General features: G+C 38.6%; 1 protein-coding gene and 1 long non-coding RNA gene across 3 annotated transcripts; both read right to left on the bottom strand.

Annotated features, from left to right (window-relative positions):
* Positions 1–57,734: 57,734 nt before the first annotated feature.
* LOC129043443 (uncharacterized) lies at positions 57,735–143,841 on the bottom strand. Of its 2 annotated transcripts, XR_010123306.1 has the most exons (10): positions 143,660–143,835; positions 140,579–140,709; positions 131,451–131,573; positions 130,341–130,691; positions 119,839–120,106; positions 116,695–116,769; positions 113,480–113,654; positions 61,711–61,873; positions 59,094–59,237; positions 57,735–58,207 (listed from the first exon to the last, which is right to left on the bottom strand). It is a non-coding gene; the product is annotated as an uncharacterized LOC129043443 (long non-coding RNA). The 2 variants fall into 2 exon arrangements; XR_008504467.2 differs by lacking the exons at positions 57,735–58,207; positions 59,094–59,237; positions 61,711–61,873 and adding exons at positions 107,456–108,897; positions 109,340–109,552 and having other exon boundaries at positions 143,660–143,841.
* On the bottom strand, positions 83,316–95,396 carry LOC129043442 (14-3-3 protein zeta/delta-like). The gene has a single exon (XM_063649562.1). The coding sequence runs from the start codon at positions 86,086–86,088 to the stop codon at positions 85,300–85,302; it is 789 nt and encodes a 262-aa protein (XP_063505632.1). The 5' UTR covers positions 86,089–95,396; the 3' UTR covers positions 83,316–85,299.
* Positions 143,842–144,179: the final 338 nt, after the last annotated feature.

Genomic DNA, 144,179 nt, shown 5'->3' with positions numbered 1-144,179 from the left:
TCAGGGTAGGGAAGAACTTAAGACACAGTAAAGCACTAATCATAAAATAAAAGACTGATAAATTTGACTACCTTAAAAACCAAGAACTTTTCTTCATCAAAAGGCAATATAAAAGGAGTGAAAACAAAAGCCATAGAATGAGAGAAGTGATTTGCCTTACACATAACTTACAAAAGGCTAGTATCCAGAATTTATAAAGAACTAGAAATCAATAAGAAAAACATAAATTGTTAGGAAAAAGGGTAAGAACTTCAGATAATAAGAAAATTCAAGTGGGCAATAGGCATATGAAAAAGTCCTCAATCTGTAATTACGAAAACACAAGTTAAACCACAGTGAGATAAGTTTACCTCCAGGCATCCCTAACAAACTGGCAAATAAAACCTCATATATTTGATAGTATCAATGTTGATGAGAATGTGGACCAACAGTTGGAGTATAAGTCTATAAAACCTTCTGGATACAATAGATAGAGTGATGTCAACAAGAAGGTTTACTCAAGATGTTGTTTGTCCCTCTCACAACAAAGCAGCAAGGCAATGAATAAATAGCTAAGCTTTGACTGGAGTGTTGATGGCAGAGTGCTGGAATGCATCAGGTGAGTAGAGACACACCTGTGGTGATCAGAAGTCCAGGACGGCAGTATGGAAGCACCTGAATTGTGTAGCCCCATCTCCCTCACCTAGATCAAATCTGCCTAGAGTTAAGAGGCACTTTCCTTTGGGAGGTGTGGAGGAAGGTAAGAAGAAGATCTCCACCAGCCCACATCACCACCACAAACACCTACGGTCCTTACGACAGGAGAATCCCACAGTCTCCCAGTTTGAAGAGGTGCTGAGGATTCATGCAGCTGCATTACCCTGGATTGGGAGGTCAAGGTTTAACTTCTCTACCCCTCCACCCATTCCCTGTGGGCCATGCTGCTGCAGCATGGTGCTATCTTGAGACCAGAGCCACCTCTGGAGTGTGCCCTGCTCTGGAGACCAGTAGGCACTGTACTTCTCCAGCACTGGAATCCTATCTTCATACTACTGTGCCCATACCAACAGCTGAACACCACAATCCCAGCAGTGTGGAGCCTAGGCCCAGGATTGAATATGAGGCTGGTCCTACACAGCAGAGAAACCAACTCTTGCCACCCTTACTTCCAGTCAGAGGAACAGACTGGCAATCCAGCCCAGAGTAAGCCTGCCTTTGGGCTAGCCTGAGCAAGAGAGACTCTCAAGCCTCCAAGCGGCTGACATGCTCCCAGGCCAGCAGAATGGTAATGCACCTGGGCCCAGAGCCTGAGAAACAGCCCTGAGGTACCCCAAACCCTGCAGACAGGCCTATGACCAGTCCATCAGCCCTGCATCTACAATCAGTCTGAGAAACAGATCTGTGGGCTGCCTCTAACAGAAACTCCCTTAGGCTGGCCAAGGAGCTGTGCACACACACCCTGGGACTGAGAAATAACTCCACAGGCTGCGCCTGGTGGTCAAGGCCTCAGGCCAACCAAGCAGTGATACACCAGCATCCTGGACCCATGAAACAGCTAGGTGGGCCACCACCCACAGACAAACCCCCTAGACCAGCCAAGTAGTCATGCAGCTATGTCCTGGGCTTTAGAAACAGTCTCATAGGTTACCCCCAGCAGACATGACCCCAGGTTAGCTGAGCAGATGTATGCCTGCATACTAGGCCTGAGGAACAGTCCCACAGGCCACTCCTGGTGGGCATTCCCTCAGGATGGCCAAACAACCATGGACCTGTGCTCCCAGTCAGAGTAACATGCCCATGGCCACAACTCCAGTGAGCCAGAGCCCAAATTGGCTGATGCATCATGTGCACACCTGTGCCCCTAACTTGAGAAACAGCCTAGTGAGCCTACCCTTGGAAAAGCCACACCACTTCCATCACAAATGCTCTCAGCCTAGGTCACTGAGAAACTCACAAACATCACTAGCGTGGATTACAACTAAAGACACTACTTGAAGACTACACTGCTGAGTCTACCTAAAACCAAGACCAACACATGCCACCAAACTGACACCCCAAGACCCATTCATCTGAGTAAGTCGTTCCCTATGAAACCTCCTCTGCAAAAATGGAAGAGGTGACTTTTCTCTTAGATGTGTAGAAATCATTGTAGCAATATGTCAACCATGAAGAGGCAAGGAAGCATGTAACCTTCAAAGGAAAACAATAATTCTCCAGTAACAGACCTCAATCATAAGAAAATATATGAAATTCCAGAAAAAGAATTCAAAATAATAATCTTAAGGAAGCTCAGTGAGATACAAAAGAATTCAGAATTCAGATAAACAATTCATTTAAATCAAGAAAATAATTCATGATCTGAATGAGAAATTTAGCAAAGAGATAGATATCATAAAAAAGAACCAAACAAAAATCCTAGAACTGAAGAATTTAGGGAATAAAAATAAAAAAATACAATCAAGCACCTCAACAATAGATTATACCAAGCAGAAGAATTTCTGAACTTGCAGACAGGTTTGAAATAACAGAGAGAAAAATAAGTAAATAAATGAATAAAAAGAATGAAGAAAGCCTATGAGATTTATGCAGCACTATTTAGCAAATAAATATTCATACTATGAGTATTCCAGAAGAAGAAGAGAAGAAATAAAGGTGAGAAAAACATATGTAATGAAATAATAGCAGAAAACTTCCCAAGGTTTGGAGAGAGATGGACATCCAGGTCTAGGGAGCTCAAAAAACCCCAAATAAATTCAACCCAAAGAGGTCATCTCTGGGACACATTATAGTCAAATTATCAAAAGTCAGAAAGAAACAAGGTATTTTGATCCAGTAAGGCCAGATTATTTTTAACAAAAAAAAAAAAGAAGAAACAAAGATTTTTAAGAGCAGAAAGAGAAAAGTTTCAGGTCACAAATAAAAGAATCCTCATTAAACTAACAGAGGACTTCTCAGCAGAAACCTTAAAGGCCAGGAGAAAATAGGATAATATATTCAAAGTACTGAAATAAATAAGCTACCAGGCAAGAATATTATATTTAGCAAAATTATCCTTCAGAAATGAAGAACAAAATCTCTTGCAGACAAGCAAAAACTGAGGGAATTCATCACCACTGAACCAGCCTTATGGAAAATGCTCAAGGTAGTCTTACATCTGGAAGTACAAACACCATCATGAAAACATGTAAAACTGTAAAATTCACTGGCAGAGTTGACACACAAAGGAGAAAGAGAATCTAACCTTATCACTACAGAAAACACCCAATAACAAAAGCAAACAATAAGAGGAAGTAAGGAACAAGCGATTAATAAAATATCCAGAAAATAATCAATAAAATGACAGAAGTAAGTGCTCATCTATCAAAGTTTGAAGGAAAATTTGAAGACATAGATTGGCTGAGTGGATTAAAAAAAGAAGAACCAACTATATGCTGTCTACAAGAACTTATCCCACCTGTAAAGACACATATGCTGCAAATGAAGGAATAGAAAGATATTCCATGCAGATGGACACCAAAAACAAGTAAGAGTAGCTATCCTTATAGCAGATAAAACAGACCTCAAGTTAAAAGCTGGAAAGAGACAAATAAAGACATTATATGATAATACAGTGATAAATTCAACAAAAGAATATTTCAATTATAAATATGTATACAACCAACACTGGATTGCCCAGATATATAAAGCAAATATTATTAGATCTAAAGGGAGAGATAGACCTCAATACAATAATATTTGGGGACTTCAGCACCCCAACAGATCATCTAGACAGAAAATCAACAAGAAACATTGAACTGAAACTGCACCATAGACCAAATCAACCTAACAGACATTTACAGAACATTTCACCCAATAGCTGAAAAATACATATTCTTTTCATCATCACATGAAACATTCTTCAGGATTGACCATATGTTAGGACACAAAACAGGTCTCAAAAAATTTTCAAAATCAAAACCATATGAAGTATCTTATCTGACCACAATGGAATAAAACTAGACATCAGTAACAAGAGAAACATTCAAAACTACACAAATATGTGGACATTAAACAACAAGCTCCTGAGTGATCAATAAGTGGAAAAAGAAATTGAGAATAAAATTTAAAAATTCCTTGAAACAAATGAGAATAGAAACACAACATACCAAAATCTATGGGGGCAAAGCAAAAGCATTATTAACAGGCAAGCTTTCAGCATTTAATGTCTATATTGAAAGCCTAGAAATATTTCAAATAAACAACCTAATGAAGTGCCTTAACTAACTAGAAAAGCAGGAACAAAACAAGCCTAAAGTTAGTAGAAGAAAAGAAATAATGAAGATTAAAGGAGCAGAAATAAAATTGAGAATAAAATTGCAAAAGATCAATAAAACAATAAACTGTTTTTTAAAAAAGATAAAGTCAACAAACCATTAGCTAGACTAAGAAAAATTAAAGAGGCCTAAAAATCAGTAACGAAAAGGAGATGGCATACTGAATGGCAAAATGAATACTACAGAAATACAAAGAATCATTAGAGATTACTATGAATGTACATACCAATAAATTTGAAAATCTACAGAAAATGGATAAATTCCTGGACACATACAACCTATGAAAATTGAACTAAGAAGAAACAGGAAACCTGAACAGACCAATCACAATTAACAACATTGAGTCAGTAATAAAAAGTCTTCCAACAAAGAAACATTCATGAATGGATGGCTTCACCACTGAATTCTGCTGAAACTTTAAAAAAGAATTAATACCAGTTCTCAAACTACTCCAAAAAATTGAAGCAGAGTGATTGTTTTCCAAACTTATTCTATAAGGCCATCCTAACTTTAATATCAAAAGAAGACAATGACACAACAACCAAAGAAAGGTCCAATATCCCTGATAAAATAGATACAAAAATCCTCAACAAAATAATAGCAAACCAAATTCAACAACATATCAGAATGATAATAACCATGATCAAATGGGACTTATCCCAGGAATGCAAGGATAATTCAACATTTGCAAATCAATAAACATCATACATTACACCAATAGAATAAGGGACGAAACCCATAATCATCTCAATAAATACAGAAAAAGCCTTTGATAACATTTAACATCACTTTATGATAAAAACTGATAATAAATTAAATATAGAAGAAAAGTACCTCAATATAATAAAGTTCATATATGATAAATTCACAGCTAACATCATACTAAAAGGAGAAAAATTGAAAGCTTTTCCTCTAAGAACTGGAAAAAGACATATTGCCCACTCTCACCACTCTTGATCAACACAGTGCTGGAAGTCCTAACCAGAGCAATCAGGCAAGAAAAAGAAATGAAAGATATCCAAATTGAAAAGGAAAAAATCGAATTGTACCTGTCCACAAATAACATTGTCTTATATATAGAAAAATGGAAAGATTCTACCAAAAAACTCTTAGAAAAGATAAATGAATTCAGGAAAGTTGCAGGATACAAAACTAGCATACAAAAATCTGTAGCATTTCTATACATGAACCACACAATGGCTGAAAAAGAAATCAAGAAGGCAATTCCATTTACAATAGCTATAGAAACAATAAAATACCTGGGAATAAATTTAACCAGGAAGGTGAAAGACCTCTATAAGAAAAACTACAAAACACTGATGAAAGAAGTTGAAGAGCATATAAAGAAAATACTCATAAACTGAATCCAGCAGCACATCAAAAAGCTAATCCATCATGATCAAGTAGGCTTTATCCCTGGGATGCAAGGTTGGTTCAACAAATGTAAATCAATAAATGTTTTCATCACATAAATAGAACTAAAGACAAAAACCACATGATTATCTCGATGCAAAAAAGACTTTCGATAAAATTCAACATCTCTTCCTGTTAAAAACTCTCAATAAACTAGGTATTGAAGGAGTATACCTCAAAATAGAAGCCATCTATGACAAACCCACAGCCAACATTATGCTTACTGGGCAAAAGCTGGAAGCATTCCCCTTTAAAACTGACATAAGACAAGGATGCCCTCTCTTACCACTCCTATTCAACATAGTATTGGAAGTCCTGGCCAGAGCAATAGGCAGGAGAAAGAAATATAGGGCATCTGAAGAGAAAAAGAGGAAGTCAAACTATCCCTGTTTGCTGATGACAGGATCCTATATCTAGAAAACCTCATAGTCTCAGCTCAAATGATCCTTCAGCTGATAAACAACTTTAGGAAAGTCTCAGGATACAAAATCAATACACAAAAATCACTAGCATTTCTATACACCAACAGCAGCCAAGCCGAGAGCCAAATCAGGAATACAATCCCACTCACAACTGCCACAAAAAGAATAAAATACCTAGGAATACAGCTAGCCAGGGAAGTAAAAGATGTCTACAATGAAAATTACAAAACATTGTTCAAAGAAATCAGCGATGACACAAACAAACAGAAAAACATTCCATGCTCATGGATAGGAAGAATCAGTATCATTAAAATGGTTATACTGCCTAAAGCAATTTACAGATTTAATGCTGTTCCTATCAAACTATCAATGACATTCTTCACAGAACTAGAAAAAACTATTTTAAAATTCATACAGAACTGAAAAAGAGCCTGAATAGTCAAGGCAATCCTAAACAAAAGAAGAAAGCTGGAGGCGTCACGTTACCTGACTTCAAACTATTAATATACCGCAGGGCTACGGTAACCAAAACACCATGGTACTGGTACAAAAACAAATGCCTAGACCAATGGAACCGAATGGGGAGCCCAGAAACAAGTTCAATATCACCAATTTTTAGAGAAATGCAAATGAAAACCAAAATGAGATACTATTTCACATCAGTCAGAATGGCTGTCATTAAAAAGTCAAGAAATAACAGATGCTGACAAGTTTGCAGAGAAAAGGGAATGTGCATACACTGTTGGTGGGAGTCTAAATTAGTTCAACCATAATGAAAGGTAGTGTGGTGATACTTCAAAGAGCTAAAAACAGAACTACCATTCTACCCAACAATCTCACTCCTGGGTATATAAACAATGGAATATACATTATTGTACCATAAAGACACATGAACACATGTGTTCATTGCAGCACTACTCAAAATAGCAAAGACATGGAATCAACCTAAATGTCCATCAACAGCAGATTGGATAAAGAGAATATGGTACATATACGCCATGGAATACTATGCAGCCATAAAAAAGAATGAGATCATGTCCTTTGTAGGAACGTGGATAGAGCTAGAGACTATTTCCTTAGCAAACTAATTCAGGAACAAAAAATCAAATACATGTGTTTTCATTTAAAGTGGGATCTGAATGATGAGAACACATGGACATAAAGAGGGGAACAACAGACATTGGGGCCTACTTGAAGGTAGAGGGTGGGAAGAGGAAGGGGATCAGAAAAAATAACTATCCAGTACTAGGCTTAGTACTTGGGTGATGAAATAATCTTTATAACAAACCCCTGTGATATAAATTTACCTGTACAACAAACCTGCACTTGTACTCCTGAACCAAAAATAAAAGCTTAAAAATATAAAATAAATAAATAAATAATATAAAAGAAATTGAAGAGGACAAAAGCAAGTAGAAGGACATCTCTTGCTCATGAATCAGAAGAATTAATGTTAAAATGACCATACTACTCAAAGCAATCTACAGATTCAATGCAATCCCTATCCAAATACCAATGACATCTTTCACAGCAATAGAAAAATATAATTCTAAAATTTGTGTGGAACCACAACACCTTGAATAGCCAAAGCAATCCTGAGCAAAAAGAACAAAGCTGGAGGTATCACACTTCCATACCTCAAAATATATGATAAAGCTGTGGTAATCAAAACAGCATAGTACTAGACTAAAAACAGACACATAGAATAATAGAATAGAACAGAGAGCCCAGAGATAAATTTATGCACCTCCAGCCAACTGATTTTTGATAAGAGCACCAAGAACACACATTGTAGAAAGGACAGTCTCTTCAATAAAAGGTGCTGGGAAAACTGGATGTCTATATGCAGAATAATAAAACTAGAACCCCAGCTCTCACCCTATTCAAAAATCAACTTAAGATGTATCAGAGACCTGAAATAATAAAACTACTAGAAGAAAACATAGGGAAAACACTTTAGGACACTAGTCTGGGGAAATATTTTATGAATAATGCCTCAAAAACACAGGCAACAAAGGCAAAATAAACCAATGGGATTATATCAAACCAAAACCTCTGCACAGCAAAGAAAACAATCAACAATCAACAATCAACAAAGACAACCTACAGAATGGGAGAAAATATTTGCAGACTATTCATTTGACAGGGTATTGATATCCAGAATATACAAGGAACTCAAACAGAACTCAACAGAAAAAAAAATCCCAAACAATACAATTAAAAAATGGGCAAATGATCTGAATAAACATTTCTCAAAAGACATACAAATGGCCAACAAGTATATTAAAAGTGCTCAACATCACTAATCATCAGGAAAGTGCAATCAAAACTACTAGGAAAGAACATCTCACCCCAGTGATGTTTAGTATCAAAAAGACAAAAAATAACAAATGCTGCCCAGGGTGCGGAGAAATGCAAATGCTTATACGCTGTTGATGGAAATGCTAACTAATACAATTACTGTGGAGAATATGGAGAACAGTATGGGAGTGTCTCGAAAAACTACAAATAATTCTACCATATAATCTAGTAATCTCACCACTTAGAATTTATCCAAAGGAAAGAAAATCATAACATTGAAGAGATATCTGCACTCCCATGTTTATTGAAGCAGCAGCACTACTCACAATAGCCAAGTTATGGAATCACCCTAGATGTCTAACAAGAGAAAAATGGATAAAGAAAATGTGGTATATATACGCAATAAAATACTATTCAGTCATAAAAAATGAGTGAAATCCTGCCATTTGCATCAACATGGATGGAGCTAGAGGACATCATATTAAGTGGAATAAGTCAGGAACAGAAAGATAAACACTGAATATTCTCACTCCTATGTGGAAGCCAAAATAAGTTGATCCCAGAAGTAAAAAGTAAAGAAGAGGATACTAGAGGCTGGAAAGGGTAAGGAGAAGGGAGGGATAGAGAGAGATCTGTTAAAGCAGGGCTTCCCAACCTTTTTGGCACCAGGTACTGGTTTTGGGGAAAACAGTTTTCCACAGATGGTGGGTGGGGGATGGTTTCAGGATGAAAATGTTCCACCTCAGATCATCAGGCATTAGATTCTCATAAGGCACACACAACCAAGATCCCTTGCATGCGCAGTTCAAAATAGGGTTTGTGCTTCTATGGGAATCTAACACCGCCACTGATCTGACAGGGTGGAGGTCAGTTGGTAATGCTTGCTCACACACTGCTCACCTCCTGTGTGAAGCCCAGTTCCTAACAGGCCACAGATTGGTACCAGTCAGTGGCCCAGGGGGTGGGGACCCCTATTTAAGGACAGAAAATGACAACTAGATAGAAAGAAGTGTTCTATGCCACTGTAGGATGACTATAGTCAACATAATATATGTTTTCAAACAGCTAGGAGGATAGGAGGATATTGCATATTTCCAGCAGAAATAAATGATAAATGTTTGAGATGATGGATATGCTAATTGTCCTGATCTGATTACCATACATTATATGTATCAAAATGTCATTACGTACCCCATGAATATGTATGACTACTGTTAATTAAAACAAACAAACAAACAAACAAAAAGCAAACGAACAAAAACCCTTTGGAAATGAACCTGGAATGATCTATTAAAGTTGAAGATAACACACACTCTATGACCCAGCAAGTCTATTCTTACATATATACCCAACAGAAACCCATGTAAATGTGCAACAGGACACTTGGACAAGTAATCTATTATAATTCTTTCTTATACAGTAAAAAAAAAAAAAAGGCAAATCTAAACTATACTGTTTAACAACATGTAGGAGAAAAAGAAAATAAGGACCACAAAAGGCAGGATAGTGGTTACTGATGGAGAAGAGAAATGAGGTTATCAGCAGGGAAGGCATATGGGAGACTTCCCGGATGCTGCCAATGTTCCTTTTTCTCATCTAGGTTGGGGTCAGCATATCAGTCAGGGTTCCCCAGATAAATGGAAATAATAGAATTATCTATCTATCTATCTATCTATCTATCTATCTATCTATCTATCTATCATCTATCTAACTATCTAGATATGGAGAGAGATTTATTATAAGGGAATGGCTCACACATTTATGGAGCCTGAGAAGTTCCACAATATGCTGTCTGCAAGCTGGAAACCTAGGAAAGCCAGTGATGCAATTCCAGTTTTAATCAGAAGGCCTAAGAAGCAAAGAAACTAATGATGTAAGCATTAGTTCAAGGATAAGTGAAGATGGATGTCCCATCTCAAGCAGGCAGGCAGGAAGAAAGAGGAACAAATTCCTCCTTCCTCTGCCTTTTCTGTTCTATTCAGGCTCTCAGGATATTGGATGATGGCCACTGCCATTGGAGAGACCATCTACTCCTCTGAGTCCACCGATTCAAATGCCAATCTCATCTGGAAGCTCCCTCACAGATACACCCAGAAACAATGTTTAATCTGGACACCCTGTGGCACACTGAAGTTGACACACAAAATTAACCATCACAGTCAGCAAATTTCTTCTGAAAAGGGTGAGGCGGTGGTTATTTTAGGCTTTAAAGGCCATATGGTTTCTGTCACAACTACTCAACTCTGCCATAATAGCCTGAAAGTAGACATAGACATTATGCAAAAGTATTGGCACTGGTGTATTCCAATAAAATTCACTCACAAAAAATGGCGGTGGGGTGCATTCAGCCCATGGGCCATATTTGTCAACCCCTGTTAAAGGTAATGTGGGTGTGCTGTATGCAATTTGTATATGTCATATGTCACAAAAAGAAATGAAGGACTCAGACCTAAGAAAGAAATTTAGCCCAAGTGCTACGTTTGAGGGTTGTAGAGTCAGAAAGCCAGGGTGTGACTTGTGCCTTACCTACTTACAAGGTACTAGGCCTTGGGCATAATGTACACCTGTGAACTAGAGTCATGGTAGCACTGATCTGTTTTGAGGATTAACTGATGGATAAGGTTAGGTGTTTAGTAAAACTCCTAGCACATATTAGCTCAAGATTTTTTTTTCCCTCTCAGATAAGAGGGTCATTAAAGTATGTTCAACCATACTTACCAAGACTTTAAGGACGTACTAGTTTCTTGCTGTAGGCAAAAATTAGCTCTTACAGAAGAAATTTATGGAAGAATAGAAAATATACATAATCCCTTCTATACATAATGTGGAAAAATCACAAGTAAACATAGTATGCTGCCTACTATTTCTTGGAAAGCATTTTTTCCTTAGCATACTTTGGGTGCTAAGCAGAGGACTTGTAAAAAAATACTAAAATGTATTCCATATGTAAATTATAAGAGGAGAAAATAGTGTGAAGGGAAAAGTTCACTCCTGATTCTCAAACCAGAATGACTATGCTTTATTTCTCAGGGAAGTCTTATTGAAGGGGTAAAACCTGACCATTTACAAAAGGGTAGGCTTTCATAGTAGGCAGAATAATGGTCCCTGGGGTTTCCACATCCTAATTCCCTGAAGCTGTGAATATGTTATCTTACATGGCAAAAGCTGTAATTAAGCTAAGGATCTTGAAATGGGGAGAATAGTCTGGATTACCCAGGTGTTTTCAGTGTAATCATAAGGCTCTTTATAGGTGAAAGAGTGACGCAGAATGGTTGGAGCCAGAGAGAAATCTGAAGATGCAATGCTGCTGGCTTTAAAGATGGAGAAAGGGGCTCCAAGCCAAGGAACATAAGGTCTTTAGAAGCTGGAAAAGGCAAGAAATGGATCCTCTCCTACAGCCTGCATAAGAAACACAGTCCTGCAGTCATCTTAACATTAGCCCAGTAAAAATCATTTCAGACTTCTGACCTTCAGAGCTCTACCATAAACATGTGTTGTTTTAAGCCATTAAGTTTATGATAATTTCTTACGGCAGCAATGAGAAACTAATAGAACTATATAATGGATAGAGTGTTCAGTTGGGCTAAACATAGCTCCTTAAACTGCCCTCCCATTTTATTGTGCATTTTTATAATTTATTCAAAAAGTGCTTATTAATGACCTCCTGAGTAACAGGCACTGGAGTTATAAAGATGAATAAACTTAGCCCCAGTCCCAAGAGCCTACAGTATAGCAGAATTGGAAAACTGTCTAGAGTTTCTGCACATCTTGTGAGCAGAGGTACTGGTTGCCTTTGTTCAAGACTATCATTTCAAGGATGTCTGTCTGTCTGTATAATGAACAACTTTGAATTGTAAAGATAGTATCTCCCTCCAGAGCAAAGGGCAGACATGCTTACAGTTCAATGGGAAAGCTTCAGGATCCCTAAGCTCAAGGTTCCTCTCTTGACAGGCAACCTTGACAAAAGTTGTGTGAATGTATCATCTTGTCCTCTTTGTGTCACCCTGTGGAAACTGGGATTGGAAAATCATCTCAAGAGATTGCTGACACTCTGGCTGCTGCTATTGCTGAGTAACGAAGTTCCTATTTTTCTCTAATCCAGCTATTTCGTGTCTTCTTTTAGCATCCATAAGCTGTAGTAGGTTAACTTGTTAGTTTGCAAATGGAAAAATCTCACATCCTTCACAGTTCTTAACAAATAGTAAACAAAACAATGCACACATCTTTATGAACATCATGGGTCAGGGTCTCCTAAAAAATGTTTATAATAGAAATGGAAAAGAAAGAGCTACTATGTGTATTAGGTACTTTATACATATTCTTATTAAGTTTTCATACTACTCTGTAAGATTTAACAGCCATCTAGATATCCTGTTTACTTACGATTCAGATAAGTATGGCCCACCACACTCCAATTATCTTCCCCATTACATGTCCTTAAGAAAATCCAGGGCACCCAGAAGATTCCAGAGCAGTGGTTTTTCAAGGGAAGTAATTTACCCCCGATATGGTTTGGATATTTGTCCCCTCCAAATCTTATGTAATGCAATCCCCCGTGTTGGAGGAGGGGCTTGGCAGGAGGTGTTTGGATCATGGCAGCTGATCCCTCACGAATGGCTTAGCCATCCCCTTGGTGATGAGTGAATTCCTGCTTTAGTAGTTCATATGAGATCTGGTTGTCTAAAAGAGTGTGGCATCTCCTCCCTCCCTCTCTTGCTTCTGCTCTAGCCATGTGATATGCTGACTCCCCCTTTGCCTTCCACCATGATTGTAAGCTACCTGAGGCCCTCACCAGGAACAAATGCTGGTGCCATGCTTCCTGTACAGCCTGCAGAACCATAAGCCAATTAAACCTCTTTTCTTTATAAATTACCCCATCTCAGGTATTCCTTTATAGTGACACAAAAAAGACAACTACACTCTCCATTTGGCAATGACTGAAGATGTTTTTGATAGTCACAACTTAAGGTAGGGGTATTAGTGGTATCCAGGGTGTCAGGAATACTGCTAAACATCCTACAATAACTATTACAGCCCCCATAAATACTCATCTAGTCTGAAATGCCAGTAATACTGAGGTTGAGAAACTCTGCCCTGGAGTAATATCATCTCTGACTCTCATTTCTGCCTCCATTGATATCTTTTGCCCTGTTTTTTATCCACTAATGTATTTATCTCATCTTGGCATGTATCCAAATTTCCATCTCTCCCTCCCTAAAATAAGGTCACTACCAATGTAAGCCTATTGCATGGAGGAGAAATTTTACTAAAGATTTATAGGTATGAGGTAAGAGGTTACAAAATTATATCAAAAGAAAATAAATTGAAGAGCATATTAGACAGCCCTGCTGCTAATGTCCTATTAGTCCCTGCACCTCTGGACTCGGGCTTTCTCACTGCCCATAATGGTTGCCCATGTTAACTCACGCAATGCCTTAGGCTTTCACCATCTTACTGGTTCCAGTCTTCATATATCCCCTTCCTAGATTGTACCTAGGAACTCCACGTTCCTCTCACTCTGTTATGTAGCAACTATTCAATTCTCTCAATTCTCTGCATCTAAACTCAGCTTGAAGCCTTTCTTTAGGTTGTCCAGTGGTTTTCAAATTTGAGCTTGCATCAGTCATACACAGCTTGTGGGCAGGGGCAGATTTGATTCTGTAGGTGTGGTTGAGAATTTGCATATCTTAAAAATTTCCAGGTAGTGTTAATTCCTCTGGTCTGGGACAACACTTTTAGAATCACCATGAAAAAAACAAACAAACAAACAAAAAACAAACAACAACTAAACAAAATACACAAACCCATCCAAACAATAGAGCCACTGTTTCTGTAGCAGGATAAAAAAAACCTGCAGAAAACTTGACATGAATGCCTTTCTCTTACCTTGATCCATGCACTTCAGAAGACAGTAGTAATTCTGTATAGCATTTGCCACCCTTCTCAGTTATACACAGAAGAGGAACTGGGGGTTCAGGGAGGTTAAGTAACTAGGAAACTATGTCCCAGAGCCCAGGTCCGTTGGATTCCGAAACTCCTGCCTTTTGTAAATGAAGATTAAGTGTTTGCAAGTGGTTAAATGGGATGTGAGAAACATTCCCCACTTAGGATCACGCACAATTTGTTCGATGGTATGAAGCAGCTTTTGTGGTAGAATTCACAAATATATCTCAGGAGTTTATTTAAAAATAGTTCATATACAGTAATAGGAGTATGAACCTTCACTGCAATGTTTTATTATAACTAATTTCTCAGGAAAATTATGATAACAATGCCATCAAATGAATGGCACTTGACAAGAAGCTATGAAGTTATCCTCAATGACAACTAGTAAATCTATATATGCTATAGCATATAGAATATCTATAACTAGTAGATCTATAGATGTTAGTGTGTGGGAGAAACCCGGCACTACATTGATTGATGCTCCTACAAAACCTTTGGGAAATGAGGCATAATTGCCCTCACAATGAAGACTGAAGGAGTTGCAAGATGTCGAGACTTCAGGCGCATTTTTCAGAGAAAAGAGCCTAACTGATGCTCCTTCTTCTTGTTCCCCAAAGAAACAAGGTGAAGTTTGTGTTTACTACTGGAGCTTTAAGTTTACTACTTGGCTAGTGCGGTCTAATCCTGGCTGGGAATGCTGCTGGTGAGATCTCATCTTCACAAATCAGAACACGGTACTTCTTGGAAAGTACTGGTTTCAGAACTGCCTGGGATGTTGCTTGGGGGTTGTTTTATCTTTATTCCTGACAGATTTCTATAACAAATCAAGCTTATACACAATGTTGACTACTAAGATAAAAAGCAATTCTTGTGATCATAAAAAAGTCTGTCTGCTGGGCAGAAAGTAAAACAAACAGCACCGAGGTGCTTGACAATCACAGACGATGGCTAATAAGTGATCATTTGTATGAAGTACAGAATGCAGTGTTATTTGATGAACATGATGTTCTGCATGCATCCGGCCATAATTTAGGAGGTATTTGCTCAGGTATGACTTCGGATGTGCACTATATGCTACATAGAGTCAAACACACTGGCTTTGGTAAGGCCTGAAATATAAATTAAACAAAAACACAATGACTAATAACAGTGATGCTCCAAACAGGCTTTCTTCTTCTTTGGAAATTTCTTAGGGTTTGGCTTATTTCACTGAACACACTGACCACATTTTCAACTAACCAACAAAACCCAGAGCAGAAGGGAGGATTATACATGAGTTTCCATGGACAAGAAAAGTCACAGAGGAAGTAGGGAAAAAAAAGGCATGGAAAGATAAAAATTGAGAAAAATTCAGGGTAGAGGTGGGGGCATATTATTTTCCTGTGCTTGCCATAACACAGTACCACAAACTGGGTGGCTTAAGCAACAGAAACTGTCTCACAGTTCCGGCAGCTAGAAGTCTGAAATCTAGGTGTCAGCAGGGGAGGTTCTATCTGAGGGCTGTGAAGGAGAATCAGTTCCATGTCTCTCCTCTAACTTTTTGTGGACCTGGCCATCTGTTGCCCCTTACATGGTGCTTTTCCTGTGTCTTCACATTGTATTCCCTCTGTGTGTATCTCTGTGTCCAGATTTTCCCTTTTAATAAGGATGCCAGTCACATTGGATTAGAGCCTATGCTAAAGACTTTATTTAAACTTGATTAACTCTGTAATGACCCTATCTCCATATAAGGTAACATTCTGAGATACTTGGGTTTAGGACTCCAGCATATCTTTTTTTTTTTTTTTCTGGAAATTGGTAGAGAATAGAATTCAACCTATCACAGGAAGAAAGAAAGAACTGTGGGTAGGCAAAACACTGAAGTCACGTTGCACCTTTGTGCAGTGCCCAGTCTGCACAACTGAACACTACAGCCCTATCAAAATGGTTCTTTGAACTCCATGTCCCCGGTTTCTTATAAGACAGAATTCTCCTTTTTAAAAGCTGGTAAAATAAATGGAAGTGCCATGAAGAATTTGCTAGGTTTTGGGTTACTAAAATTATTGACCTCTGCAGATTTTTATTTTGCTTTGTATGCAGCCATAGGGGACACCATTAAATGAGATGAACAGTACTATTTACCCATCAGTCTCATTTCCAAAAGTAAAAAAAATAAGCCAAATTGACAGATTTTTAACATTCATAGGTCCTATCATCTCCTATATGGTAGACATGTGTATTAGGTCTTTCTTACATTGTTATAAAACCTAAGACTGGGTAATTTATTTTTTACAAAAGAGGTTTAATTAGCTCACAGTTCTGCAGGCTGTAAAGGAAGCATAGTGGCATTTGCTTCTGGGGATGCCTCAGGAAGCTTCCAGTCATGGTGGAAGGCAAGGGAGAGCAGGCACATCACACAGTGAAAGCAGGAGCAAGAAAATGAGGGAGGAGGAGCTACACACTTTTGAATGACCAGGTCTCATGAGAACTCATTCACTACCATGAAGACAGTACCAAGCAGGATGGTGCTAAACCATTCATGAGAAATCCACCCGCATGATCCAATCACCTCCCACCAGGCCCAGCATTGGGAATTATATTTCAATATGAGATTTGGGCAGGGACACAGATCCAAACTACATTAACATGTAAAATGAAAAGAAGTCTGGGATTCCAAATTAGCTCTTCTTGGCTCCCTGCTTTTCAACTACACCACAAAAATGGGGAGAATTTTATGGAAAAATAAATATTTGTTTTTAAAATGTATTTGAAATAATTAAAAGAACCCATAACCTGAATGAGAGCCCAGACTGAAATGGTAGAGCTACACAACAGAAAATAATCTTCCTCTCTAGGTTCCAAAGGAAACATATGTGAAAGAGTGCAAAGGAAACACCTGAGACTAACCTAGGTTTGTCAAGCTTTTCTTGTGTTTGTTTTCTTTTTCAATTTCTTTGTTTGTAAAAATTACTAAAGTCATAGATATTTGTTGCAAAACATCAAACAGAACACTTGTGTCTATGAAAAAAAGCAATTTTTCTTCCTCTCTCATTTTTAATCCATCTTCCCAGGAAAAGATCACTTTCCCAGGTTAGTCTGAATACTTCTAAACATTTCCCTACAAAATCTATATGTTATATAGGTATGCAATTTTGTGTTTTAAAAGCGAGATCATGATATATGTATCATTTTCTCATGCCCATTTTAGAAAGTATGGCTAACACCCTAAGAAGAAAGTAAGAGTAGAAACCTATCCATCCCCTACACTATGTCCCAGAGAAAACCCAGTAATGGTGGGTATATTTTCTCATTGTCTATTCTCTGTTCACACACATTTGTTTTGTTTTACTTATTCTTGATCCTCTCAAGTGCTATCCTTTTTTTTTTCTTGTTGTACAAGTAATATATGATCATAGGAAAAATAAAATTTTGAACATGAGCAAAAGAAGAAAATAAAAATCATCTCAAAATCTACCTTTCCTAAACTTTAGTCATTGTTTACATTTTTGTGTATACCACAAAGACATTTTTCAAGTACTTCAATTTAAACAGAAAATGATAAATACCACCAACAAATCTCAATAGATCTGTTAAAAGCTCAATCCAGTTTGGGTTATGTATACAAGACATCTACACGTGGCTTTATTTTTGTCTTGACTCAAGAGGGGAGAAAGGTTAGAGGAGTTTTCACAGCTTAATATTATCACAGAATCAGCATTTAGGGAAATTTGTCATTTTCTTCCCATTTCTTCACTTCCAGCTCCATCATCCCCTTCCACCCTCCAAGAGCTTTTCAGAGAATGTGACATTTGCTGCCTTTTCATCCCTCAGAGTTGTTGTTTAGATTTTTTTTTTTTAATCAGATTAAAGCAAAATGTACTTAATAGCACTTCCAGGTCAGAAGTGCAATTTCTTGCTTGAGAGCAGGGTGTTTGTCCTCACTGGCATTTAAGAGGCAGATCTCTGTTGGGCCTCTCTTAACACCCAGAATTATAGTCTTGAATTTTCCACACACATCTTGTCAGGAAAATGTTTCAGTGGCATTAAATAATTACTACTGCTTTACACCAACATTTTTCTGGCTATAAATATTTGTTACTTAAACATTTTCGGAAAATAAAGAAAATATAGGAATGAAAATCAAAGTCATCCATAATTCCACTTCCTTGTGATAATCATTGTTACTTAACATTTTAGTGTGTTTTCTGTCAAACTTGTTTTTATGTGTATATATACAAACACACACACACACATTTTAATCACAATCTGTACATGATTTCAATGGCTATATGGACTTTTATGTTATAGCAACTACTATTGTGAATGCTATTGTTTAAATAAAAATTTTAAAACTCAGCCACATTAAAAAAATCTCTCACCAAGTATTAACACGTCTTTCATCAGTTTATTCCTATCCTGATTACCTTGCTTCAATTATTCTTATGCTCCTCATTTTGGCTTGTAGCCAAAACCCTAGAGCCCCCAGGTAGGGTTTCAAAGACCTCAATAGACTCTCCTTTCTATCTTTCAGATACAGACTTTGATTTTTTGTTTTTTGTTTTACTCACAGTTTTGGGAGGTTCCTTTTGCTTTTCTTCTGCTTTTTAGCAACATCAGCCAATCAAAGGTGTGTTTGCCTTTGCAGGGGTCCCATTAAACTTCTAGTTCCAAAATGGACTGCCTCCCTGCCATGACCTGCAAGGTGGCAGAAAATATGGAAAGCTTAACTTATCTCTGGTCTCTTTATCTCTCAATTACCTATTTAATCCCAACAAATTTTATTGCGCTTCTATGAACCACAGGCTTTCTGCAGGCACTGGGCTACAGCAGTAAATAAGGTCCCTACTAGCCTGGTGCCTCCTGTCCAAAAGGCTGTGCTGCTTATTCCACTGTAAGCTGCTTAAAAGCAAGATCTATGTCTGTCCCATCTGGGCATCCATCAGCTCCTGGCAAAGTTCCTCTGTCACGGTAGTAATTTAATTCAACAGCAATTGGCCAAATTAGGGAGCGAAAAGCATATTGCTTAAGAAAATAAATCAGTTGGGCTGGTCACAGTGGCTCACGCCTGTAATCCCTGCACTTTGGGAGGCCGAGGCAGGTGGATCACGAGGTCAAGAGTTCGAGACCAGCCTGGCCAACATAGTGAAACCTCGTTTCTACTAAGAATACAAAAATTATCCAGGTATCGTGGCATGTGCCTGTAATCCCAGCTACTCAGGAGGCTAAGGCAGGAGAATCGCTTGAACCTGGGAGGCAGAGGTTGCAGTGAGCCGAGATTGCACCACTGCAGTCCAGCCTGGGCGATGGAGCAAGACTCCGTCTCAAAAGAAATCAGTTTTGCCACAATCTTCATAGATTTATTTCTTTGAATGAGGGCAAATCAGTGCTGGTAAAAATACAAAACTCTCTAGCAGGAGTAACATATGAAAAATGTCTTAGCCATTAATAGGTTAGTGAGAATACATTTTCCGGCCAACTGACTTCCAAATTTGAAATGGGAGAGAAAAAGGAGAGAACACCTGCTTTGGATCATGAAGGGGTGTTTGGGACAAATATGGGAGTAATTTGGGAAACCCAGGGATCAAAAGGTGGTGCCTATGAGGGTCAAAGTGAGGGACAAGAGAACTTAGAGAATCGACTTTATAAATTTCACAATTCTATTCTATTCAAAATTCTTACAAAAAGACAGAAACCAGAAAATGTGAGTTATGTTTTCAAAGAGCTTCCAGTGGTAACTAAGGAAGTGACAAATCACATGCCTGGATCCATTTGGGCGCTGGGAGACAAAGACAAAGTGAATGAAGTTTCTTCCCCTCCAATCCCACTGCAAAGATCCTGCCCTACAAACACATATCCTCACATTGTAATATATTTTCAGATTTACAGAAAGTAACCTAGTGGGAAATTATCTTTTAAGCCATATTTAGTGGCTTGAAGTCTTGGTTTTATGAAAGCCAGAATGTTGGCAAACTGAGAAATATGATCAATGGGGTAGAAGCCACAGCTTGGAGGTAAGCTGAAATGTGATGGCCTTTTAAATAGTCCCTGTAATTTCTCCTTAATTGAGATCCTATTAATTAATCATTCATGTAAACGTTAATGGAAAACATGCAGAATCAATCTGAAAGTACTGGCATTCATTTAAAAATCTATAAAGGTAATTTTACTATAGTGACAAAAACACACAATTCACAATTACAGACCCTAAATATATATAGTTTTTAAATTTGGAACTGAATTGACGTGAGAGCTAAGAGTATTTAAAAAACTAGGTAGAACAAATTTCAGGCAGTATCTGGTAAATTTCCAGAGGATTTATTGACTTGCCAACTTAAAACTGGAGTTTCTTAGATTTTACATTGCTTTTGGAAGTTTTTGACCGTCTTTGGCTGGTTTGTAGCCTTTCGTTTCAAGTGGCCTTATCTCAGTGTCCAAAGCAAGAAAACAGATAATGAAAGAAAAGCAACATCTAGAATTTTCTAGAAGACATATATGCATGTACATTCATTCACATAGGTATGATAGACAAGCAACACAAATAGTTTTATATTGCATTTATTAAAATAACTTAGTATAGTTTAAGTAGGGTATCTATTTAGAGCATCAGACTAACTTTCTAAAATTCAAATTTAATTACTTTGCTTCCCTACTTTAAAAATATTATAGGGATCCCCATTGAATTTGGATTAAAGTTTAAATAAATGGCATACTATATCCATCATAATCTATTATTTAACCTTATCTCCTAGGCAACCACCATCCTCACCATGAGCCCTAGATGCCCTTCTTTTCCTGGCACAAAGGGCACTTCCTTCAGAAAGTCTACCCTGAATTTCCATATTGGGCCTAGGGCCTCTTCTCTCTATTCCCCCATTACCCTCTGTATAGCTGTCTTATTTATTAATGTTACTAATTATACTATAATAATAGTAATTAATATTATTCAATAGTAATCTGGTTCCATGTCAGTCTTTTTCTCCAAACTGTATGTTCTCCAAGTATGTGGACACAGTGGCTCTACCCCACACAGTGTAAGTTCAAAATAATTACTTGTTAAACTGAATAGAACTACATTTATTAAAACACTTATTGTATGTAAGTGGATAAACAATACCCAAGTGGAGTGGACACTAAGACGATTTTCCCGACACTGGGCAAATTCTCATTTGGATAGGCCACCTGTCAACATGTACACCTGAGCTAGAATAAAGAAGGACTGGGGATAGGGCAGAACTGGAACTGACAGGTGCCATGTTATTCTGTTTCTTCTCTTGTGTCTTGCCCTTTTATCTCTCCTTCTGCTCCCTGTACCATTTTTCACCTCAACATACATGCACTCTCAGGTACCCACCACAGTAAAATGGTCAACTGCTCATTAGACCAACTCTTGTCTTGAAAGTGGGAAGGATTTAAAGGCTGACTGGCTTGTATGCAGAGCTGGCTTAGATTAGCGGACACATTTAAATACCTTCAAGAGCTAAGAAGGAGAGGTAACTATGTGAAGAGTATTTGTATTAGTCCATTTTCATGCCACTGATAAAGACATACCCGAGACTGGGCACTTTACAATAGAAAGAGGTTTAATTGAGCTTACAGTTCCACATGGCCACAGAGGCTTCACAATCATGGCAGAATGCAAGGAGGAGCAAGTCACATCTTACATGGATGGTGGCAGGCAAAGAGAGAGCTTGTGCATGGGCACTCTTATTTTTAAACCCATCATATCTTGTGAGACTTATTCACTATCATGAGAACAGCGCAGGAAAAACCCGTCCCCATAATTCAATCATCTCCCACTGGGTTCCTTCCATGACATGTGAGAATTGTGGGAGTTACAATTCAAGATGAGATTTGGGTGGGGACACAGCCTAACCATATCAGCATTGAACTCAGATTAAAAAAACAAAAATGTTTGCAAACCAAGCCAAATAGGACTGACTGTATTTCACTGGCTGGCTGCTAATTTGGGACCTCTGGCTTTAACTATTAGTGAAGCTCCAACAGTGGACTCAGGAGCCAACGGCTGGGAATTCACATCACAAATGTAAAGAATTTTAAGGCAGAATGCATTGAAAGAAAGAAAAATGAGGCCCTGGCATAAATATGGTTGAAAAGATATGCCTCCTACACATCAAATAACCTTCAATTGAAGGAGGTGGTGAAGCACACACATAAATACATACCATCTCAAAGACTAAGGCTTCTGGGCCCACATGCTTGTAGATCCAATCATGCTGGTTCTCTATTTTGTTAATTCTTGATTGTCTATGTTTTTTTATAGGGCATCATATGTAAGCTGAATGGGCTAGATATTGGGATGGAGAAATGAATAGAAATGATTACTGTCCTCAATGACTTAATGGAATTGTAAAGGAAGACAGACATTTATATTTTAAAATGTACTAAAATGTTAGCGGGAATAGTAAGGTCTACAGAAGAGTGTCATTTCCACCTTAAGAAGCCTCTCTGAGGGGATAAGCCTTCTGCTGAATTTTTACAGATGAATGAAGTTTACTAAGGAGATGGGGGGGAGGGCACACAGAGACAGAAGTTTGAACACAGTTACTTAAGCATGAAAATGCCTTAGAAGAATGTGGGGGAACTATGAGTAGTTCTGCAGAGCATTAGAAATAGAGAGAATGATAAAAACTAGAAAAGCAAACAGAAAACAGATAATGCAGGCCTTAGAGGTCAGCCTACGGATTTTGAACTCTGTTCTATTTTTTTAAAATGAGACTATTTGAAAGTGTGGCAGTATAATTTTATGATTATTAATTTGCATTTTCCATTTATACCTACCCAATCCACTGCAGTCTGCTTTCAAGAAGACAGCCTGAGCTTTTCTCTTCCCTTGCCCTGGAGCTTTGGCAGGGCCAAAGGAGAAGTTGTTGGAAGAACAGCGTTCTTTGTACATGTGTTCAAAGACTCTGTCTTTGGGGGAGATTGTGCTCAGTATCCTGGCTGGGGAGAAGAGAGAGAAGAATGCCTGGGAGCAAGACAAAGACCCTGTCTTTGGGGGAGATTGTGCTCAGTATCCTGGCTGGGGAGAGGAGAGAGAAGAATGCCTGGGAGCAAGAGACAGGAGAGAGAGACATTTCTTCAGGTAGAGAAGGGACTAAGGTTGGCAGTTCACCAAAGAGTCAGGGAAGCAAACCTAGTGACCTAGACAGTGAGAACTCAGAGAGGTGATTCAGAGAAGCCTGCCCCAGGCACTACTGCTTCTTGCTAGGCAAATGCCTCAGTTGGCACAGTAGCTATAGAGATGTCAACACGTCAGATGCCATGTAGGTTTGGAAAGTGAGGCTATCAGTGGCATCTATGACAGCACATTAGAAGCTACGTTCATTTTTTATGGGCATCATGTAAGGTTTCTGGACTACTCCAGGCAGAGGGAAGAACTCCCATTAAGTACTGTGATGGAATTTTCTGCCAGCTATAAAAATTGGGTCTTAGAGTTAGATTTAATTTGATTTTTAAAAATGTGATATCTTTAAAATCTGTAGGATAAAATGTATGTATTCACCACAAAGTCTTTTATAAAGGAAAATAACATGAATGGGCTTGATTTGTGACAGGATAATATTTGAGAAAATTTACCTGGCATCCATGAACTTTATTGCAATTTGGGAATCAGATTTTTCCAGAAACTGAAAAAGGTGGATGAGGGACCAAAGATAAAATCCACAAAAGAAACAGAACGTCAGTCTTTAAGAAAGGTCAGCCCCTCCCAGATGGAAGAAGTATATTCTAAAGTCTGTGCTTAAGGAACGAGAGCTCAGAAATGGAGACCAGCATTGGTCCCACTCTCAACAGCTAAGGAAATGATGACACTAGTGCAGCCTTCTCCACATCAGTTCAATCTTACAGATATCTGTGTCCACTAAAATACATTTTAAAAGTCTTACATGTGATAATGGATCTAAAAAAAGCACCACAGTGTCCTAATCTATTTTCTGTTGCTGTCACAGAATATCATAGACTGGGTAATTTATAAGAAAAAAAGTTTACTTAACTCACATCTAAAGACTAGGAAGTTTAAGACCATGGTGCCTGCATCTGATAAGGGCCTTCCTGCTGCATCATAAGATGGCAGAGAGCACAAGCAAGACAGCCAGTGAGAGCTCACCTTTATAACAAAGTCACTCCTGTGATAACAAAGCCATTCCTGTGATAGTGACATTTATCCACTTGTGCGGGCAGAGCCCTCACTGATCCACTAATCCATTCATGAGGGCAAAGAGATTAAGATTCCAATACATGAACTTTTAGGGGACACATTTAAACAATAACACTTAGTATTATTGGATCCAATCCATGCTTTCAGGGATAAAGTACTGTTATTCCTATTTTAGAGCTAAAAATATGAAATCCCAAAGAGATTACAATTTTTTAATTAAATTATTTTTTCAATAAATATGGACTGAACTCCACCATATTCCAGACACTCTGATAAGAAGAGTTTGGAGAATTCTAATGATGGGAAACAAATATATAAGTAAGTATTTATTACATATATTGGTAAGTGGTATAGCATGTTTTGTACTTTTCCTTTGAAGTGTCTCTTCCCCACATAACCTCGTATCTCTGAGAACTTTTCACTCTCTGCTCAGTACTGACCTCTGGCAGACATATTTTTGTGATTTAATGCAACATTCTTCTTTTAATTGATTGTGTCTGGCATCATCACTAAACTGAAGAGTGGCCAGCTAAATTCTCTCTTCAGGGAATTTAGAATTGGGCTTGAGAAATAGTCAGTCTGAGCTGGTCTCTCAAGTCAAAGACAATTCTAGTTAATGATTTATTTCTATGAATTTCATCAAAACTTTTAAATTAATCACATAAAGTTGTTCAGAATAACTTATCTTTTTAATATCTGTAGCATCTATGGTGGTGACCTCTCTCATTCCTAATATTGGTTATTTGTGCCTTATCTCTTTTTTTTCCAGATTGCCCTTGCCAGAGATTTGTTAATTATATTAGTTTTAAAATAAAACATTTGGTTTTTTCATCTTCTTTATTTGTTTTTGTTTCTATTTAATTAAATTCTGTTCTTATCTTTATGATTTCATTTCTTCTATTTCTTTGGGTTTATTTTACTGTTTTTCTTTCTGAAGTTTTGAGATGGATACTTTGCTCATTAATTTTTAACCTATCTTCTTCTCTAATACAAGCATACAAGGCTATAAATTTCTAGGTACTGTTAAAATTGCCTCCTGTATGGTTTGAAACTGTTTTGTTAGAATTAAGTTGAAAACGTTTCTAATTTCCCTTGCAGTTCTGCTTTGAACTTTGGGCTATTGAGAAGAATATTTCCTAATTTACAAATATATAGAAAAATTTCCAGATATCTTTTTGTTACTGACTTCTGGCTTTATTTCACTCTGGTCAGAGAACATAGTTTTAAACGCTCAGAAATTTGTGAAGACATGCCCAGACTATGGTCAATTTTTGTGAATGTTACATGGTTGTTTATAAAAAACAAAGGTACTCTTCAATTCTTGAGTACTATATTCTATAAATATGCATTAAGTCAAATTTCTTAACCATGTTGATCTTCTATGTAGTTAGAGCTTTGCTTTTTGCTTTTTATTTTGGTCCTTTTTGTTTTGCGAATTCCCAAATGAGGTGTAATGTTAAAAACCTCCCAATATGATGATAGATTTGCTTATTTCTCTTTAGATTTTGATTTTTTTCTGTTGGGAACAGGCCCCCCAAAATCTGGCCATAAGCTGGCCCCAAAACTGGCCATAAAAAAATCTCTGCAGCACTGTGACATGTTCATGATGGCCATGATGCCCACACTGGAAGGTTGTGGGTTTACTGGAATGAGGGCAAGGAACACCTGGCCCACCCAGGGCGGAAAACCACTTAAAGGTGTTCTTAAACCACAAACAATAGCATGAGTGATCTGTGCCTTAAGGACATGCTCCTGCTGCAGATAACTAGTCAAACCCATCCCTTTATTTTGGCCCATCCCTTTATTTCCCATAAGGAATACTTTTAGTTAATCTATAATCTATAGAAACAATGCTTATCACTGGCTTGCTGTCAATAAATACGTGGGTAAATCTCTGTTCCAGGCTCTCAGCTCTGAAGGCTGTGAGACCCCTGATTTCCCACTCCACACCTCTATATTTCTGTGAGTGTGTCTTTAATTCCTCTAGTGCTGCTGGGTTAGGGTCTCCCCGACTGAGCTGGTCTTGGCATTTTTCCTTTATTTATTTTGAGATTATATTCTTACATGTACGCAAATTTTAAAATGTTATATCTTTCTGGTAAATTGAGCCTTTATTTTTATAAAGTGATTTTAAATTAACATAATGCTTTTGATTTAAAGATAATTTTGTCTAATATGAATATACTTACACACTTTTTTCTGATTGTCGTTTATATGATACATATTTTCTATTATTTAACTTTTTAACCTTTCTATATCCTTTTATTTTGGGTGCATCTCATAAATAATACATACTTGGATTTTATTTTTTTGTAAACCAGTATGACAATCTTTCTCTTTTAACTAGAGTAATTTGTTCATTTACAATTAATATAATTAGTCACATACTCAGATTTATGTACCATCTTACTGTGTGTTATTTATCTTCATCTGTTTTGTTTCTTTTTGTCTTCATTTCTGCCTTCTTTTGTATTAACTAAGCATTTTTTTCTTATTTCCTTTTGTTCCTGAACTTTCTTCAAGGTTATATACTCTACTCATTTAATATGTAGGCTACAATGTACAATATACGTATCTATTTACCTTATCAAAATTAAATTTAATCAATACCTTTACCATTTCCCTTACAATATCTTGGAACTTATTAATTCAAGTAAGTACTACCATCTCCCAACTAAAATGTTATTTTATATAGTCAATTTTTTTGAATATTTTACATACTACTACTTTCTTTTCTATTCTTTCCTTCTTGCATATAATACTTTCCATTTTAGATGACTCTTTTCAGACTAATGAGCATCCTTTAAAATGTCCTTTAGTGAATATCTATTAGTGACAAACTTTCAAATTTTTGTTAGAATCAAGTTTAAAAGGTTTGTAAACCTTTTGTTAGAATTAAGTTGAAAAGGTTTAAAACCTTTTCAGGAGGTGAATTAGAAACCTTTTCAACTTAATTCTAACAAAACAGTTTCAAACCATACAGGAGGCAATTTTAACAGTACCTAGAAATTTATAGCCTTTTATGCTTGTATTAGAGAAGAAGATAGGTTAAAAATTAATGAGCAAAGCATCCATTTCAAAACTTCAAAAAGAAAAACTGTAAAATAAACCCAAAGAAATAGAAGAAATGAAATCATAGAGATAAGAACAGAATTTAATTAAATAGAAACAAAAACAAATAAAGAAGATGAAAAAACCAAATGTTGTTTTATTTTAAAGCTAATATAATTAACAAATCTCTGGCAAGGGCAATCTTGAAAACAAGAGATAATGCACAAATAACCAATATTAGGAACGAGAGAGGTCACCACCATAGATGCTACAGATATTACAAAGATAAGTTATTCTGAACAACTTTATGTGATTAATTTAAAAGTTTTGATGAAATTCATAGAAATAAATCATTAACTAGAACTGTCTTTGACTTGAGAGACCAGCTCAGACTGACTATTTCTCAAGCCCAATTCTAAATTCCCTGAAGAGAGAATTTAGCTGGCCACTCTTCAGTTTAGTGATGATGCCAGATACAATCAATTAAAAGAAGAATGTTGCACTAAATCACAAAAATACGTCTGCCAGGGGTCAGTACTGAACAGAGAGTGAAAAATTTTGTTTCCCTTACTATTGAAAGACATTGTAGATTGGTAAAGAATTCTAAGATTGGACATTATTATTTTTCTGCACCTTAAGGACCTTACTCCACTGTATTCTAGCTTTGATTTTTATTGTTCCGAGTCAGCTGTCAGTCTGTTACTCCTAGAAAGTAATATATAATTTTTCTCTGGATGTTTTCAGATCTTATCTTTGTCTTTAGTATCTTACAGTATTTCTATGCTTAGCCTTAGTGTAGGTTTATTTTTATGCATTCTGTTTGGAACTCACTGGGTTTCTCAAAAACAAAAACAAACTATAGATTAGGCATTCCATCGATTGTGGAAAGTATCCCATCATTATACTTTCAAATATTGTCACTATCAGATTCTCTTTCCTTTCTTCCATGAAATAGAATTAAAAATGTTTTTTATGTATCTTAAGCTTTCTTAAGTTTTTCTTCAAGTCTTTTAATCTCACCTTCCATTTCCTATTTTATATTCTGTCTATGCTTCATTGTGGATTTTTATTTTCACATTTATCTTCCAGTTAATTAACTCTTCAGCTATAACTAATTTACTGTTTAACCTGATGACTATGTTTTAAAATTTCAAGTATTATATTTTTCACTTCTAGAATTCAGTTTGGTTCTTTTGAATATCTTCTTGGTTATTCTTTATAGTTTTTTTGTTCCCTATAGGTAGTTTAAATTTTATATCTCATAATTTAATCAGAGTAGGCCTATTTATTTACATTGTGTCTGTTAATGCCAACATCTGAAATATTTAAACATCTTTTGCTGTTATTGCTATTCTTCTTTTTCATGAAGCATTATTTGCTTATGTGCTTAAATTTTTGTGTTTGTTGCATACTTCCCTTGGAAAACTCATTTCCAGGAATTCTTTTAAGATTGTGATAAAGGCACATTTTTCTCAGAGAATTTGCTTTTCTTTTGCTATGAATCCGTAATTTTCATTCAAAGCCCTTTTGCTATGAATCTGTAATGTCTATGTACTTTTCTTTTGCTATGAGATCCGTAAGATCTCAAAAAAGTCCAATTTGAGATCCTTTTTTTTTTTTTTTAAGAGGAAGATAATGGTTGTGATTTCTTTGGACAACCTGGGTGATTTTAATTTGGGCTTCAAATCTGCATAAAGTAGTTTACTTCTTACCTGTTCTTATTTGAAAGTATAGTCATTGGGGGTGTTCTGGCATTATAGGAGATTACACATTAGACTCCCTAACTTGAGAAGGTCTGGCCATCATCTTCTATCCCTATTGTATGTGATCTCAAAATACTTAGACTCAAGTTTATCATATGTGGAAAGTGACATCAGCAAAATGGCAGAATATTTTCTCTGGCTCCAGTCTAGAGAAATTGAACTAGCAACTAATCACAGACAAGAGTACCTGCATGAATATCCCTGAATGTGAGAGAGAGGCTGAGACACCCACTTGGACCACAGAACTGAGAAAGGTACATTCAAAAAGTAAGAGTTTTCACTTTGACCACATCATCTTTCCCTCAAGCCAGCACAGCATCACCCAGCACATCACTCCTGGGCCCATGGTTTCTACAGTGGGAAAAGAGAGTGGGAAGTAGAAATTCAGTTTCCTCACCATTCCCCCCATGAGAAACATTGAAAATTTTGTTGGGGCTAGACCAGGTGGGCTCAGTTAAAAAACAAAGAATAGGGGTAAGGCTCACAGCAACCAATGTGCAAATCTTGGCAGTGGCTCTGCATTATGGCAAAAGAAGGCATTCCACTAGAAAAACTAGCCAATAGCAGCACTCTATAAGAAGCACAGCTGACAAGTCTGCCAGACTCCAGTCCCTTCTTAGCTTCTCCACCCAACCCTGGTGCTCTGCATAAACCTTCTCTAGATTGGGGGCAAGTGCACATTCATGAATATCTGTAGAAGGGAACATCTGGCCATGCCAAACTCCAGTGGCTGAGCAGCAATCCTACATACCTCTGGTGCTGTTCTTAAGCCTTCCTCAGGCAAGGAGGCAAGTGCAGGTCCTGGAATATCTGTGGAGGGGTGCATCTGGCCCTGAACAACCCCAGTAGCTGAGTAGCAACCTCACTCAGCCCCCAGTGCTCCCATTAAGTCATCCCTAGGCCAGGAGGCAATGGCAGATTGCAGGTTAGTGACTATCTGTGGAGGCAAGCATCTTGCTTCACCCAACCTCTGGCCCAGCACATCCCAAGTGGCCAAGGGACAACACCATCAAGCTTCAGTGCTCTCTTTAAGCCTTCCCCAGACAGGGAGTCATGTACAGGACCTGGAATATCTGCAGAGGAAATCATCTGACCCAACATAGTTTCAGCAGCTATGTAGTGCCCCACCAAGTATCGGCACTCTGCTTTATTTAGACTTTCCCGGGCCAGAAGGCAAGTGCAGGTCAGCAATTACCTGCAAAGAAAAGTATCTGATCTTGCCCAACTCCAGCTGCAAGCAGTGACCACACAAAGCCTCAGTGTTCTGCTTAAAGCTTCTCCAGGCCAGGAGACAAGTATGCATATATGCACATCTGCGGAGCAAAGCCTCTGGCCCAGTACATCCCAAGTGGCTGAGCAGTAAACTTTTTTTTTTTTTTTTTTTTTTTTGCTTAGTTGTCTATGTACTCATCATTAATCTCTACTCTTAACCAGTTGTCTAAATCTACTCTTGATACGTTCAGACATGTAAGATACTAATTTCATCTTCTTGAGTAAACATTCCCTAGAGACTTCCAACTTCTTTCAATCTGGACAGATTGTCCTTACTGCTCAATTGTCCTTTCAAGAGCTCTCTTTACCATTACCCAGTGGATTCTATTTTCCCTCAATCCTGTATGAATCTTCTGTTTCCTAATCTTGTTTTCCTCGTTTTGGTGGAGTACATCTTTGATTAATTTCCTGAGAAAAAGGGCAGGAAGGTACGTATTTTGAGACCTTGTATGTCTAAAAATATTTTTAACCTAACCTCATATTTGATTCATAGTTAGAGAGGGCAAATAATTTACAGGTTATTTAAATTTTTTTTCAAATATTTGTGGCATTTTTCCTTTGTGTTCAATTCCTATAAATTCTCTTATATTTTTGTCTCATTCTTACTCCTAAGGAGTAACACTTTGGGTTCCAACAGAAAATCTGGAGTGATTACTGCAATCTCTCATCTTTGGTGAACTATAACTTTTGTCTCTTGTGGCCACATGAAACTGCTAAAAACTCTGCACAGCTTCTCAGACTCTCAGCTACTTATCTGTACTTACGTTTTCAACCTTTTAGCGACCATTTTCTTTTTTTTTTTTTTAATTACGTTTTAAGTTCTGGGATACATGTACAGAATGTGCAGGTTTGTTACATAGGTATACATGTGCCATGGTGGTTTGCTGCACCCATAAACCCGTCATCTACATTAGGTATTTATCCTAATGTTATCCCTCCCTTAGCCCCTCACCCTCCAACAGACCCCAGTGTGTGATTTTCCTCTCCCTATGTACATGTGTTCTCATTGTTCAACTCCCACTTATGAGTGAGAACAGGTAGTGTTTGGTTTTCTGTTCTCGTGTTAGTTTGCTGAGAATGATGGTTTCCAGCTTCATCCATGTCCCTGCAAAGGACATGAACTCATCCTTTTTTATGGTTGCATAGTATTCCATGGCATATGTGTGCCACATTTTCTTTATCCATCTAACATTGATGGGCATTTGGGTTGGTTCCAAGTCTTTGATATTGTGAATAGTACTGCAATAAACGTGTGTGCTTCTGTCTTTATAGTAGAATGATTTATAATCCTTTGGGTATATACCCAGTAATGGGATGCTGGGTCAAATGGTATTTCTGGTTCTAGATCTTTGAGGAATCGCCACACTGTCTTCCACAATGATTGAACTAATTTACACTCCTATCAACAGTGTAAAAGTGTTCCTATTTCTCCACATCCTCTCCAGCATCTGTTGTTTCCTGACTTTTTAATTATCGCCATTCTAACTGGCATGAGATGGTATCTCATTGTGGTTTTCATTTGCATTTCTCTAATGACCAGTGATGATGAGCTTTTTTTCATATGTTTGTTGGCTGCATAAATGTCTTCTTTTGAAAAGTGTCTGTTGAAATCCTTCACCCACCCTGTGATGGGGTAGTTTGTTTTTTTCTTGTAAATTCGTTTAAGTTCTTTGTAGATTCTGGATATTAGCCCTTTGTCAGAAGGATAGATTGCAAAAATTTTCTCCCATTCTATAGGTTGCCCGTTGACTTGGATGATAGTCTCTTTTGCTGTGCAGAAGTTCTTTAGTTTAATTAGATCCCATTTGTCAACTTTGGCTTTTGTTGCCATTGCTTTTGGTGTTTTAGATATGAAGTCTTTGCCCATGCCTATGTCCTGAAAGGTATTGCCTAGGTTTTCTTCTAGGGTTTATGGTTTTATGTATTATGTTTAAATATGTAATCCATTTTGAGTTAATATTTGTATAAAGTGTAAGGAAGCAGTCTAGTTTCAGTTTTCTGCATATGGGTAGCCAGTTTTCCCAACACCATTTATTAAATAGGGAAACCTTTCCCCATTGCTTGCTTTTGTCAGGTTTGTCAAAGATCAAATGGTTATATATGTGTGGTGTTATTTCTGAGGCCTCTTTTCTGTTCCATTGGTCTATATATCTGTTTTAGTACCAGTACCATGCTGTTTTGGTTACTATAGCCTTGTAGTATAGTTTCAAGTCAGGTAGCGTGATGCCTCCAGCTTTGTTCTTTTGGCTTAGGATTGCCTTGGCTATACGGGCTCTTTTTTGGTTCCATATGAAATTTAAAGTAGATTTTTCTAATTCTGTGAAGAAAGTCAGTGGTAGCTTGATAGGAATAGCATTCAATCTCTAAATTACTTTGGTCAGGACGTACATTTTCACAGTATTGATTCTGCCTATCCATCAGCATGGAATGTTTTTCCATTTGTTTTTGTCCTCTCTTAATTCCTTGAGCAGTGGTTTGTAGTTCTCCTTCACATCCCTTGTAAGTTGTATTCCTAAGTATTTTATTCTCTTTGTAGCAATTGTGAATGAGAGTTTGCTCATGATTTGGCTCTCTGTTTGTCTATTATTGGTGTGTAGGAATGCTTGTGATTTTTGATTTTTGCACATTGATTTTGTATCCTGAGACTTTGCCGAAGTTGCTTATCAGCTTAAGGAGATTTTGGGGTGAAACGATGGGGTTTTCTAAATATACAATCATGTCATCTGCAAACAGAGACAATTTGGCTTCCTCTCTTCCTATTTGAATACCCTTTATTTCTTTCTCTTGCCTGATTGCCCTGGCCAGAACTTCCAATACTATGTTGAGTAGGAGTGGTGAGAGAGGGCATCCTTGCCTTATGCTGGTTTTCAAAGGGAATGCTTCCAGCTTTTGCCCATTCAGTATGATATTGGCTGTGGGTTTGTCATAAATAGCTCTTATTATTTTGAGATATATTCCATCAATACCTAGTTTATTGAGTGTTTATAGCATGAAAGAGTGTTAAATTTTATCAAAAACCTTTTCTGCATCTACTGAGATAATCATGGTTTTTGTCACTGGTTCTGTTTATGCAATGGATTACATTTATTGATTTGCATATGTTGAACCAGCCTTGTATCCCACAGATGAAGCAGACTTGATCGTGGTGGATAAGCTTTTTAATGTGCTACTGGATTCTGTTTGTTAGTATTTTACTGAGGATTTTCGCATCAGTGTTCATCAGGGATATTGGCCTGAAATTTTGTTGTTGTTGTTGTGTCTCTGCCAGGTTTTGGTATCAGGATGATGCTGGCCTCATAAAATGAATTAGAGAGGATTCTCTCTTTTTCTATTGTTTGGAATAGTTTCAGAAGAAATGGTACCAGCTCCTCTTTGTACCCCTGGTAAAATTCGGCTGTGAATCCATCTGGTCCTGGGCTTTTTTTTTGTTTTTTGGTTGGTAGGCTACTAACTACTGCCTCAATTTCAGAACTTGTTATTGGTCTATTCAGGGATTCAACTTCTTCCTGGTTTAGTCTTGGGAGGGTGTATGTGTCCAGGAATTTACCCATTTCTTCTAGATTTTCTAGTTTATTTGCATAGAGGTGTTTATAGTATTCTCTGATAGTAGTTTGTATTTCTGTGGGATCAGTGGTGATATCCCCTATATCATTTTTTATTGTGTCTATTTGATTCTTCTCTCTTTTCTTCTTTATTATTCTGGCTATCGGTCTATACACTTTGTTAATGTTTTCAAAAAACTAGCTGCTGGATTCATTGATTTTTTTAAAGGGATTTCCGTGTCTCTATCTCCTTCAGTTCTGCTCTGATCTTAGTTATTTCTTGTCTTCTGCTAGCTTTTGAATTGTTTGCTCTTGCTTCTCCAGTTCTTTTAATTGTGATGTTAGGGTGTCGATTTTAGATCTTTTCTGCTTTCTCTTGTGGGCATTTAGTGCTATAAATTTCCCTCTAAACACTGCTTATCTGTGTTCCAGACATGCTGGCACATTGCGTCTTTGTTCTCATTGATTTCAAAAAACTTATTTATTTCTGCCTTAAATATGTTATTTACCCAGTAGTCATTCAGGGGCAGGTTGTTCAGTTTCTATGTAGTTGTGCGGTTTTGAGTGAGTTTCTTAATCCTGAGTTCTAATTTGATTGCACTGTGGTGTGAGAGACTGTTTGTTATGATTTTCATTCTTTTGCATTTGCTGAGGAGTGTTTTATTTCCAATTACGTGGTCAATTTTAGAATAAGTGTGATGTGGTGCTGAGAAGAATGTATATTCTGTTGATTTGGGGTGGAGAGTTCTATAGATGTCTATTAGGTCTGCTTGGTCCAGAGCTGAGTTCAAGTCCTGAATATCCTTGTTAATTTTCTCTCTCATTGATCTGCCTAATATTGACAGTGAGGTGTTAAATTTTCCCACTATGATTGTGTGGGAGTCTAAGTCTCTTTGCAGGTCTCTAAGAACTTGCTTTACGAATCTGGGTGCTCCTGTATTGGGTGCATATATATTTAGGATAGTTACCTCCTCTTGTTACATTGACCCCTTTACCATTATATAATGCACTTCTTTGTCTTTTTTGATCTTTCTTGATTTAAAGTCTGTTTATCAGAGACTAGGATTGCAACCCCTGCTTTTTTTTCTTTCCATTTGCTTGGTAAATCTTCCTCCATCCCTTTGTTTTGAGCCTATGTGTGTCTTTGCACATGAGATGGTTCTCCTGAATACAGCAAACCGATGGGTCTTGACTCTATCCAATTTGCCAGTCTGTGCCTTTTAATGGGGACATTTAGCCCATTTACATTTAACATTAATATTGTTATACATTAATTTGATCCTGTCATTATGATGCTAGCTGGTTATTTTGCCCATTAGTTGATACAATTTCTTCATAGTGTCGACGGTCTTTACATTTTGGTTTGTTTTTGCAGTGGCTGGTACTGGTTGTTCCTTTCTATATTTAGTACTTACTTTAAAAGCTCTTGTAAGGCAGGCCTGGTGGTGACAACATCTTTCAGCATTTGCTTGTCTATAAAGAATTTTATTTCCCATCACTTATGAAGCTTAGTTTGGCTGGATATGAAATTCTGGGTTGAACATTCTTTTCTTTAAGAATGTTGAATATTGGCCCCCACTCTCTTCTGGCTTGAGGGTTTCTGCAGAGAGATCCACTGTTAGTCTGATGGGCTTCCTTTTGTGGGTAACCCAACCTTTCCCTCTGGCTGCCCTTAACATTTTCTCCTTTATTTCAACCTTTGTGAATCTGATAATTATGTCTTGGGGTTGCTTTTCCTGAATTTGAATGTTGGCCTGTCTTGCTAGGTTTGGGAAGTTCTCCTGCATAAAATCCTGAAGTGTGTTTTCCAACTTGTTTCTATTCTCTTTGTCACTTTCAGGTACACCAATCAATTGCAGGTTTGGTCTTTTCACATAGTCCTATATTTCTTGGAGGCTTTGTTCATTTCTTTTCATTCTTTTTTCTCTAATCTTGTCTTCATACTTTAAGTTGATCTTCAGTCTCTGGTATCTCCAATCGATCTTCTGTTTGATCGATTAGGCTATTGATACTTGTGTATGCTTCATGAAGTTTTCGTGCTGTGTTTTTCAGCTCCATCAGGTCACTTATGTCCTTTTCTAAACTGGTTATTCTAGTTAGCAATTCCTTTAACCTTTTATCAGGATTGTTAGCTTACTTGCATTGGGTTACAACATGCTCCTTTAGCTTGGAGGAGTTTGTTATTACCCACCTTCTGGAGCCTATTTCTGTCAATTCATCAAACTCATTCTCCATCTAGTTTTGTTCCCTTGCTGCCAAGGAGTTGTGATTCTTTGGAGAAGAAGAGGCATTCTGGTTTTTGGCATTTTCAGGCTTTTTGCACTGTTTTTTCCTCATCTTTGTGGATTTATCTACCTTTGGTCTTTGCTCTTGGTGACCTTTGGATGGAGTTTTTGCATGGTCATCCTTGTTGTTGATGTTGATGCTATTGCTTTCTATTGTTAGTTTTTCTCCTAGCAGTCAGGCCCCTCTTTTGCAGGTCTGCTGGAGTTTTCTGGGGGTCCACTCCAGAACCTGTTTGCCTGGGTATCACCAGAAGAGGCTGCAGAATAGCAAAGATTGCTGCCTATTCCTTCCTCTGGAAGCTTCATCCCAGAGGTCACCTGCCAGATGCCAGCTGGAGCTCTCCTGTATGAGGTGTCTGTTGACCTCTGCTGGGAGGTGTCTCCCCATCAGGAGGCATGGGGGTCAGGGACCCACTTGAGGAGGCAGTCTGTCCCTTAGCAGAGTTCGAGCACTGTGCTGGGAGATCCGCTGCTGTCTTCAGAGCCAGCAGGCAGGAATGTTTAAGTCTGCTGAAGCTCTACCCACAGCTGTCCCTTCCTCCAGGTGCTCTGTCCCAGGGAGATGGGAGTTTTATCTATAAGCCCCTGACTGGGGCTGCTGCCTTTCTTTCAGAGATGCCCTGCCCAGAGAGGAGGAATCTGGAGAGCATTTTTTTTTTTTTTTTTTTAATGGAGTCTCACTCTGTCACCCACACTGGAGGTGCAGTGGCACAATCTCAGCTCACTGCAACCTCCACCTCCCGGGTCCAAGCAATTCTCCCACCTCAGCCTCCCAAGTAGCTGGGATTATAGGCACCTGCCATCATGCCTGGTTAATTTTTATATTTTCATAGAAATGGAATTTCACCATGTTGGCCAGGCTGGTCTTAAACCCCTGACCTCAGGTGATCTGCCTCCCTCAGCCTCCCAAACTGCTGGGATTATAGGCGTGAACCACTGTCCCCAGCTGAGAAGTGATCTTGAGATCTTGCCTAGTCTCAGAGCTTAGCACATGGCTTTGCCCATCTATAGATTCCAAACAGCAGTATTACCTAGTGAGAGAAGACAATCTGTAACTCTGCTCAGAGGCAATCACAAAACTTAGCTAATAGCTCTGCCTAACTACAGAGTCCAGCCAGTGATCTCATCAAACTCTAGAGCACAGCCAGCATTTCCATTTGACCTCAAAGCAGTCAGCAGTCCAGGCCAGCTACAGAATCTGACAGCAAGGCCTGCCTGCCAGGACTTGCCACCAGCTGGGCCATCCAGAATCCCAGGCTAGACTAAACAGTGAAGGTTTATTGCTACCGAAGAAAATTAGCAAAGGCTGGAAGAGGTAGCCATTTCTTCAAATGTGTAGACACTAGTGTAAGGTTTACAAAGATCCAGAGAGCTATGACACCAAAAAAAGCAACTAATAAATCCCTAATAATGGACCCTGAATAAATGGAGATCCATGAAATGACTGACAAGGAATTTAGAATGATTATCTTAAAGAAGTTTTGTGAACTAAAAGAAAATATCGATAGAAAATTAAATAGAATTTGAAAAACAATTTATGAAGAAAAGTGAAAAGTTTGAAAAAGAAACAGAATCATTTTTTAAAATCAAATAGAATCCTAGAGATAAAAAATACAACAATTGAACTAAAAAAAATTAATAGAAGCTTCAACAGCAGACTTGATTCAGCAGAAGACATTATTGTGAGCTTGAAGGCAGGACATTTGAAATTATAGAATCAGAAGAGCAGAAAGAATGAAAAAAAAAAAGCCTATGTGAATTATGGGTCACTATCAAAAGAATGAACATTTGCTTAAGATTTTCAGAAGGAGAAAAGAGAAAACAGGGCCTAGAAAGCATATTTAAGTAAACAGTGGCTGAAATTTTCCCAAATCTGGGGAAAGATGACAACATCCAGGTAAAGTAAGCTCAGAGGTCTCTAATTAAATTCAACCCAAAGGGGAGTTCACCAAGACACATCATAATTAAATTATCAAAAATCAAAGACAAAAATTCTGAAAGCAATAAGAGATAAGAAAAATATCAGATTCAAGGGAGTCTCAATACATCTATCAGCAGATTTCTCAGCAGAAATCTTGCAAGCCAGGAGAGAGTGGGATGACATATACAAAGTGCAGAAGGAAAAAAAACTACCAACTAAGATTACTTTGCCTGGAAAATCTGTCCTTCAGAAATGAGGAAGAAATAAAAACTTTCCCAGATAAACAGAAACGATGTCAGTTCATCACCATTAGACCTGTCTTACAGGAATAGTTAAAGGGATTCCTTTAGCCTGAAACAAAAGTCCAAAGTGATATTCAGAACACTAATACTGTAAGGGTGATATATAAAGCAATTTTATCTCTATTACTAGGGTTGTAAAACAAAATTATCAAAAACAACAGTAGCTACAATAAATGGTTAAAAGATACAAATTACAAAAGTATATACATATTGACACTTAAATCATAAAAGTGGAGGAGGCAGTAAAAGTGTAGCATTTTTGTATGATTAAAGTTAAGTTGTTATCAGTCTTAAATAGCCTGTTGTAAGTATAATATATTTTCTGGAAGCCTCATTGTAAACACAAAGCAGAAACCTAGTAGTTGCACTAAATATAAAAGGAAAGTGTTCAAAGCATAGCACCACAGGAAATAATCAAATGACAAGGGAAGACAGCAAGAGAGGAAAAGAGAAACAAAAGATCTACCAAACAACCAGAAAACAAATTACAAAATGGCAGTAGCAAGGTCTTACCTATCAATAACTACCTTGAATGTAAATAGATTAAATTTTCCAATACATTAAAATTTCCAAATTTTCCACAGAGTGGCTGAATAAAAGGAAAGAACCAACTACATATATATTGCATACAAGAGACTCATTTTACTAGCAAGAACACACATAATCTGGAAGTGAAGGCACAAAAAAAGATATTCCAATACAAATGGAAACCAAAACAGGGCAAGGGTAGCTATACTTATATAAGACTGATACTTATATCAGACCACATAGATTTTAAGTAAAAAACAGTAAAAAGGGACAAAGAATGCCATTATGTAATGGTAAAGGGAAAAATTCATCAAGAAGACATAAAAACTGTAAATATATACGTACCCAACATTGGAATACCTAAATATATAAAGAAATTATTAAATTATCTGAAGGTAGAGAAAGGCCACAATGCAATAATAGTAGGGTATCTCAGTACCCCACTTTCAACAATTGATGGATTATCTAGACAGAAAATCAATAAGGAAACATTAGATTTGAAGTTCATCAGATTTGATAAATGCCCTCAAGGCAGAAGCAACTTCCTCCTTTTCTCTTGAATCTCTCTGAGTTCTGGGCTCCCAGCTTCCCTTAGATTTGGTCCTGATAATTATTTTTCCTTTCCTCTTACCTCTTAAATATTTTCAAAAGATGTTTTCTATATTTGATCATTCATTTTTAGTTCTCAGCATTAGAAAAGTTAGTACAGATACTAGAAAAAGTCAAATGTATTACCAGAAAAAGAAGTTTCACTTTAACTCTTGAATGGTAATGGTGGCACTGGCGGACCATCTGCAGCAGCTGCTGCCATCACGCCTGCAGCAGCAGGGAGGCATGGCCAGCGCTGCACACTCCGTGGAGCTGGTAGGAGCTAGGCACAAGTGGGAGCCCCGCCCATTCCAAGTTGGGGTGGGATGTCCCCTGGGACCGCTGCAGCCACCCAAACCATGGCTGTAGAGCCGGACCTCCCACTCCAGGGAGCAGGCAGGAGCCCTGCCCTCTGAGCGGGGCTGCAGTTGCCCAAGTCATGGATGCAGATCCAAGTCTCGCTGTGCAACTGGGGGGCCAGGAGCAGGAAGGAGCCCTGCCTTCCCAGGTACAGACGCAGCTGCCTAAACTATGGCTGCAGACCTGGGCCTCCCTGCACTTTTTGGGGCCCAGAAGGTCCCCATGCCCTTGCAGGTTCAGAGGTGCCAGCTCCCACTGCCTGGCTTCTCCCTGCTGTCAGTACCTGCTCCATCAGAGCAAAGTCTGGCTCAGCCCAGGTGCCATGAACAGCAGCGAGAGGCAGACAGATTCCTGGGTGGAAGGGGGCAGGTCCCCATGAGGCCCCATCTTCAGGCCGGGGAAGGCCTGAAGGCTGGGGGCTGGGCTGCCAGTCCCACGAATGGAGTGGGAGCTTGTGGTGCCTTTTCTGGGCACCAGTGGCTGCCCATGGACCAATCAGTGCACACTTCCTCCCCTCTGAGGCCATATGAACCCTGGGTTCAGCCAGAGCTGAGCAGATGTCAAGATGACCAACAGCAGAGAGGAGCTACCCACTCTAAGCCCTTCTCTCTGCTAAGAGCTTCCGAAACTTGCAGAGACGTCGGTACTACCAGCTGCAGAAAGGCATAACCCACTCCAGGGCCTCCTCTCTGCTAAGAGCTAAACATTCATCAGGACACCCTGGCCGTGGAAAGGAGCTACTCGTTGCGGTCTCCTCTGAATTATTCTATCACTCAATAAAGCTCCTCTTCATCTTGCTCACCCTCCACTTGTCTGAGTGCCTCATTCTTCCTGATCACAGTACAAGAACTTGGGACCCGTTAAATAGCAGGACTAAAAAAGTATTAATACAAACAGGGCTGAAACATACCCCTTCCTCACCATGCTGGGGGCAAAGAGAAGGAGAGAAGAGCTGCAGCCCTTTGGGAAGCCCAGACCTGGGAGCTCCCTGAGCCAGGGATGTGACTCTCTCTTTGTAGCCCTGCAGTTCCCAGCATCTCCAAGCTTCCAAGCACCACTGCATTCCCCAGTGCCAACTGGCAAAAATGCTTGCAATGCACCTGGTTCTGCTGCAACCTCACAGAGAGCTGGTGCCTGTGCCGGCACCTGGAACTGCCCACACATGGCAGCAGCCAGTGTGTCTGACCATGCGCAGTGGCTGGACCTCATGCTTGCTCACACACCCCTTGCCACTCTGCCACCTGGTTCACCCTTGGTAGGCATGGGATCCAGGCCAGTAGCGTAAGCGGAGTGCAGCCTGTTAAGCTGAGTGGGCAGAATGAGCCCAGCAGGCCCAAGCAAAGGTCGGGCAAAGGCATCGCTGGCCACAGAGGTTTCCGGCCAGAAAAGTAACACCCAAAGATCCTGTAACAGTAATTTAGCTGTTATTCCTTGAAGGTAATTTTTTGTTGTCTTTGAAATCATGGGATAACCATTATTTCCTTAAAAAATTTCAGCTATTACTTTAATATTTGTTTAGTATTTATTTATTGAATTCTATTGTTGCTATGTCTAGTATATTGAAGTTTTAAGGTTCATTACTGCATTCTGTGCTTAGTTGTCCTTAAGAGTGTTTATCTTTAAAATTATATTAAAACACAGCTTTAGCTATATCTCCTTAGGTTTTTTTTTATTATTATTTTTTTTTGAGATGGAGTCTTGCTCTGTTGCCCAGGCTGGAGTGCAATGGCGAGGTCTCCACTCACTGCAAGCTCACCTCCCAGGTTCATGCCATTCTCCTGCTTCAGCCTCCCGAGTAGCTGGGACTACAAGTGCCCGCCACCACGCCCAGGTAATTTTTTGTATTTTTAGTAGAGACGGGGTTTCACCATGTTAGCCAGGATGGTCTCGATCTCCTGACCTCATGATCCCCCTGCCTCGGCCTCCCAAAGTGCCTTAGTTTTGATATGTCCACTTTTCATTATTATCCAGTTAAAACATTTTCTAAAATTCACTGTTTTTTTTTTATCCTGTGTGATATTTAGAAGCATATAGCTTAATACCAAAAGATTTAGGGAAAATAAAGTTATCTTTCATGATTGATTTCTAGCCTAGTTTCACTGTGATAAGAAAACATTATTTAAATTGTTAAAATGTGTTCAGGCTCACTTCATGGAGAAGCATAAAGTTAAATTTGGTAAACAGTTCATACCTGTTTGAAAATAATATATTCTATGGTTGTTGGATACAGTATTTTATACATGCTCAAGTTTGTTAGACTTGTTGTTCATATGTTCACTAATCTAAACTAATTTATCTCTGTTTGTTCTATCAGCTATTGAGAAATGTCATGGACAGTTTCTATTCATGCCTGTAACAATCCTCATCTCTTGGTACTCATGTCGTTCTGTGATCATCTCCCCCTAACTGTGGATTCGACCAGTGACTTTCTTCTAAGGAATAGAATATGGTAAGTGATAGGATGTTACTTCCAAGATTAGGCTGCTAAAAGACTCATGCCTCTTGTTGGGCTTTTGCTTGCTCCTTTTGATGGATGTTGGCTGCCATATGGTGGGCTTCTTTTTGTGGGGCTTCTTATGGCAAAGAACTGAAAAAGGCTTTTGGTCAACAACCAGGGAAAAAATAGGATCCTAAGTCCAGCATTATTCAAGGAGGTGAATACTGCAATAACCACACTGGAAGCAGATATTTCCCAAGCCGAGCCTTGAGATAAGATCGCCCTTTGAGAGACCTTAAGTCAGAGGATCCAACTAAGCTACTACAAGATTCATGATCTATTGAAACTGAATAATCAGTATTTATTGTTTTAAGCAGCTAAGTCTTGGGACAATTTGTTCTGCAGCAATAGATAATTAATACCAAAGAGATTCAATTATAGAGTTTTCTGTTTCTTCTTTTATTTCTTTTTTTATAAATAACTTAATTGTGGTAAATATTCATAGGAGAAATTTCCCATCTTAACCATTTTTAGTGTATGGTTCGGTGGTGTTAAGTACGTTCACATTGTTGTATAACCAATCTCAAGAACTCTTGTTATCTTGCAAAACTGAACTCTATACCCATTAAACAATAATTGTCTAGTTGCATTCCCCCCAGCCCCTGGTAACTTTCATCATAGAGATACAAAGAGATGTATTCACAGATACACGAAGTAGCAATTCTACTTTGTATCTCTAAGAATTTGATTACACTAGGTACCTCTTACAAGTTGAACCATACAATATTTGTCTTTTTGTGACTGGCTTACTTTACTTAGCATAATGTCCTCAGGGTTCATCCATGCTGTAACATGTATCAGAGTTCTTTTCCTTTTTAAGACTGAATAATATGCCACTGTATATAAATACCACATTTTTATGGATATATACTTGTATACACCACATTCATCTGTTGATAGACTCTTCGGGTTTTTTTCCACATTCTCATTTTTGTGAATAATGCTGAGATGAACATGGATGTAGAAATATCTTTTCAAGATCCTGCTTTCAATTCTTTTGGGTATATACTCAGAAGTATATTTAATTCTTGAGGAACCACTATACTGATTTCCACAGTAGCTGCACCATTTTACTTTTTTACCAACAGTATACAAGCGGTCCAATTTCCCCACATCCTCACCAATGCTTGTTATTTTGTGGGGTTTTGTTTTATAGTAACAATACTAATGAGTGTGAGCTAAATTCTGTTACTTTTTTTGCTTTATATATTTTGAAAAAAAAATTTTGAGACTGACTTTCGCTCTTATTGCCCAGGCTGGAGTGCAATGGCATGATCTCGGCTCACTGCATCCCCTGCCTCCTGGGTTCAAGTGATTCTCCTGCCTCAGCCTCCCGAGTAGCTGGGATTACAGGTGTGCGCCAGCACACCCAGCTAATTTTTGTGTTTTTAGTAGAGACAGGGTTTCTCCATGTTGGTCAGGCTGGTCTCGAACTCCTGACCTCAGGTGATCCACCCATGTCGGCCTCCCAAAGTGCTGGGATTACAGGAGTGAGCCACCGTGCCTGGCCTTGAAATTCTTAATAAGAGCATACACATTTAAATTTTCATGAATGATTGTTTCTTTCATAAATATAAAATATCCCTCTCTTTTTAATAATATTTCTTGCTTTAGAGTACACTTTGATAGCTGTCTGATAGTAATAATGCTATACTAGACTGCTTTTCATTGATATTTGCATGTATATATTTTTGTATTCTTTTACTTTCAAATTCCCTTTCCTTGTTTAATGTACAGCAGATAATTAGGTTGAAATTAAAAAAAAATACAATCTGATAATCTTAAACTTTTATAGTTGAATTTATTTTTATTTTTATTGGTATAGATGGGGTTTTGCTATGTTGCCCAGGCTAGTCTTGAACTCCTGGCCTCAAGTGATCCTTCCATCTCAGCCTCCCAAAGTGCTGGCATTACAGGTCTTAGCATACCCAGCCTCTGTTAATATTTAATGCAATTATTGATATATTTTTATTTTAATCCGCCATCTTCTCTTTGTTTCTATCTGTCCATTTTATTTTAAATTTTGGTTTGTTTAATTTTATTATTTTCACAATTTCTACTTGATTCTTTTCCAAATCTGCTTTGTCTTTTTTTTTTTTTTTTTTAAATAGCATCCTCTTCTTTCACTATGGGCTTTTTGCTTTAATTTTGTTATCATTTGAAACATATTTATAATTTCTTGAAGCTTGCTATCTCAGTTTGGGGAAGTGGTTACTAATTCCCCATCACTCTGTCAATTCTTTTTTATGATAGATGAAGTTTTTCATTATATTATTGACTTTAATGCATTTACATTCATTTCAAATTCTTGTAGTCCTTAGCTGCTATTATTTTAATACTAGAAAAATTTATTATAAAAATTTCCTGAGAGCATTGTATTTTATGATTGCATATTCATAAAGTGCTCAGCTCGAGCAGAGTTCTATACAAGCTTCTCTGTTAAGGTATGAGAGTGTGACCAGGCTCTTTGTCTATCTTCCTTTCCAAAATATAATCTCATATTGATTATCACAGTCATTAAGTTTGTGCAGAATTATTTCATCTTCCTCTTCTGTGAAGCATATGGTAGGACTGTCATTCTCCTTTTTAAATTTAGGTGTGGCCATGTGGCTTGCTTTGGCCAATAAAATGTGAGTAGATGATATGCCTTTGCGGTGGCAGCTTTAAGAGCTAATGTGTGCTTCATCACATTCTTTCCATTCTCCCACAGAGACTGACAGCATTCCTGGTGGTGGTGCTTTTTTAAGCTTAGATCCCAGAAAGAGATTATGCAGAGTAGAGTTTCTAGTTGATTTATGGTTGAAAGGGAGTCTGAGAAACAAATTTTTGTCATTTAAGATTGTTTTTTGGGGCTGCTTGTTACTGTAACATAATGTAGCCTTTTTTGATTGATACAAGGATCAGAGGCACAGCTTATTTCTTACTGTATTCCCACATCTTAGCACAAGGCCTGGTACAGAAAGTATTTGTGATTTGTTGAATCAAATTTTAGAATCAGAGTTCTTCAACGCCTGTGGTGACAATGCAAAGATGGGGGCTGATTTTCTGTGCCATTTGGTCTTGAGTTCTCAATACATTCCATTCATTTTTCCAGCTGGAGGGACGAAGAATGACATTTGACTTAGTCACAAATGGAAATCATTTTGTTTGGTACAAAGCCCATTGGAAAAAGGAAGACAAAGGGCATTTCTTTCAGTGGTAACCTGCTACTGCATTTCCTGTAAACACTAAATATTCTCCTCTGTTAGCCTATGAGAAATGGTGCTAGGTGGGAGAAGAGGCAAGGGTTTTCTTGTTTGTTTGTCTCTTAGCTCAAAAGAATGAGGGGAGAAATCTCTTCTAATTACAGAGTTGTGTGCTGTGGAAAGACTTTTTTATTCATTAAGTCTACCCACTGCCTACAAGTAATCTATCTTGGAAAAGATGTTTTATTCTTAGAAGTATGAAACCATTTTTGGTCTCTGAAGCAAGATGATTGGATCTACCAATAGAAAGTCATATTCTCTTGGTCAGATAAATATTTTATGCATTTTATTTTTCAAATAAGTAGAGCAGTCATATTATTTACTATCTAAGCATAGAGATATTTGACCATGAAAGAGGGCACTGTTACCATTTATACTAGGACAACTAGCATAAAATGGTATTTTCCTGGGCAAACTATATGAACACCTTACAAATAAGGCCACTTATGAATGTAACTTTCATAACATGTAATCAAGTCATTAAGTCCCTTATTCTGAGAAGAGCCAGCTGACCAGGAGACCAAAAGGCCAAGAGAAGGAATGTCATCCTCAATTAAGCATTTCAGTGAGTAAATCATGAGTACATTAGCTGATTGTTACTAAACTTTCCTAAGATATGCCCTTAGTGAAACCTTTTACACCAGCGTACAAACGCATGGACTATTTGCCTGAACTAGAAGGTCCTTTCCCCTCAGCAACCCCTGACTATAAGACCCAGACTAAATGTTATTTCCTCTGAAATGGCTTCTTCACCATTCCTGGATGTGGCTAGTCTGTGATAACTGGGTTTCCCCAGCACAGTGTAAACACTTCTACAGTAGTACTTTTCACATTTTATTATAATTCTTCATTTATGTCTGTCTTCCCTCATGGACTGTTCAAGGGTAAAAACTGTGTCTTATTTATTTTTGTGTCTTTCTAAGAAAAGCTTTTTTTACTCAGTGTAATTGTTCAATAAATTATTGAAAGAATGAATGCAGAGAACTACTTATTTAGAAAAAGAAGTTTATGCTAACAAGGCCTTCCCAGCTTGAGCTTGAGATAAAAAGAATAAAAAGAATGAACTGATTTACCAGCTGTTTCCTGATTCATAAGGAAAGAAATATGGAGTAATTCTGAGGTGGGAGGCAGGGGAGAAACAAAGCATAGGTCCTTCATTTTAATTACATTTGGCTGTGGTACCGTTTCAGGATAGAAATCACAAAGCTGTAACTGCTAGGAGCTGTGTATGTATTGCTTAAGGGAAAACAAGATGATGTACTAATCTTTAAGATATTTTAAAAAGACACTTTTGTGATACATTGTCTAGAAGTGAATGTAGGTTATATCCCCCCCAGTGGTGACTACAGAAATTAGAGATGCTGAGAAATCATGTGGTCAACCCTCCCAGCATAGTATGCACAACGTCACCTGAGCCATGTTTATGTAGCTCCTGTGACTTCCCAGGAGTGTGCAGAGCTCCCAGCAGAGCAGAGAAGGCTGCTTTGGAAATCTAAAGCAGACACTTGGCTCCTACTGCCAGATGGCCTTGGTGAGGCATTGGGAATTGACAGATGTTAAATTGGCAGCAGAATTCTCCAAGCTGGGAGTTAAGGCTAAAGCCTGAAGTATTGAGAAGCCATATATATTTATGTAGAGAGGAAGGACCTCTCTTGAGCCAAAAGGAAGTGGGTGGGTAGGGGTTCTGTTTACTTTATGAAGCTGTTTTGCAGGATTTGGGGAACCAATTTCATTGAAGCATGTGTCAGGACAGGGCAGTCATTCTCAGAGTCAAGTAGTACTGTCAATAAATAATCGCATGGGGCCAGAGACTGGTGGGATTACTTTAGGTTCTAATTCTGGACTGACACATGAATAGTTAGAAGCATGAAATATCCATATTTCTCCCCAGGACTAGAGTTTTCATAGCTCTGGGATATAGGGATGAGTCCTGGTGACTACAGGAGGCGGTGACAGAAAGAGATACATAGAAACAGCAACACACATTTCTCCCTACACTGAGTCTGTTTCAGCCTCTACCATTCTTTCACTCTATTCCTTCAAAAGTATGTTCTAAGCCCATAGTACCGTGCTAAGCAGTGCAACATTAATGGTAAAGAAAGCACTGGCTCTTAAGATCTCCTGGCCTAGTGGGGAAGGCAGCCACATAAACAGATCACCATCATTTACCATGATATGTAGGCTATTGGAAACGCATATAGGAGGTTATGAAAATATAATGGAAGGAGTTGCTGATTCTGTGTGGTTATAATTAGGAAGAACTAGAGTTTAGGGAAGACATCACATATGGCTCCCCATTATAGAACCCAACCCTCTTGGCGTGGTGTTCTGGCCCTCCAATGTGTGTCCCTGCCAGTTGAAATCTCACCACCCACCATGCCTGACACCAACTCTGCTCCATCCAGAGTCTGCCTGAGTCTCAGCTTTGTCCTCTTTGTTCCCTGGCTGTAATGTTGCATTTTTCTCTGCTGACCTAATCTTATCTTTTAAAAGTCAGCTCAAGTCCTACCTCCTCCATAAGTCCTCTTCTGAGTATTCTAGCCCTTAGTGAATTGCCCATTCTTGACTCATTGTTTGGAATTCTACCTTGACACTAGATTTTATCTTGCATTGTGACATCTCTTATATTGCTGTATAGTGCTTCTAGTATTGATTGAATATACATATGTTTCTCTTCTCCCAAACTAAAATTAAAGACATTCAATGGCAAAATGCATTATCTAATATTCCGTATATACCAGTGATCCCCAGCCTTTTTGGCATCAGAGACTGGTTTCATGGAAGACAATTTTTCCATGGACCAGGGAGGTGGGATGGGATAGCTTCAGGATGAAACTGTTCCACCTCAGATCATCAGGTATTAGATTCTCATAAGAAGCACGCAGCCTGGATTCCCTGCCTGGGCAGTTTACAATAGGGTTCCCACTCCTATGAGAATCTAATGCAGTGGCTGATCTTACAGGAGGCAGAGCTCAGGTGGTAATGCTTGCTGGCTCCCTGCTCACCTCCTGATCTGTGGCATGGCTCCTAACAGGCCACCAACAGGTACCCGTCTGTGGCCCAGGGGTTGGGGACTCCTGATACAGGCCTTAGTAGATTGTAGGACACAGTACTCAGTAGATACCTGTTGAGTAAATGAACATAAGCATTTTGTTACTTGGGAGAGATTCAGGATAAAATTGTCTCTCTCTTTTTTTTTTTTTTTTTGCACCCAGATTCAATACAGAGTGTGAAGCCTCTTCCTGTGGCTACGAATTTGGGTAACATTAATTTTTCTTTAAGACTATCCATGCATTCCTCCATCTACCAAATATTTACCTAAGAGTTTACTATTAACCACTACTTGGTGCTGAGAAACAGGTGAATTTGCCAAGAGATGGAGTTCTCAGCTGGAAGTAATTTTTCCCCAAACTTCTTTTTTTTTGTTTTGTTTTGAGGCAGAGTCTCACCCTTTTGCCCAGGCTAGAATGCAGTGGCGTGATGGGAATGCAACCTCTGCCTCCTGGGTTCAAGCGATTCTCTTGCCTCAGCCTCCCGCATAGCTGGGGATTACAGGCATGCACCACTGTGCCCTGTTAATTTTTGTATTTTTAGTAGAGATGGGGTTTCACCATGTTGGCTAGGCTGGTCTTGAACTCTCAGCCTCAAGTAGTCTGCCTGCCTTGGCCTCCCAAAGTGCTGGAATTACAGACGTGAGCCACTGAGCCTGGCCTTCCCTCAAAATTCTGAAGGCATTGCCCAATTATTTCTATAAGTTTGGTGCAAAAGTCACTGTGGTTTTTACCACTAAAAGTAATGGTAAAAGCCACAGTGACTTTTGTACCAACCTAATAACTTTCACTGTGACCGAAGTCAAATGCTATTTCTGATTCTTGATATTTTATATGAGTCCTCTTTTCTTCCTAATTGATCCTCAAACTTTTGGGGATCCTCTATGTGTCCCTGGTATCAATGACTATCTGCCTTGGTGTTTTTGTTGTTGTTGTTTTCATTACAGTAAAATACAGATGAAATAATTTACCATCTTAACCAGTTTTAAGTGTACAGTTCAGTGGCATTAAGTGCATTCACATAGGTATGCTGTTAATTTTAAATTCACAGTTTTAATCACTTAGTGGGACCTTTCAAATTGGAGATGTATACTCTTATTTTATTTAATAATTTCATCCTCTATTTTCTCTCTTTTCTCTTTCTGGAATTCCTATTAAACAGACGTTTGATCTTCTGCACTACACATCTAATTTTATGTCCTTCCTGCTATTATCTCTTTAATCATTTGTTCTACTTTCTGAGGTTTCTTTAACGTTTTCTTTCAATTATTTGCTGAGTGTTTTATTTCTATATTTTACTTCTCTATTTGTTTTTCTTGCTTTGAATGTATTTTAAAAATAGCTTCCCATTATTGTTTCATTGATGTAAAATGTTATATTATTCTCCAAGAATAGTAATCATATTTTTTGAAATTTTCTTATAGACCCTTTCTTTCTTCCAAGTACCTTTTGCCTTTTTCTGTTTAGTTTGGGGTCTCTCATCTTAGAAAAGCTTTCCTTAAATATTAGCCATCCCTGGCTATCTCTTCTTGGCTAAGAATCTGTCACTAGGAAGCTGAATGGATGATCTATGTACATTGGACAGGGATGGTTTGATTCGTTAGAAACCCAATAATTTTCCTGGTGAATTGCTTGCAAATATCCATGGGTTTTCTGTTAAGTCAGGATGTCAGCAATCTGAAAACCCAGCAGGATAGGAACAGAAGTGGAGATCTCACCATTTACAAGGTAGGCTTTTATTTAATTACTGTGTTTTTAAGCACAGCATTCCATTATCTCCTTTGCCTCATGTGCTTAACTCTGGGAGCTCTCAGGTTCACATTCCCAGTAAACCTCTCACCTCCTCTAAGCATGATGTAGGGAAGGCATCAGGCACCATCATCTTCTTATGTAGATTTTCGACTAATCACTCCCCACCTCGATGTCTTCTAAGGACCCCAGTGCCCCTCATTTCTGAGACTTCCCATATTTTTGCAGCTTAATCAGCTTCTCTCCTCTTCAATCTTTCTCCCCTGTGCTAAGTAGGTTGCCATGTATGTATTACTTTGTATCTCCAAATTTTTTTGGAATCTATCATCTACTGTCATGTTCTATTCCCATTTCCTTCATAATTTATGCTTTTTATAATCTATTATTTTGGAGATTTTCTGGATGGAGTTGACATTCACCTGTGTCTTTATCTGCTGTATTTAACTGGCAGTCCTTTTCCTTATATTGGACTTTAGCTTTCCCCTACAGACTCTCCTGAAAGTTCCCCTCACCCTTGTCTTCCACCCTACAGCCAATGCTATGGTATAAGGTTACCATATTTAGCAAATAAAAAAACAGTTATTTCAAACTTGAGATAAACCAAGATTACATGCAACATACTTAATCTACAAAAAGCATTATTCATTGGTTTTCTGAAATTCAAGTTTAACTGGTCATCCTATATCTTATTTCAACTTGTCTTTGTTCAAGCTGTTTTAACACCGTATAGACTGGGTGGCTTATAAACAATAAAATTAAGTTCTCCCAGTTCTTAAGGCTGCAAGTCCAGGATCAGGGTGCCAGCATAGTCAAGTTCAGGGGAGGTCCCTCTTGTGGGTTGCAAATAGCTTCTCATTGTAACTTCATGTGGTAGAAAGACAGTGAGAAAGCTAAGATCCCTTCTATAAAGGCACTGATCCCATTCATGAGAACCACACCCTCATGACGTAATTACTTCCCAAAGATCTCACATCCTAATGTCATCACCTTGGGCATAAAGATTTCAATATATAAATTTTGGGGGAACACAAACACTCAATTTATAATACAACTCTTCTTGGAGAGTAACTTCTCACCCGAGCTTTGGCTTCATAGTACCATAATTCATATGTCTATCACACATAATTCTTATGTCTAACCACATAGCCAGCACCTGAGTAGCCCTTCTCTGTTCTCTTACCACCACAAGAAAATAGTACTAGACATTACCTGTGGTTCAAGAGCGTCTACCCTCTACCAAAATAAGATGGGTAAAATGTCTGCTCTTCACATTTTGCTTATGCTAAGCTAAAGGCTGTGAACTGCGTCATTAAGGCTTTGGAGAATTCTCAAATATTTTCAACAGTAAACTGACCGTTTACTGATCAGATTTGGATTTTTAAAAAATCATGCTGTGGCATAAAGGGTGACAAGCCTAGGAGCTGAGAGACCTTTGGATGACTATTCTAGAGAGTAATTCAAGCAAGAAAAGATAGCATGCTAAACCAGGGAAGAACAAGTGAGAAGGGAGAAGACAAAATGCAAGGAATATTAAAGAGGTATAAACCACCAGATTCAGAAATTGAATTACTGTGGTGAAGGGAAAGGAGGTATTGAGTGAGTGCTGAGTTTCTGGCTTAGGCAAATGATGGTAAGTAGAGCCTTTCACAAAAAAAAAAAAAGAAAAAAAAAAAGAAATTCAGGACGAGAACAGATTTAGGGGAGGAGATTACCATTGTTTCTCTCCTAAATGGTTCTCATTTACACAGCAGGAGGGGGATGTTCTTCCAGGAATTATAAATGTCTTTGGCCTTGTTCCAAACTCCCAGCAAGAAGAAACCACAAAGATACATCCAGCTTACTGAAGTCTTTTTCAAATGGTTGCTCCTATTCTGACCCTGAGCTCAGCTGCTGGAGAAAGACCTTGCATTTCCCACATGCAAGCAAGGGAGGGGCCTTCTCACATGATGGTCCTGTCTTTTCAACCAGGGGGTGACAGCTATTGGCAACTGTCAGCTCAGCAACACTGGAAATAGGCTGTCCTCATTTTGCTGTGGTGCATGGTGACCAACAGGAATGGCAGGGGCTGTTTTGTGCTCAACCTGAGTTGAAGTAACCCATCTAGACTGAGATCTGATAGCACCAAATGGGACTGACTTTCTGGAGGGACCATTTTCTTACCAATTCAGGAGTTTGCCCCTTTGCTTTCTCTCTTAACTTTCAGATGACATCATTTGCAACAACTTCTCTTACTGCACTATCATCCACTTAGAATAATTGTCAGGAATAGTTCATCAGCTGTAAGCAGCACATTGCACGTCCTGGGGAGCTAGAAATAATGTAAACTCCTCTGTTGTTAAATTTTTTTGACCACGCCAAATCTCATTATTGAATCAATTGAGTTGGTTGAGAGTTTAACATTAACTTTAATGCTAATTCTTTGCCCTGTTAATAGTCAAGTCAATACAGGCACCTGCTGTCTCTGTTAAGCTAATGAGGCAGGAAAAAGGATGGGAAAGATGGCAGGTGAGGTCAGTTCTTCATCCCCTGAGTCTCTGTGTTGTCCAGGCAACTTTCCTGCAACCGTAAATGGCAGTGTTTTGCTTTCCAGTGTTTCTTTCCTTTGTACTGTGTTAGCAGACTGCCATTCCTTTGGGAATGGCCCCTCTACTTTGTCTTTCAAAGAGTGTGCAGGATGAACTTGAGCAAACAGTCTTATGGCAATTCCAGACATAGCTACTCCATCAATTTCTATTGTTGATTCAAGCTGTTTTTGAAAAAGTGTGGAGTTGGAAACACAACTCTGCGTGTTGCACAAAGCAACAGTTTTAGTGCCTGGGAAAAGGGAAGGCACAGGTTTCAAGACACATTTAAAGAATTTGGGGGGCGGCGGAAGGAGTAGGCTGTTCTGAAACTCATACCTCTAGCTGAAAAATTCTAATGAGTCCATAAAGAAGTAAAAAAAGTTTGTAAAAATTGTAGCACTATGAATTCAAACAAACATTATTATGCCTAAGTTTGCCTTATCAGGGGAATTGTTAAACTCAAGTCAAAGGACAGGGAAATAATATATAATCAACCAAATAGATTTTTTAAAGTGGATAGCTTAGAATACAGGATATCAGTGGAAGCAGACATTGCACCTTACTTATAGGAATACAGGAGAAAAGTAACATTCATGCGCCAATGTGGGCTTGTTGCTAGTATGTTTTTTAAACAGCCCAACTTTCATGAAGTATTTAGGGAACATAATGAATTAAGTTTAGTAGTCAAATTCTTTCTCTCCTAGTGTGTGTGTGTGTGTGTGTGTGTGTGTGTGTGTGTGGCGGGGGGGGGGGAGAGGAATTAGTCATTCTCTGAGCCTCAGTGTACTCCTCTGAAAAGTGGGTGTGATTCAAAAAGAAAAAGCCGTAAAGTACTGAGCACAGTGCCTGGCACTTCCTAGCCACTGCATTAGTATTATTTTGGGAAACTTGCCTACAAAGACCATGTCCTTTCTACTTCTTCAGTTCACCAGCTGAAGCACATCACACACCATTCCTGCTTGCTTTGTTTCCTTCTGGGTGGTGCTTCCTAGATCTTTGCCTCCCTTGTTTTTTGTTGTGGGCCAGGCACAAAGCCTCCTGGCTCTGGATGGTGGAGACTTGGTTATTTTCCAGGCTGCTTTGAGGATTCCCCAGGAGGACTATGTCAGAGGTGCTAATGAGTCTCTGTTTAACCATGACTGTGCACTCCCCTGGCAATTGGGACAGAGAGAAACACCTTGCACAACAATTAGCTTTTCACAGCCATTAGCAATTTGCAGTCATTAGCACCATAGAAACACTGCAAATAACACCCAGGAAGCAAATACCACTGTAAGGTGCCACCAGGCTCCTAAGCTGCATCAGCCCTCAGCAAGGCAGGAGTCTGAGAGCCCTAAGGTCCCCTGTGCCCACTTACTCCAGCAAATGGGTTTTGTGATTCAAAGTGCCTCTGTTCCTTCCCGTCATATCTTTGAAAATGGCTCTATCAAGCCCATTATTTGTTTCAGTGGGACATAAATCTTTCAGAAGAAAAGTCCAGAAGGTGTAGTGCATAATAAAGCGATTGTGAATTCCCTCAAGACCAAGAAGCCTAAAGGAGTCTGGAAGGAGTGGTGTGAATAATTGAAATTTGAGCAGAGTGAAACTCCAATGCAATGCAATGATTTAGCTCCAAAGCTGTTCATGGCAGCATTGCTAAATACCAGAACCATCTATATCTCTAGTGGTAGCGATTGGTTAAATAATTGTGCTATACCCATTGAACTGAACATAATGCAGCCTTTAAAAATAATATTCTGGAATTTACAGGCAGATTATATCAAAAGGTTATAAAACCTTATTAACATTATTTCTTTTTTATTGTAAAATATGATATGCACCTTCTAAAATATTAGTGATGATTGTCTCTGTGTGCTGGGAATGGAAATGGATGATTTTTAATTTTTAAATTTTGCTGTTCTATGTTATTCTTCTAAAACAAGTACAGATGTATGTGTAATCCTTTTAATTAGAGAGAGGGATAAAGACAGCAGAGTGAGAAGGTAAGCCCTGTCTGGTGTAGTGATTTTAACATACCTAAAACAATTTTAAGTAAATATTTTATTGAAGCATAACATACATACAGAAAAAAGACACCAATAATAAGGACAGTTTGATGATTTTTCATAAAGTGCATAAATCCAGATACAGAATGAATCTTAAATACCATGATGGTTATGCTTGTGGCTCCACAAACAAATGTCTGCATGGTGAACAATTACAGTAGGAAGTCAGCTGCGTGTTGAGGAGTCAGTGATGCAAGTTCATCAATTGAAAGCTCATTATGGTAATTGCATTAGTCTGTTTTCACACTGCTACAAAGAAATACCCAAGACTGGGTAATTTATAAAAGAAAGAGGTTTAATTGACTCACAGTTCTTCATGGCTGAGGAGGCCTCAGGAGACTTACAATCATGAGAGGAGGAGAAGCAGGCACGTCTTACATGGTGGCAGGAGACAGAAGAGAGAGCATGTGAAGGAGAAACTGTCAAACACTTATAAAACTGTCAGCTCTCGTGAGAACTTACTCACTATCACGAGAACAGCATGGGAAAAGCCACCCCCAGGATCCAATCACCTCCCACTAGGACCCTCAACATGTGCGGACTATAGGGATTAATTTTCGAGATGGGATTTGGATAGGGACACAGAGCCAAACAATATCAGTAATGGTGGAAGGAAAGGTGGTAAATCTCCATTTTACAGGTGCAGAAACTGAGCCCCTGGGAGTAAGAGTAACTTGAATCCCATAACTGCTAAATGGAGGAGCTGAGATTTATTCCCAGTCAGGCTCTGGAATCAATGCATTCCCAAGAAGAAAAAATACAGCTGGGGCAACTAGCAGAAGGCCAGGGCATCTCTAAAAGCTTGATGACCAGAGAGTAGGAGACAGGGAAGAGCTGTGTCAGGGAGGGCAGGAAGGCTTGTCTGTTAGGAAGGAAGGGCAGAAAATCAGTTCCCGGCAAGTTCTACAAAAATCAGACCAGTGGGGGCAACTAATAATGCTAAGTCTGGTGCCTTTGTGCACTTATATTTCATGTGGACCTGAAAGGTGGCCTTGAGGCTGATGGACCAGAGATGCAGAGCACAAGAGCTCTGACCTCCTTCAGAAGTCATGGTTAACTAAGAAGAATGCGGTCTAAATTATTTTTTATTTTATTTTATTTTTTTGAGACAGAGTCTTGCTCTGTCACCCAGGCTGGAGTGCAATGGCACAATCTCAGCTCACTGCAACACTTGCCTCCCAGGCTCAAGCAATTCTTGTGCCTCAGCCTCCTGAGTAACTGGGACTAGAGATGTGTGCAACCACATCTGGCTAATTTTTATATTTTAGTAGAGATGGGGTTTTGCCATGTTGGCCAGGCTGGTCTCAAACTGCTGACCTCAAGTGATCCACCCACCTCGGATTCCCAAAGTGCTGGGATTACAGGCGTGAGCCACCGTGCCCAGCCAGAAAGGGGGTTAATTTATGTTTTATTTATATTTACTAATACATAGGGGAGCAAGGCACTACTCATAATCCTCCCACATAGAAAAGTGGCCCCCAAATCTTCACTGAATGATCAAACTTCTTTTCCTTTGAAATAGGTGTTCTGGGGGAACCATGCAGAGGGCACACTCTGGGCAAGGGGTGCCTCCGGAGAACACAGGATACATATTAAGGACCTTAGGTGATGAGAGCAGAAAGTCACCTTCCAAAATGAACTCAGCTGGGGAGGGACCAAGCTTGGAAAGTTTTTATGGAAACCATTTCATCAAAGATATATATCTAGGAATTTTGTTATTTTAATTAACTCAGTGGTAGCACCATACTATGCTAAGAGGACTGGGTGTAAGACTTGTAATGACCTCTCTTTAGGCCGTTAACCCTATTTGGTTACTGTAAGCTTTTCAAGGATTGAGGCCATGTGGTTCGTCATCTCTATATGCCCAGTGCATACTAATGTGCCTGGTAGATAAGAGACATTAAACAAATGCTTACTGAATGCATAAAACATGTGTCCTAGATATTCTAGGCTAATACCACTTTAAATAGGCCACTGATTATGTACACTGGTTTGAGTTCAGAAACATTGATCATCAGAGAGTTAGGTCTGAATGTGGCTGATGGAATTTCTGGGAATTTCCAAGAGATACTGCTCAGCAGTAGCCACTATACCAGCCATTTTTCATATTCCTCAATCATTCATTCATTTTAGTAAAGGTAGAATCAGACAGAAATGAAGAATACTCCAGAAGTGAAGGAAGCAAGAAATTTATAGAACCTGAAATTGGTTCCTGGTCTTCATATTTCAGCAACTTCAGAATTTTTTTTAAATCATCTAAGACCTTTTTAAACAGTCATTTATTGAAGTCTTACTAAGTAGCAGGCTTATACTCAGTGCTAAGAATACAAAAATCAGTAAGACAGAACACACAGATCTGAAAATAGATAAATTACAACCCAAGTTGGATAGTGTTTGTATTATGTAGGATGTCTTCAGTTGCAAGTAACAGAAAAGAAATAATGGCTAAAAAAATGAAATTTTTAATCATCTCACAAATCATGAAAGACTAAAAGTAGATGGTTCCACATTGGTCCAGCAGTTCAATGATATCATTAAAAAAATCCAATACTCTGTCTTTTCACTATTCTATCCTTTGTCCTCGGCTTATTGCCTCATGGTCACAGAATCGTTGCTGTAGCTCCAAGTAACATGTTTGCACACAATTGCATTTAAGTCAGGCAGGGAGGAACTTACTGTTTCTCTTTATAGCAGGAAACAAAAATCTTCTGAGATAAGCTGACCAATAGACTTTTTCTTTGGTCTCATTGGTTAGGACTGGGTCACTTGCCCATTCCCAAATCAATCATGAGAAAAGGGGAATGGGATTGCCATGGTTGGCATAAGCCAATGATGCTTTATTCTCTCAGGCTGGAGGAAGGGGTTGCATCTTCCTTGAGCATGTTGCTACCACCTAAAAAACTGGATCCTATAACCTAAAGAAGGTGAAAAGAAGAGCAGAGGAGAAGTTAACCAACGTGTTTGCCACAGGGTTAAGCACAGAGTTGAGTGAATCAGTGTACCTTATTTTTTCTAATTTGATGCCAGATCTTCAGCTCCACCTCCCTTCTCTAGCATAAGGCCAACAGCCCAAGGCTACAAGAAAACCTGGCCTTTCCCTGACACTGCCTTGGCCTTGATTGCCTCAGTGCAGAGAGTAAAACAAGCTGTCAGACTCAGCTCCTGCCCTATCCTTGAGCTCTAATAACCTCAAGCTTTTACAATTCCAACCAAGTTTAAAATTCTAGCTTGTTGATGTGAGTGGGAGTTTGGAATGCTGGAGGGGAAGGGTGAAAGTCAGGTCAACAAATGAGATTTGAAGTGGTTTTCCTTCCTCAAACGCAAGCCTCACATCAGGACTCTGAACTCAAATGGCCTCTCCTGAATGAGAGGGAGGGGGACACATGTAGGGAAGGCCAGGAGAGCCCAGCCATGGGTGTAGCTGAATGTTGTTTCAGAGAAAAAACAAGATTTCTCTCCCTGAAGACCACTGGGTACTACTTTCAGAATTTACATAAGAGAGAAATAAGGTGTGGTCTCAATCTGGGGAAGAAAGTTAAGGAGGTGATTGGAGTAGGACTCTATGGAGGATGTGGCTTTGTTCAACACATCCGTAGACACTGGTTTTACAAGGCCACAATCGATATGCTACTGATATATAATAGATGATATGATTGATATGATACAATATGATTTAATGTAATACAGTAGTATAGCAATACAATATAATGATACCAGTAACTAAAATTCACTGATCATTCACCGTGTGACTAACACAATGCAATGTATTATCCTTACAGGACTACTCATAATCATACTTACAGGCAAGTTTCATTATAATCCACAGGCTAAGCAAAGTCACTCTGTTAAATGGTGGACTCAGGACTCAGGACTGCAGGGCTGTCTGCCTCTAGAACCCTCCTCTTCACCATTTTGCTATTTTGTTTCCATTTGTCTCTTTCCTACCTGGGTGTTAATGCATATAGTAGTGAAAAGGCCAAGTGGTGACTACAGACAAAGACACTAAGCAAGGTTAAGTGAAAAACAGCTCATTGGAATAAATATTTCACTAGCTAGAAAAAATGAAAGAAATAACACCAAAAAGTTATTTTAAATGTTCAGAGAACAAAATAGTTAAAAGTTTCTTGTTTTAAAGAGTTCAAGAAAGTAAAAAACATAAGAGGAAATACAGTATTAATAGGAATTATATAAACAGATGAACTTCTTTCTCCATCATAGAATGCATGAACATTTATGTGTGTATTATCGAGATTTTGCAATTCCCTTGTGGTTTTTTTGGCAGTCATTCTCTAGCCTATATAGTTCACTCTTTTTCTAACTAACTCAAACACTCACTTTATTCTTTCATTCATTCATTTACCTAGTCATCTGTCAGATGTTTATTTAGTCTGTTCCACGCACTGGGTACCAAGGAGGATAATGGAAGCTTAAGAATAAAGAAACACTGTCTCCTGCCTTAAATGGGATGGAATTTAGTATGCTCAAAAGGCAATTTTCCCCTTCAGATCCCCCTCAGACTCACTCCATTGCCTGTGAATGGTCCTGTGCAATAGAGAGACCTCCTTTAGCCCTCTGGCATGTGGCATTACCACACTGCAGGGAGTTGCCTATCTCTGATTTAGGACTGGAAGTGGAGGTTCAGAAGATGAGAAACTCTGGAGAACAGAGGACACTAGATATGTTTCCTGTCTGTCTGATTGAAGCAAATTCCGGTTCAGGAACCCCCTGGGAGGTTCTACGACTTCAATATCCTATGGGATTTTGAAAACATCAAAGCTTCCTGGCATTGATCAACCCATCTTGGTCCCTCAAGATTTCCCTTCCACCTACTGGGAGGCACTAAACTAAGGGTAGGGTAGGTACATGGGGCAATATTTATTTCCAACCCCACTCTAGAGCTAACCTCTGCTACTGGATGCCTGAAACCACATGCCTGATAGTAGCCTTTGGCTTGACTCAAGAATCCTAATGAACTTCTCCAGCACATTTCTCTGTGTACTGGAGAACCAGTGATGAACACTATTCTTGAAACATATCTAGAATTGTCCATACTTCTTTTCTATATGACACCTCTTTTCATTTGGTTGTTTTCTTTTAAATTTTATTTTGCTAAAATTGATAGTGAGGTAGGTTTACATTCTCACAAAATATAATACAGGCAATCAAGAGATAGCCTAGGAGCCTCTCTTAAGGCTCCTATTACACACAGCCCCCAAGTACTGGGACCCCTTCAGACCATCTCATTTTTAGGAGGTGTTCCCAATCACTAACAATGGCCTGTGTCAAAATGGCTCCCCATAGTGATAGCCAACGTCCTGAGCAGGTGTCTATGTCTCAGGCAGCTGGTCTCTGTAAGGGGTATCCAATTATGATGAGGGTCCAGGAAGACGTATATGGATGTGATGAGAAGGATGATGGAATGGGACCCAGGAGACACCCCACAACCACTATCACCAAAGCCTGGACATTTGTTCCTTCCCATTTCTATGCCCATATTTCCTCCTTTGCAAAATAAATAGTTCAGACTAGAAGAGGCCTCAGGTCCTATTGAGCTTGGACAATTTATGACCTTCTGAGTACTGTAAGTGTTATCTGCTTTGGCAGTTTGCACTAAGAATCGGACTTTAGAGATTTGGCACACTCTGATGTTTGTTCAGTTGGTAAGCGTGCTCAGTTTTTGTGGCATGTGTCTACAAAGCACAAAAGCCTTGGTTTCTCTGGACTTCTGAAGTGGAAGAGATTGATAGCAATCCCAGCCCAGTCCCAGGGAGAGACGCAGAAGCAACTCTGAAAGGTTACTTTGGTCTCTATGGGAACCACTCTGTGCCCGTGACAGAGAAGACAGCTTGGGGAAGGGAGGCACATCCGAGAGCTCTGAAGCCTGGGCAGAATGCCCCATGGGCCCACAATGCCACATACCTGTGAATGGAGAGAAGGGAACAGGCAGTCCCAGTGTGTATATTTGGAATCCAAAGTCCTTTTTGACCTTAGATATTTGGAAGTAGGTGGGACCTGGAAATGCTAACACCCAGAGGCCGTGCAGTGTAGTGGAAAGAGAACTGGCTTTGGAATCAGAGGTTCTGGTTTGACTCTCAGCTCTGCCCTTACTAGCTACGTGACTTGGAGCAGGTCTCCTAACCCTGCTGAGTGTGGGTTTTCTTGTCTGTCCAGTGAGAAGCATTAGGTCTTTCCTGATGATCTCATAGGACTGATCTTTCTGGTTACTTTTCCTGCACACAGTGTACAACCCCCACCCCCCGTGATGCGTCAGTCACAGTCTAACAACAATATTAAGGAAGGATAATGATAAAGTTAATTTTTGTGGAGAATATAACATTGATGATATTGCTACCCATTGTTGCATTCTTAATATGTACTAGGCACTCTGATAAGGACTTCAGAAACATTAATTCATCACCTGAGATCACATGGCTGGTAAATCACATGGCAGGACTAAACTCAGACAGCTCTGACTCCAGAGCCAAGGTCTTAACCCAGTGTGTGGTTCATCCCTCCTGAGCCAACAACCAGATTTCTTCCAGTCCTGGCTTGTAGAGAGTGAGAAAGATGTACTGGCTTGTCTACTCACATATTAACAAACAAACAAACAAACAAATAATTAAGCAAATCAGTCAAATCCTTTAAAAGAGTCAAACACAGCAACTTTGGAAAATCATATGTTAAAAGATATTTATGGATCAGATTAAATAAATAAATAAATGTATGAAAAAAATGTGATTCTATTTTCACTAATGGTTAACCAACATTACTTATTGCCTATGTACGACCTTTTCTTTGGTTTGTATCAAACAGGTATTTGTTCCACCCATCACCCAGCTAAAAAACAAGGAAAAAAAAGTACTGATCATCTTCTCTGTACCAAATATCCATGAAGTGCTCAGATTTAATGGTGATTGAGGTGTTTCTGCCCTCAAGCATCAGTCTAACCGAAGATACTGACAGAAAATTCAGTAGAGTATGAAAGTGCTTTGATAGGGGAATGAAGAGGATACTAAGGACAGACAGAAAATAAGAAGTTAATTCAGTCTGAATATGTCAGAGAAACCTTCCCAGAAAAGGTGACAGCTAGGTTGAGTGGGAGTCAAACTGTTAGTAGGAAGGGACATGGAGAGGAGAGAAGGGGAAGGACATTTGGGAAGTGGGAGTGTCTTATGTGATGGATAAGAGGCAAGAGAAGTGTGACCCACTCAGAGAGTCAAAAGAAGTTCACAGTGAATGAAACATAGAGTCTAAGGACTGGAGAGGTGACAGCTAAAACACAGGCCATATCATGCAGGGCCACATAGGGTTTTGAACTTTATTGTAATCACACTGAGAATTAATTGAAGAATTCGAGCCAGGGCCTAAGGAGTGGGTCATAATCCCATTTGTGTGTTATGAAGATGATTCCGGCCACAGCATGGAGAATGGATCTGTGAGGGGAAAAAGGGGTGGCTAACAGAACCTAGGACTAGTTACAGAGTATTGAAATAATCCAGCCAACAGATGAAGATGACCACCCAGGTACTGCCAGTGAGAATGGAGAGAAGTAGATACTACCTGAACACTTAGCAGAATGAGGCAGGTTTAGCAATTGAATGAAGGTAGGGTGAAGGAGGGCATGGTGTGAAGGATGCTGTGTCTGCTGGTCCTCTCAGTCCCCAAGCAAAAGGACTGACTTTTTTTGTTCCAGGTTCTTTTCTGGTTCAGATGACATGGCTCTGTGTCCCCTAATTTTTGACCCATCAATCCGTACTTTTTGACATCTCTCATCTCTTCTTTTGCCCCATATTTCCTTCCACCTCCCAGTACATTAACTAGGGCAATGTGAACTGCTGTATCAAAGGCAAAACTCAGTGGTTGACACAATAGAAGCATATTTCTTGCTCATGTAAGAGTCTTCTCTGGTCAATCAGAGGCTTTCTTCCATATGTGGGTTTAGATAGGAGGCTTCCTTCTGTTGCATGGTTTGCCAATCCCTAGGGCCTGAGTTCTCAGCATTTAGATGGTAGAGGGGCAAGAAGGTGGAGAAAGTATCTTTATTACTTAAAACCCCACCTACACCTCCATTAATAAGAACTTACCACATGAGGGAGAGAACAGGAAGTTTTGCTTAACAGCAAGCCACCTCTGTCGCACCTGGCCTGCCTAGGTTTTAACTCCTTTTTTTTTCTCTTGTTTTTATTTATCTCCTTCTCCTACTATCTGACAATTGATCACTGGAATGGTTGTAAACATCTTCATTCATCTGGTTTTGATATAGAAGGAGGATGACACTTCTCAAATGCATCAACAACGGAGAAAGAATAATTCACAAACTACTTATCACAAGGTAAACCCATGACCATTTTTCTTCTACTGAGCAAAGAACACCTAAGAGACAGGAGACCTGGCTTCAAATTCTGGCTCCATCAATAACTTACAGCATGACTTAAGCAAGACACTTCACTTCTATGGACCCCAATTTTTCCATCAGTAAAATGGATGGAGTGTGCTACACCGATATTTCTCCAAGTGTGTTCCATAGAACATTAGGTTCATGAGGTGCTCTTTGAAAAACTCTTCTATGGTCAAATAGATTTGGGAAATACTGTGAACTTTAACCACTGCTTTGAGGACAGCTGAGGCTCATAACAATAAGAGAGGCTCTGAGAACTCCTATGCTAAGGAAATCTGCTAGACTTTAACCTGACATTTCCTAATCTTGAGAGGTGAAATTTATATATTCAAGTATTAATCTATGTTATTAAACTGTTTTACCACTCACGAATTGGTCAATGGTACAGAGAAGCTCAGATTCCAGTGAGAAAAATGAGTTATCTCAGTAACTAAGACTCAGAGCAAGGGAAAAAGAGGGAGAGCTGAGGACTGACATGGGGAAAAAGAAATCTTTTATGCATTGAGAAGCTGCAGGAAATCTTTCATGCATTGAGAAGCTATGAGAAAGCTCTGCACCAAGCCAATGTGTCCCTCTTCTATGTGGGTGACCTGCAAACTGCCAGCGACTAACCCATGGAACTTTGAGAGTCTGGATGGAAGTGATGTTTATCATTGCCCATGAGATTCTGCCTAAACCTCTCACCTATTCCAGATGGACCATCTCTTGTAGACAAGCTGCTGATGTAAAGGTCCTAGACACTCATAAGTCACTCAGAACAAAAAGGGATTTGGCCACCTTTTGAGGGGAGGATGATAATGAGAGGAAACGCCTTCAGATCAAGGTGGGGCAGGTACTGCCAGTTGGAAATTCCTTTCTGAGCCAGGAAAATGGTGGTGATTTCGTTTCTATTTATGTTGTTTAACCATGAGACATTGTAGTAGATAATGCTTCCTCATACCATATTCTCGTACTCACCTAGATCATTTGCAGCTATGGTGTCAGTACCAGAAGCTGGCAGCTTCTCTCTCAACCATCTCTCTTTTTCTAAGCCTGGGGATTTTTTTCAGCAGAAGCATGTTCTACAGCAAGCAGATACAGCTCAGAAGTGTAGGAGAATTAATACCTCCAAAGGTAGTCTCCAGCCAGTGGGAGATGCAAACTGGTGGATACAAGCCTGAGTCTCCCTGTACTCGTGTAGGGTAATTTTGAAGTATACTCTACTTTTTTCAGAGCATCTTCAGCAGAGCTGAGCTCCAATAGCCTATATTAGTAGTTCAATTTTTATTGCACCATTTATTGGCTTTTCTCCTTTCTGCATCTTAATTTCTCCATTTCTCCACTTGTGTTTCCTGAGATAAACACCCAAGTAAACTACCTGAAGCCAAAACTGTGTATCAAGGTCTGCTTTGGGGGAAACCCTCACAAAAATAAAAACTTTTTCATGTGGCACTCTTTAGGTAATCATAAAGTTTCTTCTTGCCCTAAACTTCAATGCTCATTCATTTGGTCACTCTCAGTGGCCAAATCTGAGCCAGTCCCCATTTCACCAGGAGTGAGAGAATGAAGACAAGTTTGACCACATTTTGATTTTTTTTTTAAATTATACTTTAAGTTCTGGGATACATGAGCAGAACGTGCAGGTTTGTTACATAGGTATACACATGCCATGGTGGTTTGCTACACCCATCAACCCGTCATCTGAGTTATTTCTCCTAATGCTATCCCTCCTTTAGCCCCCCACCCCCTGACAGACCCTGGTGTGTGATGTTCCCCTCCCTGTGTCCATGTGTTCTTATTGTTCAACTCCCACTTATGAGTGAGAACATGCAGTGTTTGGTTTCCTGTTCCTGTGTTAGTTTGCTGAGAATGATGGTTTCCAGCTTCATCCATGTCCCTGCAAAGAACATGAACTCATCCTTTTTTTTTTGCTGCATAGTATTCCATGGTGTATATGTGCCACATTTTCTTTATCTAGTCTATCATTGATGGGCATTTGGGTTGGTTTCAAGTCTTTGCTATTGTGAACAGTGCTGCAATAAACATGTGTGTGTATGTGTCTTTATAGTAGAATGATTTATAATCCTTTGGGTATATACCCAGCAATGGGATTGCTGGGTCAATGGTATTTCTGGTTCTAGATCCTTGAGGAATCGCCACACTGTCTTCCACAATGGTTGAACTAATTTACAATCCCACCAACAGTGTAAAAACATTCCTATTTCTCCATATCCTCTTCAGCATCTATTGTTTCCTGACTTTTTAATGATTGCCATTCTAAATGGCATGAGATGGTATCTCACTGGGCCACATTCTGATTTTAGCTCTCCTTCTAATTACTTAAGGTTAAAAATAGTCTTTACTGCAGTGAACCATTTTTCCAGAGAAGCCCAGAGCTTGTGAGAAGCCCAGGGAGTTGTGAGCTGGTTTCTGGGACATTTTAATAACTTAAAACAGAAGTGCACATATTTTATTAAACATCTTCCAATTATCTTTAATTTTTATATATAACAGCTTTGCTGAGCTTTAACAGCTTTATATAATTCATATACAGAACAGTTCACCTATTTAAAGTATAGAAGTCAAATATTTTTAACATACAGAATAATGTACAACCATCATCATAATAAATTTTAGATCATTTTCATTACCTCCAGAAACCAATTAGCCAGCCAAACAAAAAACCCATACAATTCACAGTCTCTCTCCATTTTTCTGCAAGTCTCCTAGCCATAGGCAACCATCAAATGACTTTTCGTCTCTACAGATTTACCTAATTTGGACATTTTATATAAATAAAATCATACAACGTGTGGTCTTTTGTGATTGGCTTGTTTTTCTTAGCATAATGTTTTCAAGGTTCATTCATGTTGTAGCACGTATAGTACTTTATTTTTCCTTATGGCCAAATACTATTCCATTGTACAGATATACCACATTTTATTCATTCCTTCATCAGTTTATGGACACTTCGGTTGTTTGTACTTTTTGGCTATTATCAATAATGCCGCTATGAACATTCATGTACAAGTGACTGAGTGAACATATGTTTTTATTTTTCTTGGACATATACCTAGATGTCCAATTGCTAGGTACCATGGTAACTCTATTTTTTGACCTTTTTAGAAGCTGCCAGACTGTTTTCCAAAACGGATGTAACATGTTCTATCCCCATTAGCAGTGTATTAGGGTTTTAATTTCACCCACACTGTTTAAAAATGCCTTTTTAAGGCTGGGCGCAGTGGCTCATGCCTGTAATCTCAGCACTTTAGGAGGCTGAGGTGGGCGGATCATTTGAGCTCAGGAGTTCGAGATCAGCCTGGCAAACATGGCAAAACCCTGTTTCTACTAAAAATACAAAAAATTAGTCAGGTGTGGTGGTGAGTGCCTGTAATCCCTGCTATTCTGTAAGCTGAGGCAGGAGAAACGCTTGAACCTGGGAGGCAGAGGTTGCAGTGAGCTGAGATTGCACCACTGCACTCCAGCTTGGGTGACAGAGCAAGACTCTGTCTCAAAAAAAAAGGTTTTTAATTATAGCCATCCTAGTGGGTATGAAGTGGTACCTCATTGTAGCTTTGATTTGCAATACCCTGATAACTAATAATGTCAAGTACCCTTTAATGTACTTACAGGCCATTTGTATATCTTAGGAAAAATGTCTATTTCTATTTAATTTTTAAAAATTTTATTTATTTATTCTATTTCAATACCTTTTGGGAAACAGGTGGTTTTTGGTTACATGGATAAGTTCTTTAGTGGTAATTTCTGAGATTTTGGTGCACCCATCACCTGAGTGGTGTACACTGTACTCAATGGGTAGTCTTTTATCTCTCACCCATTCCTACCCTTCTCCGTGAGTCCCCAAAGTCCATTATATCATTCTTATGCCTTTGTGTCCTCATAATTCAGCTCCCACTTATAAGTGAGAACATACAATATTTGGTTTTCCATTCCTGAATTATTTCACTTAGAATAATGGTCTCCAACTCCATACAGGTTGCTGCAAATGGCATTATTTCATTCCTTTTCAAGTCTGAATAGTATTCCATGATACATATTTATCACATTTTCTTTATCCACTTGTTGACTGATGGGCATTTGGGCTGGTTTCAAATTTTTGCAATTGTGAATTGCGCTGCTATAAAGATGTATGTGCAGGTATCTTTTTCGTATAATGACTTCTTTTCCTCTGAGTAAATACCCAGTAGTGGGACTGCTGGATCAAATGGTAGTTCTACTTTTAGTTCTTTAAGGAATCTCCATACTGTTTTCCATAGTCGTTGTACCAGTTTACATTCCCACCAACAATGTAAACGTGTTCTCTTTTCACCACATCCCTGCCAACATCTATTGTTTTTTGATATTTTGATTATGGCCATTCTTGCAGGAGTAAGATGGTGTCACATTGTGGTTTTGATTTGCATTTCCCTGATCATTAGTGATGTTGAGCATTTTTTCATATGTTTATTGGCCATTTGCATATCTTTTTTTGAGAATTGTCTATTCATGTCCTTAGCCCACTTTCTGATGGGATTGTTTGTTTTTTTCTTGCTAATTTGTTTGAGTTCCCTGTAGATTCTGGATTTTAATCCTTTGTTGGGTGCATAATTTGTGAATAATTTCTCCTACTCTATGGGTTGTCTGTTTACTCTGCTGATTTCTTTCGCTGTGCAGAAGCTTTTTAGTTTATTTAAGTCCCATCTATTTTCTTTGGTTTTGTGGCATTTGCTCTTAGGTTCTTGATTATGAAGCCTTTGCCTAAGCAAATGTCTAGAAGGAATTTTTTGATGTTATATTCTAGAATTTTTATGGTTTCAGGTCTTATATTTAAATATTTGACCTATCTAAGTTGATTTTTGTGTAAGGTGAGAGATGAGTATCCAGTTTCAGTCTTCTACTTGTGGCTTGCCAGTTATCCCAGCAGCATTTGTTGAATAGGGTGTCCTTTCTCCACTTTATGTTTTTGTTTGCTTTGTCAAAGATCAGATGGCTTTAAGTATTTGGCTTTACGTATTATTTCTGGGTTCTCTATTCTGTTTCATTGGCCTAGGTGCCTATTTTTATACCAGTACCATGCTATTTTGGTAACTGTGGCCTTATAGTATAGTTTGGAGTTGTGTAATGTGATGCTTCCAGATTTGTTCTTTTTGCTTAGTCTTTCTTTAGCTATGCAGGCTCTTTGTTTCATATGAATTTTGAGATTGTTTTTTCTAGTTCTGTGATGAGATGGTGGTATTTTTATGGGAAATGCATCAGAACTCTAGATTGCTTTTGGCAGTATGATTATTTTCACAATATTGATTCTACCTGTCCATGAACATGGGATGTGTTTCCATTTGTTTGTTTCATCTATGATTTCTTTCAGCAGTGTTTTGTGGTTTTCCTTGTAGAGATTTTTCACATCCTTAGTTAGGTATATTCCTTGGTTAGGTATATTTGCAGCTATTGTAAAAGGGATTGAATTCTTGATTTGATTCTCAGCTTGGTCGCTGCTGTTGTATACACAGCAAAGCTACTGATTTGATTACATTAATTTTGTATCCTGAAACTTTGCTGATCCATTTATCAGTTCTAGGAGCTTTTTGGAGGAGTCTTTAGGGTTTTCTAGGTACATAATCATATCATCAGCAAACAGCGACAATTTGACTTCCTCTTTACTGATTTGGATGTCCTTTATTTCTTTATCTTGTCCGATTGCTCTGGCTGTGATTTCCAGTACTATGTTGAATAGAAGTGGTGAGAGTGGGCATCCTTGTCTCGTTCCAGTTCTCAGGGGTAATGCTTTCAACTTTTCCCGCATTCAGTATTATGTCAGCTGTGTGTTTGTCATAGATGGCTTTTATTGCATTAAGGTATGTTCCTTCTATGCTGATTTTGCTGAGGACTTTAATTATAAAGTGATGCTGGATTTTGTCAAATGCTTTTTCTGCATCTATTGACATGATCATATAATTTTTGTTTTTAATGGTATTTTTGTGATGTATCACATTTATTGACTTGCACATGTTAAAGCATCCCTGGTATGAAACCCACTTGATCATGGTAGATTTTTTTTTGATAAGCTGTTGGATTTGGTTAGCTAGTATTTTGTTAAGGATTTTTGCATCATATTTGTCAGGGGTATTGGTCTGTAGTTTTCTTTTTTTGCTATGTCCTTTCTTGGTTTTTGTATTAGGGTGATACTGGCTTCATCGAATGATTTAGGGAGGATTGTCTTTTCTTCTATCTTGTGGAATAGCATCAGTAGAATTGGTATCAATTTTTCTTTGAATGTCTGATAGAATTCAGCTGTGAAATCATCTGGTCCTGGACTTTTTTGTTATTGGCAATTGTCTTATTATCATTTCAATCTCTCTGCTTGTTATTGGTCTGTTCAGCAGTTCTATTTTTTCCTGGTTTAATCTAGGAGGTTTGTATATTTCCAAGAATTTATCCATCTTCTCTAGGTTTTCTAGTTTATGGGTATAAAGATGTTCATAGTAGCCTTGAATTTTTTTTGTAATTCTGTGGTATCAGTTGTAATATCTCCCATTTCATTTATAATTGAGTTTACTAATGTCTTCTCTCTTCTTTTCTTGGTTAATCTCACTAATGGTCTATTAATTTTATTTATCTTTTCAAATAATCAGCTTTTTTGTTCCATTTATCTTTTGTTTTCTTTTTTGTTTCAATTTCATTTAGTTCTGCTCTTACCTTTGTTATTTCTTTTCTTCTGCTGGGTTTGGGTTTGGTTTGTTCTTGTTTCTCTAGTTCCATGAGGTGTGACCTTAGATTGTCTATATGTGCTCTTTCAGACTTTTTGATGATCATTAAGGAATAGGTTATTTAATTTCCATGTATTTGTGTAGTTTTGAGAGTTCCTTTAGAAATCAATTTATAGTTTTATTCCACTGTGGTCTGAGAGAGTACTTGATGTAATTCCAGTTTTTAAAAATGTATTGAAACTTGTTTTGTGGTCTATCATATGGTCTATCTTAGAGAATATTCCCTGTGCTGATAAAAAGAATGTATATTCTGCATTTGTTGGGTAGAATGTTCTGTAAATATCCACTAAGTTCATTTGTTCTAAGGTATAGTTTAAATCCACTGTTTCTTCGTTGACTTTTTCTCTTGATGACCTGTCTAGTGCTGTCAGTGGAGTACTGAAGTCCCCCACTATTCTTGTGTTGCTGTCTATCTCATTTTTTAGGTCTAGTAGTAATTGTTTTATAAATTTGGGAGCTGCATATATTTAGGATTGTGACATTTTCCTGTTGGACATTATATAATGTCCCTCTTCATCTTTTTCAACTGCTGTCACTTTAAAGTGTTTTTTGTCTGATATAAGAATAACTCTTCCTGCTCCCTTTTGGTGTCCATTTGCATGGAATATCTTTTTCCACCCCTTTACTTTAAGTTTATGTGAGTCCTTATGTGTTAGGTGAATCTCTTGAAGAAAGCAGATACTTGGTTGGTGAATTCTTATCCATTCTGCCGTTCTGTATCCTGTAAGTGGAGCATTTAGGCCATTTACATTCATCATTAGTATTGAGATGTGAAGTACTATTCTATTAATCATGCTATTTGTTGCCTGAATGCTTTGGGTTTTTAAAAATTTATTGTGTTTTTGTTTTACAGATCCTGTAAGATTTATGCTTTAAGGAGGTTCTATTTTGATGTGTTTCAAGGATTTGTTTCATGATTTAGAGCTCCTTTTAGCAGTTCTTGTAGTGCTGGCTTGGTAGTGGCAAATTCTCTCAGCATTTGTTTGTCTGAAAAAGACTGTATCTTTCCTTCACTTATGAAGCTTAGTTTCACTGGATACAAAATTCTTGGCTGATAATTGTTTTGTTTAAGGAGGCTGAATATAGGGCCCCTATCCCTTCTATCTTGTAGGATTTCTGCTGAGAAGTCTGTTATTAATATAATAGGTTTTCCTTTATAGATTACCTAGTGCTTTTGCCTCACAACTCTTAAGATTCTTTCCTCATTATGACTTTAGGTTACCTGATGACTATGTGTCTAGGTGATGATCTTTTTGTGATAAATTTCTCGGGTGTCGTTTGAGCTTCTTGCATTTGGCTGTCTAGATTTTTAGCAATGCTGTGGACGTTTTCTTCGATTATTCCCTTAAATATGTTTTCCAAACTTTTAGATTTCTCTTGTTCCTCAGGAATACCAATTATTCTTAGGTTTGGTCATTTAACATAATCCTAAACTTCTTGGAGGCTTTGTTCATTTTTTTTTCTTTTTTCTTTGTCTTTGTTGGATTGGGTTAATTCAAAAACCTTGTCATTAAGCTCTGAAGTTCTTTCTTCTGCTTGCTCGATTCAATTGCTGAGATTTTTCTGTGCTTTTTGCATTTCTATAAGCATGTCCTTTATTTCCAGAAACTGCTATTGTTTTTTATTTATGCTATCTATTTCGCTGAAGATTTTTTCCTTTGTATCTAGTATCATTTTTTAAAATTTCATTAAATTGGACTTCACCTTTCTCTGGTACCTTCTTGATTAGCTTAATAATTGACCTTCTGAATTCTCTTTTTGGCAACTCAGAGATTTCATCTTGGCTTGGATCCATTGCTGGTGAGCAAGGGTGATCTTTTAGGTGTGTTAAAGAACCTTGTTTTGTCATATTACCAGAATTGTTTTTCTGGTTCCTTCTCATTAAGGTAGACTATGTCAAAGGGAAGACCTGGGGCTCAAGGGCCACTGTTCAGGTTCTTTTGTCCCATTGGGTACTCCCTTGATGTAGTGCTCCCCAATTTCCCCAGGGATGGGGTTTTCTGAGAGCCAAACTGTAGTGATTGTTATTTCTCTTCTGGATCTAGCCATCCAGCAGAGCTACCTGGCTCCAGGCTGGTACTGGGGGGTGTCTATACAGAGTCCTGTGATGTGGACCATCTTCAGGTCTCTTAGCCGTGGATAGCAGCACTTGCTCTGGTGGAGGTAGGTGGCAGGGGAGTGAAATGAACTCTGTGAGGGTCCTTAGTTGTAGTTTTGTTTATTGCACTAGTTTTGTGCTGTTTGGCCTCCTGCCAGGAAGTGGAGGATCAAGACAGCATCAGCTGTGGTAGTATAGGGATGATCAGGCAGTGGGCAGTGCCCTAGAGTTCCCAAGGGAGCTCTTTGTTTTTGGCTACCAGGGCAGGTAGAGAAAGACCATCAGGTGGGGGCAGGGTTAGGTGTGTCTGAGCTCGGACTCTCCTTGGGTGGGGCTTGCTGTGGCTGCTGTGGGGGATTGGGGAGTGGGGGTGTGGTTCTCAGGCCAATGAAGTTATATTCTCAGGGGGATTATGGCTGCTCTGCTGTGTCATGCATGTCACCAGTAAGGAAAGCCGACAGTTATAGGCCTCATCCAGCTGCTATGCAGCCCAAAGTGCCAGTCTCACTCCCACCATACCCCCTCCCCAACATCACTGGGTTGTTTCCAGGCAGCAGGTGAGCAGGGCTGAGAACTTGCCCCAGGCTGCCAACTTTCTGGCTATGAAAGTGAGCAGGGCTTTCAGGTTTCACACTTCCTGCCTGCCATGGCTTCTGTGCTGTGTCTGCACTCCAGATTCATCCCCTCTCCCAAGTTATGTCCAGGAAACTTTGCATTCAGTTGAAATTGTTACAAAGTTCAGCTGGAAGCTTCCCTCTCTCTGTGGTCTTTTTCTAGTTCCTCCAGCAGCCCTCCCCAAGGACCTCTGTGAGACAAAGTCAGAAATGGCTTCCCTGGGAACTGTGAGAGCCCACGGGGCTCTTCCTGCTGCTTCTTCTATCCCTGTATTTTGCTTGGCTCTCTAAAATTGTCTCAGCTCCAGGTAAGGTCAAATCCTTCTCCCCTGATCTGGACCTTCAGGTTCCCCACTGAGGGTGTATGTTTGGGAGCAGATGATCCTCCTTTCACACTTTGGGCACTCACAGTTTTTGGGCTGTCTCCTAGGACTGCAGGAGCAACCTGCTCCCTTCAAAGGGTCCGTGGATTTTCTCAGCTTTCCTGGTACGTTCCTGCAGTAGTTCTTGGAGCAAAAGTTCATGATGTGATTCTCCACATAGTGCTCTGTCTCTCCAAGTGGGAGCTGAAATTTGGTCCTGCCTCCTATTCACCATTATCCTAACTTCTCTGATATCAAGCTTATTTTTGCTGGATACAGAATTCTTAGCTGACAGTTATTTTGTTTCAGGAGGCTAAAGATGGAATCCCAATCCCTTCTGGCTTGCAGGGTTTCTGCTGAGAAATCTGCTGTTAATCTTACAGGTTTTCCTTTGTAGGTAATCTGATGCTTTTGTTTCACAGCTCTTAAGATTCTTTCCCTTGTCTTGACTTTAAATAACCTGATGACTATGTGCCTAGGTGATGATCTTTTTGTGATGGATTTCCCAGGTGTTCTTGTGTGTGGATGTCTAGATCTCTAATAAGGTCATGGAAATTTTCCTCAATTATTCCTTCAAATAAGTTTTCCAAACATTTAGATTTCTCTTCTTCCTCAGAAACAACAATTATTCTTAGGTTTGGCCACTTAACATAATCCCATTTTTTTGGAGGCTTTGCTAATTTTTATAAAAATTCCTATTTCTTTGTCTGTGTCTGATTGGGTTAATGTGAAAGCCTTGTTTTTGAGCTGTGAAGTTCTTTCTTCTACTTGGTCTAGTCTTTGTTGAAAGCTTTGAGTGCATTTTGTATTTCTCTAAGTGTGATTTTTATTTCCAGAAGTTGTGATTGTATTTTCTTTATGATATCTATTTCTCTGGAGAATTCTCCATCCATATCCTGTATTTTTTAAAAGTTTCTTTACATTGTTTTTCACCTTTCTCTGGTGCCTCCTTGAGTAGCTTAATAATCAACCTTCTGCATTCTTTATCTGGCAATTCAGAGATTTCTTCTTGGTTTGGATCCATGGCTGGGGAGGTAGTGTGATCTTTTGTGGGTGTTATAGACCCCTGTTTTGTCATATTACCAGAATTACTTTTCTGTTTCCTTCTCATTTGGGTAGACTATTTCAGTGGAAAGGTCTGCAACTAAAAGCCTGCTGCTCAGATTCTTTTGTTTCACAGGGTGATCCCTTGATATGGTGCTCTCCTTCTCCTAGGGATGGGGCTTTCTGAGAACAGGACTGCAGTAATTGTTATTGCTCTTCAGGGTCTAGCTACCCCACAGGGCTATCAGGCTACTGGCTGGTACTAGGGAATGTCTACAAAGAGTCCTGTGATTGACTCGTCTTCAGGTCTCCTAGCCATGGATACCCGAACCTGCTCTGGCAGAGGTAGCAGGGGAGTGAAGTAGACTCTGTGAGAGTCCTTGGTTGTATATATTCTTAGTGTGCTGGCTTTCTCAAATGCTGGCTATGTTAGCAGTGAAGTTGTCATGTGGACACACTCAGGACCTCTGGTTAGCCAAGATGTTTCAGACAGTGAAATTAGCTATTCTTTTCTCCTTCCTGGGATCAGGGTTATTCTGCCATGAGGTGCTGTAATAGCCTGAGTTGGTTGGCCTCTAGCCAGGAGGTGGCACTTTCAAGAGAGCACCAACTAAGATAGTAGGGAGATCTAAGCTTGCCCTAAGTTGGCCAGGGTAAGTCTTTTGGTTTCTGAGGCAATGGGCTGGGCAATAAGGCTCCCAAGAGTTTCTATCTTTTGTGTTCAGCTACTTGGTCTAGTAGCAGACCAAGAGAGTTCTCTGGGTCAGAGCAGGTAGAGAATTACCATAAGGTGGGGACAAGGCTAGGCAGTTCTGCACTCAGACTCTCCTTGGGCAGGGTTTGCCATGGCCACTGTTGGAGATGGGGGGTGGTTCTCAAACCAATGGGGTTATATTCCAGAGAGGATTTTGGCTGCCTCTGCTGTGTCATATAGTTTGCCAGGGAAGTAGAGGATAGCCAGTAGTGAGAGGCCTCACCCCGCTCCCATGCAGTTGGTGAGGCCTGTCTCACTCCTGCAGTGCCCTACTCAGGACTTGCTCCAGGCTGTCAGCTTCCCCATTGAGAGAGCAAGTACAGCTTTTGGACCTCCTCACTCCCCATCTGCCCACTCTGTTGGCAGCAGCTCCTACACCCATATCTACAGAAGTTCCTGTTTGTCCCCTGGATTCTGCTCAAGAAAATGTGTGCCCAGTCAAGAGTATTACTAATTTCAGTTGGAAGCTTCTTTTTCCTTGTGAGCCCTCCCTAATTCCACTGGCTGCCTTCCTTGTGGGTCCCTGTGAGATAGTCAGGAATGGCTTTCCTGAACTCCAACTAGAGACTGGAAGTGCCTTCTAGGCACTGCTTCTACTTATTTTTATTTTATTTTATTATTATTATTATTATTTTTGAGACAGAGTCTCATTCTGTCACCCTGGCTGGAGTGCAGTGGCGCAATCTTGGCTCACTGCAACCTCCGCCTCCCGGGTTCAAGTGATTCCCTTGCCTCAGCCTCCTGAGTAGCTGGGAAGCTGGGATTACAGGCATCCACTACCACACCCAGCTAATTTTTATATTTTTAGTAGAGACAGGGTTTCACCATGTTGGCCAGGCTGGTCTTGAACTCCTGACCTCAGGTATCCACCTGCCTTAACGTCTACTTTTAAATTTCATGAGGTTCCCTAAATCTGTGTCAGCTCTAGATAAGGTTAAATTCTTCTCCTCTGATCTAGATTTTCAGATTCCCCAGTGGGGATATATGCTCTGAGGAAGGTTTTCCACCTGTCACACTTTGGGAACTCACAGTTTTTTGCCTGTCTTGTGGAATTTGCAGTGGCCTGCTACTTCTTTCAACTGATCTGTGAATTCTTTCAGTTTTCCTGGTACATTCCTGCTGTCATTCTTGGAGCAAAAGTAAGTTCATGATGTGAGTCTCCACACGCTGTTCTGTCCATCCAAGTGGGAGCTGAACATTAGCTCTGTCTCCTATCTGCCATCTTGTCTCCTCACCCTTTGTCAATTTTTAATTTTTTTATTATTTAGTTAAGAGCTCTTTATCCCTTATCAGATATATGATTTGTGAATATGTTCTGCTATTTAGAGGATTATTTTTTAACTTTATAATATGGTTTGGCTTTGTCCTCACCCCAATCTCATCTTGAATTACAGCTCTCACAATTTCCCTGTGTTGTGGGAGGGACCCAGTGGGAGATAATTGAATCATGGGAGCAGTTTCCCCCATATTGTTCTTGTGGTAGTGAATAAGTCGTACGAGAGATGATGGTTTTATTAGAAAAAACTCCTTTCACTTGGCTGTGACTCTTCTCTTGTCTGTTGCCATGTAAGATGTGCCTTTCACCTTCCATCATGATTGTGAGGCCTCCCCAGCCATGTAGAACTGTAAGTCCATTAAACCTCTTTCTTTTGTAAATTGCCCAGTCTCAGGTATGTCTATCAATCAACAACATAAAAATGGACGAATACACTTTCTTAATGGTGTCCCTAGTGGCTCAAAAACGTTTCTTTTTTAACTTTTAAGTTCTGGGGTACATGTGCAGGATGTGCAGGCTCATCACAAAGGTAAATGTGTGCCACCGTGGTTTGCTGCCCATCATCTAAGTATTAACCCATCACCTAAGTATTAAGGCCAGCATGCATTAGCTATTTTTCCTGATGCTCTCCCTTCCCCTGCCACCTCCTCCAACAGGCCCCAGTGTGTGTTGTTACTCTCCCTGTGTCCATGTGTTCTCATTGTTCAGCTTCCACTTATGAGTGAGAACATGTGGTGTTTGGTTTTCTGTTCCTGTGTTAGTTTGCTTAAGATAATGGCTTCCAGCTCTATTCATGTCCCTAGAAAGGACATGATCTTTTTCCTTTTTATGGCTGCATGGTATTCCATGGTGTATATGTACCACATTTTCTTTATCCAGTCTATTACTGATGGGCATTTAGGTTGATTCCATGTCTTTGTTATTGTGAATAGTGCAATGAATATACATGTGCATATATTTTCATAACAGAATAATTTATATTTCTTTGGGTATATACCCAGTAATGGGATTGCTAGGTCAAATGATATTTCTGGTTCTAGGTCTTTGAGGAATTGCCACACTGTCTTCCACAATGATTGAACTAATTTACATTTCCACCAACAGTGTAAAAGCATTCCTATCCCTTCACAGCCTGGTGAACTTTTGTTGCTTCTTGATTTTTCAATAATTGCCATTCTGACTGACATGAGATGGTATCTCACTGTGGTTTTGATTTGCATTTCTCTAACAATCAGTGACATTGAGCTTTTTTCATATGTTTTTTGGTCGCATAAATGTCTTCTTTTGAGAAGTGTCTGTTCATGTCCTTTGCCCACTTTTTAATGGGGTTGTTAATTATTACTTAATATATAATTTTATGTCTTTTAAAGGAGCTGAGAGAGGAAAAGAAAGCAAGCATATCAACAGAATATACATTCTTCTTAGCACCACACCGCACCTATTCCAAAATTGACCACATAATTGGAAGTAAAGCACTCCTCAGCAAATGTAAAAGAATAGAAATTATAACAAACTGTCTCTCAGACCACAGTGCAATCAAACTAGAACTCAGGATTAAGAAACTCACTCCAAACTGCTCAACTACATGGAAACTGAACAACCTGCTCCTGAATGACTACTGGGTACATAACGAAATGAAGGCAGAAATAAAGATGTTCTTTGAAACCAATGAGAACAAAGACACAACATACCAGAATCTCTGGGACACGTTCAAAGCAGTGTGTAGAGGGAAATTTATAGCACTTAATGCCAACAAGAGAAAGCAGGAAAGATCTAAAATCGACACCCTAACATCACAATTAAAAGAACTAGAGAAGCAAGAGCAAACACATTCAAAAACTAGCAGAAGGCAAGAAATAACTAAGATCAGAGCAGAACTGAAGGAAATAGAGACAAAAAAACCTTCAAAAAATCAATGAATCTAGGAGCTGGTTTTTTGAAAAGATCAACAAAACTGATAGACCGCTAGCAAGACTAATAAAGAAGAAAACAGAAGAGTCAAATAGATGCAATAAAAATTGATAAAGGGGATATCACCACCGATCCCACAGAAATACAAACTACCACCAGAGAATACTATAAACACCTCTATGCAAATAAACTAGAAAATCTAGAAGAAATGGATAAATTCCTCGACACATACACCCTCCCAAGACTAAACCAGGAAGAAGTTGAATCTCTGAATAGACGAATAACAGGCTCTGAAATTGAGGCAATAATTAGTAGCTTACCAACCGAAAAAAGTCCAGGATCAGATGGATCCACAGCCGAATTCCACCAGAGGTACAAGGAGGAGCTGGTACCATTCCTTCTGAAACTATGCCAATCAATAGAAAAAGAGGGAATCCTCCCTAACTCATTTTATGAGGCCAGCATCATCCTGATACCAAAGCCTGGCAGAGACACAACAAAAAAAGAGAATTTTAGACCAATATCCCTGATGAATATCGATGCAAAAATCCTCAATAAAATACTGGCAAACCGAATCCAGCAGCACATCAAAAAGCTTATCCACCATGATCAAGTGGGCTTCATCCCTGGGATGCAAGGCTGGTTCAACATATGCAAATCAATAAACATAATCCAGCATATAAACAGAACCAGTGACAAAAACCATATGATTATCTCATCAGATGCAGAAAAGGCCTTTGACAAAATTCAACAACCATTCATGCTAAAAACTCTCAATAAGTTAGGTATTGATGGGACGTATCTCAAAATAATAAGAGCTATCTATGACAAACCCACAGCCAATATCATACTGAATGGGCAAAAACTGGAAGCATTCCCTTTGAAAATGGGCACAAGACAGAGATGCCCTCTCTCACCACTCCTATTCAACGTAGTGTTGGAAGTTCTGGCCAGGGCAATCAGGCAGGAGAAGGAAATAAAGGGCATTCAATTAGGAAAAGAGGAAGTCAAATTGTCCCTGTTTGCAGATGACATGATTGTATATCTAGAAAACCCCATTGTCTCAGCCCAAAATCTCCTTAAGCTGAGAGGCAACTTCAGCAAAGTCTCAGGATACAAAATCAATGTGCAAAAATCACAAGCATTCTTATACACTAATAACAGACAAACAGAGAGCCAAATCATGAGTGAACTCCCATTCACAATTGCTTCAAAGAGAATAAAATACCCAGGAATCCAACTTATAAGGGACGTGAAGGACCTCTTCAAGGAGAACTACAAACCACTGCTCAATGAAATAAAAGAGGATACAAACAAATGGAAGAACATTCCACGCTCATGGGTAGGAAGAATCAATATCGTGAAAATGGCCATACTGCCCAAGGTAATTTACAGATTCAATGCCATCCCCATCAAGCTACCAATGACTTTCTTCACAGAATTGGAAAAAACTACTTTCAAGTTCATATGGAACTGAAAAAGAGCCCGCATTGCCAAGTCAATCCTAAGCCAAAAGAATAAAGCTGGAGGCATCATGCTACCTGACTTCAAACTATACTGCAAGGCTACAGTAACCAAAACAGCATGGTACTGGTACCAAAACAGAGATATAGACCAATGGAACAGAACAGAGCCCTCAGAAATAATGCTGCTTATCTACAACCATCTGATCTTTGACAAACCTGACAAAAACAAGAAATGGGGATACAATTCCCTATTTAATAAATGGTGCTGGGAAAACTGGCTAGCCATATGGAGAAAGCTGAAACTGGATCCCTTCCTTATACAAAAATTAATTCAAGATGGATTAAATACTTAAATGTTAGACCTGAAACCATAAAAACCCTAGAAGAAAATCTAGGCAATACCATTCAGGACATAGGCATGGGCAAGGACTTCATGTCTAAAACACGAAAAGCAATGGCAACAAAAGCCAAAATTGACAAATGGGATCTAATTAAACTAAACAGCTTCTACACAGCAAAAGAAACTACCATCAGAGTGAACAGGCAACCTACAGAATGGGAGAAAATTTTTGCAATCTACTCATCTGACAAAGGGCTAATATCCAGAATCTACAATGAACTCAAATAAATTTACAAGAAAAAAACAAACAACCGCATCAAAAAGTAGGCAATGGATATGAACAGACACTTCTCAAAAGAAGACATTTATGCAGCCAAAAAACACATGAAAAAATGCTCATCATCACTGGCTGTCAGAGAAATGCAAATCAAAACCACAATGAGATAACATCTCACACCAGTTAGAATGGCGATCATTAAAAAGTCAGGAAACAACAGGTGCTGGAGAGGATGTGGAACGCTTTTACACTGTTGGTGGGACTGTAAACTAGTTCAACCATTGTGGAAGTCAGTGTGGTGATTCCTCAGGGATCTAGAACTAGAAATACCATTTGACCCAGCCATCCCATTACTGGGTATGTACCCAAAGGACTATAAATCATGCTGCTATAAAGACACATGCACACATACGTTTATTGCGGCACTATTCACAATAGCAAAGACTTGGAACCAAGCCAAATGTCCAACAATGATAGACTGGATTAAGAAAATGTGGCACATATACACCATGGAATACTATGCAGCCATAAAAAATGATGAGTTCATGTCCTTTGTAGGGACATGGATGAAGCTGGAAACCATCATTCTCAGCAAACTGTCGCAAGGACAAAAAACCAAACACCACATGTTCTGACTCATAGGTGGGAATTGAACAATGAGAACACATGGACACAGGAAGGGGAACATCACACAACAGGGCCTGTTGTGGGGTGGGGGGCGGGGGGAAGGATAGCATTAGGAGATATACCTAATGTTAAATGACGAGTTAATGGGTGCAGCACACCAACATGGCACATGTATACATATGTAACTAACCTGCACGTTGTGCACATGTACCCTAGAACTTAAAGTATAATAAAAAAAAAAAAGAAAGCAAGCATATATTTTGGGTGGATTGTTATATTAACCAGCTAATTTGCTATTTCTTGTTTTTTCATCTTTTCCTATAGTTTTCAGTGAGCATATGGTGTCCTTTCCTTGCTACAATACAGCTTTGTTATGATCAAGTATATCATATTTCTACATGTTATAGGTCTGCAATATAATTGCACACATATTGCTTTATATCACATTTTTTAAAGTAAGTTAAGAGAAAGGAGAAGAAATATGCATTTATGCTATCTTTTATAATTACATAATCACCTCTCTTAGTGCTTGGTTTCTTTATGTAGATTTAAATTACTGTGGTCACTTGCTTTCAGCCTGAAGAACTTAATTCCTTTGCTATTTCTTGTAAGGCCATTTCTGTGTTGTAGCAACTTTAGATAGTGATTTTTCTCCTTTTCCTGTGCTTGTTCATGTTACTTGCTTATTTGTTTAGTAACTTGGGTAGAGTATTTTATTAAGTCCATTTCTCATGCAGTGTGAAGCCTCTGATGTCATTCTTATGAGGGTTCAGTCTTGGGCATGGGCGTAGTCATCCTGGGATGACTGGTTTTGGCAGGCTCTCTTTGTCTCTATTTCTTATCTGTCTCCTAAACTGTATGTTTCTGTAGCATCACACCCAGCTGTTAAGCTTCATTAATTGCTGGCTGATGACTCCATTTTTTAAAAATAATGTGCTGGTGCATAAATTGCTTCACACTCTGATCCAATTAAATTTGGGTGTCTTGGCAGGGCCAGGCTTTGAGGGTTTCTCTGACCACAGGAGGACTCATCTTACAGTTATCTCTTCACCTGGTTCTGTCTGGTAATACAGCTGGCTTATAGTTTTGCTTGTTGCTCTCATGGAGCTACCAGCCTCTCCTTAATTGCTTATTTCCAAAATCTCCATGGTCCTTGAGAGTTCCTTTAGGATTGAACTTACCCGCACTTTGTTCCAAATAAATTCAATTTCTTTGGGGGAAGCTTCTGCATCTTACATTATTTTGACTTGCCTCTTCATCTGGCAAAATCTCTGAACCACTGCTCTGGAGATGACAGCAGGCAAAATCATCCACTTCTCTTGGAATACCATGTTTCATGAGCTGAGCACTGAGCAGGGGCAGTAGCCTCTGGTCTTCTCAGCTTGCCTCTTCCAGTATGGAATATTCTCCTTATAAAAAGATTGGGGTTAAGATAATTTGGCCCCAGTTTTATTACCCTTCTGCACCTGGAGTAGAACCAGTGAAATTATAAGTGGAGTTGGGTAGGGGAATGAAGTCACTGATGTCTTGGCCACACCTGCCTGGAAACTAGCCTTTGTAACATGCAGCTAGGAGAGAATAAAAAATGTTGGCAATCTCTTTATCCCAGGAGAATACCTTACCACTCGACTGGTAGCTTAGAGGAAAGGGAGCCCCTTTGGAGTGGGGCATCTATCATGCTGAGCTTTAGGGTTAAGGGTAAAGGAGGGAGTGGATAGTGGCATAACTGACAAAGGATCTCACTGTTATTACCAAGATTTAGTAGATTTTATTATTTTCTTCTTTTTTTAATTTCAAAGTACTTAATTGAGAACTAAAGATTATAGGTATTCAAGGTGTGCAATGTGATTATTTGATATACATGTACACTGTGTAATAATTGTCACAATGAAATTAATCAACACATCCATCACCACTTAGGCTGTACACTAGATCCCCAGACCTCATTCATCTTTTTTTTTTTTTTTCTCCATTGCACTTTTATTTGAATGTAATATTTGGGACAATTATTCAAAAGGGCCAATATTTCCCAATTTAATCTGAGGTCATAATAAAACAAGCAACAAAACAGTGTTTGGGATTTCAGTTTCTCACCCTTATCATCAAGACTCACTGCCTCCCATCATCAATATTTATTGAGCATTTACAGTGTACTAGGCACAATAGAACATACAGAAAACGTTGTCCCTGCTCTTGAGGAGCTTACATTCTAAAAGAAAAAATACACCTCTTTTAAAATGGCATTTTTGTTTGGTGTTTTCTGCAAAGTACTGAGGAAATGTTTTGTAAAGTGAGCTTTGGGTATAACTTAGCCCCATCACTATTTAGAGAATAGAGGAGGAAGAAAGAGGAAGGATTTTAAAGGCAGACAATGACAGACCAATCAGGATAGGTAGGGTTTTAAAGGGAGATAAGCACAATCTCATCAACTAAGGAGAGATTTGCTGCAGTAAATAGGATGAGGGAAATAGTCTGTGGGGATGCAAGCAAAGGAAGCAGGGTGCCTTAGACACTGAGTGGAGCCAGAAAGATCATGCGGCCTTTTTCCAAGTACATGGCCACCAAGTAAGAATGGTTGGTGACAAGACAGAAGGCTAAAACAGGAAGGTAATCTTATGCACCTGATGAATAGAAAGAATAAAGGATCAAAATTGAAGGCAGGCTATAAGAGTATCAAGAAATTCTTAAAAACCAAAAAGTGATTTGGAAGCACAAAACTTATAGTTAATGCTACCCAATGTCATGATGGGCCAAGAACATTGTGGCTTCCTAAGTTAGAAAATGCCATATGCCAAAATTTTAAATGGAACATACTACATTTTTTTCTAATCAATCTCCCCCTCTCCCAGAAAAAATAGGAACTCATTTTTTTCAGGGTGGGGAGGAAGAGAGGGGATCATGGGACATGGAAACAATAATTATATTAGTAGTATTTTTTTTGTTATGATAAATTTTGTGTTTAAACTTGGTAAGAGCCCATTAGCTGCCAAGAGAGAATAAAGAATAAATTTCAAAAAATGTAATTTCCTTTAGAGAAGTTTCAGAACCAAGACTAATTTACATGAAAAGCTGTAGAGAAAGTAGTTGAAAAGTCCATTCATAAAACTTTTATTCCACTTACATAAATTTAATACACATGTTCTTAACAATTATGCTTGGATTGTTCATGAAAATTTCATAAGACATTAAACAAAGCTAGCCATCATCTCAAGTTATTTCCCTGTTAACTATTTTTACAGCACATGCATGTTAGGCAAGTATCAAAAAAAAAAAAAAAATCACAAAAGCAAAAATCCTAAAAAAAAAAGTTAAATACATGGGTTTTTGTTTTACTGCTGTGCTTGATATACATGAAGTAATGAATACCAAGCAATTCATTTTTTCCTGCATCTTTACTTTTACATTTGTTCTTAGGTTGCCTAAAACATTTAAATACAAATAAAATGAGTGTAGCAAAAATAATGAAAGCTAACAGCAGGTAACTTTACAAATAATGGAATGTGAACCGTTTCTGCCCTTATCCAGAGTAAAATGGGTCACAACTTTGTCTAAAGGAACACTTCTGCAGCTGTAGTCAAAGGTGTGCACATTGAGATTGAGTATTCCACAGATATACATGGTTTAATATGTGGTATCCATGGGGTACGATTCTACCACAGCCTTGTAAGTGCTCCAAACCTTAAAGTACCCACAATTACTACATCTGTGACTGGAACCAATGATCCCTTTTATTCCCCACCAGGACAAACCAATATGTAGGCAGTTTTCTTTGCTTAGACATGGAAGCAGTTTTACACTGGCTCTTGTGAAGCCACAATGTACCAAAAGTACTATGCCAAACATTTATAACTTGTATAAAAATTCCACATCCCCATATTGGCCACCTCAAGATGAAAACAGATAACTCCCTAAATGTTAACTGGCTCTACTCCCCTAATATTAAACATAAAAACCACATGGGAAATATAGAAATTCAAATAGAAGTAACATAAACCTGTCATAAATCGTAAACAAAAAACTATTTGTGGGACAGCATGGATGACAAATGGTCTACTGTGTAAATTTTAGAATGAGGCACACAAAAGTTGGAAGGCCGGTTAATTTTCCCCTCCTTCTCCTGCTTTAGCTTTGTCTCCTTGGGTATCCAATGTCCACAATGTCAAGTTGTCTCTCAGTAATTGCATTATTAGCGTGCTGTCTTTGTATGACTCTTCACTTAATGTATCAAGTTCAGCAATGGCTTCATCAGAAGCTGTCTTTGCAAGAGAGCAGGCTTTCTCTGGGGAGTTCAGAATCTCATAATAGAACACAGAGAAGTTAAGGGCCAGACCCAGTCTGATAGGATGTGTTGGTTGCATTTCCTTTTTGCTGATTTCAAAAGCTTCTTGGTATGCTTGTTGTGACTGATCCACAATCCCTTTCTTGTCATCACCAGCGGCAACCTCAGGAAAGTAACGGTAGTAATCTCCTTTCATTTTCAAATAGAAGACTTTGCTCTCTGCTTGTGAAGCATTGGGGATCAAGAACTTTTCCAAAAGAGACAGTACATCATTGCAGATATCTCTTAGCTCCATCTCAATTTTCTCTCTGTATTCTCGAGCCATCTGCTGTTTTTTCTCAGCACCTTCCGTCTTTTGTTCAATACTTGAGACGACCCTCCAAGATGACCTATGGGCTCCTACAACATTTTTATAAGCAACTGAGAGAAGATTCCTCTCCTCATTGGATAATTCAGCTCCTTGCTCAGTTACAGACTTCATGCAGGCTGCCATGTCTTCATATCGCTCAGCCTGCTCGGCCAGTTTGGCCTTCTGAACCAGCTCATTTTTATCCATGACTGGATGTTCTGTGTCCGGAGTGGGTGGTGGTGGCGGATGGTCATTCATCTTTTAACTAAGAGTTTGTACCCTTTCATCAAATATCTCCATTTCCTCACCCCCAGCCTCTGGCAACACTATTCTACTCTCTGTTTCTCTGAGTTTAATTTTTTAGATTTCACATATAAGTGAGATTATACAGTACTTGTATTTCTGTGTTTAGCTTATTTTACTTAGCATAGTATCCTCCAGGTTCATCCATGTTGTCTCACAGATGGCAGGACTTCCTTATTTTCTATGGTTGCCTAATGTTTCATTGTACGTATACATACACATACACACACCACGTTTTTAAAAATTAATTTATCTGTCAATCGACAATTGGCTTATTAGGCCAAGGGGATATGCAGAAAACAGAACCCCCTCATGTGTTACCTTCTGCAAGCCTAAATTTTTGTGGCTCTGGGATGGACAAGAACCCCATTGTGATGGTTAATACTGAGTGTCAACTTGATTGGATTAAATGATGCAAAGTATTCATCCTGGGTGTGTCTGTGAGGGTGTTGCCAAAGGAGATTAACATTTGAGTCAGTGGGCTGGGAAAGGCAGACCCACCCTTACTCCGGGTGGGCACCGTCTAATCAGCTGCCAGCACAGCTAGAATATAAAGCAGGCGGAAAAATGTGAAAAGACTAGACTGGCCTAGTTTCCCAGCCTACATCTTTTTCCCATGCCGGATGCTTCCTGCCCTGGAACATCAAACTCTAAGTCCTTCAGTTTTGGGACTCAGACTGGCTCTTCTTGCTCCTCAGCTTACAGATGGCCTATTGTGGGACGTGATCATGTGAGTTAATACTTATTAAACTCCCCTTTATATATATATATATATACACACACACATATACATACATGTATCTATCTATCTATCTCCTATTAGTTCTGTCCCTCTACAAAAGCCTGACTAATACACCTGTCTTTAGCTGAACTAAGGAAAAGTCCTGCAACAATATGTTTTGCAAATATTTTCTCCCATTTTGGAGACTGTCTTGTCATTTTGTTGGTTGTTTCCTTTGCTGTGCAGAACTTTTTAGTTTGATGTAGTCCCACTTGTTTATTTTTGCTTTGTTGTGTGCTTTTGGTGTGGTAGCCAAAAAACTATTGCCACGGTAATGTCAAGGTGCTTCTCCCTGTTTGTTTGGTTTTTTTAAGGAGTTTTATGGCTTAATATATTACATTTAAGTCTTTGATCTATTTAAATTTATATATATAGTGTAAGATAAGGGTTTGATTTTTTTTTCCTTTTTGCATCTGGATATCCAGTCTACCCAACACCATTTATTGAAGAAACTTTCCTTACATTGTGTGTTTTTGGCACACTAGAGAAATATTAGTTGACCATATAGATTTTCTTGAATAAATATGTCTTCATTTCATGTATGCCCTTAGGAAATTTACAGAGACTTTAAATAGGTGCTAGTCTTTAAAAATAATTTTCACCAGTTAAAGCTGTTTTGTATGGGAGCAGCTTTGAGCTCCTCACACTGTCATTCCAGAAGTCGTATCTCCCCAATTATCTTTAGAAGAAACTCAACTGATTAGGGTAAAATAAACAAATTAATGTAAATGCAGAGAACAAACCTGAAGTCTAACTAATTTGGTCATTAGTAGTAATTATTATTTACAGATAGATTTATTTGTAGTTCATTAACTGCAAACTTGCTTCATTTGTGTGCTGTAACTCATTAATCAGAAAGCTACATTAAGTGATGGGACTCTAATGTAGTTTGACTTTTTAAATAAATTTCAAGATTTGAATATCAAATTTCAGTGGAGCACTAAATAAGCACTTTAGGGGATTGAAGAATTGGTGATTATATAAAGCAAATACTTCAGTATCTTAAGTGTCAGTGTGCTTATAAACCCAGGTTTTAGTATGTCTGCACTGTACCATATCTTATGTTTGCAGGATTAGCATAGTAAGAAATTATGTTATTTTATAGAACACACAGCCTCTGGTTTAATTAACTAAGAAATATTTATAGAGTGCCCTCTGTCTAGAAATTCAACGAATGTAGTACAAGATACCTATCTCCAAGAAGCTAATTATTGAACTGTTAATATATTCTCTAAACACATCAAAAATAATTTCTAAGATACAATAGTTTAAAAACAGATGAGTGGTGCAGATGGATTAAGATGAAAGTGAGGCCCTTAAAAGTTGAAGTATTTTCTGTTAAATCATTGGCTTAAGATTATAGCAATCTTTTTTTCCCCTTTTTCTTGGAAGTCTTCAGTTTTGATGGGGTACAGTGGGGAAGGTTTGTTTCTGCTCCATGCAGTGTTATCGGGGGTGTGGTAGGTAGTGGATAATGATTCACTGATGACTGGAGAATTTGCTTCCAATACAGCTCCCTCATGCAACTATTCAGAATTATTAAGGAATTTCTTGGATTCTATGTGAATTTTGATTTGTTTAGATGCTCCTGTGCCCCACGAAGGGAGAGTCTGAGAGTTTGCGTCATCTTATCTTTATATAATCTGAATCCAAATACTTCCAGAAGAGAGAAAGTAGTTTTATTTTTCTGTCTCCTTGGGAATAATCCACCTTGGAGATTAAGAGAAGGTTGAGTAGTTCCTGGCTTCAAGCAATTAAAACAAGGCTGAGGGGGCAGCCAAAATTATGGCACTGAGTGGAAATTTTCATATGAATTACAGTAATTTCCTCCAAAGAACTATGTGGCTTTATTAATAGTCACCTATTGGGTAGCCAAAGCTACTTGAGACTGTAGTCCATAATGGACTATGCTGATGATTTGCCTCAGGAAAACTGTTTGCTGCCAAGGGGTTGCATTGATAGGAGAGAAGGCAACGGGTGTCAGGAAGGTAATTTAGATGAAAGCCACCACTTCTGAGAGCAACGACTACTAAGGAGAGTTCTTCCTATAGAAAGCTCCAGGGTATAGCCTCCAGTGGGAACCAACTTTAGCTCCTGACCATCAGTAGTAATGGAAGAAGTCCCAGCAGGGCTAAAGTATCTTGGCTGGAAATGTCAGCAGGCACTGCTGTGAACCCCTGAAGGGAAACTATCAAAGAAGCTAAATTTGGATTCAAAAATAGGGAGCATTCTTTGGAGGTCAATGGCCCAACCTTCCCTCCTAGTGAGCATTGACCTTAACATTTATTGGAAGAGTAGATTGACATTTAATAGACTTCAATCAAAAAGCATATAGCATAGCTGAAAGAGCATGAGCCTTGGAGGCTGTTTGACATGGGTTTTCATCCATGCTCTGCCACTTACTAGTTTATGCCCATTGGTGATTTGTCTCAGTTCTTGTCATCCACTAAAAAAAAAAAAAATAGGTGCTATAGAGAGGGCTGAATGAGATAATACATGCAATAGAAACTAGCACATTGCAGGTACTCAAAATATAATAGCCAATATTGTTCTTTCCTGTGTGAATTAGAAGCTGATGAAACTCCAAGGCCTCTAACCAATTATTGAGCCCTTGAATTATGTCCTGCCTCTTGTATTCTTCTAGAAATCATCTAGGGGAATGTAGTATGGGAAAATTATTAAATAAGTACTAGAGGCAGGCCCTGTGCCTGTGAAAGCCAGCACACTGTTACATAGAGAAGGAGTTGGAATCAGTCCTAGCAATTTCATGAGCTCTAGAGACCAGCATTCCCATTCTATGTATTTCCAGTGATAACTGCAGGACACATCATTAATACACTGGTGAAAGAATTGTAGTCACAAAAGATTTGGTTTCTGGAAAAGATTTTCAACATAAGTTTCCTTCACCTCATGTATAAAAGATGTAAGCCAAATTTCTCTTGTAAAAATCCTCTGCTTGGTTTATTTCCCCTTGCCTAGCTCTATGTGTAATAGCTAATGTTTTGGGGATCACTTTGCAATTCAAAATCTGAGCCTTTCAAAGATGCTTCTTGATTTGATGTTCCAGGTGGCTGAAGAGGAAATGGACTTCAAGTGATTGTTCGTGGCTTTGAAAGGTCATGATCTACTTCCTGCAGTAGGTTTAATGTGCATCTGAACTTTAGCCCTCACATTTTTCTGATTATGGAACAAAATCATATGACAGTGGCAAGTAGCTCATTCTCACGCGTATCCAATGTTCAATCAAGGCAGGGTTCAAAGCTGATGGGCACTTCTGTGATTGGCATTTCAGAAGTGCATTTAATTCAGTCCTACACTGCATTTCTTACTTAACTCCAGCGTCAAAGGAATTTGAACAATTTGGCTGGTGGGCACAAGGGAAGGTTATGCTTCACTGTATGTATAATCATTTACACACTTGGTGCTCTCAAAAATGTGTCATTCTTTCACAACTCAAATTTTGCATGATTTATTTATAAAAGATAAAAAAATTGACATATTTCAAGAAAATATTGCAAGAATTATGGATGTGAGCATTTGAAGCATCATTATACATTAAAAATCCATAAAGTTTTCAGAGATACTGCTATTTTGGTATAGCATCAAATCACTGTTCTAATAAGGAACACTTTTAAACATTATGAAATATTATTGGTATCTAGAGTTTGGTGCAGATAATACAATTAAAATGTTTTTATATTATCATTTATACACTCAATCTCAATGACGTAAGTTCTTTTTATTATATATCCTGTTTGTTTGTTTTTTTAATTTCAATAGGTTTTTGGGGAATAGGTGGTGTTTGGTTCCTTAAGTAAGTTCTTTAATGGTGATTTCTGAAATTTTGGTGCACCCATCACCCAAGCAGTGTACACTGCACCCAATGTGTGGTCTTTTATCCCTTACCTCCCTCCCACCCTTCACCCCAAGTCCCCAAAGTCCATTGTATCATTCTTACGCCTTTGAGTCCTCATAGCTTAGCTCCCACTTATGACTAGGAACACATGATGTTTGGTTTTCTAGTCCTGAGTTTCTTCACTTAGAATAATGGTCTGCAATTCCATAATGAAGTAAATTTATACACACAGATGCAATAATTAAAGATTGTTATACATGTTATAAGGGAAAGAGTGTGCAGGGATGACGAAGTTTATGAGGTGATCTACTTTAGATAGAACAGTGAAGGAAGAACTCTCTAGGACTTAAGTGAAGTCACATATAAGGTGAGATCTGAAGAATGAGAAACCAGCCAATTTTTTCACTTTGTTTTGTTGGGTTTTAATTTTTGTAGGTATATAGTAGGTGTATATATTTGTGGGGTACATGAGATATTTTGATAGAGGCAATGCAATACATAATAATCACATCAGGGTAAATAAGGTGTCCATCACCTCAACCATTTATCCTTTGTGCTGCAAACAATATAATTATACCCTTTCAGTTATTTTAAAATGTACAATTAAATTATTATTGACTATAGTCATCTTGTTGTGCTTTAAAATACTAGTTCTTATTCATTCTAATTTTTGTACCCATTAACCATCTCCACTTCTGCTAACCCCTTCACCCCCACTACCTTTCCCATGGTTCTATGTTTTCTCACATATTATATAGGGGCAATCATAAAATACACTTAGCATCATTCTGACACTTCTCCTTGCTCATGCTTCTCTAGTTACATTATGTAGTTCCTCAGCATGACAAACTCTTCCCTTGCCACGATTCTATGTTGTTTTTCTTCTGCCTGAAACACTTTTCCTGCTACTCTTCAAATGGCTGGCTTCTCCAAAATATCAATGAAATAAAAACTTCATTTTTTGAAAAGATAAGCAAAATTGACAAACATTAGCTAGACTAAGAAAAAAAGAGAGAGGATCCAAATATGTAAAATCAGAGATGAAAAAGAAGGCTTTACAACCAATACCACAGAAATTCAAAGAATCATTAGTGGCTTCTACAAGGAACTGTAAGTCAATAAATTTGAAAATCTAGAAGAAATGGATAAATTCCTAGACACATACAACCAAGATTGAACCATGAAGAAATCCAAAACCTGAACAGACCAATAACACATAATGAGTTCAAAGCCATAATAAAAAGTCTCCCAGTAAAAATAGGCCAGGACCCGATGGCTTCACTGCTGAATTCTGCTGAACATTTAAAGAAGAACTAATGCCAATCCTCTTTAAACTATTCCAAAAAATAGAGGAGGAAGGAATAATTTCAAAGTTATTCTACGAGGCCAGTATGACCAGGATACCAAAACCAGACAAAGACACATCAAAAAAAGAAAACTACAAGCCAATATCCCTGATGAATATTGATGGAAAAATCTTCAACACAATACTAGAAAACTGAATTCAACAACACATTGAAAAGATCATTCATCATGACGAAGCATGATTTATCCCAGGTATCCAAGGATGGTTAAACCTACATAAATCAATCAATGTAATATATTTTATATCAACAGAATGGAGAACACAAACCATAGGATAATTTCAACTGATGCTGAAAAGGTACTTGATAAAATTCAACATCCCTCATGATAAAAAAAAACATAAAAACTGGGTATAGAAGGAACATACTTCAACATAATAAAAGCCATATATGATATACCCACAGCTAGTGTCATACTGAATGGGGAAAAACAGAAAGCCTTTCTTCTAAAATCTGAAACATGGCAAGAATGCCCACTGTTACCACTGTTATTCAACATAGTACTGGAAGACCTAGCTAGAGCAAACAGACAAGAGAAAGAAAGAAAGGGCATGTAAATTAGAAAGGAAGAAGTCAAATTATCTTTGTTTGTAGATAATACGATCTAATATCTGGAAAAACCTAAAGACTACACAATTTGAGATTTAGTAGAACTTCAAATTGAGCCTTCTCTATAATTTGACTCTCTCTCAGTTAGGTCCTGGGACTAATTTTTAAGCCAATAGGCCTTCTGCCTATAGTAATAAAGGGTCTCTTTAAGTGCTGTCAGAGAGGTCTTTTGGTTTTGGGTACATTATGTCCTGAATTAGTTCATTATTCTTTGCCTAAAAATATTACAGAGGTATCTCTTGAGGCAGATACTTTGCAAGATGATAATATTTCTTCCTCAAGATTTGTCCCCCTCCCATCATGGCATTACCTTGTTGGACTGGTTAATATTAACCACAGGCAAACTGATGTAAAGTAACTTTTCAAATACTGTTTCCAATTTCTATATCTGAAATGCTTCCATTGCTCAACACATTTTTGAAATTCCATTTATGAAAATATCTCATATTTGTGCAGTGCTTATGTGGCTCTGAATGTCTATAATATTACCTTTTGTGATAGATGGATGATTAAAAGATTTTTGAAGTCCAGAAATAAGATTAGATTTGCACAATACTTACTGTGACCTTTACCCAAATAGGTCCTTTCAATGACAGTAAAATTTGGTAATTTAGTTCTTAAATGTCCTATTCATGTCAAGCCATTAAGAAGTCATTTTTTTTTTCTTTCTGACCCACCTCCTAGCTCTGCTGTAATACTGTCAAGGTCTCCTGGGATAGTTGCTCTGTTTTACTTGTAAGGGCTGTACATTTTCTTGGTGGATGAAGTGATTCATGCACATGCCAAATACAAGCAAAGTTCTTTGGCATGACAGATGTTACACAAAAAGAGAAAACACTTGGAATAAATGGCAACATACAGGTGCAGCTTCCTTTGGAGCTTTTCAAATCTGGAAAATACTGAGTTAGGGAAAAAAGAGTTTAGTGAACTCAGTTTGTAGTTCAACCCATTTACTAGATTAGCCTTTTCTATACCAAATAATATTGAATAATCAATCTGCATAGCACCAAATGGCTTCAGAGAATAATGGAAATATATGTGGGTCACCTGTGGAGTAACACGTTTTTTTATGTAGCATCTTAGAATGAGAATTGTCCCAACTTGCTTTGTGAGACCAGGAAGCACTCAATAAATACTTGCTGAAATGAATTCAGGTCGGACTATGTCCCCATTGCTGGGATACAAAGGTAAATAAGACACATTCTACCCTGGAGGAGCTCAGAGTTTGGCAGAAAAATCAGAGATGCTAACAAAGGAGGATAATAAGATATGATATAAGCAAGGTGCTATAGGAATGTAGTAAAGGGGAAGATTGTTAGATGGAATCAGGGTTTGCAGGAAAGGTGATGCCCTTCAAGATCCACTAGGTAGAGAAACAAGGGGAGAAAGGAAAGAGAAGAGGGATTTCTAGGAAGTGACTATGAGGCTTCAATGAGTAAAAGCACTGAGTATTTTCTTGAGATTCTGTATAGTTTGGTTTGAAGGAAGCATGAAGGTGCTAAAAGGAGGACAATAAATTTGGTCTAGAAAGCAGGTTGAGGTCAGGTTGTGAAAAGCACCATATATGGTTTATGGTGCTTTTGTGACCATACCCAAAGGAGTTTGGATTTCATTTTCCCCATGGAAAAGTCAGTTTTTAAAGTTCCATATTGCCTACAGGACTAGGTTTTCCAAAGACTATTCCTCGCATGCTAGTTCTATAGGATGTTAGTAAGAGTTATACCAAAACACCTATGCAGGTTTTAGTTGAAAGGGGAAGGATAATTGTCTGGCACGGATAGTATGATACAGTGGTTATGAGAAATAACATTTATAGAGAATTTTTTCTGAAACATGTACAGTCCATCCAGCTCTTAGATAGCATAAGTTAAGCCAAACTCAACTGCATACTTAAACCCAATAGTCTGCCTCCTCCTAGAATGGATTTTACCATTTTGCTCTTCCACAAGATGAGAATGGCCTATGTTGAGAATTGTAAGAAGAAATGGTTTGATTCAACATTTGTGAGTGCTACCTTCAAATAGCTGGTTTGTCTTTATCTTAGTGTGTAGGTGTTATAGTTGATTGTGTATCTGTTTTTGCCATAAACACTAGGAAGCTTAGAGCCAAATTTGTGTCTCACTACCAACAGAGGATCCTTAGAACATTCATTTTGGGTAATAACTAAACCCAGGATTTTTCTGACTTAAACCAGATATATTCCCTTTGCTACAATGCCTTCATCTATTTATTTGATCCTATTGCAAGCATTTTGCAACTTCTCTCTGATCCTTTTGTGGGGGAAAAGCTGAGATTAAGAAATGTAATGAACATATATCACTTACCACAGCATCTGGCATACAGTGCATACTAACTAAGGATTTGTTTTTAATATGATGATTTTTTATCAACCCCACCCATTTCATTTCACAGTCCTCCCCTATTGACAGAAGATGAAAAGAAGCATATCTGACTATCAGAAATGTTTTTCAAATTCTACTTTCATGGTCTCAAGTTCCATTAAGCACATTAATAAATAGACAGATATTAGCCAAGCAATTACTGATTGCAAGGCCCTGAGCTTTGTGCCATGAAGGAGACAAATCAATAAGTCAAAGAAGTAAGTGGAGCTTCTGATCTGATTAGGGAGGTATGATATTACTATGTGTCTCAGGATCCTCATCTGTAAAATGGGAATTATAATATAACCTACCCCATGGAGTCACTGTAAGAATTCTGACTTCATACATGTAAAGTGCAAAGATAGTGCCTGGCACATAAGTACTCAGTTAATGTCATTTATCTCATTAGTTTTTATTACTGTAAATTATCTTTGTGTGCAGGCAACACCAGAATATGCAATCATTAGGGGCTCTGTGTTCAGACATAGGGGAAATTACTTCCAGCTCAAGCCATTCAGGAAGGCTTCCCAGAAGTCATAGGATTTGAGTTAGTCTTGAAGGATGGCGAAAATTCAACTAGGCAGAGAGAAACGTGGACATCGATCCTTGTGGGAGCTCAGTTTAAAAAGGTGGAGGAGGGGGGATATCCCCTTGTAAGAGACCTCACAAAGGCAGGTGATTCATGAAGGGGGCTAGTAGGTGGCAAGCCAGGCAAAGGCTCCTGCCTCCTCTTTCCTAAAGGCTCACACCATCAGCAATGACGTCCTGCCTCTTCATGGGCCCTCCCCAACCATCCCCAGAAAGAAAATTGGGTGCTGTTTTCTGAAAAACCTCTGAGCATCCTTCTGCATCCTTTAAGTACCTTATAGTCATTAGGAAAATTACTTCATGGTGTGGTAATTATAGGGAGCTAGAGACACCCTGTCCATTCTCCCACTAAATTCCTACACGCAGACTGAAAAAAACTATGATTCTATTTCAGGCAGGCGAGTGCTTTGGAAAGAAAGTGCAGGAAATGTGAAATGAGAAGGTGGCAGCAGAATTCCCATCTGTGCAGACATTGAAAGTCCTTTATTACAGAATGTGAGAGAGAAATCCGGCGAGTTGTGGCAGTGAAGGCTGGACTGGCTCCAATGTGCAGGCTGCAGAAGGCAGCTGCCAAGATGGCTGAAGCTATCTCAGAGACAAGGGTTCCAGGCTCCTTACCCACATTTATCTGTTTGTTTAAAGAGAGAAAATGTATATTTTTTAAATATCCCATAGTCTGATATTTATAGACCTCTTAAAATTTGGAGGAGAAAAACTCCACCAGCTCAAAGACGTTAATTTGGATAATTTAGCACAATTCTTGTAGCAAGAAGAGGAAAACCAATTTTAAACTGCAACGGTGAAATGTGAATCAATAAGGACTGTGACAGATTTGATTGATGTGTGCAAGCCAATAAGTTTATACTCATTGAAGACAGAAGCCTTAAGAGCTGACGGATGGAGATAACAAGAAAAGAGGAAAATTCCAATTCTAATTTGATTATTTATACCCTGACTTATTCCAAATTATTTGCACTTTCTGAAATTCAAGTTGAGAAATCAAACTATCCAAAGAACACCTGCTGACACAATTGAGCATCACATTTCTTAAAGCAAATGCTAAACTCTGTCTAGGGAGATGTCTTTTACTTTTCTTTTCTACCATCCAGCACTGTTCTGAGTGGGGAAAAGAGCATCAATCAAGCTGGTGATGGACTTGAGTCAAACTTACACTCTCCATTTCCATCACTATCCTAAATGCCATAGAGAAATATGTTTCACAAAGGGAACTTTCCTCAATTAAAATTTTACGGAAGTATAAAATACAGACATATGCATAAATCATAAACATACAACTTGATGAATTTTTACAGTGTAATGATGTCCATGTATCCAGCACCCAAATCAAGAAATAGAACACTACTGGGGTCCCAGTTGCCCTCTATCAGTTACTTTATACCTTCAAGGTAACTACTCTCATGATTTCTAATGCCATGGATGCGACTTTTGCCTGCTTTTGAGCTTACGTGAATGGAATTATACATCATTGACTCTTTTACGTCTGGCTTCTTTCACTCAACATTATGTTTGTGAGATTCATTCATGTTGTTGCATGTAGTTGTAATTCATTCAATCTCATTGTTGTATAGGATTTATTTAAAGTGACATGATTTACTATCCATTCTACAGGTAGTAGACATTTAGATTATATTCTGTTTGGAATTAATTCAAGTAATGCTTGTGTAAACATTCTTGAACATATCTTGCAAATATTAGGATTATACCCATGAGCAGAATTGCTGCATAGAGTTTTGAGTGCTTGCTATTCACCGAGCTAGGCTAGGTGCTGGAATAAAACCACAAAAAGACCCAGTCTCTGCTTGCAAGGACCTTGGGATCCAGGGAAGGACAGAGATGACTGACAAATACTATTCCATGTTCATAGGAGCTACGCACAAGAGTATCTTGGGCTGGATGGGAGTACAGTGGAAGGTGGTGGAGTCAGGAGAGGCTTTCCAGTGGAAATGACACTCAAATGGACTTTTGAAAGATAAGGAGGCACTGGCCAGGAGACAAAGTGCAAGGGCAGAAGGAACAGCATGTGGAAAAGCAGAGATGGGTGAGAAAGCAGGTCAAGTCCAGAAACCTCCTGTTATGCCATAGAAAAAGGTGGGAAATGTGTGGTAAAGATGAGGGCTGAGTAGATAAGTTGGGGTCCTATCATGAAGAACCTTGTTCACCGTCTAGGAAATACATACATAATCCTGAATGTGATGGGAGCTACAGAAGATTCAAGAGACATGGAGTGACCAGATCCACTCTTTCTGGTGGTTATATGGAGTCTGGACTGGAGAAGGAGAGCCTACAAGCTAGAAAGTGACGAGAATGCATGCTTTGTCTGGAAACGGGAATGAAGTATGGTATCTTAGCAAATAGAAACTAGGTAATTCTTTGAGGAAAGTCTTGCTTTGGCCCAATATCCAAGCCAAGAATCTGGATGGCTTCTAATGGAATACAGAGTGTTGCAGGGAGAGGGGAAAGGAGCAAGGGAGGTGTGTGTATGTGTGGGTGCCAAGTTTCAATGTGCAGAAACCACACACAGTAATTCATGCAGAAAGCTTTTGGGGCCAGCAGGCCACCTGCTGACATCCAGACTGGTGCAGGCAAGGAGCCCTCTGCTTGAAAGCGGAAAGGGAAAGCATATGCGCGGGGAGTTCAAGCCAAAAAGCAAATTCACTACAACATAAGTCTGCAAAATGGTGCCAAGATCTCATAGCAGCTTTCCGTCCCCTCTGGAGACCGAGATGGAATGCTGAGTGGAGATGAGCAAGGTCTAATCCTGCCCAGCTCCCTGCTGGAGTCACAAGAGGATTCTAGAAAGTCTCGTTGTCACTGATTGAAATAATAAATTCAGTAGGAATATTTTATGTAAATTTTCCTAAAGTGGTGGCTTGGTTGGAGCCCAGAAAGTTGATGTTAGGACTAAGAATGGAAATTTGATACAGCAGAGAAGTGGGTAAAATAAAATATGACAGAAATATGCTAGTTTATTATGTTCAATTTTATATTTAAAAAATAAAATTATTTCTAGTTTTTATAAGTATAAAATTGGTAATATATTAGAAAGTATAAAAGTTCATGAGAGTTGAAAACATTTGCCTCAAATTCTACTGGCCAAAGAAAACAAGTTGGAAGAGATGTCTTCTTGCCTGCCTGCCTTTCATCCTTTATTCCTTTTTTCTTTCTTTACTTATTTTGATGTATACATTCTTACATAGTTGTAATTGTAAAGCAACCTTTATCTTTTGCCATAATTGGCATAATCTCATCTTATTAAAAAATTTTTATGACCTAAGTTTATATTTTATTTTTATTAAAATATTACAATTTCATTGCAAAATGTAAAAGAAAATGCTATGCAAAAAGCAAAGAAAATAAAAACCACCATTGTCTCTACCACCCAGAGATAATCATTATCAATTCTTACTACATTTCTTTCTTGACATTTTATGTGTTCTTGTCAACAATTTAACAAAATTATTGTTTTTTATATTTAATTTTGTAATTTTTATTATTGCCTATGTGTTATGGACATCTTTTCTAACTGTATCCCATTGTATAGCATCACATTTTATTTAAATAATTCCTATTTTTGGACACTTAAGATATCCCAATTTTTCATAATATAAGAAATGCTATTCTTGTCCTAATTTAAAAATATATAAATATAAATACACACACATACTTACACACACACACAGACTTCCCACGGAATTGCTCAGCAAAAAAAACTTACTTGCATTTTTAGGGCTTTGGCTACATACTATCAAGTTTTTATCTGGAAAGTACATACCAACTTATACTACCAGCAGCAAAGTAATACCCATTTCTCTACAACTTCACCAACACTGCCTATTATTAATCATTAAAGAAAAACTATGTGGTATTCTGGTGACAATGAAATTATGCCCCTTATTACTAATGAGGTTAGATATTTCTTTATGTGTATATGGCACATTTTTATTTCTTCTTTTTTTGAATTGTCTGTTCAAAGCATAATTTTTATGCTGGCATAGTTCTGTCATGTGGATATACCATTGTTTACCTAAGCATTCTCTATTAAAAGGGGAAAAGCAAAGTATATGTTCAAGGAGTTCAAGCCAAGAAACAAATACATTACTATATGTGTCTGGAACAATATAACAAGATCTTACTGCCTTCCAACCCTTCCAGAGACTTTCAGAGTTTTGCTCATCGTATATAATGCTGGAATGAACATCTTTTAATACAAAGGGTTTTTGTATGTGTATGTTTGGGGTATTTAAGATAGATTCCTGGAAATATTGCTACTAGTTCAAAAAGTATGGCTATTATGAATATTCTAATTGTACCCAGTATTACTTTAATGTAGAATTATCCTTTATTATAGCAATTATATAAACAACCATTAGTCTGAGAACAGATGTCTATAAAGGCAAAGTAGACTAAATTCTGGTACTGGCAGGTCAAGGTGTTCTTTTGTATTTGATATGAAATATTAAGTAAGATAGGAAGCATATCTTGCCAAAGGTTCCACAAGCATGGGGTCATTCATTCATCTCATCATACAAACACAAAGGATTCTGGAGTTATTAGCCAGAACACGTCCTTCAATCCTAATCATGCATATGTTAGTGAAGACGGAAGCAGAAATGGAACTGTGAGGTCAAAGATGTTTGTACTAACTCCTTTTCCTTGTTCTTTTGGGATCAACTTCTGGCATTATGTAGCATGGTTACTCTAGAAATTATTGGGAAAACAATGCTTTAGAAATTATCCTTGTTTAGGATTTCAATCCCTTCATTTTTTTAATGGGGGAGGCTGGCAAGCAAATTCAATTAAAGCCTTGAGATCAGTGTGTGAGTATACGTACATATATGTGTGCTTATGTATATGGTGGTAAGGAATAAAAGAGTTTTTACATTGTATTTTAATGTGCTTTTCAGGTGTTTCTGATGTTTGGTCAGACTTGTCTTCTGGTCGCTATTGGGCTGATGTCCCCTGTTATTCTAATAATTATCTCTTCATATATGTCTGTCTTTTCTCTCCACTTGCTCTTCAACTAGAATTCCCTTGTCTTCACTGTTTTGCTCTTCATATGATGCACCTAGCTGTAGATTTATATATTATGCACAGGACTCAGTGTGCTTCTTCAATCTGAGAATCTGCTTCTGCTTTTTATAATTTCTGGAAAATTCAATCTGCTTCTGCCTTTTATAAGTTCTGGAAAATTCACAGCCATTTTCACTTAAAATATTGCCCCTTCTCCATTTTCTGCTTTTGAAATTTCCATTAGACCTAAGTTGTAACTTTTAATTTAATCTTCCATATCTCTTGATTTCTCTTTTGGATTGTAGCCCTCTTTATCTTTCTCTGCAGCAGTTTGGGTAATTTCCTCAGATACAACTTTCATATCACTAATTCTCTCTTCAACCATGCCTGATCTGCTTTTAAAGTTGGCCACTATGTTTAACTTTATTCATGATTTTTCATTTTGAATTGTTCTATTTGGTTGTTTTTCAGATGTTCCTTTCTTTTTTAGTGTCCTATTTTTTTCATGAGAGTTTTTATTCCTCTCTTTATCTCTTTAATGAGTATAAATATATTTAATTTCTAGACAGTTTTAGATTGTTGTATTATCTCAGGTTCTTGGGGGTGCTATTTCTCTCACATGTGTCTGCTGACTCTCCCTTATTTGGACCTTTTTTTTTTTTGGTTTGTTCTTTTTCATTGTGAACATATTTTCAGCTAGAATATTTTTTCCCTGTGGCATCCCTGTGTACTTTAAGATGTGGTAGTAACATTTTAGACAAGTTTTACATTTGATTCTTCTGGAAACTCCAGTAGTTTTACTAGCTTGAAGTAATTATGACATCTACATTAATATATTCATTTGAGATTCCTGTACTACACAAATAGTGTAAAAGTTGGATTCTATACCTATGCACAGCACAGATTTGTTTTCAGAGATAGAGTCTCGCTCTATCACCAGGCTGGAGTGCAGTGGCTCAGTCATAGAAGACTACAGCCTTGAACTCCTGGGCTCAAGTGATCCTCCTGCCTCAGCCTCCCAAGTAGCTGAGACTATAGGTGCACCACCAAAACCAGTTAATTTTTTTATTTTTATATTTTGTAAGGATGGGGTCTTGTTGTGTTGCCCAGGCTGGTCTCGAATTCCTTGCCTCAAGCTATCCTCCCACTTTGGCATCTCAGAGCTGTGAGATTTGGTAAAGATTGGGTCTTGCTATACTGCCCAGGCTGGTCTCGAATTCCTGGCCTCAAGTGATTCCCCCATCCTGGCCTCTCAAAGCTCTGGGATTACAGGCATGAACCACCATGCCCAGCCAGCACAGGTTTTTAAATTTCCATTTATTGTGGGGGACTTTTTCTCATCCAGATATTTAATCAGTGAGAATTTTACCAGTTGCTTTCTAGTACACGAACAATGTGTTTTGTAGTCCCCTTGTATGAGGGAAGCAGATCTTCAGTTCTAAGTCCTCACCTTTCACAGGCCCAAGGTTAAGTCCTTTATCGTGTATGTGTGTTAAAGCCTAACCCATAGCTGTTAGATCCTATAGCCATGTCTAATATCTGCTGTACTGTTCTGGTATCAGCTCATGCACTTACCACATTGACTATAAGATTATTCCTTATCTGTGGCACATGGACATTTCCTCTTTTTTTTTTTTTTCTTTCTGTTTACCTGTCTGTCTCTGTTTCAGCTATGTATGCAAAATAGTTTTGTTTTATCCAGCAGTTCTGTGTGCCTCAGCACATAGAAGAATTTCAGTATGCTAAGTAGGTGGAGCTAGAAAGCTATGTCGGTCAGGTTTGTAGACTACTGACTGGTGCAATAGAAATACATGACCTTTGGAACTGAAACCTGAGACTGAGCTGTGACTTCACCACTTACCATCTGAGTAAGCTGTGCCTAGTCATTTAACTTCTCTAAGCTATATTTTGCTCATCAATAAAATATAGATAATGTTAGTACTGATCTTCATTACATGGTTTTCCTTATTGCTCTAAATTCACTTTTATTTAAATTCAAACCATTTTCTCCATCCCAATTCCTAGAAAAGCCAGAGAAGATTGCAATTTTCATATATATCTTATTCAATATTTTCCCTTATTAAACAAATATGTTATGAAGGAATAACGCAGTTATTGATTGAATGATCTTATTACCTTTCCTCAATGTACTTTTCACATACCAATGGACTGAGAAAAACTCTGATAGAAAAAAGACCTAAAATAGGAAAGAAATGATAAATTCCATTTCTTGGTAAATATGCAAGGATGGGGTTGGGGTGGAGTTACATCTCTGTGGAGTTTCACCCCTCACAGTTTTCATCTCTCTTTCTCTCCCTGCAGAGTACAAATGAGTGAAACCTTATATTGGTTCAGACGTTCTGCTTGGATACATGTTTAAGAGCCAATAAATCTGTCAGAGTAGATTTCAGGCTGAGACAAGGTGAATGGCCTCACAGTAATTCTGCCAGTGCCTCAGGGTACCAGGCAACATAAGCAGAGAGGTCACCAAATGCCTGCTCACCCCATGCCCAGGCACAGAGATATTCCACATAGGAATATGAGGACCTTTCCCAAAACGTTGTGTTTGGCATGTGGTAAAATTTTTTGTCAAACAGCAGAGCAGCCCGATAAGGAAACAACAACAACAACAACAACAAAAAGCAGAGCAAAAAATGAAGGCACACAGAAATAACAGGTCCTCTTAGTGATTCTGGTGGTTTGTAAACTCCACGTGAAAGTTATTATTCATCATGGAAGGCAATGTGGAGGTGTACACACCCAAAAGCTATCCACTTTTACCCCATAGACAGACTTACACAAAAACACTAGGTTGTCCATGGCAGTTTAATTTTTTTTTGTTTTTACTTTCTATAGCTTGTTTCTAGTAATGAAGACCTATAGGTACTGATCTATAGGGATCGCAAAATTAAAAAGCCAATTCGATCAATTATTCCACAGTGTGCCTTATAGGCAACAAGCCAAGTCCTAGTGCATAGAATTTCCTATTGGCATTTTTTTAATATCCAACTTTTAAAATATGAACAGATAGCCAAGAATTATCTGACATTTCAAGAAAGCCTCCAGCATAAAAGATAGAGATATCAAATCAGAAGAAAGGAAGAAAGGAAATTCAAAAGAAACAGAGACAATATACTGAAGAAGAAAACTTTAATCAAACTATGTTTAATGATCTCAGAGGCATAAGATAAGCAATTTATCCTTAAAGTTAGGATGCTAGTAAGAAAAAAGAGAAATAAATGAAGGTTATTGTTTAAAAAAGAAAATGTTCTTAGAAATTTAAATATGATAACTAAAATTATGTGTGCATGTGTGTGTAAGATTTGGAAAATAAAGGTAAGGAAATATCTCAAAATATTAAGAAAAAGTAGAAGACAAATCAGAAGAAACTAAAAGTCCAGGGCAGCAGGCCCAACATCCTACCAATAGGATCTAGAAAAAAATATGTCAAGAGAAAGATTATGGGAAAATTTTTTGGACCTGAAGAACATGAGTCCCCAGATTGAAAAGTCCTATTCAGCAACTAGCACAATAAATGCAACAAGACCCAGCTCTGTCATAAAACTTCAGTACAGCAGGAAGACAGCAAAACTTTCGAGAAAGGAAATAATAGGTCACATACACATGATCAAGAATAAAATGGCAGTCAATACTCAGTACTAACAAGGAAAAATACAAATGTTTTCTGACATTTAAGATTTAAGAAATCTTGACCCATGCACATTTTCTCAAGAAGCCTTCTAAAAGATGAGCTTCACCTAAAGCAAGAAAGATAAAATGATATCCAGAAAATAAGGAATCAACACAGGAGGAAGATGAAAGAAATTCCCTGGACAATAACGAAAATAAGTCTTAATATGATAACCACACATAGGTTTAGAAAACAAGCAATACAGATACAACAAGAGTCCAGAGACATATGGAGGAAGAGCTCCATTAAAAAAAATTCAACTAATTGGATTAGGTGGTACAGCTGCTAATACAGGTAGTTATACATTGAGATACTGTATGTCTTGTGCTTGGGAACATGAGTACAGGAGTCAGACTGCCTGGGTTCGAGTCCTGGCTCTGCCACTCACCATCTTATGTAAGCCAATTAATTTCTCTGTGCTTCATGCTTCCCATCTGTAAAATACAGATTATAGTTACCTACCTTATAGAGTTATTATAAAAAAATTAAATGCGGCACTGATACTGTGATGAAAACAGTGTCTTGAATATTGCTGGATGTTAGGGGAAGCAAAGACAGTAACATGTACGGAGAAAACTAAGTCATTTTTTTAAATGAGTAAACTATCAGCTCTAGAAAAAAGGATAATTGAACAAGAAAGGAGTTGTAATGATAGTATGCTCCTTGGCTCAGCAGAAAATATTTCCATTGTCGGAATAATGCAAATCCTGAAAATTGTGATGTAATAAACTGGAAGGATAAAGGAAGGAAAAAGGGACTTAAGGGAGAAATCGTTATCTACCATAATAGAAGTGCGTAGAGGTAGTATTCTATTTAGAATATGCAATTAGATATTAAAATAAATGGCTGAACACATCTGAATTAATCCTCAAGGAACAGGACTTGGTTAACTGTGGCATTTGGTTAGCATAAATAAATAAAGAAGGAGGCAAGGAAGGAAGGAGTACAGAAGAACTGGCACTGCTGCAGTGATTCTGGAGCACCAAGTTCTAAGAGAAGCCTCAAGATTGTAGGTCATGGAAGTGCCCACCATGGAGTCTGCACTGCTAGGAAACATTCCCAGGAAGGGAAGAACCTTATATTCCATGAACCCATAACATGGATCTCCATTACCCTGAAAGGGTTTTTCCTGTCAGGAAAAGGAACCTGCAGAGATAACCTAACTATGAAGGAGGGAAAACTTTTTGTTTCTACCTCTTCTACCTAGAACATGAGTTAAGTTTGGCTTGACACTACGATCACCCTTAAAAAAAAAAAAAAAAAAAAAAAAGAGTACATTTTGGTTTGAAATAGTATTTCCTAAAACAGCAAGTCACGGTACTAAAAATTGACATTTAAATGCAGGTAACTGACATATAAACAAAGGGATAAATATCCCTGTTGTGCTCTGAAATTAAATGAATAAAAAAGGATTCTGCCAAATAATCATTAAAAAGATGAAAGAGAAGGCATTCAGGTTGCCTGCATAAGGATTACACTCAAGTGAGGCCTGAATTTGTCTGAGCTGCACATGATGTTTCAAAGCCATGGCAAGCTGTGAACCGCCTGAGGGTTGTGAACATCCAGGTGTCATGACACTTTTCTACATTAGTGACCCATCACCGGGTGGCGCCTCCATCCTTGGGCAGGACCTGTTGAGGTCCTCAGCACTCACACTGTCTTTAAGGGCTGCACAAAAACCACAAGACAAGCCAGCATGGAGGAAAACAACTTATTAGGCATTTTCCTGTCTGGGGTACAGATGTGTTTGGATTTCAATCAAGGAGCTGAAACTTCAACAGCTGAGCTAGAGAAAGCTGTTCCAGAAACCCAGAGGGAGACCTAAAGGTCTTGTTTTGTGTTGTATCTTGGCAACACTCCTTGCTATTGCTGACCTGTAGCAAAGGGTCAGTCCTTTGTGATAGGCCTTGAGGCGATCATATTTCCAGCTGTGTCAAGAAGAAACAGTGTGACACAGTCACAGGAACTCCTTGCTTGGGTCACAGAAACACCAAGACACCACCTAAGCATGAAATCTCACACAAAATATAAGCAAGCAGATATTTTATGACAGCTATGGGAAGTGACGATTTTGTAAGAAGCAAAATAAATGCAGATGAATTTTTTTTTAACATGTAAAATTCGGAGCCAAATGGCTTTGGATTTATAATTCCCAGGGATTTTGGTGCTTTCAGTAATGAGCAGGAGCATGGAGTTTGGAGGGGTTTAAATCCTTTAAGTATTTCTCTATAAAACCAATTCATGGTAGCTTTTCTGTCCTAAAAAAGTATTTCAGTTTACTTTCTCACTTTTTCCCCTAGGTTAGAGCAATGTTTTTGTTTTGTTTTGTTTTGTTTTTTTGTTTTTTTAAAAGCAGGGGCAGGGGAAGGGGAGAGATTGAGGAAGGGAACAAATATTTATGAAGTTCCCATCCTGTGTGGGCATCGTGGGAGAAACTTTGTCCACATAATCATAAAAATTATCAAAATTCTAAGTCGGGAATTATTATTATGATACCCATTTTAAACATAAAAGAAACTGAAACTCACTGTAAAACATGTTTAAAATCACAAGGCTAATGTGCAGCAGAGCTGAGATTAAAATGAGGTCTGTTTGAATATTAAATCTATACCTTTTCTCCATATCTGCATCCCAGTGTTCATTGCAGCTTTTTTCACAGTAGCCAAGAGATGGAACCAACCTAAGTGTCCATCAGTGGATGAATCGATAAAGAAAACATGTTCTATTTACACAACATAATACTACTCAGCCGTAAGATAAAAGGAAATTTTGTCATTTGTAACAACATGCACAAAATTCGAAGACATCATATTAAGTGAAATAAACCAGGCACAGAAAGACAAGGCACCATCTCACCTACGTGTGGAATCTAAAAAATTGAAACCCCTAAAAGCAAAGAGTAGAATGGTGGGCACTGGGGGCTGAGGGAAGGGTGAGTGGGGAGATATTGATCAAACGTTATAAAATTTTAGTTAGACAGGAGGAATATGTTCAAGAAATCTATTGAATAACATGGTGACTATTGTTAATAACAATTTATTGTATACTTGAAAATGGCTGAGAGTAGATGCTAAATGTTATCACCACATACAAAAAAGTATGTGAGACAATGCATATGTTAATTAGCTTAATTTACCCATTCCGCAATTTACACATATTTCAAAACATCATGTTATACATCATGAATGTGTATGATTTTAGCATACATATACATACATACTAAAAATTAATCATTATTACTAAAACAGGTATAAATAAGTGAAGAAAGAAAGAAAAAGAACTATGCTCTTTCCTTTTGGCCATGTTTCTTCTCATAAACGTCAAACACAGACCTTTGCTTTCTCTTATGCAGTAAGGCAGTGCTGTCACTAACAGGTAATACATTCCTTTTATTCATGTAAGCCATATAGGATAGTCCATAAAATAAAGCTGTGAGAATAAATGTCCTTATCTCTAGCTTATCAATTAAGATTCCTGCTGTGACACATTTCTCTCTTTTGCCAAGTATTCTAAAATCTTCCTTATTCATTGCTTCTCATCTCGCCCAAGTAAAATTGGCAAGCACTGTTATCCTCACTTAATAACACAAGTTACCCAGGGAATAGCCTGGATTAGAAGCTATGATGCCCAGAGCTTATGGATAAGTACTCCGAGTCTTCTATCTGGACTCAGTGAAGAATTCAGAGGTCTATTTGGTAGAAATTCAGTTAAGAGTCTGGCAGATTTGATTATTTCAGAGCCGTGATTTCCAGGACACACTACCTTTGCCTATTTTCTTCCTCTGATTGCTTCTTTTTAGATGGAATTTTCTTATTCCCCTAACCTTTTAGAATTGATACAACATACAGTTCTGGTCCCAGACTTCTCCCTGATTATTCTCTTTATTCATTTAGCCAAAAAGTATTTGAGCTTCTATTACATGTACATGTCAACTGCCTTTTGACTTACAGGCCTATTTCACCTCCTACTGTGGTTCTACCTCCTGTTAAACAACAAGCTCTTTCTTCAGTGTCCCTCAACCCTAAGGGTGATAGCAGCTTCTAGCTGGTACTAATCACTAGGCTACTCCCTACTCCTTGTAGGGCTTTCCAGCTTCTCCACCACCCTTTTAACCAAGTATCTGTATTAAATCTAAGCTGTTTGAAAGACCTAGGAGGCTATTTTCCTGGCTGGATCCTGATGGGCACAAACAGATAGTGTTCTTAGTTATAAGCTATAGAAACAAACTTTGGCATTTTGGCAGGAAAGAAATATAAAGATATTGGAGAGCTCAAAGAATCTCTAAGAGGATCAAAGAACCAGGCTGGGAGACCACAAGGGAAGGAGCAGTGCTCAAAAATCTCAAAGTAGAACTGTTCCAGCAAAGCCACCATTACTGCCATGCTCCATGTCTTCGGTTGCACCACATGTCACCAACACTGGATTCTGGAAGCTACCATTCAGATTGTTGTATCTTCCACCATCTGTCAACAGAATCAATTCTGAGCTTTCCTACCTCTTCATGACATTAGCTTCCAGTTTAGAGACTGGGGTGGGTATGCCTAATTGGCAAAGTATGGGTCATGTGCCTAACCCTGGCTGCAAGGACAGCTGGAGATGCAAGGGTATCTGACATTTTCAGTTCCTATCATGGGAGATGGGCTCTTCATAGGCAGTGACATTCCCTAAAAATAGTACAGGGATTTAGATGCTTAGGGGACATTTTATTTTGAACAGACCCTGAGACAAGGATTGAAGTATAAGTGGGGGAGGGGGGATCCCAGGAATCACTGGTAAGGAAGCGGGGGAAGTAAGACAAAAGAGAAAACAGTCAATGGACAGTAAATTATTGATCAGGTTTCCACTATGGGTGCCTAGAATTAAATACTACTGGGGAGATTCTGGGAGTCAGTGTAGAACACACACCTTGGAGCGGTCCCATCCAAGGGCCAGGGAGTTGGTGTACTTATCCACCACCTGTTATCTGACACTGTTGAAAGCATCTGGGAGGCAGGCTTCATTCCCCCACATTCCCAGCCTCTCTTCCTCTTGCATGAGCTGAATGGGCCTCAACATTCCGAGGAAACTTTCAGATAAATAAATGTAGGCACCGGCAGTTGAAAGTTGGGCAGGTGTGATCTGGAAAAGAAAATGGAGGTGGCAGGACACCCGCCACATCTGCTGCAGGAGATAAGATCCACAGGGACCTGGAACCTGGGAGCATCAAGGGTACATCAGTGAGCAAGAGAGCAGCATTCCTGGCCTCACTAAGCTGGTGGCCTCCTGGTTCAGACATGTGAAAAGGAAGTCCAAACAGTGGGCAAGAGCAACAGAACCAATACAGGGAGCTAGAGCTACACTTCTGGCCTCCAAGACCCAGGAGCATGGGGTCAGCATCCTAGTCATTTTTCAACCCCATTGCCCATAGTAGTATATATTCAATACATGTTTTCTGGCCCTACACTGAATTGTCAGGCACATTCCTGATGCATTATATTTATTGTCTCTGTTTCTTACTATTACCCAATAAGGAAGGTGTGCCCCTATTTTACAGTGGAGGAAGTTAAGGCACTCCTAATTCCTCCTAACTGCCTTACTACTAACATCCTTCATATCTCAGCTTTGATGTAATCTCCAGAAGGCCTGCCTGCACCATGTGCCCCCATCTCCAAGATGAGGTTATCTTTATCACAGAACTTATCCTCTGTTTTGTAATTGGCAACTCATTCTCATGAATTTTCATGAGCAGAGCTCTTTAAGAGTAGGAACTGTGTCTGTGTTGTTTAGCAATGTATACTCAGCATCTAGACTTATGCTGGCACATTTCATTTGCACCAATCATTTTTTTGAATGACTTGAATAAGTGACTAAGGCTCAGAGACATTAAGTAACGTGACCAGTCACAAAGCTAAGAGGTGACACAACTGAGGTTTGAACTATAGTCTGTCTGACCCCTAAATCTCTCCTACATTTTGCTGAGGGGTAAGCAACTTAATCCATTTACAATAACCAGAAAATTTAAGTTGGATTAAATGCTTGTATTTTAAGCTCAAAAGTAATGGGTAGGGAGTCTAAGAACTTCTCATAATCATCAGGTTGAGGAATTACCAAACAGAACTCTGGACCCAAAGCTAGAAGAAGGTTCCTAGAGGACAAGACTCCTTATCCAAACTTTGCCTGGGCTGGACAACATTTAAAACTCTCCCTTAATTTAACATTTTAAGATTCTAAGGTTTTTAACCTAATCTCTCAGTAAAAGGAAATTTTTTCCCTCTAGCACCAATAACTAATCGATCTCATCAACTTACTAAAATAACTTTAAAATATTAGAGATAATTTTAAGGCACCTGATATGGTTTTTTATGCTCCTTTAGACATTGCAGAAAATTCTTCTCAAACTCACACTTGTCAGACATACACAGAGCCACATTCAAAATAAAGAGGATGGGGGAGATACTGGTTTGGAAATCAAAGGAATTCTTTTTCTGCCTTATTTATCTAGACAATATTCTCACTCCCTCATTTTTGCCAAGTCAATGAGAGCTATCCATCCTCTAAGCATGCACTTTCCACAGACCCTCAATTCTAAAATGGCCAAGAAGCAACATCGATTCAATAACAGCCTTTTGGTACTGGGGGTGGGGATGGGAGGTGGAGGTAGGGAAATGAGAGATGAAACAGACAGGAAACACTCAATGAAATGTTCACTGAAATTACAATGCACACATCCTGATTTTGGAATGCTAACATGTAGCACTAAGAGAGCCTTAGAATTGAAAAAACATGCTAATTAAACAGAAAATTGTCAAATGATATTTATAAAGTGCCTACATATTTTGTCCAGATGATATTTCTAGACATAACTAAAAAATAGTGGGAACAACAAAAGGAAGTTTCACTTACACCTTATACAAAAATCAATTCAAGATGGATTAAAGACTTACATGTTAGACCTAAAACCATAAAAACCCTAGAAGAAAACCTAGGCAAAACCATTCAGGACACAGGCATGGGCAAGGACTTCATGTCTAAAACACCAAAAGCAATGGCAACAAAAGCCAAAATTGACAAATGGGATCTAATTAAACTAAAGAGCTTCTGCACAGCAAAGGAAACTACCATCAGAGTGAACAGGCAACCTACAAAATGGGAGAAAATTTTCGCAACCTACTCATCTGACAAAGGGCTAATATCCAGAATCTACAATGAACTCCAACAAATTTACAAGAAAAAAACAAACAACCCCATCAAAAAGTGGGCGAAGGACACGAACAGACACTTCTCAAAAGAAGACATTTATGCAGCCAAAAAACACATGAAAAAATGCTCACCATCACTGGCCATCAGAGAAATGCAAATCAAAACCACAATGAGATACCATCTCACACCAGTTAGAATGGCAATCATTAAAAAGTCAGGAAACAACAGGTGCTGGAGAGGATGTGGAGAAATAGGAACACTTTTACACTGTTGGTGGGACTGTAAACTAGTTCAACCCTTGTGGAAGTCAGTGTGGCGATTCCTCAGGGATCTAGAACTAGAAATTCCATTTGACCCAGCCATCCCATTACTGGGTATATACCCAAAGGACTATAAATCATGCTGCTATAAAGACACATGCACACGTATGTTTATTGCGGCATTATTCACAATAGCAAAGACTTGGAACCAACCCAAATGTCCAACAATGATAGACTGGATTAAGAAAATGTGGCACATATACACCATGGAATACTATGCAGCCATAAAAAATGATGAGTTCACGTCCTTTGTAGGGACATGGATGAAACTGGAAATCATCATTCTCAGTAAACTATCGCAAGAACAAAAAACCAAACACCGCATATTCTCACTCATAGGTGGGAATTGAACAATGAGAACACATGGACACAGGAAGGGGAACATCACACTTCGGGGACTGTTGTGGGGTGGGGGGAAGGGGGAGGGATAGCATTGGGAGATATACCTAATGCTAGATGACGAGTTGGTGGGTGCAGCGCACCAGCATGGCACATGTATACATATGTAACTTACCTGCACGTTGCGCACATGTACCATAGAGCCTAAAGTATAATAATAATAATAATAATAATAAAAAGAAAAAAAATAAAAAAAAATAACAAAAGGAAGTTTCACATAAATTACATGTTTTGAGGAGGTAAAATGCATTTTTAAAGTTCCTTGAAGAGTTTAAGGTATTCAGATTTGTTTCTGAAACTAGCAAATTGAAAAATTACCAAACCAATCAATACATATATACATATATAATAATGTGGGTGCTTGGATAATCAGTGTGAGCTTTCTTGGTAAAAGTTGAAGTAGGGTTTAATTTCTACTTTAGCTCTTTTTCTTCTGGAGAAAAAATATGTCTGTGCCCCATCAGCTTTCAAATGAAAATCCATACATGCAGCAAATCAAATTAACAGTTAATCAGTCATCGCTTTGACCTGATCACTGATTCAGAAACTCAGAAGTGAACACTGCGTTGTATTTCATCTGTTTTTTGCCACTTCACTAGTTTCTAGCCGAGTCCTGCCACAGCACTCACCAACAAGACTGAAATAACAGCCAATAGCAAAACACCCTTGTGAAAGGATCAGCATTTCATGAATCCCTCAAGGATCTCAATATACAATCCAAGATATCACAATGAGAATCAAGAGCAGGAGAAAAACATTTTGATTACCAAGTTAAAAGAACGTGTGAAAGAAAACACTAAGATCAAGAATACATATATGAAACTTACACGGTGTAGCAGAGGGATACAAAATGTATGGCACTGATACTCTGGTGCCCACTCTTATGCCCACAGCTAAACCTCAATCAACCCCAGAGCCAGATGCAGCCTCAGAATCTATCTTAACACATTTCTTCAAAAAGCCACTCCAGATAATTGGCCCTAGAATCAAGATAGAATTCTTTGCTCCTGCAACTGAAAACTGAATTATTTCAAACCGTGATGGCTCTCATATATATATTGGAGCCTGGCTACACTGAGCTACTTAGTCATCTTTGAATGTACTGTGAAACTTCAAGCCCTGTGCCTTTGTTTTTTCCGTGTCCTACCTGGAAATATCTTTTCTCTACTCCTCTACTGGTGGAAATCTTATTTATTTTTTGTAGCTCCATGCAACAATTTCCTCTTCTGTCAAGTGTGCCTCATTCATTGCCTCTAACCATAATGAATTGTTTGTAGTTGTTTATTTATTCCACGAGTTTCAGTGAGAGGTACTTGGGCAATCTAAAAGAAATATTATGACCAAATAATAATAATAATAATCACTATTATTATTATATATAACATATTTATATAAAAAATTCATTTCGGTCAAAACACAAAACTAAAGAGGAAAATGATAAAATTTACGAACTGGAATTCCTTTCCTTATTTTTAAAATAAAGCTGTGCTTCTACTATAAAGTGAGTCAATATATAAAAGCTTAGTGCTATCCTGCATCCCTATTGTAAAATGTAACAAGCAGACAAATTCAAACATAATATCACTTTGTACTGGGGTATAAAAATTTCTATCAATGCAGAATATCTTACACCACAAAAATTATGTCAACAGTTAGCAAATATGTCTAGTTCAGCTGTTCCCACACTGGACTGATAACTCAGAAGCGTTAAGATTCTATATTTGAAGAATATAGATTTCCTAAGTCTCATACTTAGCATATGAACAAGATCTTTAGGGTGTGGGGCTCAAGAATCCATACTTTTTTTTTTTTTTAATTTTTATTTTTTATTTTTTGAGACGGAGGCTTGCTCGTTGCCCAGGCTGGAGTTGCCCAGTGGCGCAATCTCGGCTCACTGCAAGCTCCGCGTCCCAGGTTCACGCCATTCTCCTGCCTCAGCCTCCCCAGTAGCTGGGACTACAGGCGCCCGCCACCACGCCCGACTAATTTTTTTTTTTGTATTTTTAGTAGAGACGGGGTTTCACCATGTTAGCCAGGATAGTCTGGATCTCCTGACCTCGTGATCCGCCCACCTCGGCCTCCCAAAATGCTGGGATTACAGGCCTGAGCCACCGCCCCCGGCAAGAATCCATACTTTATAAAAGCTCTCTTAGGTGAACTGGCGAACTGCTAGGTTGGCTATCTTAACTGATGATTTTTATAATAAATGTCTGAGCTGGGGACATTAGTAAACATTCCTTACAAGTATAACATAAATGAATATACACATTCAGGCACACAATATTTGGATTCCATTTATGTTGTTAATTTCAGGGAAGACATAGACTGTCAGTTCATTCATTTTGCTATTTTGGCATTGTAATTATGGGAGAAGGGCTGCTAAAGGTTTCCAGTCTGACAAATTTCTGAAGAATCAAAAACTGACTTATCTTAAGATAAATGTTTCATGTTTGTCTTCAATCTAAACAAGAAAACATTTGGGGGCAAAACTTTGTTAAAATTCAATTTAACTGATTTATCTAACCATGTATAAAAGCTGTTTTTCACATGTTAAGAGACAGTGTGAAAGTATGGTTTTTCATTTTGTTTTGTTTTACATGCTAATATTAAAAGAGCTTAATTTTTAAAATTTCTGTTACATGATGACCTTAACTTCTTAAGGAAAACAGGAAAAAAACCATGTGTATGTCCAAAGAAATAAAAATTTACAATAATAGTGTTCTTAAAAAGTAGAATCCCCAAAGACGTAATTTACAGCTCATTTGGGGCTAACAATTCACACCATAAAATAAAAGGAAATTCTAATCTAGTGGACTCCATTAACGAAGTTTTCTGACAATCCTCTAAGCACTACTCTATGGTTAATCAATAAATACAGGGTGATTAGTCTCCTGTTAATGGTCTAGCACACATGCCCTAGTTGGAACCAAAGACATCAGGGATACAGATGAATGAGTTGACTCCAATTCTAATAAATAAATAATATGAGAAATTAATCCGACTTTCAGACAACACAGTAAGTTCCACAGTAAAAAGCATAGCTGGTACACAGAAAGGACACTAATGTGCATTGAAGAGAACAACTTAAAATTCCATTGCAAACATTCATTTTCATGAATTTCCTTTCTGTGCTTTATCTTTGTTTGCATTTGAGGAGTAAGCTTAGAAACAAAAACAAATAATAGAAACCTACCAGCTTCCTGGGTCAGACCAAGCAAAGGCAGACTTTCACTATGCCTGGAAAGTGTCAATTTGCCTTTTAGGTTAAAATAAATTTGACAGTGCACTGGGAAATTAATTTTAAAATCATAGCTGTGCTACGCATGGGAAAGATAATACTCTATTACTAAAATTATTTGGCTTACTATGTAAGCTTATTATGTAAGCTCTCATAATGTACAAATGTGGTTTTGAAGTAGACTTGCAATTCTCACATTCAGCTGTGGCAACTAAGAGAATCTGGATAATTTTTTATATTTGCACTGCAAAATTGTGGCACAGATAACACTGGAAAGGAGGACTTATTTTGGCTATTTGCATTTTCCAAAAATGGTCACATTAATATTTCTGATTCCACATGCTCTTCCAGAACTTGCTACTTGTTCATCAAGAAGTAGAATCTACTTTTTCTCTCCTTGGATCTGGGTGATGCATTGTGACTACCTTTACTGAGAGAATGTGGAGGAAATGATGCTGTGTGACTTCCAAGAATAGATCATAAAAGTTGTCTAACCCAAGCATGGTGGCATGCACTTGTTGTCCCAGCTACTGGGAAGGCTAAGGCAGAAGGATCACTTGAGCTCAGGAATTCGAGGCTGGCCTGAGCAACATAGGAAGAAATCATCTCTAAATAAATAAGTAGGCAGGGTGTGGTGGCTCATGCCTGTAATCCTAGCACTTTCGTAGGCTAAGGAGGGTGGATTGCCTAAGTTCAGGAGTTTGAGACCAGCCTGGGCAACACGGTGAAACCCTGTCTCTACTAAAATACAAAAAATTAGCTGGGTGTGGCAGCATGCACCTGTAGTCCCAGCTACTCTGGTGGCTAAGGTAGGAGAATTTGCTTGCAGGCGGAGGTTGCTGTAAGCTGAGACTGTGCCACTGCACTCCAGCCTTGGTGACAGAGCGAGACTCCGTCTCAAAAAAAAGAAATAAAAATAAAATAGAAAGTTGATACAGCTTCCACTGGGCTCTCTTGGGACACTTGCCTTTGGAACTTAGCCACCATATTATGATGCAGAAAAACAGCCACATGGAAGGGCCACATGTAGATGTTCTATATAGCCACAACCACATGGTGGTCCCAGCCAACAGCCTGTACCAACCACCAGACACATGAACGAGTGCCCCTGAAGATGACTTCACCTTTTAGCCTTCTGATCACTTCATCTGATGTCATATGGAGCAGAGACAAAATGTGCCCCTAGGCAAATCGCAAACCTGTGAGCAAAATAAATATTGTTGTTTTAAATTACTGTATTGGGTGGTTTGTTGCATAGCAACTGAAATACATATCAAGTGTCTTGATTTTGTTTTATCTTCTCTACCATTTAAGTAACTTTTTACCAGGAAAACAATTCAACAATCATTTCACAGTGATTCTATCTGCAGTAATTCATATATGGCAGTACCTGACTCTCAGAGCTGCCTTGCATCCACTGTGTGTTTGGTCACTGCTTGACCAGCATCATGTGAGAGCTATGTTTGTTCAACTTATGCAATGTAAATTCATTTTCCAAAGAATTATAAAAAGAATGCATACTCATGAAAATTCAAATTTTACAGATTTTTAGTTAAAAAAAGCCCTGTTTGTTGCCTAACCCCCCCCCCTCAATTCTACATCTTTCAGAGGTAATTTCATCAAATCTAGTATGTATCCTTTCTAAGCCTTTTCTACTTATCTACACCTTTGCACACACACAAACACAAAACGTACACAAACAGACTTACACCTTAAGAATATACCTTAGACATTTTCCCCTAAATATTAAGAGTTTCTTTTTGATACATTGATAAAGCAAGCCTATTGATAATAAAAATTAAGTAATTGTAATCCAGATATTAAGAGAAGAAGCAGCAGCAGGAGGAGGAGGACGAGGAGGAGGAGGAGGAGAGGAGGAGGCGGTGGCAGTGGGAGAGGAGGAGGAAGAGACCATTTTCTGAGTTCTTACTATGGGCCAGACACTATGCTAACCAGTTTGTGTGCACTACTCTAGTTAATATACTGCCTATTAAGTGAATACAAATCTTTAAAGAAAAATAGTTCAGAAAATAAATTCAGTACTCCTCAAATCTTATTGAGTTGCCTAGATGCATTACTATTCCCTTATACAAATGAAAAAGAATCCCAGAAAAGAAAATTTAAGCCATGCAATATGTGCTTGGAAGATGTCTGCTGCCCAAAGAGTAGGGTTAATGACATGGGATTCTTCAATTTTCTTTTACATAAAAATTACTCCAAAATGTAGACTCTAGGCCAGACCTCTGCTCTGAATTCTAGGCCTATATATCTAACCTATTTGACACATCCACTTAGATGTCTCAAAGATTATCCAAACTCATTATGCCCAAAACTTCTGATTTCCCCCTGCTGCATGTGCACACGTGCATACACACACGCAATGGTGTTCTTGTACTTTCTCTCTGGCATTACTACCCAGCCAGTTGTGCAAACTCAGGACTTGGCAACATATTATTGGACATTAACCCTTATTAACTCATCTTAATTTAGAGTCATAAATATCTCTGAAATTTTTCCCTTTCTCTCCATTTTTATTGCCAACACCCTAGGCCAATTTACGAGCATCTCTTACATAGACTACTGTAATAGACTATTTATCGCCTCCCAGCTTTCCACCCAGGTCAACTCCAATCTTTTCTCTGTGTTGTAGCTAGAGTGATATTTTCAAAACAAAATTTTATCATTTTAATCCCAGGCTTAAAACTCTTCAATAGATAACCTCTGCTTTTGGGATAAAGATCCACATTTTTCTCATAGCTTATAAGCCAAGAATGGTTCATGCCTACCACTTCAAACTCAGCACATGCTCCTTTTCCTCTCACTGTTCAGCCACAAAGCCTTCTTTTATTTTCTTCAAATACACCAAGTTTTCTCCCACCACAGAGCCTTTGCATGAGCTATAACTTCTATCTGAAATGCCCCTCCTTTCCACGAGTAATCTTTTGCGCCTTCAGCTCTCAACTTAAATATCAGTTTTCCAGTGAATACTTCCAATAATTTCACAAACTAGTTTATATTCATTTATTAAAGTCTATCATAATGCCACATTTCCCTTCTTCACAGCCCTGTCATAGTTTGAAGTTGCACTTTTACTAAAGTAATATTTTAAATGTATGTCTTACCAATTTGACTGTAAGCTATTGGACAGCAAGGACCAGAAGTGTGCTGAAGCCAGCTCATGCTGGCTCACATTTGCTTAATGCATCCATATCTTCTTACACTGTAGAACATTGATAGCTTGAAATTGGCTGTAGTGGGAGTATTTACGTATTTACACCACAGAAATGGACAAATACCAGAAGTCAGAGTTTTTGTTTTTGTAAAGCCAGGTGTTAAACATTTACCAGCAAGAACCATGCTTGCCTTTGCTTATTAACGTGTCTCCAGCACCTAGGACAGTGTCCAGCACATGAAAGCCTCTCAATAAATACCCATTAAATAAATGAATGAATGCTCTAATTATAAGTTCAGCCAGCATTCCAGTGGATGCCCTCTTGCGATGAATGTGACCTCTTGGTTTTATGAATGAGAATACTTCCAAAATGCAACTCCTATTTGTTGTTTGTTTTCAGACATTTCTTTATTTGAATAACTACCCTCTGTCTGAGTCTCCAGAGTCAATGACATAGTTGAAACATGCAATTCACTGAGAGCACAGTTCCCCAGTGGTCAGTTGATCATGCTATAATACATTTAAACCTTATAACCAAAAAGGATCATCCTTTCTCCCTCACCCTTCCCTTTTTCCAGGATTCCTGGAATAACTGAGTCAATAAATGGAATAATTGAGTCAAGAAAATAAAAGAATATATCAGGAAGTGTAAATGTACTATAAGTATATGTGTGTACGCATGTGCACATGAGCACACATGGGCATATGTCAATCTTTTTGGAAGAATCTACATATAAAATGAATAATATATTATTTAAACAAAAACGGTGGGAGGGTTGGTGGGAGATAGAGGACAAAGTATGTAAAATGAAACATAAAAAGGATAGCCATCCAGGGTTTGTCATCTATGAAGGAAGAAAATCATACCTGCAAGATGGTTGCCTCCAAAATTAACCAACTACCCAGACAAATATAAGCAACTCATGCACTTAGGCCTAAAAGAGCCAACACAGTGTGGCAATGATCAGATAGAGGACCAAGACAGTCTGAAGAGTAAAACTGTGGACATTATTTCACCCTTAAAACCTGCTCCAGGCTTCAGGTCACTGACAATAATCATGATTTATAGAATGATAGATGTCCACATGGCACTTACCCAAATTCCATCTCTGTGTAAAATATAGATGTTTTCCAAAGCAGACTTATCTTTTCAATTAACATTTTGTGGGCTCCAAGAAATTCTACTGGATAAGGCTGAATATCAAGGAGATGAAGGATAGCAGTATTGGTACTGGTTGATTCTCCAATCGTTCTTTAAGACTGGTGATTTCCAATGCTGGGCTAACAAATGAGTATTTGGTTGAATTCTTTTTTCTTTCTTTTCCTTTTTTGTGAAATCCCAGGAAATGTTAGAAATCTCTGTTCTGTTTATGTGAAAAAACTCATTAGTGTATTATAAATAATGATGTGGCTTTTGCAAAAAATATACATCACTGCTGGAAAGTAGATACTCCATGATTCCTTGCTTCTGAGACATATCAATAATTTCTACCACAGAAAATGCAGCTTTCATTCTGGTGGCATTTCCAGAAGCAAAGGCACTAGAAAAATGCAAGGAAGTCAAGAGAAGCCTTGTATTCTTCCTGCAGAAGTCAAAGAGAATGAATTAAGAAAATGTCTAAGAAAATTTCTAGCATTCCAAATCCTTTTCAGGTCAGCAAAATAAATTATCTAGACATCTTGAATAAAAGAGTAGAAAAAAATCAAAGCACAGCACATTACAAAGTCCAAGGGTGAGTCAATATTAGAGAAACCTATTAGTATAATTCACTAAACTATAAGGCAAAAGAGAAAAACACCTTTTTCCTCCCACCCCTCTTCCCTTTCTGAACAACTCAGCCCAAAAGACATTAGCTAGCTCCAAGGAGGAGTTGGTGGGGAAAGGGGGCATGTTGGAACATGAGTGGTGTGAGAAGGGCATGCACAGGGTATAGGACATTGGTGGTGGATAGAAAATTGGTTTTGTATAAGGCTTTGATCACATAAGTACCTATCTAAAGGAAAATGGAAGTTAAGTTTCTTACTCTCAGAGAAGAGTTACAAATAAGGGAAAGGGAGAAAACTAATATAGACACATAGAATTGTATTAGAGTAAAAGTACCAACATTAAGGCATCTTAAAATATATTGAAGAATGGATAGACAAATAATAGGTGTTTAGATATGTAATATAGAAAATCACCTACACATGAGTGTGTACACATAAACCTATATCTATTCTTTAGCTCAGTCCAGTAGGAGGGGCCTGGAAGCAATGACACCTAAAGAACAGTGAGCGTAACTTAGACATTAAATTGTCATTTCTAAATATCATCTCTATTGAAAAGACCAGGGCTGTTTGGAAAAAATAGATGATTCTAGGGCCGGGGTAGGCAGAGTACAAGATAAACCTAGAGGATCATCTTCTTTTAGCAGAAAATAAGGAAGTGCTAAAAGAATGAAGGGGACATACCACAAGGACACAGAAACCAGTTTGAAGGTGCTCCCACTGGCCAAATCTAGGATAATTTGAACACTAAAATAGATAATTTCAATAATGGATCATAACTTGACAAATCAAATAAGAAAGTATGAATTCATATCAATATAAATGAACAAATGTTTGAAGAAAAGTGGGACATTTATACAATCTCAGAGTAACTTTCTACAAAACAAAATGATTTCAAAGGGGAAAAATTAACTTTATGGGACAGAAACCTGACAGATAACATCTTAAGCAAGCAAATTGAACATCACCAGTAATGGGATAAACCTAAATCATAAACTATTTGGTAAGATACAATGAGAAGAACACTGTATCCATCCTGTGATATTTGGGCCAAAATGCAGAACTTGAATCTAATAATGAGGAAACATTAGACAAACAGAAATTGAAGATCCATTTATACAACAATGGGCATGTAATTTTTAAAAGTGTCAAGGCCAATAAAGTTAAGAAAAGGGTGAACAATTGCTTCATGTTGAAGGAGACAGATATGACAACTAAATGCAATATACAATTCTTATTTTTGAATAACAGATTTATTGAAATAAAACTTATATCGCAGAAAAGTCACCCTTTCGAAGTATACAGTTTAAAATTTATTGGTATATTCGCAGAGATATGCAGGAATCCACACCATCTAATTTTAGAATATTCTCATCCCTCCAAAAAGAATTCCCATACCCAATGGCCGTCACTCTCTAGTTCCTCTCCCAACACCCCCTAATCTCTAGGCAACACTAATCTACTTCTAGTCCCTATGAAATCTTAAAACATACTGTCAAACTGTTCAGAAAAAAACAGGTTTTCTTTGTACTGTACTCACAACTTTCCTCTAAGTCTAAAATTGTTGAGAGACAGAAAGAGATAGAGAAACACCGCATTCACATAAACAGATGCTGAAAGATTTTTTAAAATAAAATTCAGCATCTACTGTTGATTTTTTAAATTGTGAAAATGTCAGAATAAATGGATATTTCTTTAACAAATATGTATTTACTTTGATAACTAAACCAAAAAGCCAGTATCATGCTTAATAATAAAACACTAAGCTATTCCTATTAAACTTAGGAACAAATAAAGATGCCCATTATAACCACTATTATTTAGCATTGTTCTGGAATTGCTAACTAATGCAACAAGACAAGAAGAAAGGATGGGCTGGGTGCGGTGGCTCAAGCCTGTAATCTCAGCACTTTGGGAGGCCGAGGCGGGTGAATCACGAGGTCAGGAGATCGAGACCATCCTGGCTAACACAGTGAAACCCTGTCTCTACTAAAAATACAAAAAAAAAATTAGCTGGGCGTGGTGGTGGGTGCCTGTAGCCCCAGCTACTCGGGAGGCTGAGGCAGGAGAATGGCACGAACCTGGGAGGCAGAGCTTTCAGCGAGCTGAGATCGTACCACTGCACTCCAGCCTGGGCAACAGAGTAAGACTCCACCTCAAAAAAAAAAAAAAAAAAAGATGGGATTCAAATATTAGATTTAAAAACTGTTTACATGAATATGAATGTTTAGCAAGCTCACCGTTGGGTAATACATATTAGGTTGGTGCAAAAGTAATTGTGTTTTTGTCATTGTGGCAGAAACCAAATTACTTCTGTGTTTTTGCCATTATGGCAGAAAGCGCAAGTACTTTTGTACCAACTTATTACACAAAAATATATAACTTTCCAAAAATCAAGAATAATCTAATAGTGGAATCACAAAATCAAAGCAATTAAACTCATGGGGATGGAGAATAGAAGGATGGTTAACCAGAGACTGGGAAGGGTAGTGAGGGAGCTGGGGGAAGGTGGGCATGGTTAATGGGTACAAGAAAAAGTAGTTAGAAAGAATGAATAAAACCTAGTATTTGATAGCACAACAGGTGGACTGTAGTCAATAATAATTTAACTGTATGTTTTAAAATAACTTAAAGAGTATAACTGGATTGTTTGTAACACAAAGAAAGGATAAATGCTTGAGGGGATGGATACTCAAGCCTCCATGATGTGATTTTGACACATTGCATGCTTGTACCAAAATATCTCATGTATCTCATAAATATATACATCTACTATGTACTCACAAAAATTAAAAATAAAACAATGTTTAAAAAAGAATAATCCGATAGGAGACACAATCCAGAACACATTCCAGTCATAATGAAATAAAAAACTAAAAAGAAAATCATGCATTGGGAAAATTACTTGGGATTAATAGCCTTTGAACTTAAATAACTATTATAAATGATTAAGAAAAATAAATATGTTCTGATAGAAAAGTTTATTCCCCCAAAGAAGAAATTTAAATGGCAATAGACAAGTTTTAAAATGTTCAGTCTTACTAGTTATTAAAATGCAAAATAAAACGATGGAACTCCATTTGTTTTTGTTCATCAAAGTGTCAAAGTTGTCTTTTAATGAAGGTGGGTACAGATTGGTACTGTTAAATTACTGTTAGTGATAATGCATTCTATTATTAAAACTTTCCTAAAGGACAATATGACTGATTATACTAATAAGCTCAAAAACCTTAATTATCCTGTCTTTTAACACAGTAATTTCACTTACAGGAATCTACCATTTTCAAAAATGTATATAAAATTTAGGTACCTGGTGTTTACAAACACATTGATTAATAACAAAAAGCAATCAGAGACAACATGAATGTCCAATAATAAGTAACTGGTTGAATAAATTGCAAAATTTTCATTGTGATTAAATATCATCTAGCTAATAAAAATGATGTTGTTTGAAACATGTTCACAAAAGATTGTTCAAAGCCCTTATAAAATTTAATCAAGAATCAATGCAATCAATCATCCCTATGCCTAGAAAAAAATTGATTTTTATATTTCAACACATTAAGAATGGTAATTTTGCTTGCTCATAATTTCTACATTTCTAAATATTTCATAATCAAAAAAAATCACAGCTTCTTTTAAAAAAAACCATCTCCACAATGCTAGATGAGTCTATGGCAACCAGTGAGAAAAAAACTGGGCTTTTTCTTATCAACCAATTTCATTCTGAATCTGAGGTTTAATGTGGCTGCCAAACAACCAAGATGCTTGAGGATTCTCTGGCAGAAGTAGGGAATCAACAGCTAGATAAGTAACAAGCCCATTTTATTCTTTCATGTTTGGAGAAAGCTTGGAACATTGTGCTCAATTAGAAAAGGGGCACTTAAGGGACATGATTCCTGGGAAATGCCAGGGAGTTCTGTGATTAACAGCTAAATTGATGAGTAGATTTAATCCACTGAAAAGAAGGGTTAAGGGGAATATAAAAAATTTTCTTCAAATTTCCAAATGACCATCAAGAGAAAGAGGTATTAGACTTATTCTTAGCAGTTCTAAAAATAGAACAAGAACCAATGTACAGAAATTGCCCAGATAGCTTCTAGGGACAAGACAAACTGTTCCTACAATAAGACTCACTCCACAAAGGCAGAGGAGGTGAAACACAACAGAGGTCTTCCAGCAGGGGCTTCTAATGACTCATTAGGGCTGTTGCAATGTAGATTCCAGCCTTGGTAAGAGACTGTAGTAGACACGAGGTCTCTAAGACCTGGCAACTCAAAGTGCAGTCCATGACTGGCAGCACTGACATCACCTGGGAACTTCATAGAAATGCAGATTGTTGCCCCATCCTTACATCTAATTCATAAGAATCTACATTTCTAAAGAACATGACTTATATGTACATTAAAGGGTGAAAAGCAGATGTGGAAGAGGTCTTCTAACGGTAGCCTCTCCATCCACTTGGATTCTTGGGTTCTCCTGTTGCTACCCTTTTTTACCTAATCTTGTATGACCTACCAAATCCCCACTGAATACATAATTCCTTAAAGGCAGAAGACCTGTGGGTGGTTTGGAATAGAATAATGAGATTCCAAACTAATGTAATCTGATGAATGACTACATTGCTTATTAGTGAGAATTTGGGAGGAGAGGGATTCCACTGAAATCCATTGACAGGTAAATGGATGTGAATGCAGCCACGTACAGTCTCCTTGGGCCCAATGATTCAGATCGTGTGAAGGGCTCTCACTTTCCTATGATTCTCATTCATCATTCTTACTGGCAGCAATTGTAGGCTGCCCATCTACTCTTTAGGATTATCTGCAAAGGAAAAATGACATTTTGCCTGCCACCCAGCAAGTGTGCATACATCAGTCCTATCCTCTAAGAAAGTCTATCCTCGTGGACGTAAACCTCCAACTTTCGGCAGCTGATAGTCCAAAACGTCAAAGAAATAAATAGTGGAAAAATAACCAGACCTCATGTATAAGTCAAGGACCAGAGCATTTAATGGCAGCTGGATGTTAAAGAATTGCAAGACCAGGCTTCACTTCTCTTGCAGCTTCATCTTCTGCCAGTCCCTAACTCATAATGCTTTATGAAGAACCAAATGCTTCCAGTGCCTAGAAATGCCATGTCTTTCATGCCTTTCCTGTTACCTTCATCTGGAGGGCCCTTTAGACCTGGCTCTGCCTGGACAACTTCTGCTCATCCTTTAACACTCAGCATAGGCTTCACCTGCTCTCCTGGGCAGGAGGACAGGCTGCATGACCTGCTGGTCCTCTGAGTTCCCCCTGTACCCTGTTTTAACCTCCATCGTGTCACATAAGACCAGTTTTGTTCAATAGAAATAGAACAGGAGCCACTGGGTGCAGTAATCCTGGCACTTTGGGAGGCCGAGGTGGGCAGATCATTTGAGGTTAGGAGTTTGAGATCAGCCTGAACAACATGGTGAAACCCTATCTCTACCATAAATACAAAAAAATTATGCAGGCATGATGATGTGTGCCTGTAGTCCCAACTACTCAGGAGGCTAACTAAGGCAGGAGAATCACGTGAACCTGGGAAGCAGAGGTTGCAATGAGCCAAGATCGCGCCACAGCACTCTAGCCTGAGCGACAGAGTGAAACTCCGTCTCAAAATAAAAAAGGAAGCATATATAACAGGAGCCATATAAATGTAAAATGTCCAGTAGCCACATTTTTAAAAAAACAAAAGAAACAGGTGAAATTAATTTTAATTGTATATTTTATTTAACTCGATATCTAACTGATCTAATTAACATTTTGACAGGTAATCGACACCATGTTAAAACGATTAATTAGCTATTTTACATTATTTTATCTTAATAACTTGTTAAAATCCAATGTATGTTTACGCAAAGAGCACATCTCAATTCAGACTAATCACATTCTCAGTGCTCAGTAGCCACATGTGGCTGCTGGTGACTATGTTGGACAGTACAGCCTTATACTGAAATAATCAGTTTCTGGGTTTGCCTTCCCTTCTAGAAAGTATGCTGCTTAAGGGCTAGTCAATGTTATATGCGTGATATCATCAGTATATCTTCAGTGCCTTACATATATGGAGCGCTCATGAAATGCTTGCTGAACTGAACTGACCTGAAGGTACTTTGAGAGAAGGTAGAATTTTAGCAGCTGCTCAAATGAAGAGCAGCTTACGCATATTTACAATAATTATGATGACAGAAATGACAGATAATATTTTTTCTTGATGTTCTATGTTTTTTAAATATATTATCTCATTTAGCCCTCACGATGACCCTGTATACCATATACCATTATTATATCCATTTTATAAAAGACGACACATTCCCCAAAATTATACAGCTACTAAGTGGAAGAGCCACAGCTTATTGAAATAGGGAAAAACAAAGTAAATAACATTAATTACATGTATACTCACTCACCACAATAAACAAAAAGTTGAAAATAAGCTACTCCACATAAATTAAAAGCCCTCTCCAATATGGAAGCCTTCTCTTAAATTTCATTGACCAACTCCTGCAGCATCTTTTCCAGAGCTTGGTGATCTGCTGAGTTTTCCCTTATGCAGGACCTACTTCTTTACAGATGTCTGAGCCAGACATTTCTGGCTTGATATTTAATATCTTTCATACTCTCCTACATTTGCATTCTGCCTGTCTGGTCAAAATGGCAGAACTTTTCACAAACCACTCCAATGACTAAAGTCACCTTTCTCAAGTCCTCATCTTCTCCCAAAATAGTGAGAAACAGCAGTGCATAAACTGCTTTCCTCTTCCTGCCGCCTGAAGGACCCTGCAGTCTCCCTCACATGGCCTGTGGGGGAGGTAAGCAATAATTGTTGACATGTGCTTTTGTTTAAGGGAACTGGGCTGAACTGTGCCTAAGAAAAACGATGCAGATCTTAATTTTTTTTTTTTTTTTTTTTTTTGGTGTACAAAAATCCCATTATCTCTAAACCACAGGAACCAGAGCCACATCTGGCAAGGCAAATAAAGCTGGAGATGTAAGGAAAGAATAGATTAGGAGAAGCCTTGAAAACAGGCAGCTGAGTTTAGATTTGATGTGGTGGGAAATAAAAATCCCTTCAGGGTTTCTGAGCATGGGAGTGATGTGATGAAAACAGTGATTAAAGAAGATGAAATACAAGCAGGACAAATTGAAGGGAGGGACTAGAGTCTGAGAGGAAGCAGTGATCTAGGCTCAGGGGAAGTGGAGAAGGCAAGGGTATTTATTAGAAAAGAGGTCCACAATCCTATACAAATTAATTAACATATGCCCACCCCTAATTCACTTTACTACCAAGTTACTACCCCATCTTTTGGCGGGTTTTTTTTTTTTAAATGCTTTTCCTATATTGGGAAGGCAAAAATAAACCCAGGAGGAAGCAAATATTTTCATTAAAATGATAATAAAATGTCATCCCTATGAATATAAAGGTTTAACCGAGTACCCTGCTGAGCAAATGAGCTTTATCACAAGCATGTGGAACAGTGTGCTGGGCTGAAATGGATTTCAGAAAAATTTATATTTGAGCCTTATTCACAGAATTAAACAAACACAATGAAAACAAAGTAGTTTTCTGAAGCAGCCGCTTGCAGATGAAGGCCATATGACAGCACAGAAATGGCTGCCCTCAAAGGGGCAACTCCAGCCCGAGGGCACACCTAACTCCTTGCCTTCGAGGATGCCAAAAGCATCCCATCCAAGCCAGGTTCTACATGGCAGGAAGAGCACGTTGACACTCAAACAAACACTGTTTGCCTAGCCCCTACTCACGAAACTTTGTACCATAAACCATCAAACTCTTTAATTCTGGCTGCAATTTTAAATGGTCCAGAGACTTAAAAATTACTTCCATTTGTTTAGATCTGGAAAGAGCCTTGGAGGACATCTAAATCCATCATTTAAGAATATTTTTAAGTTACACAATCCTTTTGCCAATTCAATCTAATGGAAACGGAATGGATCAATATTAAAATGGAGCTCCTTGGGTAGGGACTGTGGTAAAGACCCAGAACTCCATCTACTCATTCTCTCCTGTTCGCTGTGTCTACCTCTACCCCACAACTTACCCACACTCTGGCAGACCCCTAAAACTCTCCCCAGGGCTGCAAAGAAAGGAGCCTGCAAAATACGGAAGGGTCTACTACCTTTTGTGTGTGTGGCTTCTTGTGACAGATAAAAAATTGAAACCCAGAACGCTTAACACAGGACTTCCATTTCCAGCAAACTAAATAACCTGGAAAGCCTCCTTCTAAAAATACATGGAATGCTAGCTAAATACAAATATCCATTTAAATGCATAAAATGAACTCACGTAGACAAACATCAGTTTGACAATGGGCACAACCTATGATCCAGCAGGTCCACATCTATGTATGTATCCCAGAACTGTTTTTCAACTTGTCAGTGGAGATGCATCACTGGGTCATAAAACTCTTTCCTAAATTACAATGGTGTATGAAATAGTCCAGGTTAAACTGAATTAGAGGTTAAGTGTGATGGCTCACACCTGTAATCCCAGCATTTTGGAAGGCTGAGGCATGTGGATTGCTTGAGCCCAGGAGTTTGAGACCAGCATGGGCAATGTGGTGAAATCTCATAAATTAAAAAAAAAAAAAAAAAAAAAAAATTAGCTGTGCGAGGTGGCACACACTGGTAGCCCCAGCTACTCAGGAGGCTGTGGTGGGAGGATCACTTGAACCTTGGAGATGGAGGCTTCATTGAGCCATGATTGCACCACTGCACACCAGCCTGCGTGACAGAGCAAGACACTATCTCAAAAATAAATAAATAGGCCATGAGCAGTGGCTCACACCTGTAATCCCAACATTTTGGGAAGCCAAGGTGGGCGGATCACTTATGGTCAGGAGTTCAAGACCAGCCTGGCCAACATGGTGAAACCCTGTCTCTACTAAAAATACAAAAATTAGCCGGGCATGGTGGCATGTGTCTGTAATCCCAGCTACTCAGGAGGCTGAGGTAGGAGAATGGTTTGAACCCGAGAGGTGGAGGTTACAGTCAGCTGAGATCGCACCACTGCATTCCAGCCTGGGCAACAGAGCAAGACTCTGTCTCAAAATAAAATAAAATAAAATAAATAGAATTAGAATTAAGTAGAAAATAAAGATAAATATTATTCTGAGAAACTTTTGTTCCATATACGCATACATGTACATAAATGTAGCACATGTATGTGCTGGGTTTCCATGTAACTGTGTGGACAAAACATTTTGAAAAATGCTATTGTAGAGAAGCTTTTGTATGTTAGGAGAAGGAAATATACAAGAACACTCACTGAAGCATTGTTTATAATTGTGTAAAATTAAAAGCAATCTAAGTGTTCATCAACAGAAGAACAGATAAATATATAGTGGTCTGTTCATGAAACAAAGCAGTTCAAATGAACGAACTAGAGCTAAATTGTTGAAATCTTATGCTAAATTAGATAACAAACAAATCGTAGAATATGTGTGGTATGCTTCCATTTATTTAAATTTTTAAAAAATGCAAAATGACAGTACATATTGTGGAAAGGTGCATGTGCATGCAGAAAAGGTCTGAAAGCATGTACGTGCAAGATAGTGTTTATCTCCGGATGGAAGAAAGGGAAATGGGATTAAGAAGTCTGCAAAGAACTTCAACTATGTCTGAATCAAACCCATCAAAATGTTAGGATTGCCTCAGACTGGGTGTTGGGACACAGAGTTTTGTTATTTCATTCTATTTTTTTGTTGATTAACTTCCTATGTCACCTGTGTCCATGAACTACGTGAGTTCATTTTATGCATTTGCACATTTAATGTTTTTTAAAATCACTCACCTGCGGCCAAAAAGCTGATTGGCAGAGTATTCTGGACTAAACCGAGGGCAGGATCCTAAGTGATTCGCAGTCTAGTCTTCTTTCCACATGGCTGCCAGTTCATGATCTGTTTGCAAATGAAAGGATTTGCATCATTTGGTCCTAATGTTAGCAATTTATTTTTACCTGAGAGATGATGCTCCCCACAGTCCACCGAGGCCACATCTGCTCTGGCAAGAAAGTGCACAAAGCACATTTGCTTTGTGAAGGCTGAGCTGTTACTTCACAGCTTGTCACTTGGCTCTGTTTCCCAACTTCACTTGTGCATTGCAACAAAATGCTAAGCCACTGAAAGGTCAGTAGAGAGATGATCTAAACATGCAAAAAATATCAGCAGAGACAGAGAGAAACACAAAAGGGAGGGAAGGGAGGAAAAAAGAGCTTTGAATGGGAAAATAGACAAACATAAAAAGCAATCAAATTAAAATCAGAATATTACTGAGAAACCACAAAATAAGCATCAGGTGTATTTTAAATGATGGGAGTAACTTGAAAGAGTAGCATTTTTATAGCCTTTGATCACAGATACACAAACTAACAGAAGGAAGTTCGTTAACGTTTGTTTTCGTCTATCTGAAGACAAAAACAAAAAGACAAATGATACCTTGGCAACAACTGGGGAATCAAAACAGAGAGATTTATGGTGCTTTGGAAAAGTTCAGAGCAATGGTTTTTATCATTGGCTCCTTTACACTCTTCAAGTTACATAAAAGGCTCTTATTTCTGTTCCTTCTTTCAGACTAAATAAATACATATCATAACTTCCAGGTCAGCTTTAGCTTTTCAGGTGGGTGAGTTAAAGCCTTCTGCTTTGTTGAGGGGGGTGGGGGCAGAGGGGTGATACTGGCAGAAAATGAAGATAACCCTTGTCGTATAAGGTCCAGAGCAATCATTCCCCGGAGTTAAGTAAACTGGGCCAGGTGTGGTGGCTAACACCTGTAATCCCAGCACTTTGGGAGGTCAAGTCAGGCAGATCACCTGAAGTCGGGAATTTGAGACCAGCCTGACCAGCATGGAGAAACCCCGTCTCTACTAAAAAATACAAAATTAGCTGGGCATGGTGGTGCATACCGGTAATCCCAGCTACTTGGGAGGCTGAGGCAGGAGAATTGCTTGAACCTGGGAGGCAGAGGTAGCCATGAGCCGAAATCACGCCATTGCACTCCAGCCTGGGCAACAACAGCGAAACTCCGTCTGAAAAAAAAAAAAAAAAGTAAACTGTATGTGATTCTGTCTTTTGGATACCTCTCACCCTGGCATGCCCACCGAGTCCATGAACTATGAACATATTCCTTTTGTACTCCTGGTGAAAACTCAGCTCTGTAACAGAATTCCTTCGGTTGTCTCAAGAGCAAATGCAGCAGCAGCTAGTATTTATTGAGCACTTTACTCTCCTAAGTTTTTTACCTCGTTTAGTCTTTACCTTCTCAGGAAGGTACTATAACTAGCTCCCTTTTATAGATGGAAAAACTGAGATGCAGGAAGTTTAAATAATATTGCTCAGGTCATCTAAAGCGACAGAACCAGGAATTGGAGTAGCCAGCGGATTCTAACAGCTTGAGCTTTTCAGTGCCACACTATCCTGGGAGGTGGTATTTAAGATAAGGAGAGGCAGCTGCTGAGATGACAGCACCAAATTACATTAGCGGCCATGAGGCCCTTGCTCCAGCTACAGTGGTTCTAAGGGGAAGTATTTACATGCCAATGAAGGTGAGTCACTGAAAGTCAGAATCCTTTCTTCAGAATTTCTGGCAACCCACAATATCTGCCTCCAGAATAGGGTAGAGACTTTTCAGAGCTCCTATATATCTTGCCCTACCCAAGTTATGGCTAATTTTCACTATACCCTCACTCCCCAGAGAATCAAAGCGGAGCTGGACTTGGAAATGATATTGAATAAAAGGCAGAAGATTGAAGCCTGAGCTCAGGATTGCCACTTACTAGCTGAATGGACTTAACCTTTCTGGGCCTTGTTTTCCTTGTGTGTAAAATGAGAAAAAATAATGCCCACTACATAGGATGGTGAGAATCAAACCAGACAGAGGCATGGAGAACTTTGATGGCACATATTGTTGACATGCAAGGATTTTTTTTTCTTTGTCCTATAAGTCAAAGGGCACATTATGGGCACATTACAACCAAATTCTATAAACACCTATGACAGGGCCATGCGAATCCCAAAGAGCCTTCCTTTGTAGTATTATTATTAACCTTGGTCAGGTCATGTTCCTTTTTTTTTTTTTTTTTTCATCTGTAAGAGGAGGGATGTTAATCACCAAGGTTGCCTCCAACTTTGGTATTTTGTGGTTTTGTGTTCCAGGTGTAGGAAAACCAAACCCAGAATTTCTAAATGGCAGGTTGGGTACTTCAGGCAACCTTACTCTTCTAAGGGGAACAATCACATTCCTCACATCCCATCACTCACACAAGAAATCTAACATCTATTATAATTATAGTGCTTCCAATGGCCAGCAAGTTCAAGTGTTAGAGAAAAAGAAAACTGGATTGTCTACCAGAGGTGAGTGGATATCCCATTTCACAGGCAACCTGTTAGCTGGGGCGGGGGCAGTGGTAGCATTCTGACATTTTTGTTCTGGGTAAACCAGACACACGAGGAATGCAGGACATTGTGACCTTTGAGGGATCCTCTAGCCTTGTGATCTCATGTGACTGCTTCACTGATAAGTATCACTTGAAACTGATGTCAGGTATGACCAGCCCAGGGCCCTTGCAGGCTTCCTGCCTCTCTGCAGGGTCTCTACACAGGGGACTCTCAAGCACTAGACAATGTCAATGGGGCAGTCATAACTTGAGGGGGCAACTGGAGCGTAGTCTTGTAGCATCTGTGTGCTAGTTGAATGCTCTCCCAGTCCCTCCAGAGCAGGGCTGACCCCATTCCAAGGGAAGCTAGTCTCCTGGAGAGCGTAGGAGCTGCGGCTGGGAATGATGGATCCATTCTTAAAGGGAAAGAACAAGAGGGGATTGGTCACTCTGGTCAGAGAGTCCACTACATAGACCACCCCCAGTGGTCTCACCCCCTGGGCTCTGCCAGCCTCAAGCAGGCGGCGGGACAGTTCACCTATGCAACATGAAGCCAGGTTAGCAGCATGGAGATTCATCACGATGCCAGTGGGCTGAGTTGCTGGCACATTACCATGAGATGAGCATGGGTAGCCTCCCCAGGCCCTGTGCAGTGGGAACCCACTAACAGTTCATTCTCGGTCTCCAGCAGGCCATGCTCATTTCTGCCTTGGCCGTTCCCTCCTGAAATATTTGGTCCTCAGCCTTGCACAGCTGGCTCCCTTCTGCAACTCAAGTTTCATTTCAAATATCACTTTCTTAGGCCTTCCATGGTCACAGCCTCCCCAACCCTCTATCACACACCCTGTTTTGTATTTCTTATAGACCTTTTCAATTTCTGAAGTGATCCTATTCATTTGTTTTTCGTGTTTATTTTCTATTTTCTCTTTTAGAATGTGAGCTCAATTATAACCAAGACCCTCTCTGTCTTCACCAATCAATCCTCAGCACCTAGAAAAATGTCAAGCAGATAATGCAGAGTCAATAAATATCAGTAGAATTAGTTAGTTAATTCTATCTAGGACAGGTGTACAGTGGCATGAACAGGGTTTCTCTCTATGCTCTAAAGCAGTGGTGAGATTTCAAGACTCCAGGGTGGCTTGGTAGATACTTTTGAATATCTAACCATTGTAGGTGCCATCCCCTGTTCTTCTATCCCATTAAAGATCTGAGAATCATTCTCTGAGCCATAGGAACTGGCTCCTGGCACCCATTTTTACTATATACTTTTTTCACTTAGGAATGTTTTTGGTTGCAGGTAAAGGCAACAATAACAACAACCTATTAAAGTACACTGTGATGTCAACAAATAAGTTTTCATTTTTCTCAAATAAGAACAAATCAGGGGGGATGCTGTCCAATGTCAGTGTGGCAATTCAACCATACAGGGACCTTGGCTCTTTCTCCTTTGCACCCTCTATTCTTAGCACACAGCTTTCCTCTCATACTTGTCACATCATGGTTACAAGATGGCTGCGGAATCACCAGGCATCATGCCTGCATTCCAGAGAAGGAGAAAAGCAAAAGGAGACAGAGCCATGCTTGGTAAATCTGTTGTTCCTTTTTATAGGAAAGACAAAAGCTTTCCCAGAATCATATCCAACTAACTTCTATTTATAACTCCTACATTAGAATTGGGTCACAATGCCACTCTCAACCAATTACTGACAAAGAAAAATGGAATTACTATGACTGGTTTAGACTATCACAATTCATCCTCTGGGACTGGAGTGGGAATGTATCTTCCCTGAGATCAAGCTATTGTCACACTCTTCTGAACAAATAGGGATTCTAACAGGAAAAATGAGAGAGACATGGCCGTTATCTCTGCTATAGCTAAATGAACTAGAGTGGGGATGTGACCAATAATTGGGCCTATACAATTCTCTTTGCCAAGAATTACAGCTGAGACACAGACACAGAGAAAAAGGCAGATCCCCTGCACCATTGTGTTTCTGAACTTTGAGATGTGGTTGTTTAAATTCTTTAAACTTTATCAGATGCTTAAGTATTTTACTACCCTAAAAGTGTCTTCTTTTCCTGAAGCAAGTTCAAGGTGGTTTCTGTTGTCTAAAACCAAAGGGTCTTTGTTATAGGAGTGTCTAACTACAAACATTCTGTGTGGCCCAGTCAGGCTGTGCTGCAGGGTTTATATAGGGTGTCAGACAGTCATTCACACCTCCCTCAGGAACAGCAGGGCCATTTGCACCAAACCCTCTGCTCCTCCTGAGGTGACTGGAACATTGTAGACATTATGTCATCAGCCCAACAACATCCTCCTTTTCCCTTTCACCTTCAGACAGCATTTGCTGAGGTCCCAAGTGAACAAAGAGGCCTTTGGACACTAAAGGCCTGTGTTGCACAGAGGGATGGAGGTTGTATAACAGCATCCACACTAACTAGTGGAGTACTGGGACTGCTGAGATGTCACATCACTAGTCCATGATAAAGGCTAAAAACACACCATACCTTCTGATCATTAGCCCAGTGCTCTATTTCTTTTCTAAACCACCTGAATATCTAGGTCAAAAACAAATACATTCACACAGTCATCCACACCCCCTCACACAGTCATCCACACCCCCACAATGAGGAAAGACTGTAATGTGAAAAGCCTGCCCAGCCCAGCTTAGGATTCCCTTCCTGCTAATAGCCACAAGGAATATTTTGGGGCCGATTATAAGGATTATCACTCACCTGTTCTATAAGGATATCTCCATATATTTCTTGCTCTGTCATCTCTGAACCTGATATAAATTATTTGTTAATGTATATCTTTCCCTGACTTATGCAAATTTTAGACAGGGTTTCTCAAAATGTGTTGCTTGCAACTTATCGGTTTTATATGAATAAATGGTTCTGTCAGATAACTTTTGGAAACACCTGGTTAAAGAAAGTTAAATGGCTTTTTAATTGCCAGACATTGCAAAGGTGTCAATATTCTAACACGCGTGATGAATATCTAAGAAAGGGATGCAGTATGTGGCATTTTCCAAATTTGTTTAATCACTTAATGAAAGCTTTTTTCTTGACATATATGAAAGGCTGATGATCTAAGAGATGAGCTTTGGGAGACACTGCTGGTGGGGAGGAGTACGGGGGTACATCCTAAAACCCCCTACCTCTAAGTACCAAGAGACATATTCTGTGACTTGGTTTAGTAGGTAAGGCCGAAACTTAGGTGTTCCCTAGTAAATATTGCTAGATAGTTAGAACTGCCACTTAGCACACGGCACCCGAGTCCTGCATTACAGCTGCTATACTGGGCAGAAGCACATCGCTGTATGGGGGGAGTATACTGTGTTCTTGGACTAATCATGTTATTTCTCTCAGCATTAGGTTCCCCTCCTTGAAAATAAGCATTTTAGGCCATGTGAGAATGGGACGAATGAAGTCATTATTGGAGAGTTTAATACCCTATTAGTTTTAGTTTTCTTCTGTTCCAACCTTTAATCCAAGCAATTTTGGTTGATGTGAGGGTGATAGGCCACATTGGCTTCAGTGACCTGACATGAATTAAAAACTTATTTGTCTTGTCTAGATCCACTTTCCTGAAAAGACCACTTGGTACAACATGAAAATATCCTCCCTACCTATAGGCAAACATATCCCTAAATATCTGGCACTGATTCCATTGCCTCCTAAACTTTATATGCTTCAAGCATCCCTGAACTGACATGATTTCAGGAGAATTTAGTGCCTGGATTGACAGTGGTTCTGCCAAAGCTTCATCTGTAGGACATCCAGAAAGAAAATGTCCTTTCCCTGGTAGGCTATTTTTCAGGGGTAGAGAGAGTCAAGTCAAAGAAGAGAATAACTGAGCAAATTCATTTATTGTCACAATTTAATAATATAAACTGCAGTTCATAAAATAAGTCTGAGAGAATTTTGTGTCTAACTCTAAAAGTTCAACATTAACAGACTTGTGATAATAAAAAAAAATCATTGTTTATCTTTATCCCCAAGAGGAGTATGTTCAGGTTATATTAATAAGGATCATAACTTCTCTAAATTTACTTTGGCCTTATATTCCCCTAAATGGAATCATTTGAAGTGTCTGAGAAAAGTTCAGGTTTTAACCACATCCCTGTCTCTTAGTTCTGTAAAAGAGGGAATGGTCTTTGTGGCAACGGGAACAAGAATATTAAAAGGCACAGTAGTGTAATAGGAAAAAAATGAACAAGAGCATCAGAGAACCAAGATTCTAGTCAGTTTTCAGACAGTCGATGTGCTTAGGGGTTGGACTGTGTCCACCAAAAAATTCATATGTTGAAGTCCTAACCCTCAGTACCTCAGAATGTGATCTTTAGAAGAGAAAGTCTTTACAGGGGCAATCAAGTTAAAATAAGGTCATTAGAGTAAGCCCTAATCCAGTATGACTGGTGTCCTTATAAGAAGAGGAAATTTGAATACAAACATGCAAAGAGGGAGGATAATGTGAAGAGACACAGGGAGAGGATGGCCATCTACAAGCCAAAGAGAGAGCTCTGGAACACATCCTTTCCTTACAGCCTCAGAAGGAACCAATCCTGCCAACCCTTTGACTTGTGGATGCTCCATCCCCAGAACTGTGAGACAGTAAAGTCCTGTTGTTTAAGCCACCCAGTTTGTGATACTTTGTGATGGCTACCCTGACAAATTAATACAGCTGTTTTCCTGGGTAAGTCTTTTAATATCTCAGGGTCTCAGTCTCCTCATCTATAGCATTAGGGGGTAGATGGCCTTTGAAATTGCTTTTATCTATAAAGGTTAGTGATCAATGATGCAGGTAGCCTCTCTCCAATTCTCTTGAGATATACACAAGTACCATCTTCTGAGAAAAGCTTTCCGTCTTATCTACGGATCAATGGATTATAGATGGGTTGAAACCCGCTTTGATTATCCCATCTGGCCACCCTAATTTATAATTCAGTAATGACTTTAATAAGCAAAATAAGGAGGAAAGGAGGCTCGTAGTCTCCTGTGAAATGCTACAAACTCACAGTTCATCTCTTTTTACAAGGAATTCATCATCTGGAAAAACTTACTTCTAACAGATTCTAATGGAGGTACTAGGGTGGGGCTCAGGCAAAAAGATCAATAACAAATGTAAATTTTATGATGTGGTTCTCCATGGCGGAACCTCTGCCAAGCAAACAATAAAAGCACACACTTTGTGCTCTCTTCACAACCCATTTCTGGACTCTCTGTCACTCAAATGTTTATCATGAAAGAAAATGTGTTTCAGGCACAATTATTAAACTTCTGAGTGTTACTATCCTGTTCCATCTCAGCAATAAAACAGTTAATAACAAGGACTTTTTGCAACATTTATCAACCTCTCATCCGCATGTATCATCTTGGTAAAATCCCAAACTATTAATGCTTCTTCAAAGCCTGGAATATAGTATTAATGTCAGAATCATAATGGGTAAGAGGAACATTTTGGCAACAGAAATTGTAATTCTAAATGCTGTAAAACAGAACTAATGTTCTAGCTCCCCTTCTCTGTACCTCATTGAATATATACTTTCCTGCCAAAGGAAATAGGGAGATAAGCATCCTACTCTATAATACAATTTTATCATTGCAAACCAGGGTCACCTTCTTAAGTAGCTGAACAGCTGGCTTAGCATCAAGTATACTAAAACAAAACTCAACATACTTTGCAAACATATATCCACCATTTAAATGGACAGTGCTTGTATCAGTCAGGATCCCAGTGAGACCGGACACTCATATTAGATAATTCAAAGAAGGTTTATTTAATAAGGAACTTTTTACAAGGGTGTATTCAGGATGTAATAGAACCACAATGGTTTGCAGGCAAAAACCAAAGATTAGAAGTTGAAGTGCTTACACCACCCTTATGTACAAGGAGACAAGAAGGAGTTGCCAGAATCGGGAAGAAGAAAGTCATGTTGAGAGGACTGCCTAGAAATGTGATACAGCCCAAGGTGGGCTCCCAAGGAGTGAGCCAGGTGAATCAATACCCTGATTTTACTTACCTCCCTCACTTCAGTTTCCTCCCAGGACACCCCATTGTTCAAACCCAATTACAGACGGAAAAAAGAGTGCCCATTAATGTGTTCCGTGCGGGTCAGCCTCTAAAGACTAGAGTGAGTAGATTTGGAGGGGGTGATTGGACAGTATACAGCATAGTGCTAAATAACCCTAACAAACTCATTGGGATACTATTTGTAAATTTTGAGAGTAGAAAGATGTCTACTCTTGTTCACCACTTCATTCCCAGCTATGTCATTCCAATACCAATGAATTCTCTGATTCTCTTGTTACCAGTGGAATGTGTCCAGGTTCTGGGCATCTTGAACAAAGAATTGGTCAAAACGCACAAAACAAGGAAGGAATGAAGGAATTTATTGAAAATGAAAGCACACTCGACAGTGTGGGAATGGGCCTGAGCATAGGGGCTCAAAGGCCCCGTTATAGAATTTTCAGGAGTTTAAATACCCTCTAGATGATTCCATTGGTTACTTGGTGTACGCCCTACGTAAATGGAAAGGATGAAGTAAAGTTACAAAGTCATTTACTCAGTGTACACCCTATGGAGAGGATATTTCCTGTCATAGCTGAAGTATGAATCGGCCTTATGTCCCCTGCCTCTAGACCCTGTTTTCCTGCCTAACTCTGAAGCCAGCTGGGTGGCAACAATTCAATTCGATTCAGACAGTAGCTATCCAGAGTTAGCCTAGACCCCACACAGTAAGGCTTCGGTTCCATAAGAAGCCCTCACTTTAGATGCTAGCTGTACATGATGTCTCCAGGCTACCTGTACTTCTGCCCAGTCTACCACAAATTTGGGGGGTTTTCACAACCACTCCCCAGGTTCAATAGTTTGCTAGAATGACTGACAGACTCAGAAAAGCTATCTACTTTCAATTACACTTTTATTATAAAGGATACAATTCAGGAACATCCAAATGGAAGTGATGCATTGGGTGAGGTATGGGGCAGGGAGAGGACACAGCTCTTCCTTGCCCTCTCTGGGTAAGACACCCTCCCAATATGTCAATGTAGTCACCAAACAGGAGGCTCCCTTAGCCTTATTGCTTCAGTTTTTATGAAAGCATCATTACCACATAGACAGTATTTACTAAATCATTTCCCACTGCTGATTGAACTCAATCTCCAGCCCCTCTACCCTCTCTGGAGGTGGGGACGAAGGCAGTGCAGAGCTGACAATTCTAACCCTATAATCAGGTAGTTGGCTTCTCTGGTGACCAACCCTTATCCTGAAGCTATCTAAGTATGGCCCTCTTAAGTCACCTCATTAGCATGCAAAAGACACTCTATCACTCAGGAATTTCCAAAGGTTTTAGGAGCTCTGTGCCAAAAACTGGGATGAAGACCAAATATATTTTTTTTCTCATGTTACACCAACACATTGTACTACACAGGGCCTGGCCCATAACAGACACTCAGTATTTTCTCATGGATGATGCAGTCTTCAGCAGGCCACTCTAGGGTTCTTTCTTCATTCTTTCCTGCCTTCTTTTCAAGGTATTAGTGCATCTGTTAAGCCTAAATTCTACATGGTTTTAAGATCCACATCCTCCTCTAGCTGGATACCTTGAGAAGACAAACCTTAATGGCTCCCTGAACATTAGGGCAATTCATACCTCTTGACATCCCAGGCATAGGTAGACTCAAAGTAAGATCTTTTAGAAATGGAATCTTAACTATTGATGGATTAGCTTCTCCAGTCTCTTCACAGTTTCATCTCTTTCATCAACCACCAGGCTCTTATGTCCTTAAAAAGAGGAGGAAGCTAAGGTTGGACATTTTCTGGGGGTGTTAGGATATTTTGTCCTAATGTCATATGTTGTACATCATGCCACCAAAAAGAATGCACATTCTGGATGGTTACACAATGATGTGAGTTCCACCTTATTCTTTAAAAACTCCAAGTGATCAACATTTTACATATTACAGGGGAAAAATAGATTTCTACCAGAAGAAAATGTAAAACCAGGAATGAGGAAAACAAAGGATGTAGCAAAGCTATTCTAAATCAACTTGAGAAAATGAAAGTGAAAAATATAAACCCATTCAGTGCTAACATATCTTGAAAATATGATGTGAAATTTCGAGACTTAAATAGGGGTAAGGGGGAAGAGTGTTGAAGTTTTGTATCTATCAGCAGAGCAAGGTGTCATTCTGATGGACTGATAGGTTTCCCTATGGCTAGTAATGGCTTTCTAACATTAACAAAATAGGCAAAGCTCTATTACCAATCTCTGGGTTCTCTACCTGAAGAGTTATCCAATGGCTTGAGTAGGTCCTTTAGGAGAACATTTTTAGCCCTGCTCACACACTCATAGCCAACCTTTCTGTGGAAGTGGGGTGCCTTTCAGCCTGAGCAAAAGTAGTAAATGGATTCCTGAATTTCTTCAGTTGAGTGTCCTCTCTGGGTAATGCATCCTTTGTGCATGAGACACTTGCTTTGATCAGTAAGCACACATATCATCACTTTAGGCACTGATCAAAAAAATGCAGCCAAGAATAGACTGTGATATACAGCTTGCAAAAGTTTGCTAGAGACTCTTGATACTGGGAAAAATTGCCTAAGGCCATTGTTCTAAAGCCAGTTGATCATCCTGGTTATTTAGAACAATAACCAAGTGGGGAGGGATAGATAGGTAGGTCATTGAAAGGAAAGACAGCAAGAGAGAATGGAGTGAATACCTAGGCCCCACTCAAAGTTGTACTTAATCAAAATTTCTAAAGGGAGGGACTTTTAAAAGTCACAGCCTTTCCCCCTCCCCCCAATCATACAGCAGTAAAAGGTAAATCAATTATCCTTTCCATATCTCTAAACTATACTTATCTGGATTGGGTATATTAAAATAACATGGAGAATCTTTTCCAAATATTCTGAACCTCCTCTCTTCCCTTCATCCCACCTCTTCTTCAGTTGAGATCCACTGAGCACTACTTCTCTATTACACTCAGCTACTAAAAAGAAATATATTTGGGTCACATATCTTAATTCCCTGCTGACATACTTTAATGGAATTAATATTTAACAATACACACTTGACTTAGATCAGAAATGCCTTACAGGAGTTACCTATTTGAATTTTACGTTGTTACATCTTCTGGAAAATCATAGTTTCAATCATCTGACACGTTATTCCATGTCCATTACATAAACTCTTCACAAAAATTCCATATCAGAAGAGAGGTGGTCCCCCCACAGAACATGTCTGTTCCTTTCTAACAGACAATGATAGTGAGATAATGCGAAGCATTGCCCCAGTGTCTCAGCTGCTAAGAAACAAGCCTTTTTTTTTTTTAAAGAAATAACTGCACATATTGATAAGAATCCTTTGAAATGGAGCCTTGGAAGACAATGTTGTCCAATAGAACTTCCTGTAATGATAGAAATGTCCTATACCCATACTGTCCAATTCAGTAGCCAGTAGTCACATGGCTAGTGATCACTTAAAATGTGACTAGTGCAACTGAAGAATAAATTTTACATTTTATTTAATGTCAACTAAACAGCAGCTTATGGCTAGTAGCTACATTGAACCGCATGACTGTAAAGTTACTTCTTTCAGACTTTGCAGTTAGTACTTACACAGAAGTAAAACAATAGAATTTTTTTATGGTAGTTTCAATTTAGGTGCAAATACTATGTTTAAATTATAAGAGTGTCATTGTCTTCTAGTAATATTGTTTGAAAGGATTTGTGCTTAACTGGCCTTGACTATAGAAGCTTGGCTGCTCCCAATAAAGAGGAAAAGTATCACGTCTTCTCTCTAGGGCAGACTTATTTAACAGGACATGTCTCTGGTCTGGGCTGATGATAGAATTGCTGACCTTCTGCTGAACAGTGCCACCACCACACCCCACCTAAGTGATGGTGGGGAGTGGGGATAACATTTATTCTCCCCTCAGCTAGGGAAGGACCCTTCAATATTCCAAACCCACCTAGTAGAGGGAGGGCAGGAGGTGGCTTTAAAGCTTGCTTTGTTTAATTCACACCTGGAGAATGTGCTCTCTGTTTAAGGAAGAGCCCAGTGGGTTTGCCAGATTTCTCAACCTCGACACTACTGACATTTGGGTCTGATAATTTCTTTGTTGTTGGGGGCTGAATTGTATTTTATTGGATGTTCAGCAGCATTGCTGGCTTCTACCCATTAGATTCCATAGCATCCTTCATCCCTCCTAGTAGTGGTAACTGAATATTTTTCCAGACGCTGTCAAATGTCCTCTGGGGGGCAAAATCACCCTGGATTGAGAACCATTGACCTAGACAGTAAGGTTTTAGACTGGAGACAACTTAAAAAAGGAGACCCAATCTAGCTTAGTTTTTTTTTTTATGTTTGTTTGTTTTGTTTTGTTTTATTATTTTTTAAAATATACAGTCCCTAGCAGATGCCTGGTGCATGATATGCATTCAAGTAAACATTGCTTGGATGAATGAATAAAAATCCACTGTTATATATTTTTAACCTTTAAAACATCTACTTCAGTGCCTAATATAGCGTAAGAGCCAATGAACAAATGTTTTCTGGTCTCTCTTAATATTCCTACAGGTGTTAACAAAAAGCAAGAATTCCTACTTATGACTATTTGAGGAAGAAAAATCATAGGAAAAATAAATCTTTTGCATGCCTTAACGTGCATGAAGCCATCTTCCTGGCCTGTTAGGATTTTAAGCTAATAATGTAAGTCCAAAAATATAGTCTTACCATTTCCAAAGGAAGTGCCATAATTGCAAGTGAAAAAGCAAGGCTCCTTGACTTCCTCACCTCCTCTTCTCACCAAAGTTCATCTGGGTGCTGGGTCAGTAAAATTCCTTCCTCACTGAGTGTGGGAGCCAGTCCTCTCCAGCACCAGATACAATCTCCAAGAGCCCAGGCTGCCAGCTTCCCTGCAGGAGAAAAATAGATGGCTCAGTTCAGTTTGTGGTTACTGAACCTTTAAGCTTCATTTGCCAGCAGGTAATGCTTTTATCTCATTTGTCACAATCAAACCCTGAAGAATAAATCTACTGCCTAATTAAAGCTAAACCCTTTGCACCTAAAATTTAGGAGATCTCTCATCTCCAAGTACATATGGAATAGCACGGCAGAGAGAAAAAGGCATTCCCACCACGCACAGATTTAAACCGACAATACATTTAGCATAATCTGCCCTTCACTGTCTCTTTACCTAAACTCTTTATGGCATTTTAAACTTCTTGGACAAGATTTTCTATTTAATGGGAAA

The sequence above is a fragment of the Pongo pygmaeus genome, chromosome 13 (genome assembly GCF_028885625.2).
Source record: "Pongo pygmaeus isolate AG05252 chromosome 13, NHGRI_mPonPyg2-v2.0_pri, whole genome shotgun sequence".
Taxonomy (NCBI): domain Eukaryota; kingdom Metazoa; phylum Chordata; class Mammalia; order Primates; family Hominidae; genus Pongo; species Pongo pygmaeus.
The sequence above is the reverse complement of the archived record's forward strand: the minus strand, read 5'-3'. Positions and strand labels throughout refer to the sequence as shown.

Bases quoted from the DNA above. Each gene is read 5' to 3' on its own strand.
- LOC129043442 (XM_063649562.1), bottom strand. From the start codon at position 86,088: ATGAATGACCATCCGCCACCACCACCCACTCCGGACACAGAACATCCA.